This window comes from Convolutriloba macropyga, chromosome 13 (genome assembly GCF_964194025.1).
Source record: "Convolutriloba macropyga chromosome 13, txConMacr16.3, whole genome shotgun sequence".
NCBI classification, from domain to species: Eukaryota; Metazoa; Xenacoelomorpha; order Acoela; family Convolutidae; genus Convolutriloba; species Convolutriloba macropyga.
The window spans coordinates 27,286,593-27,430,771 of NC_134480.1; the positions used below are offsets into that span (position 1 = coordinate 27,286,593).

At 34.8% G+C, this 144,179-nt stretch overlaps 2 protein-coding genes across 2 annotated transcripts; one reads left to right on the forward strand and one right to left on the reverse strand.

Annotated features, from left to right (window-relative positions):
* The first annotated feature begins 6,273 nt into the window (after positions 1-6,273).
* Positions 6,274-69,709, forward strand: LOC142351681 (uncharacterized). The gene is made up of 20 exons (XM_075403821.1): positions 6,274-6,367; positions 6,441-6,499; positions 31,018-31,105; positions 31,183-31,385; positions 31,799-32,168; positions 35,484-35,501; positions 35,946-36,346; positions 36,806-37,083; positions 37,920-37,980; positions 43,808-43,863; positions 44,457-44,804; positions 46,890-46,976; positions 47,570-47,917; positions 56,093-56,268; positions 62,310-62,397; positions 62,738-63,404; positions 63,757-63,999; positions 64,341-64,625; positions 68,574-68,884; positions 69,503-69,709. The coding sequence occupies exons 1-20, from the start codon at positions 6,339-6,341 to the stop codon at positions 69,560-69,562; spliced, it is 4,176 nt and encodes a 1,391-aa protein (XP_075259936.1). The 5' UTR covers positions 6,274-6,338; the 3' UTR covers positions 69,563-69,709.
* A 36,031-nt stretch (positions 69,710-105,740) lies between these two features.
* Positions 105,741-130,820, reverse strand: LOC142351779 (uncharacterized). Its single transcript, XM_075403943.1, has 4 exons — positions 129,932-130,820; positions 110,455-110,629; positions 109,139-109,295; positions 105,741-106,045 (listed from the first exon to the last, which is right to left on the reverse strand). The coding sequence occupies exons 1-4, from the start codon at positions 130,092-130,094 to the stop codon at positions 105,962-105,964; spliced, it is 579 nt and encodes a 192-aa protein (XP_075260058.1). The 5' UTR covers positions 130,095-130,820; the 3' UTR covers positions 105,741-105,961.
* Positions 130,821-144,179: the final 13,359 nt, after the last annotated feature.

A 144,179-nucleotide genomic window follows, 5' to 3' on the forward strand; every position in this document is an offset into this window, starting at 1 on the left:
ATGTTGGCCTTTTCTAGCGCTGTTCTGGCTTTCTTGTCTGCTAATTTCATTACAAGTGGTGTAATAGGTACCCCTTTGACTCGCTTCAGATTGTTTGAAGATTTTTTTTGTTGGACGTCCAGCAAAAAGATTGTACTGATATTCAGCCAGATCCTCCTCAGACATGCTCTCAACATCAACTTTCAGCTACATAACTTTGTTTTTTGCTATTCAGTTATCAGGTTTTTTCAGCTCAAGTTTTTGCGGTTTTGAGCCTTGAGCCTCCTGATGATGTTGGTATTGGTTGGAGTAATCCAGTGAGGCAGTGATGATCGATGTGCAGTATTTCTAGGGACAAAAGTTTTCAATTTGGGTTCTAACTATTCGTGCCAATGTTGAACCATCAGCGCAGGGTTTGTCCAGTAGCTTGGAATTAATGGATCTTCTGTCAGTGCTTTCATACCCTCTTTTTACACCCTCTTCAAATTAAAGAGGCATCTGGGTGTGAGCCATTTGACATCATTGTGTGGATAAAGAGCGGTTTGTGATCTGACATTGGCTGTCATTCAAGATTGGTGACTGATATGTGCTGACCGATACGATAAGTGATGGGCTATTTGAAAAGCATACATCAAGAATGCAATCATTTTAATTTTTTAATTGAGTGAGGTTGAATTCTAGAGAGATATCAACAAACTCTTGCTCGTAAGCGTTGATGCTCAACATGTCGTCCCGGTTGACTTTTGATAAGTTAATGTCCCCAGCAAGGATAATGGGAACCATGGGAAGCATAGATGAAAGTGTGCTAAGAAGAGAACGAAAGAGGGTGGAGGGCCAGAGGTAATCTGAGTTGCGTTGAAGATTACAGCCACAAACATTGATAAAAGGGGTTTCAAAGGTGATGTGAACCGCAGCGAAACAGCAGCCGCTGACGTTCTTAATCTCAGGGAATGTATTTTCTTTGAAATGAATTGATGAGCGAATTCCGGTAATGGATACTCCATGTTGTCAATAATCTCTTTCACTTCTAACGAAAGGATAATCAAGTGAGAAAAGTTCCTCGTCCTTAAAAGTACTGTCAATCCAGGTTTCGTATATTAAAGAATGTCAAATCTGTTTACAGAAATAAAGTTTGCAGGGTACTCTCTTCTTCGGGTGTTTATGAGACTTCTCACACTGTTGCTAAAATTTTGACAAATTGTGTTCTTTAGTCAGACTTCTGAGGTCTCTTCAAAGCTCAGGCCCGTCACTTCGAGTCCGTCAACAAACAGTTTTAGATTGACTATCATGGTTCTCTTCGGTTTGTTTGCGTACTCCAGCTTGGTCAAAAATTTTCAACGTTTTTTGAAGATGCGTATCTTGAGATCTTTAATTTTTGCATTCAGAATCGGGGAAAGAAACACTCTCAAAGCTTCAAAATTCCATAAAATTTGGACTTCGTGGGGATTGTTTGCACATCCCAGATGCTTTTGATGGTAACCAACATTGTTCGTGGTCGCGTGCGGCTCGGGTCGTGCTTTCCATGTCGGAGAATATTCTCAATTTTTGGGTATTCTTCCAGAAACTCCAGTATAGCTTCGACGTAATCGGTTTCTCGTTTGATCGCAGGGGTATCAGGCTTATCCTTGGCTGCTTCCGGAATGCCGTCAATTTTTAGTTGGTCCTGAACAAGCTCGGTTTCTGCAGATAGTTTCTCTTTCTTAGACTTGACGTCGTGCTTTTGTGTGAGCGATGTGACATCCTTTCTCGACTTAGCTATTTCGGCTTTCACTTCGGGGAACGATGTTTGCCATTCATCATTTTTGTCTATCAGGGTCCGAAAAAGTCCTTTCTTGACTTCAGACGACGTGTAGTGGACGGCCTCGTTCACTTCTGGAGCGACAGATCTCTGCAACTGATCCTTCACGTCATTCAACGTCTCGGAGATTGTATCTAATTGTCTTTTCGTTCGGGTTTTTTTTCTGACTCAAAATACTTCCCAACTGCGATAGTGTCTCTCTCAATAGGCACTCGAGGCGTGTTTTATCTGACGGCTTATAAAGGTTTTCAGTTTGTCCTCATCTGCAGAAAGCAGTTCTTCAATCGTTGGGTGTTAGACGGTAGTGGATGGGAGTCTCTTCATTTCGGACATTATTGGGGGAAGCTGGTGATACCTACTGAAAGATATCACAAGCTTTGGGCGGAATCTAGGGGATAAACTGCGATTCCTACTTTAAGGTATCACAGGAGCAAATAATCAAGGAAACAAAAAAGTTAAAGGACTACTTGACCGAATAAAAAGAGCAAATAAGCTGCAATTCCAACTTAAATGTATCGCAGGAGCGATTAAATTACGATTCCTACCTAAAAGTATCACAAGAGGGACTGAACTGCGATTACTACTTAAAGATATCACAGGAGCGAATAACAGGAGATGATAACAAGAGATATGTTATTCCTACTGAAAGGTATCACAGGGAGGTCTCACAGAAGAAAGAAAAAGATAAATTAGAATAAGATGTAAATTGGTAAAAGAACGTAAATCAATATACAGAAAGGGTATACAAGGGTCTTGTGATTCCTACCTAAAGGCGTCACAACAGAAAAACTCACTCAGTTGTCCTCAGTTGAAGCTGAGGTCGAAGCTTGTTCCTCTTTGGTCTTGAGTGCAAGTTTTCTTCTAAGATTCTATTTCTTCTTCTTGTTCGGATCTTGTCCAGACAGTCTTGTTTTCGCGTGATTGTTTGAAGAATGCTGAGTTCCAGTCCACGATTGTGTGCAGCTTCCTGAGATTTCTCACGTGGTCATCATCAGTGCGCTTTCTGTGGGAGAGGATATTCTTGATCACGTCGATAACGAGGAGACCGATGAATTTACGTTCTTTCAGGATGTCAGGGGTCGATTCACTTCAAATGTATACAACTTCTTTGATACGAAGTTTGAACTGAATCAAAAGTCGATCAACTCTTGGGGAGATAGGAATGAACCGTTGGCTGGGTGCTTAGAAACAGAAATGTTGATTAGGTCCGGCCACAATATCACGTCTGTCTTTATTTTGAAATTCTCGGTTAACAAGTTTTGAGCAAGCTTGTCTGATTTCGGCTGTTGGAAGTTGAAACTGGGGCCAGGGATCGCGTAGATGTCGTCGGGGCTGATAGGAACGACAAATTGTACAAAACTCGTCGTCTAGTAATATTCGGGAAAATTGCGTGGTGCAATGAACTGGCTGCAAGTTGTAGCATCTAATGTCAGAATTGTGTCAGTGGGCCACCACAGCAACCCGCATTCAAATAATCGGAAACCATTCTATTTCATAGTGGGGTCTCCGTTCAATGGGTAGAGTACACCCCCTTTTACAGCAAATCCACTAGCACTGATGACATCAAAGCAGACATGATATGGAGTCCAAATTCAGCAGAGCTTTCTTCGATATGAAAGTTGTGATCTGTCGGCCAAGAAATCAGAAAAGCATACAAATGTCACAAGGCAATTACAAATCTATAGAACTAACAACGAAATTTTAAATTGAAAAAAAGAGTTTTGTTCCGCTCGTCTTTCCTTCATTGAGATGAGCATGGGCCTCTGACACACAACTGTAAAACGACTACCAACAAAAACCTGAAAGAAAAGACGACACATACTCGGAGGCAAAAACGTACATCCGGACGAAGACAAGTGTCATTCCTACGATTTGCAATGATCTGTCTCCTCAGCTGCTGAGTTATCAAACGTTTCATTGAGGCCTATAACACTTATACAGCTTGTAAAGAGCTATTATAAGCCCAACATTATTTTTTGCATCTGAATGCTGGGAGGTAAAGCGAAACAAGTATCAAATTTTAGAGCGGTTTAATAAAAAGGTCATGAAATGGATGACAAACAGAAATTGTTAACAAGAAGTTATTTTTCAAAGCAATATACTGCCATCACTCTACTTTAAAGTCCTAAAAGATATGCTACTTTTTAGCAGCATAGGGTCAGGAAAGAAAAATTTCGACTTGCGCCACTATTACGTTATTCAAGGAGCCGGAAAAAGATCTAGGGTTAAACTGCCAGAGACTCAATTTTTGATACAGAACTGGATTTCGGTTGATCATCTTCCAAAAGAAAATAAATTTTTTCGAGATCTTAAAGGAAGAATTCAAGAATTAATGTTGAAATTTTTCAATGAAAACTGGGCTGAGAATAACCTCTGTAGTTGGATTTTGCTGTGCCTGTGCCAAAGCTGTTGTGTTAATTCTGTGTTATAATGCCGGGACTTGTACTCAGTGAAATTGTCACAAAGCCATAATAGTAATAGTAGTAGAGGGAGGACCTTTAGGGTCTCCCGCTTGGGTGTTTAGCCTTTTCATTTATCATCTAGCTCAAGTTAATTAAGGAGGTTACATTTTCCACATTTGCACAAGACTCTCCAGCTGCAGCTGTTAAGTTCATTGTAGCGTCTTTGAAAAAAGGTCATGTACATATTCGTCAGAAGCTTCTTGCTCAGTGGTCTGTCAGTTGTTTTTCTCATTATGTTGCATAGTCTGGTTGCTCTGGCCCCGAAATTTGTGTCGCATTTTCTCAGTCTGTTTTTCGGAAATTCGAATTCTTTGCTCTGTCTCGTTTCTGTTGATATAAATTTGGGTATCTTTGCACTATTGATGTTGTAGTTTTAATTTATGACAGAAAGGACATTCAGGAGATCATGTAATTCTATATACATGGAGATGGGGAGTATATTGAGTCGGGTCAGTCGTGTTCTGTAGCCGTCCCTTGAACTGCATATCTATTTACTGGCTCTTTTTTGTACTCTCTCGACAGGCTTGGACTCGAGTTTGGAGGGGTACCACAACTGAGATGCATACATGTGTACTGGTACAACATAACCAATAAAAGCATATAGCTTGGTTGGCAGGTTTGCGAGGGTGAAATGTTTTTCATTAGTGCGTAGAAGGATCTCCAGCCCTTGCTAACCTTTTTCGGCAGTTTTCAGCCCAGGATAAATTTGAAGACATGGTTACCCAAAGGTCCTCTTGATTTCTCAGGATTTCGAGACTTTGATTCTCTTCAGTGGTTGGGGTTTCACCATTGATTGGCAGGATTTTGCTCTTGTTCTGTTTATGGACCAAATCGTTTTCGTTGCTCCATTGTTGAATGGATATGGTTGCTTGATCAGCTTCTTGGAGACTTGATGTTGTAACTTTCAAGTCATCAGTGTATCCAAAAGCCGGTGTTCTTTGTACGCAGTTGGGTAAGGTGTTGTTTTACACGATAAACATTAAAGGCCCCAGGATTGAGCCCTGTTGTACTCCACTGCTGACCTTGGAGGTTTCAGAATTCCGGTGTCCAATTTTAACCCTTTGTTGTCGGTCTCTCAGGTAGCTTGCGAACTTGGATTGTCCGTTTGCAGTGATTGTGTAGTACATATCGTCAAGGAATTGTTTTGTCTTGTGGAGAGATTTGAGGTATTTTTGCAAGTCGGGCATACGTTTTCCTTAGAAGAGTTTTCTTCGTAACTCGTATGCAGTTTGGTCACTTAACATCCGGTCTTCGATGTCTTTTTTTCCTTTTCATTTTCAGGAGGAGAGATAAATTCGGTTTTCGTTCATATTTACTTTTCATGGTGCTCAACGTTTTGATTTGGTGGGAGGGGTGACCCAGGGTGGAAGTTGGGCTCAGTGATAGGTAACACGGGGGATGTGGGTGTGGATGATCTCTTGGAGACAATCGTACCATTGCCTCACTAGTTCATCAATGTTGCTATAACAGTATGGCGTGAATGTATGTTCAACAATGTAAGTGTTCCTCTTGCGGGAACCGGAAGAGGACGATATGACGAAGACGTAGAACAAGTGAAGCGAATATTTGTTGTGATAAACTTGTTAAATAGTTTCAGATGAAGTTCATGCAAGACCGGAAATGGTTTTCATTGTCGGAGCAAGCTGCGTCACCAATCTGAAGAACATTTGTGGACAAAGATGAATAGTTGTGGACAAAGACTATTAATAATACTGTTGAGCGGGAGGGGAGACTATACACCTAATTAGTGTAGTAATATTTCAACCTTTCGACACGGTTCCTAGAGGCTAGCTTATTGCTGTAATTTTAAAATAAAATGCGTTTTTGCGGTAATACGCTGTTCTGATGTTTCATAGTGCGGGCTCCGTCCATTGTGTGGATCATACCCCCTTTTTACTATTAATGAAGAATGAACTACTACTACCCATATATTTTAACTTTTCTTAATGTTAACTTTAATATTTTTTTGTGTTTTTAAATTTGTAACCACTAGTGGTCTGATTTAATTGAGTCTCTCTTCGCTTGAATAACCCATAGGTCGAGAGAGCAGACAAGATAGGTCTGTTTGGCTATTTATATTTATTCTTTTTTCAGTTGAAATGAAGGAACCTCCAAGTGTTGACCTTGGGTAAGTGTTAATTATGCATATACTTAAATTGTCCGTAAAATTTGTTTGTTTTTGACATTTGTTTGTATTTTAGACAAGGTCTTATGCTTGCACAAAGCAACGGGCAACTACAAATTGTCTTGACATCTGGAAGTAAGTAACCAATGCTAACCCATCTTTGTTTTGACAAATTATTTGCAACACTTAGCGTTCGCACACTAACAACATTGCCCCACAGCGATTTACAATGCGAACGCAAATTAAGATTTGGCGAAAAAAGCATTCAGGACATATTGAAAACAAAGCCAACTTCAAATGAAATTTTTTTGGTCTTCCCCATTATAGCCTCCGCCCCCCAGCACAGTGGTCGTATAATCTATAGTCCTCCCAATCATGGTAGTTATACCATAACGCGGTGGGTTATCCGGAAACAATGTCTTTTCAGGATAACAAAACCAATGAAGACAGATTAAAGTGCAATTACTTAAGTGATTTTTAATACCCGCGAAGCGATAGCTGAGGCTATTATTGGCCTCCTGTTGGTTTTCACAATTCAAAGAATTTGAATTGTATTGGGCGCGTCTTTTTTAAAGATCTGTTCACGCATTTTCATGAAGTTTGAAGTCGAATTGGAGTAGTGATTTTGGTCACGTCGAAACAGGAAGTGGAGCGAAAAAGCGAGTGGTTTTGCGGCATGAAATTTTTTTGCTCTAATTTTAAAGTAGAGTGAGAATTCGGTAGTAGTGGATAAAACAAGGGATTCAACCACCAGTAAAATTTGTCCCTTTCTCCTAACGCTAATCGAGCATGTCGAATCGGGACAAATTTTACTGTTTGTTGAATCCCTTGTTTTATCCACTACTCTATATTAGCTCTAAATTCAATAAAAAAATCAATTAAAATCAAAAATAAAAACAAAAAATCAAAGCAAAATTTACATTTCACTCTTTAAGAGTGATTCACTCTTATTCGGAGTGATCCCCAGTAGAAAAGATCGCTCTTTTTCGCTCTTAAAGAGTGAATCCCTCTTTTTTGATATTTTTATATTTTTTTATACTTTTTATTTCAAATTATCTATACTTTTTAATAAATTTATATTTTCTTTTATTTTTTCTATATTTATTCCATTATTAATAAGAAATGATACAAAATTATAGTATTTACATGAACAACTTTCCTCTGTTTGGTTAATAACTAAAGGACTTACAGCTCTAGGACTTTGCCAACTAGGATTAATTGTTTTATCCGCGAAGCGGTTACACCGATCAGTTATATTTCTACTAAATCCTCTAGTCAATTCTATATCTGGATGTAGTTTCTTTACATGAGCCCGTATCTCATCATATCTCACAACAGAAGTACAATATGGACAATTAACTTTAGCTGAAGTACAACTTCTACATGTATACTTACCCTCATCAAAATTATTTAGTGGTTTTATATAATTACACTTATTACAACATCTAGTTAATACTTCTGAGCTGGGGTTAAGGTTAGGGTTAGGGATAAGGTTAGGGTTAGGGTTGGGGATAAGGTTAGGGTTGGGGTTAGGATCTGAGTTAGAGTTATAGTCATAGATAGAACCAGAACCAGAACTAGAGCTAGAACTGGGGTTAGAAGCAGAACCAGAACTAGAACTAGGGTTAGAACTAGAGTTAGAATTAGGGTTAGAACTAGAACTAGTGATAGAACTAGAACTAGAATTAGAATTAGAATTAGAACTAGGGTTAGAACTAGAACTAGCAATAGAACAGCCCCATGGGGAAAAATCGTTAGCACAAATGCCACTTATTATTATATTACCACACATACATTTATCAGTTTTATCTTTATGACATGATTCATAATGATATTTTAAACAAGCAATGTTTCCATATTTATAGTTACACTCTAAACATTGTAAAAGCATTTTCAGTAGATAAAATTATCAGTGAACGAACTTTGTTCGTGGTTTACCAAACTGCTCAACGGAGTTGTTTTGAAAATTCGCAGATAATATTAGCTATGCTGTAGAATCGGTGTACAAACTTTGTGGATAATATTTAGCCTTGATTTCAATTAAATCTTTAGTATTATCTTTAGATGTGATACACTCTGTTAAATATTTATTTCCTAAAGTATTGAGTGTATTAGTTTTACATCTCTTATCTAAGATCCAATCAAGGTCTAATTCTTTTTTATCTTTAACAAAATTTATAATCTCTTCTCTAAATTCTTCATTATTTATATATATAGTTTGTTTAAAAACCTTCCTCCCTTTCTATTCAAAATTCCCATCTCTTCATTGACGAAGTCACAGTTACACTGATCAGTATAACTGCTTCCCTGATCAGTATAACTGCTTCCCTGATCTATACATTCCTCTTGGATCATGGAACCCGCTTCGCAGATCGAGGAATCGGACTTTGTCCGTTTTTCACCTTCCAACTCTTCTCCATATCCAACATTAACTAATGTATTTACTCTATTCAACATTGTGCTTGCTCCCATTGCTACAGTTCCAGCATTTCTTGATATTGAATCAGGATAAAAACAATTAAATATAAATAAACCTGTGCCTATATTTCCACCAATATTTGATAAAATTTTCATACCCTTTCCCTTAATCATCTCTTTTGTTAAAACATCATTCTGAATTTTAATATTATTTAAAGTAAGAAGTTTATTAAAATAAAACTGATAATTATCATGATTAATAACATTTCCATCTGTTGCATTAATCATTAGTGGTTTCATATATGCTATAAGTTTATTTATATCTTCTCTTTCTAAATCATCTTTTAAACTAAGAGCTTTTAAATCAAGGAAACCAACTCTTGAATCATATATCATTGTTCTATTACTACTAATAATATTAAAAGTATTTTCCTTTTTATTATATTTAATTATGCCATAACGAAGCTCATCTGACATTCCATCTGTACAATTATAATGGTTACTATTTAACTCACTAATTATTTTACTAAAGTCATGTTCACATTTATATATCTCATTAAAGTTTTTAAATAGATCAGGTCCATTATAAGTTGTTGAATAAATAGTATCACAACTCATTCTTGCTGTATTAATTATTTGAGCTGGTTTATGACACATTACAATCATTTGAATATTATAATGTCTTCATTCAGTAAAATAATAAGCTATATCCTTATTTAACCTATCACCCATATCATCAAGTACTATTACACAATTTTGAAATTTATGCATATTATTTTTTGTGATCATATTTATATCACATTTATTAAACCCAGTATAAAACTTATTAGACTCAGGATCTATCCAGTCTCTGTCATCTTTACAAATTATAACTATGGACCTTTGATCTTGATCTTGAACTTGATCTTGAACTTGATGTTGAACTTGATCTTGAACTTGATCTTGAACTTGATCTTGATCTTGAACTTGATCTTGAACTTGATCATGGTCTAAGTATAACTTTAAGTATTGTCTAATAAAATATGTTTTACCCGTTCCAGTTCCACCATAAACAATAGTATGTAATGGTGACTTTTCATATTCAAATCTAACTAGACTCCTATTCATAAATCCACCAAAGCTTTCTTCTAGTTTTTGTATATTTACTTGGTCTTGAATCATATATTATATAACAAATTCTAATTATAATAATAAAAATAAAAACTGCACTACCTGTTTCCATTTTTATATAATAAATATAGATTTGATTTAGATTTAGACTTATAATTAGACTTAGATTTAATAAATTGATTATATAAAAATGCGCATCCTAACTTTTGAAGAATTCAATAATAAATTTAATATTGATAATAATGCTATGAGTGATATCAGAATAAAAGATATAGGTAAAGATATATGTCTAACACCAATTTAGATTGTAATGAGAGATGATAAACCAGAAATGGTATGTGAACCTAACTCTAACATTATTGTAAATCTACATCCAACTGAAGGTACACATTGGGTTTTAGTTATAAGAAGAGAAGGTGGTCCAACATATTACTTTGATAGTTTTGGTGTAGAAACCCCACCATTATTCCTAGAAGAATATGTTGATCTAGGCTCTAATGAGAGAATACAACAATTTGATGAATCTTATTGTGGGGCTTATTGTTTATATATGATCTATCTTATTGATAGAGGATTTAGAATTAAAAGTGCTTTAAATATTCTAGTTAATCAATGTAAATATCCAGGAATATATAATGAGTGTTTTTGTTTAAGTTGTAGTAGAGGTGGTGATAAAGATAAGGATAATGTTAATGATAATGTTAATGATAATGTTAATGATAAGGATAATGTCATTGATAATGATAATGATAATGATAATTTTATATATCTATTTGATGAAAAATATCAAAGGAGTAAATCTAATAGGATTAGCAATAGTAATAGCATTAGTAATAGTCCTACTAATAATATCCGTGAATCGGTTTCACCGATATCTGTAAACATAAATGATTTTCTATATTTATGGTTGAATGATGATGATATAATTACTGAAGCCGCATTCCCAGATAACTTTAGATGTATAATATCTGGTCCTAGTGAATGTGGTAAGACATTCTTATTGAAAAAACTAATTCTAGCTAGTATATACTTTGATAAGCTATACATCATTGGACCTACTTGTGATCAGTATCATGGTATAGAAAGAATAAACCCAAAAGCAGATGTTGAATTTATTAAAGATATAAAAGATTTACCATCTCCTGATAAACTACCCAAAGACTTAAAGAAAGTAATGATATTTGATGATGTTAGAGCCAAAGAACCAGTTATTAATGACTACTTTTGTAGAGGTAGACATAATAACTGTAATATGATATATCCTAATCAAAACCTGTTCTCTCTGGATAGGCAGAGTGTTAGAGAGAACTGTAATCTATTTATTTTATTTGAACAGAGAGGTAAAGTCCTCATATCTATATATCAAGATTTCTTTAATAATGTTGAATTTAATTATAATGATTTTGCTAATATATGTAATAAGGTATGGAAAGAGCCTTATAATTATATTGTCATTGATATAACTAAAAATAAAAATATTAATGGTAAACTAAGAATTAATTGGGATCGGAGAGTTTTGTAGTTTAGTTTAAGTTTAAGTATCAGGGAACCTGCTTCGCAGATAAGTGTAAGTCTAAGTACAAGTCTAAGTATAAGTATAAGTATCGGGGAACCTGCTTCGCAGATAAGTATAAGTACAAGCATCGGGGAACCTGCTTCGCAGATAAGTGTAAGTGTAAATCAGATCAACGAAGTTGTTAACTCAGATGTAAGGTAAAACTTAATACATCACCATTAAAGTCTATAGGTCTTCCATGCTCATCTTTAATGAAATTCAATATATTCTATTCTATCTTTAGTTACATTTTGATATAAGATATTAGTTGGTATAATATTTATCAAGTAACCTGGTGGTTCTGATAGATTAAAAGTATATAATATATCTGTATCTTTACCATTATCTTTAGCTCCAGATATAATATTGCAATGAATGTTAATATTGTTGAAACCCATAATATCAATAATTTTCTGAGATTTGTATCTACCTTTTTTATAAATAATTTTTTTAAATCCTAGTAATGAGGCTAGTGAGTTTTCTATATCAAAGCTGATTGCTCCTTGTTTTATTTCCATTAAACATTTCATCGTATTTTTATCAGGTTCTATTATAACATTACCATCAGTTTCTTCTTTTATTAATTCTGCTATGTCATTTAACTCATATGCTCCCGGTGTAATAGTTGAATATAGCAACGGGATTCCTTTATAATTATAATTAAGTATAGATGTAATGTTTGGGCTTGAGGTAGAGATAGGTTTAAAGTTAGGGTCAGAGCTAAGAGCCCGAGATAAAGCTTCATCATCATCTATAACAGTACTAGCATATAAGAATTGATTATTTCTCCTATTCACATTAAACACCGAATTATAAACAGATAATCTAATTAAACCTAGTTTTGTTGTATTAAGTATAGGTTCACTAATGTTAAACTTTTCTGTTGGTTTTATCATTTTAACGTTAAGTGTATGCTCTTCTTTAGTTTTAGTTAAAGCTTCGTGTATATTTTGTAGTTCATATAGAATCAAGTTGTCTGTCATTTTTTATCTAATAAAAATGGATTTTAATTTGGATACAACTTATGGTTATAATAATGATATACATAAAAGTAAGATTATAAAATATAAACCAAATAATCTGGCAACAATGAATACGGTTAATACTAACATTAATATCATACTCAATAGAGAAGAGAATCACTTAAATTTGCGTAATTCATATCTAAAGATAGAGTTTGTTGTATCAGATGATGCTGGTGGTGTATTTGCTAATGATGCTAATATCAGATTAGTTAATTATGGTATGATGGCAATATTTAGTTCAATTAAGCTTGAAACTAGTGGTGGTAGGACTATTGAATATATAGATCATTGTCATCCTAATCTATTGATGTATAAGTTATTAACTAGTACTAATGATGAATATGAGAGTAGTTTTGTTAGAATTATAGGTAATAGAGATAGCCAACCCAAAGTTGATCATGTTGCTGCAGAACGAGGTCATATGTATATGATGGTTAAGATGAGTGATCTGTTTGGTTTTGTAAATGATTTAGAAAAGATTATATATGGTTTAGGATTTAAACTAATATTAAAAAGGAATAATAATGATAGAGCTCTATATAGAGTTAATGCTAATCCTGGTGCAGTTGCTAATGATAGTAATATAGAAATTAGAGATATATCGTGGTGTGTACCTAGTATTGATCCTAGTAATGATAATAGAAATATTGTGCAAAAGGGTTTAAGTAAAAAGAATAATGTAGACTTTAGCTATTATGAAGGAAAGACATTTTATAAGAATGTACCCAATGCTACTAACTTCTTGTTTGATCTAGGTATGGAAAGTGGTATGGAAAGACCGCAATATATAATAGTTGGTTTTGAAAATAATAATGTTAATGATCAAACTCATGATGCACGTACATTTGATGTAATGAATGTTACTGAATGTTATTGTAAGATTGGTATTGAGTTTTATCCCGAGGATAGAATGAATATTAATTATGGAACCAATAATTATAATGAGGCTTTTAAAGAGATTGTTAGCTTTAATAAAGATTATAATGGGCTACCACATAATATAAAACCATATATAAATCATAGAACATTCAAAAGTAATTATAGAATATATGTATTTGATACTAGATATCAAAGGGATCGTATAGGTCCACAACCAATACAACTTAATTTTAAATTTAGTGCTGCAGTTGCAGATGTTATTTGTCATGCATTAGTATTAACTAGAAAGGTTATTAGTGTGAATAGTGATGGTAATAAGATGGTTGATATAATATCATAGATATAATTTAAGTCATAGATATAATTTAAGTCATAGATATAAATTAAGTCATAGATATAACTCTAGCGATAATTATAATTTTAGATATAACTCTAGCGATAATTTATAATTATAGTATAATATAGTTATTGTTATAATTATATACTTATACATAACCATATACTTATGCTTATAGCTAGTCAGCTCTAATTGTTACTCTTGTTAATACCTAACTTTTTCTTATTAGTATTAACAAAACCTTTAGCATAAATAATGTCTAATTTCTTTTTATTCTCTAGAGCCAAGCCTCTAGCTTCAAGCTTAACCTTGGGCTTGTGCTTAACCTTAGGCTTAGGCTCAGTCTTCGAGCTTCGCTCGCGGGTGGAACCCGTAGGCTTAGGCTTAATAACAACAAAGGGATTATACTTTCTTATTTTTTATATATAGAAATGAGTCTTTTAAATAAGTTCAAAACTAATTCATATTGTGTTGGAGGTAGACATTATAGTGGTACTAATAACATAAGAGGTTTTATTACTTCAAAAAGTACTAAAATGTTGAAGGGTAATTGTGTTAAGTGTAAGAGAAATAAGTCAATGACTGTTAGTGATGCAACAATAGAAGCAGAGGGATTGAAAGATTTCTTTAAAAGTGTTGGTAGGGCTACAGTTAACTTTGGAAAGAAAGTAGCTAATAATCCAGTAAGAGCATTAGAAATAGCAAGTAAAATAGGAAGTGCAGCTGCATCTAGAAACCCTAGAGCTGCTTTATCAGCCACACCTGATTTAATTAAATTTGCAACTACTGGTGAAGGTATAAAAGTAGTACAAAAAGGAAGAGGGTTATACTTAGGTACAAAGAAAAGATAATTATTTGATTATAATTATGATTATATTATGTTTATGATTATGATTATGATTATATCCATGATTATATTATGTTTATGATTATGATTATAACTAAGATTATGATTATATATTTATCGAAAAAAATTAATACTAATATTATTACTAAAAACGTTGTTATTACTAAGCACTAATATCTTTAATCTAAAAAAATACTCAGCTTGTTTTTCTTATTCTTCTTATAATCCTCATATAACTTAACAAATTCATTATACTCATCATTATCTATTTTATTATCATTCATTGATTTAGTATATAGTTTATTAAACTTATCACTAAACTGTTTACTTAAAATATACATTTGTGAATACTTTATAATTTTATTTCTAACTTTAGTATTAATTGTTTTTGATAATGAACCACAAACAGTTGCTGTAGCAAAAGCTGTTGGTATAGAATAAGCTAATCCTATACCTGTTAATGAAACTGATGTTGTTGTTGCAGTTGTTGCTATTGATGATAATACTGTTTCTGTTATCTCAGCTACGTTAATATAATTCTTATATCTACTTAACTTCTTATTATAGTTATTAGTTTCAGTTTCATAATAATTTCTAATATCTTTTATAATGTTAATATTATTGTTAAATTTATTATTAGCTTGAATCTTTTCGTTTATCAATCTTTCTGATTTTGATGACAAATCTGGATATAGTAATCTCTCACTCGGTGCTGTTGGATTGGTCATTGCTTCGCTTATTTTCATTAGCAAAAATTCTTTATTTCTTTCATTATATCTTCTTGATTAAAACTATAATGCACCTCAAGTCTGTCTTTCTCTTTATTATCAAGTAACTTACTTTGTAAAAGTATAGCAATTATATATTGTACTATAACACCTCTAAGAGATTTATTGTATTCTTTCATTTCTCTCAGACCGTTAGTAAACACTTCATCTAGTTGTATGTTAGTGATATTCTGATTAAACTTATTATTATCAAATTCTTGTTTTAATTGATTATATTTAGAAATAGTATCTGCAGCAACTTTATTACAAAACTTAACAGTATTTCTGACTTCATTTGTTGATTCGATACTCATTAATTAGTTCTTCATTAACTTGTGTTTCATTTAGTTGTAATGTTTTAGTTGTAACTTTATCAAAGTCACCTTTTCTTAGTTCAGTTATGTTTCTACTTAAAATGTCTATTTTATTAGAAGAGGATAATAAGTTATTGTCACAATACTCTTTATTAACAACATCTTTTTCATCTATCGGAGGATGTACATTTGTAATTTTATAGGTATCCTTCATATCAATATTATCATTATCTTCTAGGAATAACCCACGAGCCTTACTTAGTGAAAAGTTGTTTGTTGATGTTGATGTTGATTTATGTTTAGCTTGATTGAATCTATTTCTTGTCATCTTTGTATTTGTTTACATATAATTAGAATAATAATTCGTCTTGTAATTAGACTTATAATTAGTCTTACAATTAGACTTAGAATTTTAATTAGACTTAGGACCGTAGGTCTATATTTAAAGATTCCAAAACCTTATTTTTAGATTCAAAATCAAACTCGGATTTCAATAGTTCCTGTTCATAATATTTGCCTTCTATTATCTCTCCATTAATATCTTCTATTTTATATGTTGGTGGATGTGTTTTTAGAACTTCATTCACTTTAAACAATTCTCTATTCCAATTAGAAGTGTAACCTTTAGAGAAGATATTACGTTTATCTGCATTTCTAACATAATCTTCAACTTTAAATTTAGGTTTAATATTCTTAAAACTAAAAGTGTATTTAACTTTATCTGGATTATTAGAAGCATCAACTGGTGTCATATTAATTGTTGAGTGAATGTTATTGTTATATGTTACAACAGCATCATTTAAAATATTTACCCAATTACCATCGCCATTGATGAACATTGGTTTATTTATTATATGTAATAATGTTCTATTGAATCTCTCTATAAACACAGCCTTTAAATCACTATAAGTAGAATATAGTTTTGTTTTATATTCTTTAAGTAAAGATTTAAATGTTTTATTGTAAAACTCACTACCTCTATCTACCCATAACTTTTCCTGTTTTCGTCCTTCTGATAGGATTGTTTTAAAACCATTAGTTATAGATAAACCAGATTTATTCTTTAATGGAATAGCGCATGCATATTTTGTGAATATATCTATAACTGTTAATATAAACTTACAATTATTATTGTATTTACTTAGAGATGACTTATCAATTAAATCAGCTGACCATGTTTCATCTTAATATAATGGTATTATTCTTTCTCTTCTAAACTTTGTTATTCGAGGATTGAATACTTCTTTAGCTAGTTGTTGTTGTTGTTGTTTTTCTATCGTTTTATTTATGGACATAGTCATAGCTTCGCTCATTTACCATAGTTAAAAATAAAATTATCTAGTTGCTCTTGATTAATAATATTCATAGATAATAGTTGCTTAGATATATCTAGCATTTCATCATATAATCCATCATGACCAGCTTTTGTTTCTAGTATTAATAATTCTAGTCTTTCTACTAAATTATTTGGGTTGCTATTTAATCCCCTACCATATACATCATCTTTTGCCCCATTATACGTTTTATTGTTCTATATCTAGCACTTTTCTTATCCCCTTTTCCTAAATCATATCTAATATCCTTTAAAAACCTTTTAATTTTGTTTTCATCTTCCTCAACCTTATCATCTTATGTTACATTTGATTTAGTAAGAAAATCAGTAAATCCTTCTGAAAACTCATATACATTATCCCTAACTAAAAATGCACCCTGCTCTAGAGTTATATCAACACCATTCATTTTATATCTCCTACTAGGTAAATCTACGAGTTCTAATTTTAATTGAGGTTTAGTTGAGCCCCCATGTCATGAAGAAGTTTGGCTGTTTTTGTATCAACATAAACTGGTGCTATATCTTGAGTTTGCTTTATGGTCCCCTTTAACGTTTCACCAATCTTGGAAGCAGTTTCATGAACCCGAGAAGCGGTGTCACCCATCTGCAAAGCAGTTTCATTAATTTGGGAACCAGCTTGCTCGATCATCTTAGTTTTTTTTTATCTAACTCTTGATTTTGCCAATCTATTGCTCTTAATGTTTGTTCACTTAATGCTAGATTGTGTTCACTGTTCGCATTTATCTGCGAAGCAGTTTCACTGATAGTTTTTGTTAAAGGATCAAATAACTCTTCTATTTCACCATAATATTCTTGTTGTTTTAATTTATCTTCTAATCTATTTCTTCTGTTTTGTTTTTCTAGATTGTTTAATTCTATAAGTTTATCTAGTTTAGTCATTTTATTTGTATTGAAAAATTATAATAAGAGTAAAAAATGGATAATGAAAACAGCTTCTCTCTTAATCTAAAAAGATGTTTAGCTTGTAAAAGACGTTGTAATACTATAGATGAGTATATTGATCATATTAAGGAACCAAATCATGATGATTTAATAATTTCAACTTATTCTAAATTTGTAGATGGGGCTGGGAAGATAATAAAATTTCTAGAATATAATAAAAATATAATAGCTGGAGCTACACTACATAAGAATACAATCATGGGAGACACTATGGAAAAATATATGGCTCAGATAATGATATATAATATACTAACTACCAACCATATGGATGTAATGAATGAATTAGGTCTATAATTATTTGTTATAAAAATTAGCAAAGCTCGTTATATAATATAATAGCAACTTCAATTAACTTTCTATCATCATTAATGGTTAGTTCTAGAATATTATTAACCAGTAGGTCTTTGTCTCCATCTAATGATGCTTGGTGGATCATTTTTATCAAATCTCTTTTGAATAGATATAGATTCTCATCATGAGGATAGCTTTTAATATTATTTACATAAAATCTTTTATCATCAAATGTGTTTAGACTTATCTTACTTGTTTTTGTTGTTGTCATGTTATCACCAACTTTTTGTATTCTACATTCATCTACTGTTCTCTGTGTATTATTCATTAATGCATCATAATAATCTATGTGCCTAGCATTATTATGCTTCTTTATTCCTTTTTCTTCAGTGTTTTTAGGATAATTTTTGAAGCTATCTGTTTTGGGGGACAATGCTATAAATTCCTCAATAATCCTACTTCCCAGCTCGTGCTTAAACTTGCCGGGGACTTTATTATTAGTTTTTATAGGTACTTCTAAATTAGATAAGTCCATATGCTCATCACTAACTTTACCTTCACTATAACTTAATACGAAACTGTCTGTATCCATATAGTGAAGTGTAAGATCTTTGAGGGATGGTTGTAGAATATTATAGAACACATCATACATATGTAATTTACTTAATTCTAAGATAGTAACACCTACATATACTGGAGAATCATATTCTATTGTTTTCTTTATATATTCTATTTGGCTATAATCTCTATATCTAGTTATATTCTTAAATGTTGGTTTACTTACACTTTTCATTATCTTTTCTTCATCATGCAAGAACTTGCTTTGAAAGAAGTGTAGAGGATTCATGCACATTCTTCCATATAATGAGTTATTCATTAATTTCCTCACATCCTTTTCTGCTTCAGTTTTAGCTGTTGCTCTTTTATTTGTATTGTTTTGAATATAATCGCTACATATATAATCTTGTTTAAATTTAATTACTCTATGTATTTTTGTTACTTTTACTCCCATCTTAACATAGAACTTTAACATCCTATAATGAACCATATGCTCTGTTTTGTTGTTTTGGTCTAAGATTAATTTCTCTGATCGGTGAAGCAGTTTCCCTGATCGGTGAAGCCGCTTCTCGGATCTGGCTTCGACTCCATCTCTTTCTTGATCAGTGAAACTGCTTCGCAGATATCCCAATTCATTATCATTTATCTTTCTTTTATTAGGCATTAGTGCTAACTGTTCTGTTCTCTCTTTACATTCATTAGTATAATCAATATCAAACTATATAGTAACCATGATCACTATCATCTGGAGTATTCAATATTACATCTAGAGTAGTAGTAGTAATAAACTCAAAATCCTTATAAGGTAACTTTTGCATCATTGCATAACCATATAGGTTGTTTGCGTCTATGTACCATATATTTCTATTAATAACTTTATCATTAGTATTAGTATTAGTATTAGTATTATCATTAATATTAGCATTAGTATTAGTATTACTATCTGCGAAGCAGGTTCCCTGATTTTTTATATATCTATCTCCCATTATTCCACATATACCACCTCTCTTTGCTCCAACAAAATCATCTAGCATTTGTTTATCTTGTAATGTATCTAATGTTACACCGCTTGACATTAACCAACAATCAAAACTATAACCTGGGAGACTTACATAGTGTAGGGGATTGAGCTTGAATTCTTTCATGCTTAGTTTAACATATTCATTCATGCAATAGTCTAATATTTCCACATCATTCTGTAAATACTCTATAGTTAGATCTTTACCAGTTTTATGACTGTTTTCATTATTAAAGTTATCTACTTCTTCTGGTGTTGGTAATTTATTATGTAGTGAGGATTTGAAGTCTTCTATTTTTAGATTACCTATAGCTTCTTGGTAGGTAGCTTTGCTACTATACGACTCTAAACCAAAGTATTCATATGGATATAATGTTTTAGTTTTACATCCGTATATCTTTGCCATTTGATCTAGAGGCATAGCTAAGAAGTTATAACTGTCTAAGAATTTGAGACAACCAATGCTAAACATCTTAGATTTATCAGCAGCTAGTGGTATGTTATCTACTTTTCTTTTATCATTATTCTGTTTAAAGATTTCACTGTATAGTAGGTTGAAGTTATAGCCAGAGCCATTATGGAATATTACTGGAATGAAGTTTTGTTGTTTGTATCTTAGATTACATATTTTACATGCTGGTCCTCTATATTGACCAGTTTCATGACAATGACCTCTTACTTTATTAGTACATGTTTTGCTGCAGATATGACAAGTGTTATTAGTTTCATGATATAATTTATCTTCTGTGAATATCATCTTCTCATTATGTTTGAAATTATTCTCAGTTTCTATTTCTAACAGATCTCTAGCAAATCTTTTGATGCAGCCTAGACCGAAATAGTGTTTGAAGTTACCTTGCCAGGTGTAACCCACAGCTATTGGAATATGTTCAGCTATTACATATTTTAAATCATTAGTTGAGACTTCAACAATGCAACATTCTATATCGGCAGTTATAATATTTTTTATATTCTGACGTTTGTGTTCATTTACAAAAGTAATGTTTTTTCTTAGGACAAACAATCTCTGGTTTGAATGAGGTGCTGCATTCGTATTTATCATATTTAATTTGTGAGTTAAACCAATAGGTACACCTATCACAATAATATTATTTAATGTTGTTTTTATTTGGTCGTTCTAACAAGGTTTCTATATTTTTTATTAGGGCACAGTGTTCTATTTGACCATTACTCCAAACTAGTATTCTCACATCTTTTCTATCTTTATTAAAATCATCCACTTGTTTAAACAATTCTATTTTACCATTACCACAAGGTGTGTATACCCAAATATAAATATTATACAATTTCTGTATTCTTATTATATAAGCAAAATCATCTTCATGTTGTTGTCTTGGTTCAATTAGTTTATCTACATATTTACTTTCTCGAGTTGCATGGTGTGGGGCGGGATGTAGCCAAGCAGTTATAGTTAGTGGTAAGCAATTGTATTTATAACGTATATTTAATATCGATTTAGAGTTTTTGAGATCTGGAGGTAAATCTATATAACTACCAATAGATGCTTTAGTTGGTTCAATGTTTAACTGAATACTTCTTATTCCAAGAAACTCAAATTCATAACCTTCATATATTTCCTTTTCGAAATCTAGCCACCGATTGAAGTCACCATATTCATATATTGCATTATTATTAATATAATCAGTATTGAAAAATATTTTAGTAGTTTTAACTTCTTCTTTGGTTCTCTTCTTATAATCACATTCAGCCGTGATCTTATATTTAAAACTCTTAACTTTACGAAACTGGTAACAGTGTTTAATTTCTTCTAAAGAGTAATTAGTTGCTTCATCTATATCTTCAATGTAATTCCCACCTTTATCAGTAATATAAAATTCTCTCATGTTCTGACTTGAGTTTATATCGAAGTCTTCTGTGTTTTCTAGATACATGCGATTGTGACTATATGAATGAGTAGTTAGAGCTACTTTACTTCTAAATTCTTCATGACATTCTTTACATTCATACTTAATTCTGGTGTAGATATCCACTTCAGTTTTAGTTTTAGGTTTGGTGGCTGGTTTAGTTTTAATAATATAATCATCTCCATCCAAATTATACACCCTCTCCGAGATTTCCTCATCTTCAGACTCAAACATTTTCTCCAATAGTTCCTTATGTTTGAGATCGTATGATTGATGTCTGTATAAAGCCTTCTTTGATTCAAAGGATAGATTACAGACATCGCAGAAGTTTATGGCACTAGTATTAGTTGATTGAGACATGTATTTTTTTAGGGAAATAATCAAAAAATAATTTTTCGAAAGATGAAAATGAAATGCGATAAGTGTATAAATAAACCTTGGAAAGAATGTTGTAATAATTTGTAAAGAATTAGAATATTCTTGTTATGTATGTAAAAATATGGCTAAGGTTAAAGATTATATAGAACATTTGGGATATCATTATTCTGATCCTGATCAATATCTATCGTGTAGTATGTGTAATGTTTATAAACATATATCATTATATAGATTTAGAAATAGGAAATGTAGACTATGTATTTATCTTCATAGATATAGATATGGTCACACTAGAAATCAATTCAGAGAGCATGTTTATAAGTATAATATTCAAGAAGACATAGAAAAACACTAATCACTGTGTTTCCACCGATCTCAATGTTTTTGACTGTGCTATTATTGTTCGCTTTCTTTCATATTTAGCAACCTCTAATAGTATAAGAAGTCAACAAGCTTGGTTTAACATCGCATTACACTGCTTAGTAGATCGAATGAAAAGTGCATGTCATGCTAAAATGGCCGCCGCCATTGACAAAGAAAGCCACCACCACTAACAGAATGAAAACAAGTGAAAAATTCGAATATAAGATACCCTTAAAAATTAGCTAGTAAAGTGAGTATTTATTAAAATCTTTATTTAATTTTTAATAGATTATACAAATCATTCAATTTATTAGAAGGATTTAATTATTATTTTACTTTAAAACATGTAATTACTTGGGAAATGATAACTAATTTTAAGTTAAAAATCATATGAGAATATTCTAGAAAAAGAGTGTTCTAGAATAATTCTCCACGTTGGGACCTTTATTCTCCACGGCATTTTTTTTTGCTATTCATTATGAGTTTCAGTTCACTACAAAAACTAGCGAAAAATTTTAAACAATTTTCGTCATTTGACGAGACTTTAATAACTGGAGCTTTATCATCCACTTCTTTATCTGAAGAAAATATAAACGAGTTGACTAATTTAACAACTCAAATGATTACATTTTGTAAGAACAAATGCATACCCGACAACACCGCCGAACATGAAAGTGAGACTGGAAAACGAACAAAAACAGAACTCTTCCAGTTGTTCCTCTCCAAGTTCAAGAAGGACCTACTAAGTTACGAGCATCAAGAAACACTGGACAAGTTTAAAGTGAATGTGCTGGAATGTTTATCTTTCCACAATAAACTCAGGAGTTCATTCAATATTGGTGAATTTGAGTCTTATCTCACCACAGGCAATAACATGGAGGGAAAGCTGAATCGTTTATATCTACTGACAATTTCTGACAGAGGATACATATGGGGGAAAGTGAAACAAGACCATCAAGAAAACAATAAGGATGTTCCTTGGAAACAACTGCTGAACGATAAAGGATATTCCTACTCTACCATCCAGAGTTATATCAACTTCTCTCAGGCGTGTGAAAGCTATCCGAGAATCCTAATCTCAACAGACTACTACTCAGAATGGAAAAAGTTCCTAACAATGTTTTTTGGCAGAAGTTCAGAAGGATAGCCAGCTACAATCTAGTGCATGACAGAACTACAATTTCTATAAATGATAAATGAGTGATTGTTTATTCAGAAATATATTTAATATTAATATTGATATCGATATCCCTACAAATGATACATTAATATTGTTCAGTCAGCTTAATATTAGACTTCAGTCAGCCTAATAATTAAAATTAAGTGTTCAAGCATTCTGTAGTTGCACCCTTCCCCACAGTTGCCATTAAGAAAGGTCGAGCAGTACTGCCGTAGCGTGGTAAAGGCGAGGCAACCTTTTAACAAGACCTCCCAAGACTCGGCTCAAAAATGTAACCAGGTACATAGAATCACTCAGTTAAACATCATAGATCAATCGTCTTCTGGTTAAAGTCAAATTTTTAAGGAAACTTGTTTCTTGTTATCCAGTTCTAAGCAATTTTGAGTTATTTTCAGTCCATCCGATTCTATTGAAAAAAACTTTGTGAGATGATTAACCTGATTTATTTCAGTATAGTTTGGCATATTAGATATGAAATTAGGCTTAAATCTAGCTTTGAGAACTTTTGGATATTAGTGTATGAATTGCATAAATTGTACTAGCTATGTACATTTTGTACATAAAATTGTGCGCGTAGTATGTATTTATAGTGGTGAATATAGTAGTGGATAAAACAAGGGATTCAACAAACAGTAAAATTTGGCCCGATTCGACATGCGCGATTAGCGTTAGGAGAAAGGGACAAATTTTACTGGTGGTTGAATCCCTTGTTTTATCCACTACTTACGGTGTTTGAACGACAATTCGATTTCTCGGTAGTGGTTTTTTGTTCACATGCGGCAATTGGCAGTTTTTTTTAATGTTCTTTCGATTTTTTGTATTGGATTTATTTCTAAATGGTTTTTCTAAATGGTTTTCCCAATCCATTCATAGTTTATTCTAGACCCAGTTTTTTGTTTCAACCAAACTCTTTTTTCCCGCTTGTGGTTTTTTGTTCACATGCGGCATTTTGACATTGATCTCCAGTTTGTTTTTATCTGATTTTTTTATGGAAATGGTTTTTTCAATGCACTCATAGTCCGTTCTAGCTCTAGTTTTTTGTTTAGTCAATGAAAATTCTCTGAATTGTACGTCAGGACTTGCCCTGCTTTGTTTTTTATTTCGTCTTCAATTTTGTTGTTACGACCATATGACGTCACAATCACTTCAAATCTGCTTTTTGCTCATTCGTTCATGCAATTTCAACTGTCATTCTTCACTCTTAGTGGAATGAGTTTTTTTGTTCATTCGCGTGATTAAATTTTTAGTCACACGTGACTTACCTCACTCTCAAAAATGACTTCCTCACTCTATAATTGAATTTTTACGTCATTTCAAAGTGGTAGGGTCAAGTGAGCGTATATCACTCTAATTGAAGGGCATTTAAGAGGAGCTAATAGAAACAGCAATAAAGCAATAAATTATACAGATTCTTAATAAAATTTAACATCTCAGCCCTTAACGAAGAGACTAATTTTTTTAGTGTGTCTTTCTCAAATCTTACGAGACTGCAGATCTACGAAGCTATTGCGGCTGTTTTCTGGCGATCTGCCAGCAATGTTTTTTTCCATTGTTTTCCTGGAAGGTAATATAATCACGTGAAAAGGTGTTACGAAAACAAAAAATATAGCAAAGGGAACCAAAATTCAGACCAAGAAAGCATGTGGAGCTGGCAATATCGGTAGCACGGTTTTTAAAAACCTGCCTGCTCTTTCAAATTAACTGCATATAGTTTTCCAAGCTGCTTGGAACATTGGTTATTTTCCATCATAATGGAAAAAGGGGCGATGTAATTCCGCTATTCAACGACAATAACCGAGCTTTGATTGAGAACTACATGCCAATTAGCTCACTTGGTAATAGCTTTTAGAAACGTCAATTTTCAATGAAATTTTCGAAATAGTAAGCGTTCTCTCGATAACTCCCAACGTGGATTTAGGCGACACGGGTCTGTGGTGAAGCAGCTACTGCTTTTCCTCAATCCTGATACAAAGAACCTGATAAAGAAAATCCTTTTTGTGCTCTGCTTAGATTTTAAAAGGCCGTCGACAGTGTACCACGCGATAACTTTTAAGGAGCTGCGGATTGGTGTTAACTTGAGAATAACAGCAAGCTGCCTCACTGAGAGAAAACATGGTTAAGGTAAATGAAATCCGAAGTAGTCCCAGTAAGCAAGGATCACTATTAGGTCTTGTACTTTTTATTATATATGTGAACGATCTACCAAAGCGGTTGAAAGTGTGCGTAGCTTTTGGATATGCTGATGACTTAAAGTTAGTGACAACACAGCCATCAGATATCCAATCAGATCTTAGAACCAACGAAAGCTGGTTCGAGGAAAATGAGGTGAATCTGATTGAAAAAATGCAATATTTTTTAAGTAAAAGAACAACAGAACAGCAAACATCATTTTAAATTAAGTGCAAAATTCCTCGAGAGCAAAAGTGAACAAACAAATCTGGGCTTGATAATGTCTACCAAACTCTCTCGGTAAGCAAATAGCCGAAAGCGTTGTTAAAAGGGCGTCGTATTTTCTTTAGCGTCACAGTTCGGTTTTACTGAACATTAGAACAAAACTTAATGCCTATGATTTATCATACAAGTTATAAACTATACCACAATAGTTTTGTTTGTAAGTAAAACTGAATGCCAAGAGGTAGAACGTACCCAAAACAAAGCCACTGCATGGAAAAGTAGTAGCTGGGAAGTGAATTACAATAAGAGGCTATCAGAATTCAAGCGTCTGCCGTTATTGTACTACTTCGAACTCCATGAGCTCTTAATGCCTATAACCTTATTGCAGGGCTATTACAAAACCGAGTTGCCAATTAAATTAAAGACAATGGTTTCTGGAGAAAATGAGCTCATAGCAATGAATATATCTTGCACAAAAAACTTGAAAAATTTCGGGGGACCTGCAACAAACTACTAAATATCAGCAAATGCTCAATTTTTGAACTAAAGGACATTGATAAACAATTCCTAACAAAACTTTACTAGAATTACTTCGAACATTGCTACTCAAAGGAGGAACTCCTGTTTCTGGGCCTTGCTCTGTAACTGTGGCAGCTGCAACTTAGTCCAGAAAGTGGTCAACTCACCCTTCAATGACGGGTGCAAACCCTTGTGTGAATGGCACAAAAGCCTAAACTCTATGTCGTTCTATTAATGGGAAATGTGGGGGTTTTAATGGGAAGGACTCAAATGTTTTAATATGAAAAAGTTAGAGTAAATTAAAGACACCCTCATAAGACTAGGTATAGAACAATCCCTTCATATGGAGATTGTTACAAGGACGTCCAAAATGGAAAGATGTTAAGAAACTCAATTCTTCATGAACTTTACGAAGAACTAAGCTCTTTTTAGGGTTCATGAAGCTTATTATCCTAAAGCTTCTTATTCTTATTATTATTATATATTGGTCCTCTCAGCTGTACGTCTACATAAAGCATTTCATATAGCAGTAGTACTAAAAGACTTAATTGCTTCATGAGGCATTATATATCAAAGGAAATGATTACACCTAAATTGATTGTTAACAATGAAAAAGTAATGGTCATAGAATTGAACGGAGGAATAGGCTAAATTTGACAAGTGTCTCCTAGTGGAATGCGTGATTGCCGGCTTTAATAAATGGTTTTGCTTTTTGGGGTCCTCAGGAGCAACTTAACTTATGCGACATGAAAATCGGACTTCAAACCGATCTTTGGCTGGCAAAACTGGTCTACAAAAATTGTCACCGATTTTGTATTATGCCTAGGCTGTACTTTGTCTTTGATAAACTATTGTTTATTTTTTTTTCAAAAGTACCAAGCGAAAAGACGTGAGCAACAGGATTTCATGAGGAATTAACTTATATAGTTGAGTTTATGAAGAGCGAATATGTGAGAGAATATAAGTGGTTGCAATGTTGACATCTTGGTGGTTTCCTTTGTCTTGGGGGAAGTTTTCGATTCACTATTACCGCATTTTGTGAGCTACTCTTCTGATCTTTTCATCAAATAGCATCACTGCAGATTTAACCGAAATTTTCTGACGCTATTTTGACTGAAAGATGACAGTGTGTCAAAGTTAATGATGTGATTTCGAAAAGTTCATTAATACCAAGTGTTTCGCAAAGACTTCTTGCAAGGCACTAAGGTTCCTTATATTAGTCAATGAAGGCGTTGTAGGTACTAAGGTTCATACTATTTGCCAATGAACGCGTTGCTTTTATCTAATTTATGTTTCGATCGACAGGGCAATTTGACAGTAAGATGACTGTCGTTCTCTATATTTGGAATTCTCACAGTAGGTGGGGGCATTTTGTATTTCACATTTTCTATCAGTTCTCCTGTGTGCTTCTGGGGCTTGCTGTCTGGCCGTCTCAATGTTACGGATGCTAACGAGCTTTAAATGTAGTGCTCTTTACAGTTTCAAATAACCAAAAGGTCAAACCATGTGGTTTGCGTAAATTTGCGTAAAAGATGCGAACGATATGGTTTTGACTGATCCGGACCAAAATCTTTCCGCTGTATCAAAATGTAAACTTTCTTGTGCATAAAGTCTATGGTTTAAGTTTCAGTAGAATCTAAACTCGGTCTGTGGAGCCTTAAGCTTTTGACGTAGATCTTTCAGAAGGTGAAGATAACCCAATTCTTTCATAATATTTTGCTGTGCTCTTTTTAACAATTATTTGGTTACCAAGTCTGTTTATTAATAGCCGCACAGCGATAGCTGGGGCTATTATTGGCCTTCTCTTGGTTTTTTTACAATTCAAAGAATTTGAATTGTATTGGTGCGCTGTGTTTTTTTTTTAAGATGTGTTCACACATTTTTTCAATGACTTTGATCTTTCAAAACGGGATAAACAGGTAAAGCCCAGCGGGCATTAAGTTTCATTAGAGGCCCAAAGTGGGCTTTAGTAGTCCTTCAAGTGCGTATAGTGGTGCAGCTGCTGGGATGGCCTTAATTTAAGGTCAAAAGGTCATTTTTAGGAGTTTTTCGGCTCAAAATGGTGCAAATTTTCATGTTTTTTTGTAATTTTTTGAGATTTTTTGTTTGATTAGTCTTAGGTTGAAGTTATTAAAAGCTGATGAAGGCCTTTTGCGAGACAAAATTGCTTGTTATGACCATTTTATGAGCTATATGTCGTGGTACTACAAACACAAACACACAAAATAATACTAATTTTTGCAATTTTTTTTCAGGTTTTTTGAAAATTTTTGTCATTTTTTGAGTTTTTTAGCGCTTGGTGTCATGAAAACTCATCTAGGGTTTGATAAAGGGTTTGATGATAGTTTACCGCACATTTTCGAGTGGTAATGGAACGGTTTTCAACTTTTTGACAATAAATTTCAGCATTTTTTGAAAAAGTTGCAAATTTTTCATGTTTTTTGACATATTTATTGTCATCATTCAAGTTGTTTGTGTCCCAGGGGAAAGAAAACCTCATTAGGGGTTGGATAATATGTTATTGAAAAATTTTTAGTTGCCATGGGATAGGTTTCAACTTTTGAATATCACACATTTTATCAATTTTTTTGAACAAATTTGCATTTTTTTGTTTTTTTGAAAATTTTCATATTTTTTTCAGTTTTTCCAGTTTCAGGGACCAAGCAATCTTCTTTGAGGTTTGTTAATAAGGCACTGAATAGTTTCTAGTAACAATGGAATGCTTTTTATCTTTTTAATGTCTCGAATTTTAGCATTTTTTTGATAAGATCTTCAATTTTTTTTTAATGTTTCCTAAAGTTTCTGTCAGCTTTTGATATTCGTCCATTCTCAAGTGCAAAAAAACCTATTCCAAGTTCTGATGAAAAGTTACTTCATGGTTTTTAGTTTCAATGGATTTGTTTTCAACAATTTAACCTTTCGACTTTTAGAAATTTTTTGATAGAATTTGCATTTTTTTTAAACTATTTGTTTTTTATTTATTTTTTCTTGTCTCAGTAGCCAGGTAACCGCATCCAGGGTTTAACAGTACGCTATTAATAGTTGCTAGTGGGCAATTGAATAGCTTTCAACTTTTTAGTAGAACGATTTTCTATTTTTTGCAATTTGAAGTTTTTTTCTAGAAGTTATTGCCTATCGATCTATGAGCCAATGAGTTTTTAAGGCTTGCAATTGGGTTACTGGATAGCATCTAGAGACACAGAAATGATTCTGAAGATATTTATATCACGATTTTTTGCAACATTTCCTTATAATTTGCAATTGATTTCTTTTTTAAAAAATTTTTTGGTCATTTTCGAGTTAATCGATCTTCAAGGGCCAATGAATATTTTTCAGGTCTTGCAGATATAATACTGGACCGATTTCAGAAACAAAAATTGGTTTCGAACATATTTTTGTAATAGGTGTTTTTAAAGGGAAAAAATTTTGCCTTAGGTTTAAAAGCTTCGAGAGTTTTAGCAATGATTGTTTTTGTTTAGTTTTGATTCTTTTCGTTTCTCAATTCTTTGATGATTTTTGTGTTCTGGCTTGCATTGTTCAATTGATCTGCTGGTAACGTAGAGTACGTCTGAGTTTTTCATTCAATTCTTTGAATTGTATTTCAGGACTTGTCCTGCTATGTTTTTTTATTTCGTCGTCATGATTTTTGTTACGACCATATGACGTCACAGCCACTTTTTGTTCATTCGTTCATGCAATTTCAACTGAAATGCATGTGTGACGTCATTTTTCGCTCTTAGTGGAGCGAGTTTTTTTGTTCATGCGCGTGATTAAATTTTTGGTCACACTTGACTTACCTCACTCTCAAAAATGACTTCCTCAATTTGAAATTGACTTTTATTTACTTTAATTCAAAGAGATAAGGTCAAATGGGTGTGTGTCATTCTAAATGAAGGTTATTTCAGATCAGCTAATAGAGGCAGCAATAACTTATACATATTTTTAATCAAAGTCTTACAGATCAGCCTTCAATGAAAAGACGAATTTTTTTGGTCTGTCTTTTTTACTGTTTTTTTAGACTGCCGATCTACGAATCTATTGCGGCTATTTTCTGGCAATCTGCCAGCTATGTTTAAAACAGCAGATCAACAGGTTACTTAATCATAAATTTAATTCTCATAAATTAGGTTTCAATAATAATTCTCCGAGACAAGTGTCAAGTTTAATGTGCATAATTCTGGTTGGTTGTGCATACATGTTATTGTTCGAATTTTAATTCTTAACTTCTGTTTTTCCATCTTTGTTTTTCACAGCTAAATTTTGTAAATTCCCTCTTGCATGGAATTGCGTTTTTTATTACTAGATATAAAATGAGCATTGAATTGAAATATTTCTTGATTGTTAAGAAAATTGTTTGTTTCGTTTTTATTCGTGACTCTGGGATCTTTAAATATTGGTGGTCAATTCCAATGGCTTTAGCATGCCATACTTGAGCATGCCTACTTCAACAGTTTTATCTAATGTGACTTTGATTTGGCTAATTTAACTTTGATAAAGAAAACTTGCCTGGTGTTTCAGTAGCGCCAAAAGGAACCAGAGGTAAAATCATTCATCCTGCTCCAAAAGTCAAACCTGCTCCGAAAGCGATGTCAATAGAAAAAACCGAGTAAGTGCAGTAATTGAAACAACCATGTTATTGTTGACTGTCTATAAACAGAATATATGTTGCTGAGATTTTTACAGGCAAACCGAGCGCAAGGAAGTTCAAAAGCCAGTGGCGAATAGGGCACCAAAAGCAGTTGCAAATGCGAGAGGTAAGAAGCCGACAAGTGAGAGTGAAGAAACGGTGACTCTTACTAAGAAGCAGCTGGATGCCCTTGTTGGTACAATTAATGAGGTTTGTGAGTTGGCAGCTGAAGAGATGGATACGATGCGACGTCTTAAAGGTATAAAATATAATAGGTTTTTATTGCAACAAGTAAATTACAGTCATAACCATATGGTTAAATATACTTGAAGCAAACAAAAATTCAAATCATTCAAGCAAAGTTATAAACATTTCTATGATAATTCTCATTTGAGCCATTTTGTCGATTTTTAGGTAGTTAGATATTTAAAGTTGCAGTTATCGATTGTATGGGCACGATAAATCCGTTGTCTGCTCTACGTTTAAATTTCAAACAACCGGCTTTTTTCAGCCGACAGTTTATAAATAATGAGTTTTGAACAGTATAATTTGTGTTCAACATACCTGCTGTCGTAAGTTATAATCAATGATTTTCCGTCAGGATTTTTGATTGCTCAGATGCAGACGTTATTGGACTTGAAATCTCAAAATTGATTCAATGCTTATATTTAGATTCGGAGAGTAACATCACCGCTGAAGAAGATCACAATTCTAAAGGAGGAGGAGGAAGAAAGTCGCCCGTCATCAACCAAGAAATTATGTCATCCAAACCGACTCCAGAAAAGAAACAAAGACCAGCCAACACAAAGACCTCTGACAATATTTCGCCAAAAGGGGCCGCCAATAAACACGTGCCTGCTCCAAACATACGTAAAGGTGGTGAAAACATTATGGATTTATTGAACAAAGGCAAGAACAAGCCTGTGGAGAGGAAACCATTAAGGGGCCAGGATAAGCCGACCGTTGCAAAGACCAAAAATGAGGAGAAGCCAGTTGACAGAAGACTGGAGAGAGTGAATTCAACAGTATCCAAAGCTGTGAGGTAAGGCGAACCTGTTTCCTTCTGTTTAAAGGGGACACGGGATGTATTTGGTTATGAAATGCAGGAAACTAACTTGAAAAGTTTTCTGTATTTAAAATAGCAACAAGGCGGCTCGGTAATGTGCAATCGCACATAAGTTTCCGACCCCGCTCATCCACAATTTTGGCAAAATTGTCTACCAAATGAGGAACAGATAGAAAAACACAAAAAATTCAATTATTTTTATAAAAAAAAACTGGTGTATGAACGAAAAGATAGCCTCCAAAGCAAATAACTCAATGGAGTAAAAAATGATGTATTAGATGGATGAGATATGCCGATATTAAGGAAGTGAGCGAAGACTGCCGACAAAATCAAACAACAACAACAAACATTAATTACATCAAAAAATTTATGTCCGTTTTAAAAAAAACTTAATAACAAAGTCAAAATAGCGTCAGATAAAACTGAAAATAAACAAAATAACTTGTAATTCACCAGAAAAAAAATGGTTATTCACCAGTTCATAATGAAGCTTGGTAACAATTAGACAAAAAAGAACAGAAACTTTAAAGTTAGAAAATTCGCTGAATTTAAAAAAAAACAATTAATTTCAAAGTAATGAAAACCATTACGAATCAACTAAAATACCCCATAGGTTTACAATTACCAATGCTTCTATAGAAGAGAATTAAGAACTCTTGGTATTCAATTTTTTATGCAGTTACAAAAAGAACAACAAATAGACAACAAACAAAAAATCAATTAAAACTTGCCTGAAAATGCTTTGGAAACCGTAAAGCCATACTTTGGGCCCGAAAATATGTTCGATTGCAACTTCATCGAACACCGATAATGTATTATGTGGCCACTCATTAATGAAAATAAGCAACAATTAGACAAGAATATGCAAAATTATGTAATACTAGTTTTTTCGAAAAAAATTTATTGCCAAAGACATGAAAGCCATTAATTACAAAATGAAAAAGTTGAATAGGTTCGTCCATTCTTCCAAAGGAAGGCCTTGAGAACTGCAATTTTTCAGAATGTGTCTTACGTCTACAAAAAGAATGTCAAATATGACACAAATCAAAAATTAATTTACTTTTTTTTGTGAAAAACCCGTGTGGAAGCCAGTAAAGTCATAACGAATTCTCTTAAAACATTAGATTTTGTGACACCAATCCCTTTGACAACTTGCCTTGAAATGTATTATCTGACCTCTCATTAATGAAACTAGGTAACAGTTAGACTAAAAAGAAAAAAAGCAAGATTATGTAACACTTGTTTTTATCGAAAAAATTTTTTTTCCAAAGACATGAAAGCCATTAATTACAAAATGAAAAATTAAATAGGTTCGTTTATTCTTCCAAAGGAAGCCCTCGAGACCTGCAATTATCCAGAACATGTCTTACGTCTACAAAAAGAACATCAAATATGACAAAAATCAAAAATTAATTTAGTTTTTTTTTGTGAAAAACCCGTGTCGAAGCCAGTAAATTCATAACGAATTCTATAAAATCATTAGATTTTGTGACACCAATCCCTTTTGACACCTTCCCATGACAAAAATAATGTCATCTTTAACGTTTAGTTGACGAGACCAGGTAACAAACAGACAATAAAAGGAACAAAATTGCGAAGTTGAAATGTTTTTTTGTTTTGGAAAACAATTGTTTTCAAAGTCATGAAAGCCATTATCTATCTTCTAATATCAGAACATCGGCTCATCTAATTATCCAGGAAAAGCCAATCAAACCGGGTCATTGTACAGGAAATTAAATACGACTAAAAAGACAAAGTAAAAACAACAGTTAAAGACAAAATTAAAGAATTCAATTAAATTCTTCGAGAAAGTATTGTCGAAGCGGCAAAGAACCACAATTTATACCTTTAAGGATTTAAATATTATCAATTGTGCGTTCTTTTGAGCTCGAAAGTTGTGATATTTGAACTGACAATAACGTGATAATTTGACAAAATTAGAAAACACGAAAAATGGGCAATTACCTAAAAGTTAAAAAAATTTGTGAAATCTAGTAGAATCAAAGACAGAACACCATAACTTAAGGCGTAAAACCGCAATAAAGACTAAATTTGATTTCGGCAGAAAGAAGGAGCACTCTTTGATTGCTGACACTAAGCTGCAAGTTGACAAAAGTAAGAGAAAATTGGAGGCAAATTTCATTAAGCCATTTTATATTTGAAAATCAAATACTTTAAAAGTCAAAATGACCATAAGCTTTCAATTAATCAACTAGATAAATTAATTTTGAGCTAATTAGGAAGCCAATAGGACCTACCACTAGTGAGCTTTGATATGAATGGATCTGTTATTTATTTAATATAAAAAAGATCGAATTTTTTTAAATAAAAAACCGACTGATGACAATCCGAAATTTTTTTTTTGTATTGTAACGGTCCAAGATTGGTACAGAACTAGTCCTGTTAATGTGGATTGTCCATTAGGAATTTTTTTTCGAATGTCATTGATATAGATATTTTGTTTGTTAAAAATCAAACGTAAATGCTGCGTTTTTGATAATCAACGAATAAAGTTAGCAAAAAACGGCAAAGTTTTGTTTACAGAGCACTCTCAACGGAAGTTGAAGTGGAATTAGCCCCCTTTTCAGTCTACAAACTACAAAAATTGTGTTACTGGTGTTTGGGTGTGCACTTCAGCGAATTTAATCAGAGTGGACTAAAGAAACTTATTTCGTGCTGTTTTTGATGAAGTCTGAATTTTGTGAAAATTTTAGCCGGAATTTGTGACAAAGAAAATCAATGAAAATAGCCGACAATGTATTTTGTCTTTAAACGTAAAATCAACAACATTTTCATGAAAAATTATTAAATTTTATCAAAATTGGCGAAATTTTGGTCAAAAATTCCTAAAAAAGGTGAATGAAATCAACGGAATTCAATCTATTTTCTCGAAAGTTTAAACCTAGATATCTCCCTGTCAAAAACGAAAATCAAAAAATCTTTTTAATTCCATATTCTACGCTGGACAAGCTTTCTAATGATACCAATCTCAACTCTCTACGATGAATATATCGATTGGCCAAAATTGACTGAACAAAAAAAACCAGTTGAGTATATAGTTCCTCCCCCCCTCAAGAGGGGTCGGAACAATTAATACTCCATTAAGCTTCAGTCTTTCGAGACATGAAGTACTCAGTGATGAAGCTTTTTGAGAGATATGCGTGTATTCTAAAAAGCAGGCAATTAAGGGTCAAATTATGTACTAAAAAAGCAGCCAATAACTGAGGTGCAAAGATTTTTTTGTGGCTTTGCGCCTTCGAATGATACAATCTTTGTAATAATTTTTAACAGGGATGAGTCCAAACAACGGTATGTTAGTCTTATTCGTGTTGTACTCTTCTTAGTGTTCTTTCAGTTTTTGCGAGTGCATGCAAGCACATTGTTCTTTACCATACCTTTCTTTATGTCTACCCAGTGAAATGAAACCTAGTGAAGTGAAATAGTTTTAGAAGATTATTTGATAACAGAACGTCACTATATGGTCAGTGTTGCCAGAAGCCAGCTCGTTTTAAGAAATTAGGCATTGGATCATAATCTTATCAAGACCTTGGATAGTGTATCCTGAAAGCTCAACTTCAGAAAACATATTAACCATAGCCATAACAATTTTTGACAGGAAAATCAAAATCTCGCATGTCTTAGTATGTTTCAAGTTTCTTTTTACTGGGTATTTTGTATAGTGTTGCATTTTCTGTATTGTAGTGGAGAAAAATGGCCCATTAGGTTAAAAATTAGAACTTGTGTTTTTTTCAGCCCGATTGTTGTATATGAGGAAGTGAGGCCGACCAGAGCCAATCAAAAACGTGAACGAGATATGCGCTCTAAGAAAGACAAGAACAGAGATCGATCCCCAATGAAAAAAGTTTCTCCGACAGCCCCTCTCAAACCAAAAGCAACTCAATTTGTTAAAAATTCTTTAGCAGATGAAACATCGAGTGAACTAAACATCACTCAAGTTTCAAATTCGTCGCGAGATTTGCCCCTAAGTGAATCTGTCCAAGTATCTGAAAGGAAGGCAGATGAATCGAAGGTTGAGATGTCTCCGAAAAGTGACTCCTCAAAAGAGAACAAGAAAGAGCAGAGGGATTCTGTTAAAATAGATCCACCAATGTCGTTGCTTGAGAAGAAACGTCAGCAGTGGGAGGCTCAAAAAAGTGAGTTAAAAACGAATCTATAGGCAAATTATGAAGAACTAATTGTTCTAGAACCGTTCAAAACAATGAAATTTAGAAGATTATGTAAATAGATCTTTTAAAGGGTTTTAAATGGTTCATGATTTTGATATAATATTTGGCGTGGAATATTTAAATCATACAATTCTTATTAACGGAAACAAAGAATAACGGAACAAAGAACTTTTAATAGAAATTGATAGATTGCTGGATTTTTGTAAGGAAACGCAATTAGGCTTTTTGGTAAAATAATGGTGAAAAACATTGGGCCGTATAGAAACTATTATATTCAAGGCATGGTGGATGAAAGGCAAACCAGTATTAGCTTGCTCTGTGAAATCAAGCAATAACAATATGACTTTGATGTACAGAGAAAATCAGAGAGCTCGCCGTTATTTAATTACGCATTGCTAAGCCGGTGAATTTGTTGATTAACTCTAGGAGAGAACTCAACACTGCGCAAAGAACTAATTGTGCCCGACTTGCCAAAGAAACAGCCAATCATATCACACTCCCCTCCCCCTGCACCACCGGAAGTGGACAGGAAGAGACTGAACAGAAATATTCCCAAAAATAACACCGAAGAGGGGAAAGACAAGAGTAGGCATGGTCGTATGACGTCATCACCGCAGAGAGAACAGCTGACGTCACCGCACGTGCTCTCGCCAAGGCATGTCATCAATCAGCCCAGTGCTATGCTTGACCACTTCCAAATTGTGGTACGTTTGCAAGTTGCTGACTCTCCGATTTTGTTATTTTATTCCTTAAATCTGTTGTTGTCACTACTATGAACTGTCCCTATGACCGATCTGTCTGTCAAAGGCTGAACAAGATATTAAGAATGCAAAAGTACCTCATTCAATGCTAGTATATACAAGTCATATTTGATTCACTTGGAGGATTCCAAAACTGATGTGCCGAAGAGGCTTGGCATATGAATGACTTCTGGCGACGTCTATCGTGCACATTTCGGAGGTAGTAGGCGCTGATTTTAGTTGAGCTTATTTAATGGAACTGATATCCAGCAGCCAACTCACTTTTAGACTATTCAGTTGATAAATGTGCAATGATCTGGTAAACATGACTATAGTACGTTTTAGTTCAGCGATAAAGCAGAACAATAGGGCTTGATATCATTTAAACTATTTATGAATTGATCTCAAACAAAGTTTGTAGCAATTATTTTAGTCCTGTGGTTTTTTAATGCGATTTTTCGCTGGACCGAATTGTCTGACAGTTGGAATACCATTTGACTTTCTCTCCTCAAAAACGGGATAAACATTAATGCGCGGAGGGCATTAAGTCCTCTTAGAGTCTTATGCCCAACTAGATTCTGAGAATGTGGTCCACCAAAACTGTTTTGAGGAGACAATTTCATGGTGCAAAGTTTGACGCCACTCAATCACCCCCTCACCGCAATGCAAGCATCTGAGCCCAGCTGAGTATTAACAAAGCCAACGGCTCGCAGGTCGTTTGAGAGCAATTCACACGACGGTAACCGATTGTTTTTACTGCCTATTAATTGAGTCAGTTTCTTAACGAATGTTTTATTTAGAGCGAGAACGATCTGGCTGTGACAAAAAAGCACGAGCAACAAAAGTGGCTGAAAGAGTTGGGTAAGATATATAATGCAAATTCTCAAATTGACAGTTGGAATACGTTAATGAGCACAAAATCGCAGAACCATTTCAAAACAGAATTTTTATTTAAAATGTATTTGAATTGGATAGGAGTAAGGAAAGTCACTGAAAAGACCGAATTAAACTGTATAATGCAAGCAAGTCAAAGTGAAACTTGGCAGTGAACCTAGATGTCAATTTTTGTTTGCGCAATCTGCTAAACTTGATCTGCAAAAGTGATAGCTGGGGCTATTATTGGCCTTCTCTTGGTTTTATTTTATTGCGTCATCAAGATTTTTGTTACGATCCTATGACATCACGACTATATAAAATCTTTTTCTGTTCATTCATGCAATCTTGACTGAATTGCGTCTGAGACATTTTTCACTCTTAGTGGAGCGGGTTTTTGTTCATTCGCGTGGTTATTTTTTTGGTTAAACGGGCTATTATTGGCCTTCTCTTGGTTTTATTTTATTGCGTCATCAAGATTTTTGTTACGACCCTATGACATCACGACTATATAAAATCTTTTTCTGTTCATTCATGCAATTTTGACTGAATTGCGTCTGAGACATTTTTCACTCTTAGTGGAGCGGGTTTTTGTTCATTCGCGTGGTTATTTTTTTGGTTAAACGGGCTATTATTGGCCTTCTCTTGGTTTTATTTTATTGCGTCATCAAGATTTTTGTTACGACCCTATGACATCACGACTATATAAAATCTTTTTCTGTTCATTCATGCAATTTTGACTGAATTGCGTCTGAGACATTTTTCACTCTTAGTGGAGCGGGTTTTTGTTAATTCGCGTGGTTATTTTTTTGGTTAAACATGGCTTACCTCTCTCAAAAAAATGACTTCCTCACTCTGAAATTGACTTTTCTTTACTTTAATTCGAGGAGATGAGGCCAACATAGCGTGTGTCGCAGTTTATTTGAGAGCAGCTAATAGAAGCAGACATAGAAGCTGCTCTCAGCACATAAATTATGCAGATTCTTAAAATAAAAAATCGCATCAATTAATAAAAAGAAATTTGCCTTCGATTATCATCGTTTTGAGACTGCATATCTACGAAGCCATCACAGCTTTTTTCTGGCACCTGCCAGCTATGTTTGCTACTTGAAAAGGAAATGGGAAGTGCCATGTGTGCAAACTGTCTTTTGGTCAGAGTGCTGAACAAGAGGAAATGGTTTTCTCTGCGTGCGATGTTTTTGAGAGCGAAAAAGTAGGTTAGATGAAAGTTTTGCTAGACGTGAAAAGTTCTTCATTCGCGTAAAACGTTTCAAAGCAATGTTTTTGGTTCAAATTCAGTTTTTCTAGGGAAATGGTTCAACTAGGCTAATTTTGAAAATGGGTGGATTTTTTATGACTGTTTGAAGTTTTCAACTGTTTTGACAAATTTTTTCAGTTTTCAGCCATTTTTTTTTAGTTTCTCCTTCTCATTGGGTTTTTGGTACGCATATTTAGATTTAATCAAGGTTTGATTACCATTTTTATAGTATCATAGTTTCTATTCTGAGGGATTGTCGGTATTCTACGGTATATTATTGCAATCTTTGTTTATTTACCCTTGTTATTAGGAGGTCAGCTGCTATGAAGTTGGCTGGGCTATTTGATCTATCTGAACCGTATCTTTGTATCTATCTAAACCGTAAAGAGAAAAAAGCATTCTGCTTTTTGTTCATCTGCAGTTAAATCACGCAGCGCGTTTAGGGGCTGAGCAATTCTTTTGTAGTTTTTCTAGTGGGTGTGTGTACAAATAACCGAAACTGATGAGATTATAAATCAAGACGTGAGGGACAATTGTTAAATATATGGAACTCCCCCAACCCTCGATTACCCCTCCCCATATGTACGCCATGTTCTCTTTTCTCCAACTTCCAGTTAAGATTAAGCTAGCCTCATTAAGCCCTAGCTAGCTATTGACAACAAACCAATTGCTTGCCGGTCGTTGGAGAGCAAGTCGCCCGACATTGGTGGGTTATGTTTTCCATCAAAATCTATTGAAGCGCCAAAAGAACAGAAGTGATCTAAAGCGCTGTTGATTTAACATCTGATCGAGGATTAATCGTTTAGTTAAACTACGATTTTTGCCAAACTACGATTTTTCTAAACTACTGCGCCAAACTACGATTTTCCTAATCGAATTCTTTATAATTGAAAAATACTTGATTCTTTGACAATTTATTAGAAAAAAAATCAAAGTCAGCAAGTGATTCATGTACAAACATTCAATTATTAATTGCTCTCGTAGAAGAGCAATTATTGTAAACGTGTATGTCTTATGCAAAATTTTTGCTTGACCGTTTTGACTTTTCGAGTTACTTTTACGCCCTTGACTTTTTGCGTTTTGCGTGATCTAAAATTCCCTCTCTCAATTTCGAGCAGCTGAACTCAATTGGCGGCAATTTAATACTCAAAGTCAAATGACAGGTGCGCCAAAACTGGTGCCATTTTTCACTTTATATCTTAATATTGGTATATATTAACCTCTATTGTGGTTATTTGAAGCCCACTATTGAACTTCTTAGTCCCATTTCGCCCCCCCCCCCGACTGAAGCAGTCTGCAATTGATTACAGCTACTACTAATCGTTCGAGAGCAATTCCAAAGTTTAGTCGGTTATGTTTATCCTGGCCCTTCAAATTATTTCGTGAAAATTGCGGTTACAATAAAAAATTAGAGAGCAATTTCTTGTACTTTGATAAAAATTACTGATGCCAACTATTATAAATCTGTCCGAGGAACTAGTTCAGAAGCCACAGTTAAATAGAATAGTACTGTCTTAGTCAATGATTTTATTAAGAATTGATGTTTCAGAGAAGGAAGAGCAAAGACTGGGGAAGATGATTGAGGATGAAATGAGAAAGGTTGGAGAAAATCAAGATTTTGTTTGCATGCATGTTGAATTTCATCTTCTGGTCTTTGTTTTTGTTAGTATTATTTGACATTGTGAGACAGTTTTCATCCCAACACAGAATTATGTTTGTAATGTCAAGCCACTTAAGAATTCGGTCCTCTGATAATCTACGTTTGCATGGTTTTTCACCAATTATGTCTGTTACTAATTATAATAGTATTATGTTCAGATAGGTCACAAAATTGACGATACGGAAAGTTAACAAATGGAAAGCTAACTAAACTTGTTCTCTATGATGCCTCCTAAGTCGATGGATGTTCAGCAGAATATCTTTAAATTTGCTATTTTTTGTCCTAGCTTTCGTTGGCAGCTGAAAATCACATAAGTTCAAACGCATTATTTTCTAAAATGTGGTTATAAATGATCATTTAGCAAAGAAAGATGTAAAAACTATGTAACCTCAAACCGGGATTTGGTAATAATTTGGCAAGTTCATTTTCTCATTCTGCCCGACGCCCACTCTGCTAAGTGTCGTAGCATTCTTTCATGTTTGTAGTGCTAATGCATGTTTCACTAGGGATTCATTGACATCACACCTAGACGTGCATCCGCCATCTTAGCCGAAGTGTATCTCGACACAGAACATGACAGACAAGACAATGAGAACCCGCAATCAAACCACCCTTCTATAATTAGCACTCAAGCTCAAACTTACCACAGAATACAACAGGAAACAAAGACGAAAAAATTAATTCAGCAAAGGATTGCCGCGCATTTTCCACAAGAGGGCCAATTTTTAGTTGTGAATAAAATAAGATTTTTGTTACGACCCTATGACATCACGACTATATAAAATCTTTTTCTGTTTGTTCATGCAATTTTGACTGAATTGCGTCTGAGACATTTTTCACTCTTAGTGGAGCGGGTTTTTGTTAATTCGCGTGGTTATTTTTTTGGTTAAACGTGGCTTACCTCTCTCAAAAAAATGACTTCCTCACTCTGAAAATGACTTTTCTTTACTTTAATTCGAGGAGATGAGGCCAACATAGCGTGTGTCAATTTATTTGAGAGCAGCTAATAGAAGCAGACATAGAAGTTGCTCTCAGCACATAAATAGAAGAAGCTCCCGGCTATCTTTTTGAGACTGCATATCTACGAAGCCATCACAGCTTTTTTCTGGCACCTGCCAGCTATGTTTGCTACTTGAAAAGGAAATGCCATGTGTGCAAACTGTCTTTTGGTCAGAGTGCTGAACAAGAGGAAATGGTTTTCTCTGCTTGCGCTGTTTTTGAGAGCAAGAAAGAAGGTTAGATGAAAGTTTTGCTAGACGTGAAAAGTTCTTCATTCGCGTACAACGTTTCAAAGCAATGTTTTTGGTTCAAATTCAGTTTTTCTAGGGAAATGGTTCAACTAGGCTAAGTTTGAAAATCGGTGGATTTTTTATGACTTTCAAGTTTTCAACTGTTTTGACAAATTTTATCAGTTTTCAGCCAATTTGTTTAGTTTCTCTTTCTCATTGGGTTTTTGGTACGCATATTTAGGTTTAATCAAGGTTTGATTACCATTTTTATGGTATCATATTTTCTATTCTGAGGGATTGTCGGTATTCTACGGTATATTATTGCAATCTTTGTTTATTTACCCTTGTTATTAGGTCAGCTGCTATGAAGTTGGCTGGGCTATTTGATGAATTTTTATCCTGATTCTATGGTTTGTTTGGTATGGATTCCTTGAGCCCCGCAATAAATTGTTGGTAAAAAATAGGCTCTGAATATTCATATATCTTTATATCTATCTGAACCGTAAAGAGAACAAAGCATTCTGCTTTTTGTTCATCTGCAGTTAAATCACGCAGCGCGTTTACGGGCTGAGCAATTCTTTTGTAGTTTTTCTAGTGGGTGTGTGTACAAATAACCGAAACTGATGAGATTATAAATCAAGACGTGAGGGACAATTGTTAAATATATGGAACTCCCCCAACCCTCGATTACCCCTCCCCATATGTACGCCATGTTCTCCTCTTTTCTCCAACTTCCAGTTAAGATTAAGCTAGCCTCATTAAGCCCTAGCTAGCTATTGACAACAAACCAATTGCTTGCCGGTCGTTGGAGAGCAAGTCGCCCGACATTGGTGGGTTATGTTTTCCATCAAAATCTATTGAAGCGCCAAAAGAACAGAAGTGATCTAAAGCGCTGTTGATTTAACATCTGATCGAGGATTAATCGTTCAGTTTTTCAATAGTTTTTTTCAACCACGACTGCGCCAAACTACGATTTTCCTAATCGAGTTCTTTATAATTGAAAAATACTTGATTCTTTGACAATTTATTAGAAAAAAATCAAAGTCATCAAGTGACTCATGCACAAACATTCAATTATTAATTGCTCTCGTAGAAGAGCAATTATTGTAGACGTTTATGTCTTATTTATGCAAAATTTTTGCCTGACCGTTTTGACTTTTCGAGTTACTTTTACGCCCTTGACTTTTTGCGTTTTGCGTGATCTAAAATTCCCTCTCTCAATTTTGAGCAGCTGAACTCAATTGGCGGCAATTTAATACTCAAAGTCAAATGACAGGTGCGCCGAAACTGGTGCCATTTTTCACTTTATATCTTAATAGTGGTATGTATTAACCTCTAATGTGGTTATTTGAAGCCCACTATTGAACTTCTTAGTCCCATTTTGCCCCCCCCCCCCGAATGAAGCAGGCTGCAATTGATTACAGCTACTACTAGTCGTTCGAGAGCAATTCTTCCGAAGATTAGTCGGTTATGTTTATCCTGGCCCTTCAAATTATTTCGTGAAAATTGCGGTTACAATAAAAAATTAGAGCGCAATTTCTTATACTTTTGATAAAAAATTACTGATGCCAACTATTGTAAATCTGACCGAGGAACTAGTTCAGAAGCCACAGTTAAATAGAATAGTACTGTCTTAGTCAATGATTTTATTAAGAATTGATGTTTCAGAGAAGCAGAAGGAAGAACAAAGACTGAGGAAGATGATTGAGGATGAAATGAGAAAGGTTGGAGAAAATCAAAATCAAGATTTTGTTTGCATGCATGTTGAATTTCATCTTATTGTCTTTGTTTTTGTTAACATTATTTGACATTGTGAGACAGTTTTCATCCTAACACAGAATTATGTTTGTAATGTCAAGCCACTTAAGAATTCGGTCCTCCGATAATCTACGTTTGCATGGTTTTTCACCAATTATGTCTGTTACTAATTATAATAGTATTTATGTTCAGATAGGTCACAAAATTGACGATACGGAAAGTTAACAAATCGAAAGCTAACTAAACTTGTTCTCTATGATGCCTCCTAAGTCGATGGACGTTCAGCAGAATATCTTTAAATTTGCTATTTTTCCTAGCTTTCGTTGGCGGCTGAAAATCACATAAGTTTAAACGCATTATTTTCTAAAATGTGGTTATAAATGATCATTTAGCAAAGAAAGATGTAACAACTATGTAACCTCAAACCGGGGTTTGGTATTTTTTCGATCAACTCAAACTAATAATTTGGCAAGTTCATTTTCTCATTCTGCTCGACGACCACTCTGCTAAGTGTCGTAGCATGCTTTCATGTTTGTAGTGCTAATGCATGTGCCACTAGGGATTCATTGACATCACACCTAGACGTGCTTCCGCGATCTTAGCCGAAGTGTATCTCGACACAGAACATGACAGACAAGACAATGAGAACCCGAAATCAAACCACTCTTCTATAATTAGCACTCAAGCTCAAACTTACCACAGAATACAACAGGAAGCAAAGACGAAAAAGTTAATTCAGCAAAGGATTGCCGCGCATTTTCCACAAGAGGGCCAATTTTTAGTTGTGAATAAAATGGGAGTGGCTAATAACGCAAATGTGAAAAAACAGTCCCCTCGAGTTGAAGAAATTGTGACCAGTAATTATAGAAAGGAAGCAGATGAAATTGACGGCTCTCGAGCTAAGCCGGTGGGTGAACTTATTTTGACCAAAGTTTGATCATGGTTGTCTCGACCTCAAATCTGTTTTTCCATTGTACGAATTCATAGATGTCAAAGTTAGAATAGTCACTCTAAAAATATTTTTTTCACTTAATTGCATTGATTGTCACTGCTTCCCTTGAATGCATTACGCATGTACTTATTGACTAATAGCCGCGAAGCGATAGCGGCTATTATTGGGGACATCGTGGTTTTTACAATTCAAAGATTTTGAATTGTATTAGTGCGCTGTCTTTTTTTAAAGATCTGTTCACGCTTTTTTCGGTTTTTTCACGTCAGTGAGAAGTCAAACTAGAGTGGTGATTTATGTCACACTTGTCGCACTGAAATAGTAAAGGGAGCTAAAAATCGAGTAGGTTTAAGGCGTGACTTTTTTCAAAAGTGGAGTGAGAAATTGGTGTTTGAACAATTTGGCTGTTTCTGAGACGGATTTTTTTTTCAGGTGCGTCAATTTGACTTCTGAGTTTCCTCTCCTTCAGTGCTTATAAGACGGTACATAAGTGTTCTAATTGTGCCCATTTATCTTTGCTTGAAGTCATTAAGGGGCAGCTAAAAATTTTTATGACTTTATCACGAAATATTAGTGAATTTTCTCTTTTTCAAAATTATCGGTTGTCTTTTTACTTAGTATCATCAATGACAGCTCTCTTTTTACTTAGTATCATCAAGGTTTGATTACCATTTTTATGGTATCATAGTTTCTATTCTGAGGGATTGTCGGTATTCTACGGTATATTATTGCAATCTTTGTTTATTTACCCTTGTTATTAGGTCAGCTGCTATGAAGTTGGCTGGGCTATTTGATGAATTTTTATCCTGATTCTATGGTTTGTTTGGTACGGATTCCTTGAGCCCCGCAATAAATTGTTGGTAAAAAATAGGCTCTGAAAATTCATATATCTTTATATCTATCTGAACCGTAAAGAGAACAAAGCATTCTGCTTTTTGTTCATCTGCAGTTAAATCACGCAGCGCGTTTAGGGGCTGAGCAATTCTTTTGTTGGTTTTATAGTGGGTGTGTGTACAAATCACCGAAACTGATGAGATTTTAAATCGAGACGTGAGGGACAATTTTTAAATATATGGAACTCCCCCAACCCTCGATTACCCCTCCCCATATGTACGCCATGTTCTCCTCTTTTCTCCAGCTTCCAGTTGAGATTAAGCTAGCCTCATTAAGCCCTAGCTAGCTATTGACAACAAACCAATTGCTTGCCGGTCGTTGGAGAGCAAGTCGCCCGACATTGGTGGGTTATGTTTTCCATCAAAATCTATTGAAGCGCCAAAAGAACAGAAGTGATCTAAAGCGCTGTTGATTTAACATCTGATCGAGGATTAATCGTTCAGTTTTTCAATAGTTTTTTTCAACCACGACTGCGCCAAACTACGATTTTCCTAATCGAGTTCTTTATAATTGAAAAATACTTGATTCTTTGACAATTTATTAGAAAAAAATCAAAGTCATCAAGTGACTCATGCACAAACATTCAATTATTAATTGCTCTCGTAGAAGAGCAATTATTGTAGACGTTTATGTCTTATTTATGCAAAATTTTTGCCTGACCGTTTTGACTTTTCGAGTTACTTTTACGCCCTTGACTTTTTGCGTTTTGCGTGATCTAAAATTCCCTCTCTCAATTTTGAGCAGCTGAACTCAATTGGCGGCAATTTAATACTCAAGGTCAAATGACAGGTGCGCCGAAACTGGTGCCATTTTTCACTTTATATCTTAATAGTGGTATGTATTAACCTCTAATGTGGTTATTTGAAGCCCACTATTGAACTTCTTAGTCCCATTTTGCCCCCCCTCCCGAATGAAGCAGGCTGCAATTGATTACAGCTGCTACTAGTCGTTCGAGAGCAATTCTTCCGAAGTTTAGTCGGTTATGTTTATCCTGGCCCTTCAAATTATTTCGTGAAAATTGCGGTTACAATAAAAAATTAGAGCGCAATTTCTTATACTTTTGATAAAAAATTACTGATGCCAACTATTGTAAATCTGACCGAGGAACTAGTTCAGAAGCCACAGTTAAATAGAATGGTACTGTCTTAGTCAATGATTTTATTAAGAATTGATGTTTCAGAGAAGCAGAAGGAAGAACAAAGACTGAGGAAGATGATTGAGGATGAAATGAGAAAGGTTGGAGAAAATCAAAATCAAGATTTTGTTTGCATGCATGTTGAATTTCATCTTATTGTCTTTGTTTTTGTTAACATTATTTGACATTGTGAGACAGTTTTCATCCTAACACAGAATTATGTTTGTAATGTCAAGCCACTTAAGAATTCGGTCCTCCGATAATCTACGTTTGCATGGTTTTTCACCAATTATGTCTGTTACTAATTATAATAGTATTTATGTTCAGATAGGTCACAAAATTGACGATACGGAAAGTTAACAAATCGAAAGCTAACTAAACTTGTTCTCTATGATGCCTCCTAAGTCGATGGACGTTCAGCAGAATATCTTTAAATTTGCTATTTTTCCTAGCTTTCGTTGGCGGCTGAAAATCACATAAGTTTAAACGCATTATTTTCTAAAATGTGGTTATAAATGATCATTTAGCAAAGAAAGATGTAACAACTATGTAACCTCAAACCGGGGTTTGGTATTTTTTCGATCAACTCAAACTAATAATTTGGCAAGTTCATTTTCTCATTCTGCTCGACGACCACTCTGCTAAGTGTCGTAGCATGCTTTCATGTTTGTAGTGCTAATGCATGTGCCACTAGGGATTCATTGACATCACACCTAGACGTGCTTCCGCCATCTTAGCCGAAGTGTATCTCGACACAGAACATGACAGACAAGACAATGAGAACCCGCAATCAAACCACTCTTCTATAATTAGCACTCAAGCTCAAACTTACCACAGAATACAACAGGAAGCAAAGACGAAAAAGTTAATTCAGCAAAGGATTGCCGCGCATTTTCCACAAGAGGGCCAATTTTTAGTTGTGAATAAAATGGGAGTGGCTAATAACGCAAATGTGAAAAAACAGTCCCCTCGAGTTGAAGAAATTGTGACCAGTAATTATAGAAAGGAAGCAGATGAAATTGACGGCTCTCGAGCTAAGCCGGTGGGTGAACTTATTTTGACCAAAGTTTGATCGTGATTGTCTCGACCTCAAATCTGTTTTTCCATTGTACGAATTCATAGATGTCAAAGTTAGAATAGTCACTCTAAAAATATTTTTTCACTTAATTGCATTGATTGTCACTGCTTCCCTTGAATGCATTACGCATGTACTTATTGACTAATAGCCGCGAAGCGATAGCGGCTATTATTGGGGACATCGTGGCTTTTACAATTCAAAGATTTTGAATTGTATTAGTGCGCTGTCTTTTAAAGATCTGTTCACGCTTTTTTTCGGTTTTTTCACGTCAGTGAGAAGTCAAACTAGAGTGGTGATTTATGTCACACTTGTCGCACTGAAATAGTAAAGGGAGCTAAAAATCGAGTAGGTTTAAGGCGTGACTTTTTTCAAAAGTGGAGTGAGAAATTGGTGTTTGAACAATTTGGCTGTTTCTGAGACGGATTTTTTTTCAGGTGCGTCAATTTGACTTCTGAGTTTCCTCTCCTTCAGTGCTTATAAGACGGTACATAGGTGTTCTAATTGTGCCCATTTATCTTTGCTTGAAGTCATTAAGGGGCAGCTAAAAATTTTTATGACTTTATCACGAAATATTAGTGAATTTTCTCTTTTTCAAAATTATCGGTTGTCTTTTTACTTAGTATCATCAATGACAGCTCTGATTAGTTGCTAATAGTGCATTAACGAACCTAATTAAAGGCTCGAATTAATAGCTAGGGGTTTTCATGCCTTTCACACTACTTTTTCTCAAAAATGTTGTGATTTTTGAGTTCTGCAAGTTTTTATTGTACTCTCTGATGCTGCTAATGGGGGTTAAGTTTAATGATTTAATCGTTTTTGTTCAAAGCTAGTGCTTTCTATGACTTTGACACTAATTGTTTTCAATAATAATAATCGAATTGTTGGCTTCTTGACTTTTTCTTCTAAATTTTGTTTTAACTCTTGGTCTCGTTTTGACAGGTCTGATCGATTGCTAATAGCCTTCAATTAAGGTAAGTCATTTCAGTTTATAGCTATTGCTTTTTGTGACTTATACGCCTATTCGCACACAACGGTGGTTACTAAGGACTCGAATAATTGATCTAATTGTATCCTTCAGTAGCTGTGACTTTTAGACTGTGTTTTCAGAAAGTTTCGGCGAGTTTTATTGGGATCTTTGGTTATTTTTTTCGGATCATTTAATATTATTAGTGAGAGGACTCATCGACATTTAATGACAGGTTGCTAATGAAAAATAGAGGAATATAGTTGGCAATTTGAGTTCATATCAGTTGTTTTTTTTATATTGATGCTGTCTTTTCAAAAAATAAAAGTTCAATTTTTAGTTTTGATTGTTTTTTTTTGGTCTGCTGTTGTTTTATAGCTTAGTCTCATTACTAACAGCTCTCATTTGCCTTTTAAAGCGGACTAAATGATTGTCAGGTCATAAATTACTGGATAATTTCAGGTCAATTTCAGGACTTGTCCTGCTCTGTTTTCTTTTTAAGATTTAAGATCTGTTCACACATTATCATGATTTTTTTCGTGAAGTCAAATTGAATAGTGATTTTGGTCACGCCGAAATTGAAAGTGGAGCGGAAAAGCGAATGATTTTGCGGTGTAAAATTTTTTCGCTCTAATTCTAAAGTAGAGTGAGAAAATGGTGTTTGAACAAAAATTCGCTTTCTCGCTAGTGGTTTTTTGTTCGGCAATTTCGCTTTGATTTTTGCTTTTTTCTAATTTTTGGATCGGATTTTTTAAATGGTCTTTCCAATCCATTCATAGTTCTTTCTAACAAATTTCCATTTCTCGCTAGTGGTTTTGTTCACATGCGGCATTTTGATATTGATTTTGTTTTTTTTATTTTTGATCTGATTTTTTTTTAAATGGTTTTCCCAATTCACTCATAGTCCGTTTTAGGTCTAGTTTTTTGTTTACTCATTGAAAATTCGTTGAATTGTACACCAGGAGTTGTTCTGCTATGTTATTTTAATTTGTTGACTCCATCGATGACTTCTTACGACCTGACTTCTTGGAATTGACTTTTTCAATGACTTCAGTGACTTCTACTACTTGTAGTTAAAATTGTGCGTGATGTCATTTCTGCTTCCAGGTCAAATGCATGACTTACTTTGCTCAAAATATGACTTCTGAACTTATGGAGCTTAAATTTTATGAACATTTACTAGTTAAAGATCAATAGTGTGCATCTAAGTAGTGCAAACTTATATACCCTAACTCTTAAGTATTAATCTTGAGTATTTGAGTTCGAATTATGAATTTTGAAAAAGCTATTTTAGGGCTTTTTCCTTAAAGACCTATGTGTCATAAAATTGACAGTCCGAATCTAACCCAAAAAGTCTAGTGGACTATTAAAGGACTGGTGGTTCTTCTCTCTATCTTATTTTTTAGTTGCTTCAATTTATGGAAGGCCACAAGCGTGTATTGCGGCTAGTTTCCGGCAATCTGACTGCTGTGATTTTAATTGCTCTGAAACGAAGTTTGTAGCAATTATATTAGTCCTGTCGGTTTTTTAATGCAATTTTTCGCTTGACCGATTTTTCGTCTGACGCTTTTGACTTTTCGTCCTCAAAACGGGATAAACCGGTAGCACTCAGCGGGCATTAAGTGCTCTTAGAGCCTTTCAGCTCTGTTTCAGCTCAAACTGTTTCGGAGACTTATACTTATACTTATGGTGTGAAGAGCTGTTCTTAGAGGTTGAGACACCCCCCCCCCCCTGTTGACCCCCACCCCCACTATTGCCTCCACCCCCCACCGCGCTGTTGCCCACCCCACAACCCAGTGTTGCCCCCATCAGCCCCCGGTGCACCACCCCCCCCCCCCCCGTGGCTAGCTACTGACGAAGCCTTCCGCTCGCCGGTTGTTTGAGAGCAATTCGCCCGACGTTAGTCGGTTGTTTTTAATAGTCCTAAAGCGATAGTTGAGGCCATTATTCGCTTTCTCTTGGTTTTTGTCTGTTCGGGTGCTTTCTCTAATTGTCTGTTCGGGTGCATTTTTGACCAACTCACTCATATATTTGCAATCTGAGTTTATAATTCAATCTGGAGCTATTTTTGTTATTTCGCCGTTTTGATGGCTTTTAGCTCTTGTTTAAGTGTTTGGTGTCGGGTGTTTTTTTTTGGTTGGAGTTATTAATCATATGGGTTTTTATGCACTTGTAATTTGTAATTATCATGTTTAAGTTGAAGAAAGTAGTCTAATTTTTACAATTTTTTGCTTAATTTTTCTGTTTAAGTTTTTTCTGCCTAATTACTGTTTTTCTGCCTTTCTGGGTATTATTTTATATTCAATTGTTTAATTAGGGTTGGTTGTATGCTTTTTAATACTAAGTAAAAATAATTTGAAGGTTTAGTGGCACATTTTTTATAAAAATAAATTAATTCTGTAATTTTTTGTAGTTTTTACGCTGCTTTTTTTTAACTGTTTTCCAGTGCAATTGGGAGCCCAACGAGTTAGTAGGAGCTGCTTCTCAAACTGTGTTGAAGACATCTGCCGAGACTACAAATCTTCGAGAGTATTTCAAAAAATTTAACTAGTTTCTTCGATTTTGTCTTTTTTTTCTCGGTTTTTCTCCTATTTCGAGATGTTTAGCTTGTTATTTTTTTTAAACGGCATTCTCAGTCCTCTGTTTTAGTGGTCCTATTTTTTAGTGAATAAAATTTGTTTATCTTTACCTTATTTCCAGCTTGTTCAACAATTTGCGTGAATTGACTTCTCTCGGCTAGTTTTTTTTCTCTCGTTCTGTTGAAAGCAATTTTCAGAGGCAGTTTCTCACAAAAACAATTAAGAATTAACAAAGAATTAAAGACTCAGTGTCGAAAAGCCAAAACAAAAATAGAAACTAGATAAACCCGTAAAAACCAATTTTAAATGCCCGATACTTGAAATTTGTTTCTATAAGTCTTAGTTAACACCTATTGCACATCGTTTTGATATTAGCCTCTGTATGCCCTCATTAATCAACCGGAGTAACTCTAACTAAGGAATAACATCAAATTAGTTCACACTAAAAAGCATTTTTGCTCAAAAATTTCTTCATTTTTCATTTTTAAAATTCCGATCGGGTTTATGGGATGCTTTTTGCAGCAATATGCCGGGTTTTTTTCTGGTATATAGAGTTTCATTGAACGGAAATTGAGTAGACAATTTTATCAAAAATTGTAATTGGAGTCTCAAATTGAGAAAAAGGCAATGAATATTTTCACATTTTTCTTTTCCTTTCTAATTTGTTTCTATTTTTTTTCAAATTCAGCTGTATATTGAAGTAAATAGTTTTGCTAGTTTAATTAGTTGTTGGCTTGACGTAATTCAAGTTTTACTTGCTGGAATTCCTCAACGGTCAGCCAATGCTTTTATGTCTTTCACACTTCTTGTTGGGATAAAATATTAAAGAATATTTAATTTTTGCCCGTTTTTATATACTTCTGCCGTCATATCGTAAAGTATTTTTAATGACAGGTTTCTTTGGCTGCTATTGGTACAGAGACGAACCTAATTAAATGTCCTAGTTCATGGCTATTGTTGCTCATGACTTGATCGCTATTTGTTTTCAAAAGATTTTAATGAACTTTTGAGTTTTGCGAGTGGTTGTTGTACATTTTGTTGTTTTCCAATTTAATCTCATTAGTGATTGGTCTCGGAGGTTGCTAATACGAATCATATTAAGCGATAAAACTTATATTAGTTCAAATATGACTCAAATGTTAACTTGTGTATGACTTTGACCCAAAGTCATACTTGACTTTGACACAAATTAAAAATTTTTGGAATTCATGAGTTTAACGAGTTTTGCGTTGTTGACTAATATATTGATGTCATTATTGACAGGTCTCATCTGTTTTCAAAGATGCTTTAATTAACCAATTTAATCGGTTCATTTCTTTGTTGATTTTTATGACTTATACGTTGTTCTTTTTTCCAAAAAATAGTGAATTTTTGTTTTTGCCTCATTTTTATTTTTTGTGGTCTTATAACTAAATATCAGAAATGACAAGATTTAGTGATTGCTAATGAGATATCGATGATTCATATTTTTACTTCTTGATTTATGTGGCAGGCTTTAGTTAAGAATTTTGGCAGGCAGGTAGGTATGAGGTTCTTTTGCTTTGAAATATAATCTGGATCTTTGCCAATTTAGTTTTTGCCTCTTTTTTCTTTATGTCTTTGATTCCCACAAGGCTGTTGTGTTGTATCGAAGAGTCAGTACTTTTATGTGTTGTTGTTCTCAGTAATTTTTGAAGCACTAGGTTATGGAAAACGAACTTCTCTATTTGTTTTTGGATTTGTAGTTTCTGCTTCTTAAAGGTCATGGACTCTGTTGACTGTCTTGGTTTGATGTTGATTTACTTAAGTTAATTATCAGATGATTTATTAATTTATTTCTTTGAATTGTAATTCAGGACTTGTCCAAATTTATTTGGTCAAGGTTTTTTACGACCATATGACGTCGCAATCACTTCAAATCTGCCTTTTGTTTATTTGTTCCACTGGATTGCGTGCGTGAATTGATTTTTCACTCTTATTGGAGAGATTTTTTTGCTCATTTGGATGTTTGAGTTTTCGGTCTTTTGTAGCGTGACTTGCCTCGCTCTCAAAAATGACTCTGAATCTGACTTCTCTTTTACTTTAATTCAAAGAGATAAGCTAAAGTGAGTGTGTCACTAAATGAAGGTTTTGAGAGGTGCTAATAGGAGCAGCAATAACTTATACAGATTCGCAATCAAATTAAAACATCTCAGAATTTAACAAAAAGAAATCTCCTGGGTCTGTTTCTGTTACTATCTTTTTGAGAGTGCAAATCTACGAAGCTATTGCAGCTATTTTCCGGCAATCTGGCAGCTTTTTCATATATTGGTCAGTTTCCATCAATGTTTTGTCAACCCTAACCTTTAAATACTGTTAATTTTTTATGACATGGATTTGCTCTATCATCTGCGAATGTAAGGCGGTGGAATTCTTCCCTATTGCTTCACTGAAATCATTTATATAAATTTAATGTAAGCTATGATTATGAAGAATTTGCTATTGCCTATTTGTGAAGACTTCAATTTCTGGTTATTGACAGCTGAGCCTAACGCTCTCCGTGTTTTGCAATTATTACAAGAACAGTTGAATCTTCATGTACTGTGCTTGTGCTTGCATAGATATCTTAAATTAATAGCTGTAAAGCGATAGCTGTGGCTATTATTGGCTTTCTCTTGTTTTTTTTTATTTCGTCAAGGTTTTTGTTGCGACCATGTGACGTCACAATTAATTCAAATCTGCATTTTGTTTATCCATTCCTGTAATTTCAACTGAAATGAGTGTGCGAGATCATTTTTCGCTCTAAGCGGAGAGTTTTGATCAAGTTATTCTTCACACGTGACTTACCTCACTCTCAAAAATGACTCCGGGACTCTGAAATTGACATCTTTGGACGTTACTTCAAAGAGATAAGATCAAGTGAGTGCGTGTTGCTCTAATTGAAGGTTATTGAGAGCAGCTAATAGAAGCAGCATTAAGTTAATCAGGTTCTTAATCAAAATATAACATCTCAGCATTTAATAAAGTTTTTTTCCGCTATCTTTCTGAGACTGCAGATCTACGAAGCTATTGCGGCTATTTTCTGGCAATCCATCAGCTAGGTTATGGATTTTAGCGGCCTAATAAATACAGCTTCCGTGTTCCCATATTTCAAGAAGTATGTTTCGAGCGCTTTATTTAACGTAAACTAATGATTAATTTCGAGGAATTCTAGACACGTATGTGGAGTCGTTTTGTATCAAGATTTCAAAATTTGAGAAGTTTGTTTTTAGTTGTTATAGGCAAGTACTTTATTCCTGCTGGTCTTATAATGGAATTATTCTTGGTCATTTCGAATTTTTGCATCATGATAATTTTTTACCTTTGTGCGTACCTGGTTTTAAAGTTTTGTTGATAACCGGGACATCTATTTTTACTGTCGACGAGAGTTTTGTGTTGCTTTAAATTTTCCCCTCTTTTTTTAACATTTAGACGGTGTGTTTTGACTTCTCTTGACTGGTTTCTTTCTTCTTTCATTCTGCTGAATTTACATTAAAAGAGCAGTCGCTCAGCAATCCATCTTAAAATACTTGAAGTGAACGGAGCAGTGTCGAAAATAATGACTAGACACGGATCAATCCATTAAGCCCTACTTTAGATGTACGTGGCTTATCTGTTTTACTTCGTCATTGTTAGCAAGTGGCTGTTTTGCTTTTTCAATTTTTATTGGTTTTTCCTACTCATTCTTCACACTCGCTCAAAGTGAACTTTTTCATTGTTTTTGAGCTGAGATATATACGTAATATGGTTTTTTAAAAAAGAAAACAAGTAAATTGAAAATATAACCGAGGGGTTAAATATTACAAGTTTGTACTAATTTTGTATATAACATTTTAAACATGTTAAAATTATTGGTCCCGTTTTTTTAAAGGTAAAATAACTTTTGAAGCTACCAACGTTCCTTTCCAACGGCACAAGTTTGAATTGGAAACAATAAAATGGAAAACTTCAAATTCAACTGTATCAAAATAAAATGAGGCAGAACAGCGATTTGTTACTAAACTGAAATTTAAAAAAAATACTTGCAGGCTGCTCGCGTTTCTGAATAGCTGCATACCTTATACGTTTAAGTGCTCTCAAACAAAATTTTTATCAATTATATTAAATCTGCTGTCTTTTTAATGCAATTTTTCGCTTGACCAATTTATTGATTTTTGGTTTCCGTGCTCAAAAACGTGATACACAGGTAAAAGTGTGAGGGCGTAAATAGATGAGCAGCGCTCTTAGAGCATCCCCCCTCCCCCAGCGCCACTCACCCCGTTAACCGTCCTTCACCTGGCGTACTGCGTACTTCACCTATGACTGTTAGTGATCATGGCAAGTGCAGACTATGAAATTTTTGTGTGTCTTAGGTTGAACCATAAATATTCCTTTTATGATTACGAAGAACTTTAATCTAGGGCAAGTGATTGAATGGGAGTGTAATCGCTGGCCTTCTTTGTGCTAGAAAAAGGGTCAAAGCTTCCATGGAAGATTAAAATATAATAAAAAGTAAAATATAAATAAAATGGAAGATTAAAATATAAAAATTAAAATATAGATCAAATAGTCACTTCTTAAACACAACTTGCTTTATTTTTAGTGACTTTCATATTTTAGTCGGTGGATGGAAAAGCCGTCAATTCGAACAGACAGTCTGTGGCATTCAACCCAAAAATTGATACATCAGGCGGTGCTCCTTTGGAGACAGGCCAGACGGCCTACAATTCATCCCAGACTCATCTAGTGTTTCACCAGGCATTCGAAGATCCAGTGCCTCTTTCAGATAGACCCAGGTAAGGGATAATATCTGTCAAAAATTATAGAGAGGAACAATATCTACAAAGAAAACCACCGAATGCTTTCTAAGTTTGGCTTGAATTTTATCCGCCGAAGAATGGAAATCTCTTTAGATCGATATAGTTCTCCGGATTCGCAAACTACTGTTTTCATGCGCACTGAAAGGTTTTAATTGTAATTGTATATTCTCTGATTACCTAGATTTTAAATTTCCCTGCACCCGCTCAAAAGATTAATTATCCGCGATCAAATCTTGTTTCGACCGTGTCTGTATCTTTGTCCAAATTATTGAATTGTTTAATTGCTCTTGAACGTAGTTCATAGCAATTATTGTAAACGTGTGTGTCTCGTCTTTTTTATGCACAATTTTCGCTTGACAATTTTGACTTCTCGAGTGACTTTTACGCCCTTGACATTTTGCATTTCGCGTGATCTTCAAGCAGCTGAACTCAATTGGCGGCAATTTAATACTGAAAGTCAAAGGAAAAGTGCGCCGAAACTGGTGTCATTTTTTACTTTAAATCATAATAGTGGTATATGTTAACCTCTACTGTGGTTATCTGAAGCCCACTATAGTAATAATAATAATAATAATAATAATAATAATAATAATAATAATAATAATAATAATAATAATAATAATAATAATAATAATAATAATAATAATAATAATAATAATAATAATAATAATAATAATAATAATAATAATAATAATAATAATAATAATAATAATAATAATAATAATAATAATAATAATAATAATAATAATACTAATAATAATAATAATAATAATAATAATAATAATAATAATAATAAATTGTTTTCGGAGCAGACAAACAAAAAAATGTATAAATTTTTACACTTTTTGTATACACACATACTGAACCGAGAGAACAACAAAAGGCAGTGTTGCCTCGTCATGTGGTGCCTCATGAAGCAGAAAATTTAGCGTCTTGATTTATTTCAATCATTTGGTTCGGAAAAACATGAAGAGGAAAAAAACTCAGTAGAAACCTTCTAGCAAATCAGCACTGCCTAATATAAAGTTATCACGGAACCGATGAGCAAAATCAGTCAGCAAAAACAGACAGTTTTGCTATTTCTTCAATGAAAGGAGGTTGAAATTTTAGTATTTTTACCAACAGTTTTCTGGCTCTTGTTGAAATGATCTTTATGTTAATTGGTCCTTCACACAAAAATTTTAAGTGTTTTGCGCATGTTCTCTGTGTTTTAATTTTGTTTAAATCGTTCGTTCCCAAAAAAGCATTTTTTGTACTGTGCTCATTTAACTCCCTTATTTTTTAAATAACTACTTTCAATAGCTCATATAAATGTAACTCTTCTGTTATAAATTTTTGCTGCAATTCTGAAGTTTTCAATTGACTCAAATTTACGTTTCCCATATACAATTCTTACTAGATGTTTGATTTTGTTATTAAGTTTCTTGATGTCACTCTTTGCAGCTGTACCATAGATTAAAACTCCATACTGTAAGATCGGTTGCACATAAGTTTTGTACGCAAAAATTAGTTGATTTTTGTGTCAGACAGTTCTCAGCTTATAGAATGTAGCACAAAAAACATTCATTTTATGAATCAAATACTGAATGTGATCTTTATAATGTAGTTTTTTGTCAATCAGGATTCCAAGATACCTCACCGATTTTTTGTTTTTAATGTGATTTCTCTCAAATGATATTTGATTGCTTTTGTTTCCACCCTTTTTTGAAAACTGAATAAAAAAAGTTTTATCGAAGTTCAAAGTTAATTTATTTTTGTCCAACCAATCAATTGTTTGTTTCATGCCTAAGACAAGCTGACTGAGATCTGATTGACTGAGTTGTATCAAAGCTGTGTCATCGGCGTAAAGGGTCACCTGTTAGGTTCGCTGTAGCCTCCGGAAGATCGTTTACATACAAGATAAACAGTAATGGTCCCAAAATTGAGCCTTGAGGTACACCTATTCTTAAAGGTAAAAATGAGGTTTCAGTATCTCCGCAACGTATTTTGTTTTCTGTTTGTTAGATAGCTTTTTAGTAAGGTATTGATAGGCCCACGGAATCCCATTCTCCACAACTTTTCTACGAGAATTGAATGATCTACTGTATCAAATGCCTATTCTAAGTCAGAAAGATTGCATGTGTTGAAATTGATGGTTTGTTCATATTGTATCTGATTGAATCTACAACTGATATCAAGGCATCTATGGTGCCCAGTTTTGATCGAAAACCAAATTGATTGTTGTGCAGTTGATTTGTATGTTCGAGAAAACTGGTAATTCTTATGTAGATAATCTTTTCGAAGACTTTCGATATGGCAGGTAATAACGAAATGGGTCTGTAATCATTAGCTTCAGAAACATTTCCAGACTTAAAAATTGGGACAACAACTGCCCTCTTCAAGCATTCTGGGAATGTTTGTGCTTTCAGTGCTTTGTTAATGAGAAATCCCGACAATTAAAGACTATTACGAAAACACTTATCTCAAAACAGTCACTTGTGTATTTTGTTATTAGGGACATTACAATATTTTCAACCTCATCGTTAGTAACATTTGAGCAGCGCACTTGCGGAATTTTGTCAGGATTCCAATTGCCCTTACATTTTTTGTTCATTTTCTCTGCGACAGAAGTAAAAAACTGATTAAACTCCTGGCACTGCTCGACAGTCAAATTTGGCTTTGATCCAAATTCTTTCCCGGTTAGAAGATTAAATGTTTCGAAAAAAGATTTATTATTTGACTTGCTTTCGGCAGCAATTAGTGTTTGAAAATGTAATTGTTTCTTTTTGTCGACAATTTTTCTTAGCCATCTTTTTTACAGCGCAATAACTATCCCAATTTTCCAGTGAACTTTCAATTTTGTATTTATACAAAAGATGTTTTTTGTTAGACAAATTTTTGATTTGGTTGTCAACCCAATTTTTATTTTGTTCTGTTGTTTTAATTTTTTCTGGAATAAATTTATTCACTATTTCCTTTACTTTTAAGTGTTCAAAGCATGAGTCTATATCCTTCGTTTCAAATAGTTTTTTGGACTTTTGCAGCTCAATAAGCGTTAGAAAATTCAGTTTTTCTTTCGATTCGCGGTTTTTTTAAGCAAATTCCAGTTTCGATAACGGGTATTTTTCCTATCTTCCTGTGTTCCGATTGCAACTCTCGGTACCGTTAGAGAATAATGGTCAGTTATTGATGTCTCTAAAATCTCTACTTGTCAATTTTTATTAGAGTAGACGACATCAATAACTGAACTATTCTGCTCAGTTTATCTCGTTGGTTTATTTGAGTTCAAACATTGCAAACCAAAACAGCTAAGACTATTTTGTATATCAATTTTTCTGCTCGATTCCCTGATGTGATCAATGTTAACGTCACCACATAGAATATTTATGTCATCTGGTTGTAAGTAGATATCACTAAGATGGTTTTCAAGCGCAATCAAGGAATCGTTTACAGGAGCATTAGGTTTCATGTAAACAGCCGTTACATAGATAGCAACGGCTCCAGAGGTCTTGGCTGTTAAAATTTGTATATTATTATGTTTTTTTGTGAAGTTCCATCACAACTCCTTTCTTTGAGATAATAGCAACACCGCCCCCTTTTTGTTGACGGTTGCATGTTAACGGTTCATTATATCCGTCAATTTTGAACAGGTGATTCGTATGATTGTCCGATAACCATGTTTCAGTCAAGCAAAGAAAAGATGGCTGCAAATTCAACGATTTTATTGGAATCTGCAGCTCATCAATATTTTTTCTTAGAGACCTTATGTTTTGAAGAAGTAGACTATGTGTTGAAGACATCGTTGTTTGTTGAAAAGAACGTAGTGATCGGTTTTCCCCCATTATAATTTGTACCTATTTTTTGCTGTATCCGTTATTTTGAATCTAATTGTTAATTACAGTGTGGTCATCTGCATACAAAAGAGCTGATATCCCTCAACTTGACAAAAAACCGACCACTTTATTTTCAGAAAGTTCAGCGCTGATGTCGCAGCTGAATTGTCTGAAATTGATTTAAAAAATACTTGAATTAAAGTTGGACAATGCGGATGTCGCAAAGCCAAGGAGTAATATTTTTTTGTAATATCCTCAGGCAGCAAGAGAAGCGGATATCGTTATTCTTGTTGCCTTTAGAATAAAAAGAAAATGAAACAAAAAAGGTACGTTGAAAATCGTCTAAAGAGTTCATTTATCTAGCCAATTCGCGAAACAGTTTCCAATACGAAGCGCTTATGTTGAAAGAAGACCAATCATTTTCTGCTTCGCACATTATTTTAAGTAAGTTATTTTATCACATACACAAAACAAAACAAAGTCTTCTTGAATTGATCCCATCAAATAAATACACAGTCATGATTTCGTATTTGGTTCACTGTTCTATTTTATTGTTGGTTGACTCGTTTCATGTCGGGAGAACAAATTGATTGCCCATCGTTGTCTGTTTCCAGTTTGCGTTCATTACTGGCATCTTTACGTTTGATAGCGTTTGGAACATTAGCAAGATCGCTCGTATAACTGATACGATGATAACCGATCGTGTTTTTAGCCTTCGATACCAGAACAGAAACTTTGCAGTTGTTTGTTGAAGTTATGAAACCTTGTTGGTTAGCTTCATTTTTCAATTCAGCATCAACTTTTTGCAAGTGCTCATTAATATAAATGTTTCGACCGTTTATCTCGTTTTTTCTTTTCTTTAATAATTTGCGTGAGTTGTAGACATTGTTCTTATCGTCAAAGTAAATGAATTTGATGATAACTGATGGCAATACATAATCATTTCCAGTCCCAGGGAGTATATGGCAAGCTTTTATTCCCGTTTCATGTAGTCTTACCCCGAGATATTTTTCAAAGAACCAGAGAGTGTCGAGAAGTACGTTTTCGCTGCGTTGCGCATCAAATGGTAGGTTACAGATGTCCAACGTGTCTTTTCTACTGTATTGCTCTTTAGCACGAATTCGGTCTTGCAAATTTTTTTGCTCAGTTTTAAGTTTTTCTCGCAATTGCATCTATTTTAGTTGATCCGCGTTCGTGTTAGCTTCCATTTTTGAGTTGTTTATTTTTCAACAGTAGATAACGAATTAAAGGTAAAAAAATAATATAAAAACTGTTTTTGTATGATTTGGATTTTTTGATTACTCAGCTTTTGCTTTTGTGATTCTGGGGTACTTTGTGATTCTTGCTTTTGTGATTCAGGATTTATGTTTTAAGGAACACTACCAAATCGTCCTCCTTAAAACATAAATCCTCCTTGCACTTGCTCGTTGACAATAAGGATAATACTAACAAGAAAGAATAACTCAAAAAAAATGTACGTAATCAATTAATTATTACGAATTTTAACTTTTTAGAAATGACTTTGTATAAATCTGTAACTTTCTCCGACTTCAATACTAGTATGCTTTTTATTGGCCCTCGGTTTTGATCTGCGGTTTTGTAGAATAATTACTTGGAAATCGTAACAACTATAGAAACTTTTTTCAATTTGAGCTATGCTCTTTTTCAGTTATTTCGGTAATTTTTCTTTCGCACAAAGAAAAAGAAGCGACCGTTCTCAAGGTCTTTAAGTTTAAAATAGAACTTCTTAGTCCCATTTAAGCTACCCGTCCCCCCCCCCCGACTGAAGCAGGCTGCAATTGATTAGAGCTCCCACTAGTCGTTCAAGAGCAGTTCTTCCGACGTTTAGTCGGTTATGTTTGATTGGAGGTGTGGCTGTATTTTTAGCCCTGTTTTTAAGTAGACTAGTATAACGAGCTTGGTTGTTAAAATAGCGAGTGTTGTATTTGACATTTGTTTGTTTGAAGACAGAGCAGGTTTGTAGAATAGGTCTTGACTTCTATGGTTTTCTCTTCTATCTTTGCATGGACAGCTCTTTCTCTTCTGAAATTAAAAATCAGTTCTGTATTTGGAAATATTTGATTTCCCGTGCCAAAATTTCTTTCAAGTGCTATGAAGGTGTTCGTTTGTTTAGTATTTGCGTAGAATCATGTGCGTTTTCTTCCTGCACAGGTAAGTAGCTGATATCTTTAGTTTAATTTATAGGAATGAGTTTGGACGATTCAAGGCTCTGATTGACCCCGCGGAGGCTGAGAGACAAAGGAAAGACAGGGAAAGACAGCAAGAATATGTGGTGAGTATTTGACTTTGAGCCCAACTTCGCAAATTGGCTATGAAATAATGACAATTATGCGTCGCAGTTTCTTTGATTCCATAAAAAATATGAATGAAATTGAATTTTGCCCAATTTTCATTTTTTGGTAACAATTATCATCCATGGCAAAGGTTGTGGGTTAAGAGCTGAATTCAACTTAAGAAAAAATCAAATGATTAACTAAATTAAGAATTTCGACAGTGTTCACCAGTTTGCGTTGCATTCATTTTTTCAATGATAACGCAAACCATTTTAAACTGCCTTAATGGCCGTTTGGGTCAAAAGAAATTAAGTCGTTTGAATTGAAATTCTGTTTCAGAAAGAAGTGCAGCAACAAATTGAAGCTAAACGTCTGGCTAAGGAAGAGGAAAAGAGACGAAGAGAACAGGAGGATATGGAGGATGAGCAACGAATAAGGCGTGAGCTCGCTCTGGCTAACAATGGAAATCCTGGTGACTATAACAGAACCAGACCTATGCAAAAGGACGACTTTGAACAAAACCATGAGCAACAGCAGTCGAACCACGTGACCCAAAATGCAGTTCCAGATTCCAAGAAGCATAAGCAAAGTATGGACTCTGAGCCACCCAATTACTACAATCACGTCAATCATACTCAAAATTATCCCACTCACAGACAGAGGGAACAGCCAACACAACGGGATCCACAGAGAGTCGTCAATAGAAGGGTTCCGAACGCTGCTGTACCCTCGAGTGCGTTTGGAAGTGGCGGTGGTAACGTGGTGCATTCGCCTGTCGATTCCTCGGCGTATCACCTTGACCCCCATCACTACATTGGGAGGGGTGGGGGAGAAAGCCAGATGGGAATGTTGGCTGGAACCAATGTTGTGCATCGCCAGGATAGTGACGTTGTTGTGGAATATGTGCCACAACACGAGATCATGGCTCAAGCTAATCCGAACTCAAGCATGCTACAGGGACAATACCCTAATGTTGCGGAATCTGCTATGACTTCTTCTCGATATGGTGTGTACCTTGTTTTCAAGTTAGGAAGAAGGTTTATGGTTGAATGATGATGCACACGTCAAAATAGACTTTATTTAAAACACTGTTCAGAGTTCATGACTAACACTTAGCGGTACAGAATTGGAAACGATCTTACTTTGATGAATTGAAATTCTTAACTGGCGTTCAGCTCACGTAAAAAAAGGCCAACAACAACTTTGTTATTGCTATCATAGCTATTTTGAGGAAACATAAAAATACGTGTCTTTGATAATTTTTCAAAGAATAGAATACTCCAGAAATAACTTGAATTGAACCAAAGATTGGTACTACAATGCTGTCTTTTTCCATACTCATTTCTTTGATTTTTCAGTCGATCAGGATAAGCAAAGCACAGTTCCCGGAGTCAAACAGCAGAATAGCCGAAAGATTTCGAACACCCGCGTAGCCAACGAGCAGGATCTAAAGAGGCCTGAGAATATTCGGCAGAAGAGGAAAGAAACGCTCAATAAACACAATAACAACAGAAACCCTTCCAATCAGGCCACGGGGGACACTTCCACTATTGGTCCTGCCGTGTCGTCCAGAAGACAACCCCCTTCTTCCAACAGACAAGGTTCAAGAGCTATTGCATATATAAGTTTCTGATACTGATGGAAGCTCAGTAGCTTATTCACAACTGATTGTCGCAGTTTTAGCGTTTCAATGTTATGCAGTTAACAAAATTGAAGTAACTTGCAGTTTCATGAAAATTAGTATTGTGAAAACCGTGTGTAAAGCCTTACCAAGCTCATAATGGTAAAGATTAAAGTGTTGTTTTGCCATTGCTATTGTTTCCCAAACTTCGAAGGTTTGAACGCAGTGATCGTCTGCATGTACGCTTTTCAAACTTATTTGAGCAGCTGTCAATCAACATTCCATCAGTTAGTTTTGATGTTTTCTAAGTATGCTTTCTAGAGACAATTAGCTTCCGAATTTCTGTTACAGAGCCAACAAACAACAAACGGGCTGCCCGATCTCCCCCTGTGCCAGCTCTACAAAAGAAGACCTTGGACAAGCCAGCGATCCCCTCCAGAAGTAAAAGAGCTGCGGCAGCTACCGCGTCTTCCAACCACACAAATAGCAATCACAATGTGAACGAAGTTGGGGTTGGTGGTGTGTACCAGAACAACAAGAGTCATGCACCCGAAACAGGCAGAACACAGCCGACTATTGTGAGCAGTCGATACGTTGACCCCAATGGTAGGTATTCATTAAAATTGTAAAACGATGTACTGCAAGCTAGATCAGTTTCCTTTGCAATTGCTTCGCAATAATAAATGACAATTAAAAATCTAAGAATTTTTTTTATAGATGCGAAGCTGTAAATTGAGCGGGCTATATTGCGGTGCTCTTGGTTTTTTTATACGACTCGAAGAGGAGTATTGGTTTTCTCTCGGTTTTTTTTTATAGGAAGTAGATTTGTTCACGCGGCATTGACCTAAAAACGAAAGTGAGAAAAGCTGTCTTGGTGAACAGATTTTCGCTAAGCGAGAGAAGTTTTTTGATTATGCGCTGCGTTTAGTGAATGACTTTTTGACTTTGAAAAGTAGTTTTGACTGAATTGCACACATAGATAACCGTTTTTAGCCGTTTTTTCGTCTACGTGGCCCAGTTTTTTCTTGTAATTTGGTTTTTTGTTGAAATAATTTTGTATTCGATGCTATATTGAAATGTAAACCTCGTAAATTGATACCAAAGTGTTTTGCAGAGCCTGAAAATGCGTTTCAATTTAAAAATTGCCACATATATCTTTATTTTTTAGTTATATTTTTTACCTTCTTCTATTAATATCTGCATTTTTGGATCTTTCAGCCGCCTTTTTGTCAAAAAGCAGTTAATATGGCAATTCCCTCTTATAATTCATCTACTCAACGCCTCTTTCTACCTCGATGTAATTTTGTTTTATAAAATTGTACATATGCTAATCCGATTTTGGTAGTATTTTTTCCAATTTTTGTCAGTTTTTTGTTTATATATTTTTTTTAATTACTAGATATAGTATTTTTATTCAATATAAGGGACTTTAATTTCGTTTCAATAAAAATTCATTCATTTTTTGACGTTAAGTTCTTGAAAATCAGTTAAGATTATTTTCATAAATGCAGTCTTAAAAGTTTTTTGACCTTTTTTTTGCGAAATGTTCCAATTTTTCCTATGTTTGAATTCTGCTTTTTATTTTTTTATTCTGTTCAGGAGGATGGATTTTTTTTCGGATGACTAGTTGTCTTTTCGATGCCTCGAATTGTGAACAATGAAATGTATTCCATTTTCTTGACTTTTTAATTTAATTTTTTACATTCAAAAATTAAAGTCTTTTTGTTACGGTGTTTCTTACATTGTGTCCATATTCTGCACATTCTAGTTCGTATCATGTTAGATTTGTCCTGGAACCTACATTTGTTTCGGTATATTGATTTTTTCAGTTGTAAAAAATGAATGATTTCAGCTTTTTCTTAGATATTCGTCATTTCTTTGGTTTGCAATTGATTTCATTCAACATATGGCAGTACTGAGAGTTTGATGGCACGCTTTTCCAAAATTTGCACTTATGACTATTTACAGCAGCTTGCTTCCGGCCTTGGTACTAATTTAAACGATATTTTGCCTTTGAATATTCTTCTGCTGCTTATGTTTTTTTATCATCAATTTTATTTTTGATTTAGTATGAAATCATTCTGTCTATCATATGTACAAGTAATAGGTGTGTGTTGTTTTTTGTCTTAATTGCAGTGATTAGAAATGTAATTATAGGTGTTTTCTGATTCATAAATTTGAGCTTTCTTTTTTTGAAAGATTTAACTTAGTTTCTAAGATCTGCCCTTTGCTTTCGCGATCTTTTTAGATTAGAATCATGAATTATTTGAGGGCTATTGATAACCTTGTCAGCTTTTTTAGACTCTCAGGTTTTTGACCACATTAATTATTTCAGATTTTTTAACGTTACCAAACGTTTTCAATAATATAAAATTTTGCTTCATTTTGTTTCTCTTGTTGACAGTGGTTTAAGTTTCACCAATTTTTAGAGAAGACCTGGAGAAGTAGTTAATGGTTTAATACAGAAGGTAGTGGCTTTTGCTGCAATTACGGTTTTGTTTGTGAAGTTTTGACGCTTCGAGTCGCTTCCGTAATTCTTCCGGCTATGTTTTTTGTTTCGTCGTCTGACGCTCTTTTTTCGTTTTATATTTGTTCACACAGCAAAGCTGAAAGTCAAATTTTCTGAACGACTTCTTCCTATCTAACTTCTTCATCTCTAAAGTTCGCCCCACTAACGGCATTTGCGTGCTTAACGTCATTTCTCACTCGCTTTAGCGAAATTCCTTAGGTTATTTGCGTGATTAGATTTTGATCATACGTGACTTACCTTGTGTCAATTTGTTTAAAGTCAAAGGAACTCCTATGTGCCGTAAAGGCACCTATTAAGAGGCTTCTGTGGAATGAATTTTAACAAGCTTTATTAATTTATCGCTGAATGTTTTTAGCCTAGTTTTTTTAGCCTAGTCGATTTTTTTTTAGTTTAGATCTCTATCTGTTTCTATCTCTATTATGTGGCACGCAGGTGTATTCTTTCGCAGCTATTCCGTTAATCTGCTGGCTATGTTTTTACAATGCAAAGAATTTTTTACAATTCAAAGAACTTGAATTGTATTGGGGCGCTGTCTTTTTTTTAAGATCTGTTCACACATTTTCATGTTTTTTGAAGTCAAATTGGAGTGGTGATTTTGGTCCCGCCGAAACAGGAAGTGGAGCGAAAAAGCGAGTGGTGAGAAAACGGTGTTTGAACAAAAATTCGTTTTCTCGCTGGTGGTTTTTTGTTCATATGCGGCAATTCCACTTTGGTTTTTACTGTATTTTCAATTTTCTGAATTGGATTTTTTCTCAAATGGTTTTCCCAATCCATTTATAGTTCGTTCTAGGCCTAGTTTTTTGTTTGACTCAAATATACATTTCTCGCTAGTGGTTTTTTGTTCTCGCTAGCGGCATTTTGACATTGATTTTCTGTTTTTTATCTGATTTTTTTCATTTTTAGAAATGGTTTTCCCAAATCACTCATAGTCCGTCCTAGGTCTAGTTTTTTGTTTAGTCAATGAAAATTCTTTTAATTGTACGGCAGGACCTGTCCTGCTATGTTTTTTACGTCATCGAATAAATTTTTTTTTTGCTTCACCTTTGTTTACAGCTTGTTCAACTTTGCGTGAAATCTTTGTGACTTCTCTAGGCTAGTTTCACTCGTTTCCATTCTGCTAAAAGTGTTTTCAGACAGCAGTTGCTCAGCTAAGCGATTCAAAATGAACAGAGTCAATATCAAAAAGCAAAATCAAAACTAGAAACTGGATAAACCCATAAAGCCCAATTTTAGATGCCCATAACTCGAACTTTGTTCTTAGCTACCATCTCTAATGCTTATTGCTATTGATACTAGCCCCTGTGTTGTCTCACTACGAAACAGGAGTGTATGCAGCTCAAAAACGACATCAAAATAGTTCGCACTTTGAAATTGGTTGTGCAAAAATCATTTTTGCATTAGTTCGTTTCTCTTCTTTCAATCCCAGTATTGGCTATGGGAATCAATGGCGGCTATTTTCCGGCAATCTGCCATTTATGTTTTGAGTTAAAAGTAGAGATTTTAACGACTTTAACTGTTTTCGAAGAATCGCTACAGCTTATTTGGGTTCTTCCATCCCTTGTAGTTCTTTTTTGTTCTGTCACTAAGTCTCACCATGTAAGCTCTAAGTGGATATCTATGAGTCCTATTTTGATCAATATAAAGATTTTTTTTTCATATATAACATTTTTTTTCTACTTGGCCACTACTTGCTTTAAAAAATATTTTTGGATTTTGCTTTTTTTATAGTTTTTTTTTGTTTTGTCACCTAATGTCATAAATGATGGGTCTCGCTTACTCTTTTAATATGCATATTTCAACCCCTTTGAGTCTAAGTTTTTCACCCCCTTTATTTTAGGCCACGCAAGTGTATAGTCTATTTCGCTGTTATTCCGGCGGTCTGCCGGCAGTGTTTCATTAATAGGCAAATGCTCTGCGAAGATCAACTTCAAGATCGGCTATGAGTAAGATTGGTCCTGGCACTTCGAAGTCTTCCTTCTTATAGTTCCAAATGGCTGAAGTTGATGTGGTTTCTTTTTATTCAGTAACCTCTCCTCCCCCTGTGGCCAATGGTGACTTCATCCCATTCAGACGCACAAGTGCACACATGGACCCGGCCATCAACAGCTCCAGGGCTAACAAAGACCCCTACTCACAGTATGAACCAGTTCCCAACTACCAACAATACCCTGGTGCCAGGCCCCAATATCAGAGTGGTCCGGCTCCTCCACAGAGAAGGGCACCCCCATCTGAATTTTCAGCAGGACAGGATGAGTCTGATGGAATGAGGAGAGACACTGCATCTGCATATGAGAGACAGGATGCGATATTGAAGCAGCTTTCTACCTTAAGACAGGTCTTGAAATTATATATCAAAAGTCATTGACTTTCTCAGATCTGCTGTGTGCTTAAGTCCCCCTCTATGGGCGTGAATAAGTTCTTGCACAGGGAATTGAGGCACGGTTATTAATTTTTACCTCAGTAGGCACTGATTGTATCGTAATCAAAACAAAAGATTTGGAAAGATAGTTTCAATTCAAACAGCAGACAATACCTCATTGTCATGTAGTTACAATGCGTCAGTGAATCTTCGGTACATTTAACTCATTTTATTGGCTAGTCTGAATAATGAAAGGCAGTCTAGTACATTCATTTAGTGGATGTAGCTGTTACATCGCAAATGGAAAAAATAACCTGGTAATATTACTTACAATTCGCAGGTTTAAACGTACGTAATTTATGTCCACTATGTTTATCCTGAGAAGTCCTCTTTAGCTGATGAGTGAAAAAACTAAAATCTCAGATGTGCACAGGTAGTCTCACAATTAACAGAACTGTAACTAATTTAGTGAAAAACATATAATTAGCACTGGAATTATTCTTTGTAAACATGATAGCAAATGATAATCCAGGTAATAATTTTGTCCATTCATCATTATTTTCTACAGTTATTGGACTGATTTTTGTTGTTTAGGGTTTGATGGAAAAGCAAAGAGAGTACAACACACAGACACCAAATCAATACGAGACATGAAATTCATCTGCTATAGCAGCAAACTTTCAGATATAAATTTCAAAATTGAACTTAAATGGACCGTCTTGTAAATTGTTAATTGTAAATATAAATTGTCTCAATTGTACGTGCCTAGTTTCTATTAAACAAGATAGTTGTTTGATCCTGTTTTCAATTTTTTGGCCGATGTGTTTAGTTTTTTTAATCAGTTTTAGTATTAGACTTACAATTGAAAACAGCGTGACCCATCAGAATCGTCTGACTGTGGGACATAAATTGCTAATGAAACTTGAATTGTCCTTGAATTGACTTAAAAACTTGAATTGTCCATTCATCATTATTTTCTACAGTTATTGGACTGATTTTTGTTGTTTAGGGTTTGATGGAAAAGCAAAGAGAGTACAACACACAGACACCAAATCAATACGAGACATGAAATTCATCTGCTATAGCAGCAAACTTTCAGATATAAATTTCAAAATTGAACTTAAATGGACCGTCTTGTAAATTGTTAATTGTAAATATAAATTGTCTCAATTGTACGTGCCTAGTTTGTATTAAACAAGATAGTTGTTTGATCCTGTTTTCAATTTTTTGGCCGATGTGTTTAGTTTTTTTAATCAGTTTTAGTATTAGACTTACAATTGAAAACAGCGTGACCCATCAGAATCGTCTGACTGTGGGACTTAAATTGCTAATGAGAACGATAGAGCATTAATTGCTTCTCACCAAACTTCGCTGGTAATTCTGCTAACTGTCTGCCAGACCTCTGACTTCCAGTAATTGATATTGAATTTAGATCCTTGATTGTGTGAAAGGTAATTGTTTAATAGCTCTTGAACGAGGTTCATATCAAATATTGTAAACGTGTTGGTCTTTTATGGAAATTTTTTGGTGGACCATTTTGCGCTTTTCTAGAACATTTTTAATAGCCGCCCTCATCTTCTCAGCCGGCTATTAAAGCGCTCCTAATTTTTTACAATTCAAAGAATTTGAATTGTATTGGGGCGCTGTCTTTTTTTTTAAGTTCTGTTCACACATTTTCATGATTTTTGAAGTCAAATTGGAGTAGTGATTTTGGTCACGCCGAAACAGGAAATGGAGCGAAAAAGCGAGTGGTTTTGCGGCGTGAATTTTTTTCGCTCTAATTTTAAAGTAGAGTGAGAAAATGGTGTTTGAACAAAAATTCGGTTTCTCGGTAGTGGTTTTTTGTTCACATGCGGCAATTTCACTCTGATTTTTATTGTTTTTTCGATTTTTTGGATCGGATTTTTTTCTAAATGGTTTTCCCAATCCATTCAAAGCTCATTCTAGGCCTAGTTTTTTGTGTGAATTAAATTTTCATTTCTCGTTAGTGGTTTTTTTGTTCACATGCGGCATTTTCACATTGATTTTCTGTTTTCTTTTCTTATTTTTTTATCAGAATTTTTTAAAAATGGTTTTCTCAATTCACTCTTAGTCCATTCTAGGTCTGGTTTTTCTGTTTAGTCAATGAAAATTCTTTGAATTGTACGTCAGGACGTGTCCTGCTATGTTTTTTACTTCGTCGAACTTTTTTTCGCTTTACCCAATTTGCCGCTTTTTCGACACTTTGCTAGAAATCTTTTTGACTTCTCTGGGCTAGTTTCACTCTTCTGTCATTCTGCTCAAAGTCCTTTTAAACAGCAGCTGCTCAGCAAAGCAATTCAAAATGAAGAGAGTCAGTATAAAAAAAATCAAAGAAATAAACGGGATAAACCCAAAACAGCCCATTTTTGGATGCCCGGTACTTGAACTTTGTTCTCATAAGTTTTAGTTACTATCTATAATGCTTATTGGCATTGATACTAGACCATGTAGCCTCTCACTGAGAGACATGAGTATGTTCAATTACGAAATGACATCAAAATAAATCGCACTTAAGAAAAAATCAACAAAAATTGTTTTTGTATAAAAACATTTTTAAGTGCGATTTAATTCGATGTCATTTCGTAATTGAACATACTCATGTCTCTCAGTGAGAGGCTAAAGGGTCTAGTATCAATACCAATAAGCATTATAGATAGTAACTAAACCTTATGAGAACAAAGTTCAAGTACCGGGCATCTAAAAATGGGCTGTATGGGTTTATCCCGTTTCTATTTTTGACTGATTTTTTTTATACTGACTCTCTTCATTTTGAATTGCTTTGCTGAGCAACTGATGTTCAATTTCACTTTTGACGAAGTTTGACGAAGTAAAAAAAAATTTGACGAAGTAAAAAAAAATACGAGCGCAATAATAGCCGGCTGAGAAGATGAGGGCGGCTATTAATTATACTGTTCAAAACTCATTATTTATAAACTGTCGGCTGAAAAGTGCCGGCTGTTTGAAATTTAAACGTAGAGCAGACAGCGTATTTATCGTGCCCATATATTCGATAACTGGAACTTTTAATATCTAACTATCTAAAAATCGACAAAATGAGAACTATCGTAGAATTATTTATGACTTTGCTTTTATGATTTGAATTTTCGTTTGTTTTAAGTATATTTAACCATATGGTTATGACTTTAAATTTACTTGTTGCAATAAAAACCTATTATATTTTGTTCCTTTAAGACGTCGCATCGTATCCATCTCTTCAGCTGCCAACTCACAAACCTCATTAATTGTACCAACAAGGGCATCCAGCTGCTTCTTAGTAAGAGTCACCGTTTCTTCACTCCCACTTGTCGGCTTTTTACCTCTCGCATTTGCAACTGCTTTTGGTGCCCTATTCGCCACTGGCTTTTGAACTTCCTTGCGCTCGGTTTGCCTGTAAAAATCTCAGCAACATATATTCTGTTTATAGACAGTCAACAATAACATGGTTGTTTCAATTACTGCACTTACTCGGTTTTTTCTATTGACATCGCTTTCGGAGCAGGTTTGACTTTTGGATTAGGATGGATGATTTTACCTCTGGTTCCTTTTGGCGCTAATGAAACACCAGGCAAGTTTTCTTTATCAAAGTTAAATTAGCCAAATCAAAGTCACATGAGATAAAACTGTTGAAATAGGCATGCTAAAGCCATAGGAATTGACCACCAATATTTAAAGATCCCACAGTCACGAATAAAAACGAAACAAACAATTTTATTATCAATCAAGAAATATTTCAATTCAATGCTCATTTTATATCTAGTAATAAAATAGAGTTATCTCCAATAGAGTTATTGGAATCAACGGCGGCTATTTTCCGGCAATCGGTCGTGTATGTTTTGACTTCTCAAGTGACATTCACGCATTCGTTCTTCAATTTTGAGTGATCTCTATATTGCTCTCACTCCGCAGTAAAGTTTGCTGCTTATATAAACTCGGTTACAGCGCAGGAAACATAAGGGACGATATGCACAGCCGGTAGTGCATATGGTTATGAAGCGGGACGTCAATGGTTCGAATCCAGGTGGGGTCAAATCTTTTCCAAACTGCCTGTCGTTCGGGAGAGCAATTCCGACATTTGGCGGTTTATGTTTTTATATCTTTTCAACAAGCTTTCAAAACGGAATAAACGGATGCTCTGTGGGCGGTAAGAATCTGTAAGCTTATTTTGTCTTTTAAGCGATTAGTTTGCTGAATTTGCTGTGACAAACTTTGTTAAATAGGCGCGAAGCGATAGCTGAGGCTAATATTGACCATCTCTTTTTTTTATTTATTTCGTCTTCAAGATTTTTGTTACAACCATATGACGTCACAACCTCTTCAAATCTGCTTTTTCTTCATTCGTTCATGCAATTTTAATTCATTTGCGCGCACCAAGTCATTTTTCACTCTTAGTGGAGCTAGTTTTTTTTATTCGCGTGATTAATTTTTTGGTCACACGTGACTTACCTCACTCTTAAAAATGACTTCCTCACTCTGAAAATGATTTTTAGTTGCTTTAATTCAAAGAGATAAGGTCAAATGAGTGCTTGTCTAATTTAAGAGCAGCTATTAGAAACAGCAACAAGTCATACAGATTCTTAATCAAATTTTAACATCGCAGCCTTTAATGAAAAGACTGTTTTTTTTGGGCTTTTTTTAACCTTCTTTTTGAGACTACCGATCTATGAAGCTATTGCGGCTATTTTCTGGCAATTTGGCAGCTATGTATTACAATTTTTGGTCGCATTTCAATGAGTTCTTGTGCAAGCAAGAGTTTCGTTCTATATATTTGCCGACTAAGTGGACAATGAATTTGCGAAACTGTTAACTGAGCGGAGCTATATTGCGGTGGTCTTGGTTTCTTAAAATCCAGGAATTGGATTGTAGTGGTGATCTGTAGTTTCTGTAAGATGTTTTAAAACATTTTTCAAGACTGATCTTTCAAAACGGGATAAGCAGGCAAAGCCCAGTTTTCATTAAGTTTGATTAGGGGCCAAAGCTGAATTTAGTTGTCGTTCAAGTGCTTAGAGTGGTGCAGCTGTTAGGAATGCCTTAATTGATATTAAAAGATCATTTAAGTTTTTGAGCCAAAAACTGCACAATTGTGTTTGATTAGTTTTGAATTGACGTTTTTAAAAATTTTTAAAAAATGTTTTGCAAGATATAGTTACATTGTTTGAGCTATACCGTTTGGTACTGCAAACATAAAATCGCAAAATCAAAATTGTTTTTGTTACTCTACCATTTGCAGAGTTCAGAGAGCTTCTCTGTGTTTTGGTACTAGGTTACTGAACAATTTCTAGTGGCAAAAAGATGATTTTGAAGATTTTTGTTACGAATTTTGGCAATTATTTTTTTGATAAAACTTGCAATATTAAAATTTTTAAGTTTTTGACATTTTTTGATTATTTCTATCCCCAGTGTCCAGGAAACCTCCACCGTTGTTTGGCAGTATGTTACAGCCGAGTTGATAGTGGTAATGAAATGGTTTTCAAAATTTTTGATCATAAAATTTTGGAAATTATTGATAAATTTTAATATTTCTGAAAATTAATATACCGTAGCCTGTTTACCGAATTTTACGAACTGATTAGATAATTAAGAATTGGAATTGGGTTCCCTGGTAGCCTCTGGATACAATGAAAGGGCTCTGAAAAATCAATATTATAAATTTTATCAATATTTTATAAACATTTGCAATTGTTTCTGTTTAACAATCTTTACGGGCCACTGAAAGTTGAACTCTTGCAGATGGGTTGCCGGACAAATTCCAGAGACAAGAAAATGATATTGCAAAGTTCAGAAACTTTCTTTTAATCTAAAAAATTCAGTTTTTTGAGTTGTTGTCTCAAGGTCTGATGGACTGATGGAAAAGCAGAGAAAGTACAACCCGCAGACGCCAAATCACTACGAGACATGAAATTCATCTGCCATGTCAGCAAATTTTCAGGTATAAATTTGAAAAATTGAACTTAAATGGACCGTCTTGTAAATTGTTAATTGTAAATATAAATTGTCTCAATTGTACGTGCCTAGTTTCTATTTAAAAAGATAGTTGCTTGATCCTGTTTTCAATTTTTTTTGGCCGATGTGTTTAGTATTGTAATCAGTTTTAGTATTAGACTTGCAACTGAAAACAGCGTAACCCATCAGAATCGTCTGACTATGGGACTTAAATTGCTAATGAGAACGGTAGAGCAATAATTGCTTCTCACCAAATTTCGCTGGTGATTCTGCTAACTGTCTGCCAGACCTCTGACTTCCAGTAATTGATATTGAATTTAGATCCTTGATTGCGTGAAAGGTAATTGTTTAATAGCTCTGGAACGATGTTCATATCAAATACTGTAAACGTGTTGGTCTTTTATGGAAATTTCTGGCTGGACCATTTTGCGCTTTTCTAAAACATTTTTCGACTTCTCAAGTGACTTTCACGCATTACTTCTTCATTTTTGAGTGATCTCTGTATTGCTCTCACTCCGAAGTAAAGCTTGCTGCTTATATAAACTCGGTTACAGTGCAGCAAACATAAGGGACAAATGGCACAGCAGGTAGTGCATATGGTTATGAAGCGGGACGTCAATGGTTCGAATCCAGGTGGGGTCAAATGTTTTCCAAACTGCCTGTCGTTCGGAAGCAATTCCGACATTTGGCGGTTTAAGTTTTTATACCTTTTCAAAAAGCTTTCAAAACGGAAAAAACAGCTAATGCCCTGTGGGCATTAAGAGTCTGTAAGCTTATTTTGTCTTTTAAGCGGTTAATTTGCTGAATTTGCTTTGACAAACTTTGTTAAATAGGCGCGAAGCGATAGCTGAGGCTATTATTGACCATCTTTTTTTTATTTATTTCGTCTTCAAGATTTTTGTTACAACCATATGACGTCAGAACCTCTTCAAATCTGCTTTTTCTTCATTCGTTCATGCAATTTTAATTGATTTGCGTGCACGAATTCATTTTTCACTCTTAGTGGAGCTAGTTTTTTTATTCGCGTGATTAAATTTTTGGTCACACGTGACTTACCTCACTCTTAAAAATGACTTCCTCACTTTGAAAAAGATTTTTGTTTGCTTTAATTCAAAGAGATAAGGTCAAATGAGTGCTTGTCTAATTTAAGAGCAGCTATTAGAAACAGCAACAAGTCATACAGATTCTTAATCAAAATTTAACATCGCAGCCTTTAATGAAAAGACTATATTTCTTTTTCTGGGCTGTCTTTTTAACCTTCTTTTTGAGACTACCGATCTATGAAGCTATTGCGGCTTTTTTCTGGCAATTTGGCAGCTATGTTTTACAATTGTTGGTTGCATTTCAAAGAGTTCTTGTGCAAGCAAGAGTTTCGTTCTATATATTTGCCGACTAAGTGGACAATGAATTTGCGAAACTGTAAACTGAGTGGAGCTATATTGCGGTGGTCTTGGTTTCTTAAAATCCAAGAATTGGATTGTAGTGGTGCTCGGTAGTTTTTGTAAGATTTTTTAACACATTTTTCAAGACTTTGATCTTTCAAAACGGGATAAACAGGCAAAGCCCAGTTTTCATTAAGATTGATTAGGGGCCAAAGCTGACTTTAGCTGTCGTTCAAGTGCTTAGAGTTGTGCAGCTGTTGGGAATGCCTTAATTCGAGATTAATAAGATTATTTAGCTTTTTGAGCCGAAAATTGCGCAATTGTGTTTGATTAGTTTTGAATTGATGTTTGTCAAATTTGATAAAAGTTGTTTTGCAAGATGTAATTACATTTTCTGACCATTTTATGAGCCATACCGTTTGGTACTGTAAACATAAACACGCAAAACGATAATAATTGTTTGCCATTTTTGGTTTTCAACCCCTTCGCAGAGTTGAGGGAGTTTCCTTTGATGTCTGATAGTAGGTTATTGAACAATTTCTAGTGGCGAAATGATGATATTGAAGATTTTTATGTTTCGATTTTTGGCACTGTGTGATAAAACTTGCAATTTTCAAATATTTCAAAAAAAATGTTGTCGTTTTTTGAGTTTTTCTATCCCCAGTCGCCAGAAAAACTCCTCCGTTGTTTGGTAGTGTGTTACAACAGATTTGCTAGGGTAATGAAATAGTTCTTAAAATTTTTGATTACAAAGTTTTGCAAATTGTTGATAGATTTTAATTTTTTCTTCAATTCTTATTAAAGTATTATACTGTTGCGTGTTTATGAGCCAATTAGATATTTATTATTTACACTTGTGTTTTTCAATAGCCTCTGGAGACAATGAAAGGGCTCTGAAGAGGTCAAAATTACAAAATTTAGCAACATTTCATAAACATTTTCAATAGTTTCTATGTTTATAAATCTTTACGGGCCACTGAAAGTTCTTGAACTGTTTCAAATTGGTTGACGGACAAATTACAGAGACAGGAAAATGATATTGCGAAATTAAAAAATTTTCTTTAATTTGTAATTTTCAAATTTTCAAGTAGTTGTCTTAGTTCTCGAGTTTCTCAATCTTTAATGGCCAATAAAACCCTTTTCACGGCTTGTGCGTAGGTAAGTGATTATATTTAAACGAATCAATTTCCGTCATCAGGTTAGAAGCTTCAAGAGTTTTTATTTTTTTTCCGTTTGCTTGATTTCTTTGGTATCTCAATATTCGAGATTGTGTTTCTTTTTGACTGGCATTGATCCATTGATCTGCTTGTAAGGTAACGTTAATCTAAGTTTTTCATTCAATGCTTTGGATTAGATTTCAGGACTTGTCCTGCTATGTGTTTTTGATCCGTCTGACTCTCTCTTTCGTTTTACATTTGTCAAACCCCGAAGCTGAAAAATGGCATTTTTTCTGATTGACCTCTCCCTCTTACAAAGTTCATCTGCGCGCATGACGTCATTGCTGATTATCTCTCTCTCTCTCTCTCTCTCTCTCTCTCTCTCTCTCTCTCTAGTAAAAGTTTTTCAGTCAGTTTTGTGATTGGATTTTGATCACACGTGTTTTACCTTACTCGATAAATTGACTTTTGAACTTTAAAGCTTAAGTTTAATTTGAATTGAGGTAAAAAAAACTCAAATCTTTAATGAAGTTCTCTGATGAAGAGGCTTCCGCGAAACAAAATTTAACAATCCTTTTAAATTTATCGCTGAATGTTTTTTAACATAGTTTTTAGTGTCATCGATATTCATAATTTTTTTGTATCTGTTCTAATCACTATTAGAAGCCAAAAAATCTCTGATTAGCAATGTTAATTTCGAAAAATGAAAGCACGAAGATTAACTGTAAAGCCCATGAAGTCCAGTTTATGCATCCGGTGTTGAAAATTTGTTATAATTTGTTTGTCTACAAATCGGATGCGTATTTCTAACTATACTAGTCCGTGTTAATTCTTTTTCCAAAGAATTTGCTAATAGAAATGAAATCCAATTGAAAGAGGGCACAATTATGTTTGTACGCTTGTAAAAAATCTGTTTTTAATAGCAGTTGTTGGCCTCTCAGTGGCTGTTATTTAGGCGCTCTCCTTTTATTAATTCGGGATCTATTCTTTTTCGGCCCCCCAGAGTTTTTTACGCCCCCATTACAAAGTATATGTTGTTGTGTAGCATGATACTGTGTAAAAAAATAGCACATGCTCGTGGAGGCGTAAAAAATATAAGCTCACTAAGCTGGGGAGGTCCAAAACAGAAAAGATCCTTAATTCGCTTTACTTTTTGATCACGTTTTTCGTTTTACATAAGTCACTATTTTCACGTTTGACTTCTGATTTACCTCACTCACTGTTTCAATGGAATGGATTTTAAATTTATTCACACATTGAATTACGTAAGGTAGTGAATACGGTCAAAGTTCAAAGAGCAAAATCAAAAAAGTAAACACTCGTATAAAGCACGTCATTAAGTCATAGTGCATTAGGTTATCAAACTTTGAACTAATTGTAATTTCAGAATCTAACCGAATATGCACAATTTGCACACCAAATAAGAACACTTTAACACTTAGAAAAGTTCTGTCATTTTTTTTTAAGTTTGTTTTTTGCCGGCTATGTTTTTTTAACCGCACAGAGGTTTTTAAAATCATTGGTGGATTTTTTCCAACAGCTTGCGCAATTTTATTGTTTTATCATTTAAATTCAAAAATAACGAGTACCATTGGATTTCTGTTTTAAATATTAAAAAATGTGATAGTTTTGGCCGTATTTGTTGCGGTATTTTTGTCTTATCACTTAGTTATAGTTAATACCGCTCCCAATATTTACTAACAGAACCAAGACAGATCATATAAGTGTATCTAGATGATAGCTGACGATTTTCCTAAAAGTATCACAAAATAGTTTTAGCTTTAAAAAGAAATTTAAAAAATTCAAAGTCCAAAGACGAAAAATAGTTTTCCTTGTCTATTTGTCCTAACGTGAAAACTGATGCCATCTTAGCTATTAGATATCTTCGAAACTTTGTTTTCAAAAAGTATTTAGGGGTTATTTTAAATTTTCTCTTCTCTTTTGTGGCTTCTATGTAATTAACAATTGTTTGCCATTTTTGGTTTTCTACCCCTTCGCAGTGTTGAGGGAGTTTCCTTTGATGTCTGATAGTAGGTTATTGAACAATTTCTAGTGGCGAAATGATGATATTGAAGATTTTTATGTTTCGATTTTTGGGAAATTCTGTGTGATAAAACTTGCAATTTTCAAATATTTCAAAAAAAATGTTGTCGTTTTTTGAGTTTTTCTATCCCCAGTCGCCAGAAAAACTCCTCCGTTGTTTGGTAGTGTGTTACAACAGAGTTGCTAGGGTAATGAAATAGTTTTTAAAATTTTTGATTACAAAGTTTTGGAAATTGTTGATAAATTTTATTTTTTTCTTCAATTCTTCTTAAAAGTATTATACTGTTGCGTGTTTATGAGCCAATTAGATATTTATTATTTACACTTGTGTTTTTCAATAGCCTCTGGAGACAATGAAAGGGCTCTGAAGAGGTCAAAATTACAAAATTGAGCAACATTTCATAAACATTTTCAATTGTTTCTATGTTTATAAATCTTTACGGGCCACTGAAAGTTCTTGAACTGTTTCAAATTGGTTGACGGACAAATTACAGAGACAGGAAAATGATATTGCGAAATGAAAAATTTTTCTTTAATTTGTAAATTTCAAATTTTCAAGGAGTTGTCTTAGTTCTCGAGTTTCTCAATCTTTAATGGCCAATAAAACCCTTTTCACGGCTTGTGCGTAGGTAAGTGATTATATTTAAACGAATCAATTTCCGTCATCAGGTTAGAAGCTTCAAGAGTTTTTTTTCCGTTTGCTTGATTTCTTTGGTATCTCAATATTCGAGATTGTGTTTCTTTTTGACTGGCATTGATCCATTGATCTGCTTGTAAGGTAACGTAAATCTAAGTTTTTCATTCAATGCTTTGGATTAGATTTCAGGACTTGTCCTGCTATGTGTTTTTGATCCGTCTGACGCTCTCTTTCGTTTTACATTTGTCAAACCTCGAAGCTGAAAAATGGCATTTTTTCTGATTGACCTCTTCCTCTTACAAAGTTCATCTGCGCGCATGACGTCATTGCTGATTATCTCTCTCTCTCTCTCTCTCTCTCTCTCTCTCTCTCTCTCTCTCTCTCTCTCTCTCTCTCTCTCTCTCTCTCTCTAGTAAAAGTTTTTCAGTCAGTTTTGTGATTGGATTTTGATCACACGTGTTTTACCTTACTCGATAAATTGACTTTTGAACTTTAAAGCTTAAGTTTAATTTGAATTGAGGTAAAAAAAACTCAAATCTTTAATGAAGTTCTCTGATGAAAAAGATTCCGCGAAACAAAATTTAACAATCCTTTTAAATTTATCGCTGAATGTTTTTTAACATAGTTTTTAGTGTCATCGATATTCATAATTTTTTTGTATCTGTTCTAATCTCTATTAGAAGCTAAAAAATCTCTGATTAGCAATGTTAACTTCGAAAAATGAAAGCACGAAGATTAACTGTAAAGCCCATGAAGTCCAGTTTATGCATCCGGTGTTGAAAATTTGTTATAATTTGTTTGTCTCCAAATCGGATGCGTATTTCTAACTATACTAGTCCGTGTTAATTCTTTTTCCAAAGAATTTGCTAATAGAAATGAAATCCAATTGGAAGAGGGCACAATTATGTTTGTATGCTTGTAAAAAATCTGTTTTTAATAGCAGTTGTTGGCCTCTCAGTGGCTGTTATTTAGGCGCTCTCCTTTTTTTACTTCGGGATCTATTCTTTTTCGGCCCCCCAGAGTTTTTTACGCCCCCATTACAAAATATATGTTGTTGTGTAGCATGATACTGTGTAAAAAAATAGCACATGCTCGTGGAGGCGTCAAAAATATAAGCTCACTAAGCTGGGGAGGTCCAAAACAGAAAAGATCCTTAATTCGCTTTACTTTTTGATCACGTTTTTCGTTTTACATAAGTCACTATTTTCACGTTTGACTTCTGATTTACCTCACTCACTGTTTCAATGGAATGGATTTTAAATTTATTCACACATTGAATTACGTAAGGTAGTGAATACGGTCAAAGTTCAAAGAGCAAAATCAAAAAAGTAAACACTCGTATAAAGCACGTCATTAAGTCATAGTGCATTAGGTTATCAAACTTTGAATTAATTGTAATTTTAGAATCTAACCGAATATGCACAATTTGCACACCAAATAAGAACACTTTAACACTTAGAAAAGTTCTGTCATTTTTTTTAAGTTTGTTTTTTTGCCGGCTATGTTTTTTTAACCGCACAGAGGTTTTTAAAATCATTGGTGGATTTTTTCCAACAGCTTGCGCAATTTTATTGTTTTATCTTTTAAATTCAAAAATAACGAGTACCATTGGATTTCTGTTTTAAATATTAAAAATTGTGATAGTTTTGGCCGTATTTGTTGCGGTATTTTTGTCTTATCACTTAGTTATAGTTAATACCGCTCCCAATAGTTTACTAACAGAACCAAGACAGATCATATAAGTGTATCTAGATGATAGCTGACGATTTTCCTAAAAGTATCACAAAATAGTTTTAGCTTTAAAAAGAAATTTAAAAAATTCAAAGTCCAAAGTCGAAAAATAGTTTTCCTTGTCTATTTGTCCTAACGTGAAAGTTGATGCCATCTTAGCTATTACATATCTTCGAAACTTTGTTTTCAAAAAGTATTTAGGGGTTATTTTAAATTTTCTCTTCTCTTTTGTGGCTTCTATGTCAAATTGGTAGTACAGGTCTGATCTGTTAAATGGTGTGGTATTTTCATTGTTGGAGTGGTTTCATTTTTCTGATAGCTGCGAAGCGGTAGCAGCTATTATTGGACACTAAGACGTGTGCTGAGGTAGGGTTACCTAGGGAGGTTACTCTAACTCTGTCTTATGGAGTCTCAAGAATATAGTATATCTTAAGGCTTACCTGACTAACTAAAGTTCTATTCCTCTAGTCTGTTACTCTTCTATCTGAGCTTCAGCAGACAGTGCACCGGCCGCAATGCTAAAGTCTAACGTATATCTCAATACAAAACAAGAGCGGAGTAGAGAGAGAGAAATATACTTTATTATTATATCAGGTCTGACTGGTACCGACTAAAGGGTAGAGTTGTCTTGTTGTCTCTGGGAATAACAAATAAACATTTAAGGGAAAGGTATTTCCATAATTTCAACCAATCAGGGTTGAGTATTTCAGTATTTATTTATTAAATAAAACAAGTTTACAAATCCTTTTGTTGGAAGTCAACACTGACTCCATCTTTCCGGGTTTTAGAGTTTTTGTTTTTTGAAAGTCTTCTTTACTGTATATCAAAATTAATTTCTCTTCATTCTCTCTGAAAGGTTTTTCTTCTTTTTTGGCTGAAGGTGTTGCCTTGTAGTCGTGGTTTTCAGATAATAGATCCCTGGATACAGGTTGCCCACATAGCAAGGATGAACATCAACAACCACAAAAGTATCTATTCCACCACCACACTTCCAGTGGGTGAAGATCCTTCTGTTCCGCTCCAGTGTTGATGGATGTGGTGCTCCTGTTGTCCAGTGACTTACCTGACTTACCTGATTTGTATGTGTTAGCTGTTAAAGTGTTTATTATTTTTCTTTATGTAAATGTTCTTTGTTATTACGTAGTATCCCTTCCGGTGGGAAAAAGAAAAAGAATGTATTTTGTTCCGTTTATATTTAGAAATCGTTTGATTTCAATGGCGTAGATTTCCTGGTTAACTCCTGTGTTTGAATGTTTTTTGTTATGGAATTCCATGGAGAAATTGAGGGTAGTAGACTTTTTGTGGCTTTCTTGGCCATGTTGGATTTTGTAATTGAGATGAACATGTATTACTTCTTGATTCTATTCGAGATCAAGAGTCATTCTGATGTCTGTCTGTTTACAATGGTTTTGTTATACTTCTACAACGTCAAATTATATGACTGCGCTTTTCGTATCTGTATATTTTGTTATAATGCCTAAAAGGTGCTTAGTATTTTAAAGATTGTAATGGGTATGACCCAATTCACAATTGTTTGATTTCCATTAACGGGTATTTCAAATGATGTAAAATGTTGCCTGCCCGCGCGCTTATATCCAATAACCGAATTTTCCTTTTTGAGGAAAAAGTACTTAGTAATTTGTTACAAATAAGATGTTAGTTGTTACGAATGGGTTACATGTGTATATGTGCTGACATACATATGTATTATTTTGTGTAAGGTACATATTTGTTTTGTTCAGAATTGTTACATTGCATATTTCGAGTGTTAAGTTTGGATTGTGAAATTTTCGAATTTCAAAATATTTGAGAAATTCTTTCATTCTGTTTGGTACAAGTGTAATACTAAGTGCTATGTATTTTGTTATGTGTTGTTACAAAATCATTTTTGTACAATGAATTAAAGTTTGCATGTATAAATGTACATATTACCCTAAAGTATGTGTTTTGTTTGTAAATGAAATGATCATGTCTTAACTCGTTATGAGTAATATAGATATATATATGTAAAGTGTTTTGAAAATTTGACATGTCCGGCTTACACATTGTGTTATTCTTTGCATGTATTAGTGTTACTCATAAAACTATTGTGTTCCTTTTTATTGTCTTTTCCATTCTATTTACAAAATTGCATATATCTAGCCATGGAAGGCTTTGCATATTTACATGTATACATATGACTAATTTCGGGGTAAAGTAGAAAAGTATTTTTTGTAATTTATCATATTTTATTTCACTTTCAGTGTTATACCAAAGGGTATAACTAGTCGTATAAATGGGGGATATTAAAAGTGAAAGGTTATCTAAAAAGGTTAAAGAATAAACAAATATGCACTGAGTCATCCATGGTTGGATGTATTGTTACTAAATACATTCATTACATTTATGTGTTACGACATAGAGGAAAATTGTTACATATATATTTGTTATAGCTCCTTGTTATAACTTTTCAGTTTGTTTCGGATGATTCGTTCGAGAATTATATTGTTCATATTCTTTGACGAAGTGATCGTCGTTTGCCAAATAGAATGCGATTAGATTTGTTAGTTCGTCCAGCGAGACTTCCGTTATAGAAGCTTTAACCGATTTTCGTATTTGTTTTTCTAAGTCTGTAGTTTTACGTTCGTTATTGAATTGGATACGATTTATGACAGCTCTATTTGTTACGCTGCCTTCAAGATGGTACGTGTGATACTCTTCACACGGTTCGAGTGCTTCAATAGGTACCATTAGTGGCCGTTCGGGAGATTCGTTTGGTTGAAATATATAATAGTTCTTTACGGGATCGAAGTTTCGGAGTGTTCCTACAGTGTATTCCCATTTTAACTTATATCCGTAATTCAGGAAGTATGGTGACGTAAGTTGGTCGTTAATATGAATATAACTTTTTGTTGTGTTTTTATTTTTGTCTCGTAAAAATGTGTAGTAAATGAGGTTATGAACAAGTTTAGTCTCGTGAACTCTGTAGTTATTGTTCTGTACATCTTTAGCCGTTGGATGTAAAAAGTTAAAACTAAGCTGGAAAATTTGATGGTCAAAAACGCTGTAAGCGGAAAGGTCTTGGGATGCCTTTGCAACGAGAAGGTCAAATGTGCATACGGTTGGCAGTTTGAACTCATAATCATAGTCGTACAGAAATCGTTCTGTAAGACTATAGAATTGTTTAAGTACTGGGTAACATGTTTGATGTAGTTTATCTCGTCCCATGTTTTTGGTACTGCGTTTGACAGTATTTGTATTTTCGGAGGGTAGTGGGGGAAAATACTCCGATATGCGGTCCTTTAAGTTATGTAATGGAGCCATTATAAAACAATAATCGCGGGAGTCAAATGGCATATTGGACCAATTTCTGTAACTAAGTAGGTGGTTATAGGTACTGCTGTGAGGGTTTGTTAATAATCTAGGATCGTTATCCTGGAACCAAATGGTTTCCATCACTGTGGCTGTTGGGGATTGTTCGTTCGTTGATTGATGAAAGAATGATTTATGATTGTTACTTCGTGGTGTTATCGCATAAGGAAATCTCAAATTATGTGGTCGTATAAAAGATTTATTAGATGTAAACTGTTGATTGTTATATATTGTTCGTTCATATACACGATCTGTCGGAGGGGGTGGTCGCACTGGTGGAGGGTAGTTAGGAAGTGGTGGCGATTGAAACTCTGCATTCGGTTGGTATACCGTTTGTATGTTTTTATTACCATTGTTACTAGGTCTAGTATGTTGATAACTATGTACGTGTGTACTAGTTCCTTGTTCATTCGGATTGTTCGGTGTTCTATTCGAAAACGCTTCCTGATTGTTATTTTTACTTGTTAATCGCTTATGATTTACCTTTTCCTTGATCATTTGTGCAATTTCTTTTGGCGTTGGTTGCAGTGAGGTCTGTGTCTGTTGATCGTTGGTGTCTCCATCGATCTCAACTCGCATGGTTGTTATACGATCGTCAGTTTGTGTACTACATGTAGAGGCGTTATCGCGAACTGTTCTTGGTGAGGAACGTCCAGATCCAGAGCTGAGTTCGCCCTCCTCAACGTCGTAGCTGAGGGGCGAATCCGCTCTGTATGCAGATTCGTACTCAAAGTCCATCTTATGTGCCATTATTAATGGTTAGCTAAAATTGCAATTAATATGTTACTCATTTACATTTGTTATTACTGAAGAGTGTTACAGTTGTTATTACTGAAGAGTGTAACTATACATTAGTACAAATTGTTACTGATTTACAATGTTACAGGTGTTTTACTGTTACGAATTTGTTTGTTATCTAATATCGTTACTATTGTCAACAATTCAGTGTTACTGTTTTATTTGGCGTTGGACATACTCGGTAAGTGTTAAGTTTCGTACAAAATTGGATAGTATTAAAATAGCTAATAGTGTGTTAGCTGTTCTTAGCAAGATTCACGATTACACTTCATATGTATTTGCTGAATGAGTGTCGAAATATGTGACCTCATTCGTGTGTGGTTGATCGTCATCGTTTAATATGTCTAAACTATGGCTGCGGTTATTCATTTTATTTGCTACTAGTTTCAATTGGGTGAAATCAATTGGTGGTGGATTTTGTATTTCTATAAGCTTCACTGATGGGATGAGATTATGTTGAGTGTTTACTTGTGATGGTTGTGGTATTTCATACGGTGTTGTCTTATTGATTCCTAATTGTGGTTCATATGATGTTCCGTGAAATGTTGAAGTTTGTTGTATATTGGGTGCACTTGGGGTTGGTGACACGTGGGGGGGTGAATTGTGTGTTGTACTCACTGGTATGTTATTTCCTAAACATTGATACGCTGGTGGAGGGGTAATGAGTTGTGGAGGTAAGGTAGTCATTTTGTTTTCAGTTATTGTTTCAAGGGGCTCGATTTTTAATGGTTCGGGTTGTTTGTATTTCCGTTCTGGTAGTGGTGGTTTTTGTTTCTTAGGTGGTGATTCTAGTGTTCTCAATTCTAGTCCTTGATCTGTTCTACGAATGGTTGTGTTATAATGTTTGTAGTTTGTGTCAATATATGTTTGTTCTGGTGGGTTGTTTTCATTACGTGTTAAATGAGTAGCGTCGGATGAATGACGGCGGAAAGTGTGTTTCCTATTTTTATTGTGTTTATTATGTTTAGTATAGTGTGAGTAGTTGTTATCACTATCATGGCTATCATGACTAGTGTCATCTTCTTGTATCTGTGCAACTAGCTGTGTTAAAGTTTGTGAGAATATACCAAATATTCCTGTTAGTAGTATTTTAGTAATACTTGCTTGGTTACCAATCGCTTTATGGATTGCAAATGCGTTGTAAAATTTAATTACTAGATTAGTTGTAAATAATATCATACTGATCATTGCGTATATAATTGCCATCTTTTCGAGAATATACCATGGCCAACCAAATATTGATAATATTTGGTCTTTGAGCCATTCTCCATCAAAAATTTCTTTCCAGTTTACGCTTGGTTGATCTATTTGGAAGTTATATCCATTTATGTTAAGATCTTTTAACCATTTTAAGGATTGTTCATAATTTTTTTATGTTTGTAAAAGTCCAAGTTGTTCGAGTTCTAATAATTTTTGTGCATTTGCTGATGTAGCTTCTTGTAGTGGTTTTTCAAGATCTCTCATATATTCGTGGAGTAGATCTCTTTTACGTTCTTGTATTAGTTGTTCTTTACTATAAATGCCACTTTCTATTAAACTTGCTTTACTAAACATGTTATCTAAAACTATTTCCTCGGGTGATATAGTGTTCATTATCGTTTCTACTTTTACTGGGTAGGGTGTTACTCTATATCGTGCTGTTCCTTCAGTGTCTATTGAGATAAGTTGATCAAAGTTACTGTGTGAACAGGGTACTGTTTTTGCCCATAAGTATGTCTGTCTTGTTAGTTGGTGTACATATTGTACTCTGTTCTTGTATAGAATAGGAATTTTATCGTAACATTCGCGTGTTTGTGGTACATAAAGAGGTGATGATTTCTTCGCACATTTATACATTTTCATGACGTTTACGCCTTCTTGTTTCACAAAAATGGATCTGTCTCCAGTAAGAATGTATCCTAAGAGTGGAGTGTTCTTTTGTACTTGAGTCAATGTTAATTGTCTGAGGTTTCGAGTTTGTTCGCAAATTTGTGAATAGAATTCTATTGCTTGTAAGCTAATTCTAGAATAAATGTTACTCATATATAGGTCCATTTTCATATTGAGGTGAGTTTCTTCGTTTACAAAACCATAATAGTATTATTGGTTTTCTTTGTCTTCGTATCGTGTACGTTCCGATATTATTTGTTCTGGTTTTATTTTAATAAATTTTTCATCGTCAAATTTATCTTTTTTCTTTGTTACTTTTTATCCTGTGTGCATGTCAAATCCATATTCATATATTATGTATATATCGTCGTATTCTGTTTTGTGTAGTGGTTGTGGTGAACCGCATTCACGTTCGACTAGTGGGTATACTTCGAATCGTGTTGCTATTGTGTCTGTTTGATTTAGTTTTATTTTCTTTGTGGTGTCTTGTTGTTGGACTGTGGTCCATTCTGCATTTGTTTCTATCCAATATCTATCTTGATATTTTACCATATATGCGTCAAATCGTATTAGTTCGAATAGTTGACAGTGTGTCTGTGGTTCCCACACAATTGTTGCTTTTGTTAGTGGTGTGGGTAAACATTCTCCCTTGCGGAGATCGCATGGTAATTTTGTTCCCATGTATGATATTTCTTCGGTATCTAAATTTAATATTAGTGAGACTTCTCGTATTTCGAGTGTCCAATCTAAGATGTCTATTCTGTTCTGTTTACGTGGTCCTTTCATACAGTTGGACTGTGCATTTTTAATTGCGCTAGGTATCCAAAGTGGGTTTGTGTAATCGTATACAATTCGTCCGTATGGTGGTACGAGTGGAATGTTCATATCGAATTGTATTCTGCCTTGCAGATCTTCAATCTTTTTCTGTAATGGTGGATTTGCAATAAAGTTGAATGATATATTGTATCTTGTAGGTTTATATTGTGTGTTCTTTAGTAGGTTTATTCTAGCGAGTTCGTTACGAACTTCGTCTGCATCTAATATTTTTGTTCGTTGTGCGTCGGAAACGTAATAGCTAGGTCTATTTGCTCTTATGTAGTTGGTGTGTTGTGAACACCATTCTACACGTTCTTTGATTGTTCCTGCAACTGCGTATGCTTTGATTTCTACTGCTTGTGCTTTTGATAAAAGTTGTACTTCTGTCTTTGTCATGTCAAGATCTAGTGGTTTGAATTTACATGTGCTGATTTTATTTAGTTCGTAGTATTTTACGTTTGTGATTTCTTCTGCATCACAGTCGTAATGCTCTATGAATATATCCTGTGGTCCTGTTGCGGAACCATTAATGTTCTGTCCTGTTAATTCAATAAAGTCTATATTTGTTTGTCGTTTCTGTCGTTTGGTATTCAAGTTAAATTTATTTAGAATGCTATCTGTTAGTCTTTCTGTGTAGAAATTCCAGTTTTTTGTCCATTGGTCTATAGCTGTTTCCCACATTGCTTCATAATCTGTATCGTTTACATTTGTTATATTGTCGATATTAATATAATGTTTATATTTATTAATTTGTTTAAACTTGTTTGTGAAGGTGTTTGTTTCATTTCGTGTTCTGTTTTTCTGTTTAAGTTGTTCAATGTGTATATTCATTCGTTCGTTAATTAGGTCTTTTATTCTGTGTTTTGTGTTGTCTTTAAGTCTTTGTTCAAGTTGAAGTTTTGTTTCTATTTTCATGCATATATAGAATATTAATAATAATAATATACATATAATTGCTTTTAGTTGAAGCGACATGTGTATGTCAAGCCTGTATGTGGATTATAGAATGTGGCGAATCCAAGTGTTTGTTTTGTATATCTGTCAAATTTATACACAAAGTCTATACAAATGAAGGGTGCTGGTATTGTGGTTGTTACAATTGAAGGTGTTGTTGCATGAAATGGGTGGTTAAATATAGTGTTATATTTGATTGTAGTGTTAAATTTCAATTCGAGAGATGGTGTTGCTAGAACCTCTAGTGCTGTATTGCGTTGTCGTGCTGTGAGATTGAGTGTGTTAATAAGTCTATTTCTTGCCCAATTTGTAAGTGTATCTCCAAGATTTGTAGGTCCGTATAAAGGAGGAGGTGGATTCCAAGTTTTATGGTCTAATGGGAATAAATAGGTATGTTCATTGGTTCTGCTCTTGGTTGGGGGGTTAGGATTGAGTATGGGGGTTGATCTAGTTCTTCCGGGATGGCTGGATGGTAATCTAATTTCGGGTATGAATGATGCTGGAGATAGCGCTGTGTTTCTAGGTGGTTGTAGGGAGTTCGGGATGTCAACTCTAGGTATACTTATAGATGTGTTGGATGATGTCTGGTTTGTTCGTAATGGTGTTGTGCTTGTACTAGCTGATTGGGGGGATGTTGCTGACCAATGTGAACTGTTGGGTGATTGCAATGGTTGTACACGGAAATGTTCTTGCACAAAGTTAAAATCTTGTCTTTGTTGAAACGTTGGGGGTAGGAAAGGGTTTGCTCGTAATTCAGAAGGTGTTGGTGTATGATCTGTGTTTACACTTGAGTGTTCGCTTGGTGAGCTTATACTAAAGTTGTGTAGTGTGGGTGTGCCCGTTCTACTTGGTGGTTCTGAATTTATTGTTTCTATTGGTCTAATGATATTAGATTCTATGTCTGTTGAACCGTAAGAAACTAGTGTAGATTCTTGTGTGGGGAAGGATAGAGATGATCTACGTCTTGCTCTAAGAAGTTCTCGTCTATCCGGCCGTTCTCGTCGTACTGTGTAGGGATTTTCAGTTTCTATACTTACAGTATCTTCATTTTCTGGTGAGGTTGGTATATTTGTTAGATCTGTAACTTCGTTATGGTGTGGTCTTTCGGAGTTATTGTTACTGTTATTATTGCTAGACGACGCAATTTTTGCTGTTTTATGCTTTTATGCTCCGGTCTCAGGTCCGTGTTGTGGTATGTGTATATATGGTGGTGCTAATATTAGTACTGGTATAAATTCTTGTTCTGGTGTATGTGTTTGTGCTCCTAGATTTGATATCCAAATTTCTCTATTTGCAATATGTAACTGTAGTTGGTAAATAATGACAGTACCGTATAACGGTGAGTTTTCGGGAAATCCTATTTGTAGGTAGAATCTTTGTGAATGTAATGTGTAATAGATAGATTCTTCTATATCTGGAAGTGGATCAATTTTTATGGATTAAAAAAAATATTCTGCTAAACTTAAACACATTCGTATGAAAAAGTATATTATTAGTGCTATTTTGATGAATTTAAATATTTCGAGTTCAATAATATCAATATTTGATTTACAAATGTGAAATATGTCTGAGTGTAATTCCTGCATAAGTTGGTGTGAGTTTGGTGGTGTGATGTTTTTGTGTGTGATATAATTTATTGAACTGGTGGGCTAGCATATATAACTCTACGGTTACGTATAACTTCAGTAATGGTTACCACAGCTAGGTATGTTGAAACAACTATTATACACGGTATTAAGAAGATTGTTAAGAAAAATAGTACTTTAGATAATAATATATATATTGCAACTAGTGCCTCTGTGAAATCAATGGTTGAAACTTATATTAGTTTGTTCACTGTTTGTTCACTGTGTAAATCAGATACAATGCTACACTGAATAGTGACAGTTATTTACTATTGTAACTGACACTAAACGGTGCCGCACTATCAAATTTCTGTTACTTTTATTTGTATAATATTATAACAATGAGAGGTATCATGTTATTTCTTTGTTCTGTCATCAACGAGGTGTATAGCTTCTTTCTTGCAAACTGCGATAAAAACTGTTTTTAGTTGATTTAAATCAACACACTGTGTTTGGGTTATCTGTTGTTTTAATGTTTCGAATTCTGTTACTGTTTCAGAACAAGGTAACGTATACTTAAGTATATCAAAATGGTGTTCTCCCCAAAAGAGTTTTATTTCTTGTTTTGTTTTTGTTACTCCTTCAAAGATGAAGAGGAAATTTTTTGGTGAAACTTTGCAGTTTGTTAGTACAACGTAATCGTCGTCAAAATGTAGATGACTACCAGTTGGGTATTCAATATCTGTAAACTCGTTTGTTTGTATTGCAATTTTTATTACAAGTTGGTTTTTGTTAAGAGAATTTAGAAATTCTGATACTGACAACATAGGTGGAGTTTCATTACAATGATAGTTGTAATGATGTATCAATCTTTCTGATATAAAATTAAGGTAGTTCAGTTTACCTGTGATTGTAGAACTGTGTTGTTGATAAAAATGTGAAAGATGTCGATATTCTTTCACTGGGAATAGTTATTGAAGTTTTGGTTTACAGAGAGATGATTGAGGGAAGGTTTATAAATGATTGAGAAAATTTTTGAAGAATTTATAAAAAGGAATCTGTGAGAATATTTTCAAAGATTTTTACTGAAACTATGATTGAAATTAGAGTTATTCGTCAACTGGGTTGAATTGTATGAGAATTTTTTAGAGTTATCAGCTTAGCTGATTTTTAGAGAATTTTTCAATTTTCGGAGAGAAGTTGTTTGTGCAAGACAAAATTGGAATTGTGATTCTAACTTTCTTGTTTCTTGTTCTCTACAATGTTTGTGACATTTGCATATCTTCCGTTTTTCGTTTTTGGTTCTTGAGTTGCCAATTACTGGGTCTTGTTAGCTTTTGGATAGGTCTTTTTCGATTTTTGAGTACTTTCTTAGATTCTTTTAGCTTTGTTGTTACCATTCTTTCTTCTTATAATTAGTTGGTGTTTATGATTATGTTAGTTGGTAATTAGTATCTTTGGTTGCGATATTGGTAAGTTTAAGGGTCTCTTTATTGATTTGTTGGTGCCATCAAGTTGGTGCCATTTATTTGCCATTTTGTTATTTGCTAAATTGTTACTTCTTTTCTAGCAATTAGCTTTCAAGTTGATGATTAGTGATGGTGCCATTATAGTCGGTGCCATCTAGTTGGTGCCAACTTCTTGGTCTTCTAATTTGCTTTTATGTTAGTGAGATGTCAATTTCGTAAGATAGTCTGATTGGATGGTGCAAGTTGGGGATGGTATGACGTTAGGTTTTGGTAGTGATTAGTACTGAAGTGTCTATTTCAGTATTTTCTTTGATCTGTGTCAGGTCTATTTCGTAATTACCATTTTGTAATGGTTGTAAATGTTAATTGGGTTGACATTTTCTAATTTGTTACTGATTGTGTCTGCATGGGAGTCGTTTGTCCCGTCACTATGTTTCAAGTCTCTTATGTCCGTAATGAACATATCACTTTGTGCCTTTTTTCTTCTGTTAATGATCTCTCTACATATCTGTAGTAATCGATGTATTTCTGTAGTGATGATCCTGATGAGGTTGGCATTTTACAAATGCTACTAATTACGTTAGTTTTACTAACATCCGTATTTTTAACGTCCGTTTTTGTTAATGACGTAGGTTAGTTTATGACGTATAGTTTTGTTAATGTCATGTCTATTTAGCCGAAGGTCGTTTGACCGAATGATATTCGAAGTTGAACTAAATTGTTTTAATCGTGTTTAAAGTTGAACTAAATCAAAGTTGAATGAAACCAAAGTTGGAGTACATCGTTGTGATCAGATGTACACATAAACCAAACGCTGTATTAATGTGTGTTGTTGAACTAATTGTTTTAATGTGTGTTTCAGATGTGACGTTATTTCACCATGGTTCCAGTGTGTTCATGAGGCGTAGTTCATTGTTACTGTCTGGAACGTTTACATGTCCATTTGTTACATTGTTATACGGCAATAAAGAGATTAATCTAACGTTAAAATTTGTTTTGGGTTATTGTGTTCTGCGTTATTAACTAGTTGTCTGGTGAGTTCATTTACATATCAATTATTTCACTTTAACTAAAACGTTACGGGAAAAGAGGAAATTATAGTTTATTAGTTTTCGTAACTTTGACAATGATGGCGAGGACTGTTTTCTGTATTATTCCTTATATTTGCGGAGTTCATTATTTCTGTATATCTATTCATTATTTCTTATTTTGTCTGTTTTAGTATTAGTTTTTTGTCTTATCCTGTTAGTGTTATCTTGTGTGTTTTATATCCTTTCCATTTGTGTATTACAGTTTCACTTGTGAAATTTGTATTTTGTATTCTGATTTATCAATTTCTACAAAGTATCTATTCCATTCCGCGAGTTTATCAATCGTGGATTTTTTATACTTTGTTATTTGAACTTATTTGTTATTTGAATTTTGAATATTTTGATCATTTGTTTATTGTTTTACTTCAATTTAACTTCAATTTAACTACAATAACGTCTATTCCAGTTCTAAACCTGTGAACATCAATACCTTTTTGTTTTTTGTTTTTGTTGTTATTTGCTTGAATTGTTTATATGAGAATTTACCTTTTTGTTAAACTTAATGTGAGAGGTTCAGGGGCTAGTATCAATATCAGTTTGTTTTATACGATTTGTTATTTGGATTATTTGTTTTATTTATTTTGTGTTACTATCGTTGGTGTATTCACGATGGATGAGAAAATGGTTGTGATGGAATGGCTGTTGAAGAGATGGAGGAAGATTTGTGACAATTTTGAGAAGAGTTGTGATGAAGATTTGAAGGAAGAAGTGAAGAAAATTGTTGATGAAGGAGATGTAGTGGAAGTTTGTATGTGAAGAAGAGTGAAGGTTTTTAGTCGTCATGTGTCATTTATTTTATATTGATGTTTGTTTTTAATTCCTTTCGATGTTTTTATATATGTATTTGATGTTTTATTATTTTTTGTTCTAATTTTAGTAGAAATGTTCTTTTGTTAGTTAAAAATGTTTGTTTGTTAATAGAAATGTTCGTTTGTTAACGTAAATACATTTCGTTTTGTTTATTCGGGGGAACATATACGGGAAAATACACACGGGTTAGGGTTAGGATGTGTGTTACGTAGAAATACTGGATATATTATTTGTAGGAATACTGGAATTCTAGATCTATAGTTGAAATGTTTGTTTCATTAGTGAGTTAATAGGGTTAGGTGTAGTAGAAATACAGGTTTCATTTTGATATTTTCTAATATTCGTTACAACTTTTGTAATGTCTGTCCATTGAATAGAATAACTTATAAGTTGTCATAGTTAGTTATAGGCATATTATTATAAGCGTGTAAGTGGATGATAGACATTTTAATGTGTGTTAATATATTTATTCTTACATGTTGAACTGTATACTTAATATTTATATCACGATTTATAATATGTATTTATTTTTATGTATGTTCATATTATTTATTTATTATTATTATTATTGTTGTTTCTGATTGTTTATTATTTTATCATTGTGACCTTTCTTTTGCGAAGGTTGTATTTGTGTGTATGTTTTGATTCTGTATGGTTATTATTTTTATTTATTTTATTTTCATCTGTATGTGAATTTGGTTGCTTTAATGTTGGTATTTCGTTAGTTAATAAGTAATTTTGTAATTCTAATTTGATATGTTTTTCTTTCGGGTAGTATGGTACAATGTGATTTCTATGTATTGTTATTTGTTCTTTATTATTATCTTTTAAGATGTAGGTTGTATCTGTTGGTTTGTCGATAATGATGTATGGTCCTGTTTTCAGTGGTAGTAGTTTTTTCGATACTCCTTCAATTTGTTGTTGATTTGTAAGTAATACGAATGTATTCTTTTCAAGTGGTTCGCTGTGCGAAATCGAATGTTCATTTCGTCTGTTAGTTTCTTTCTGTTCTGTAGAATCTTTGTTATTCGTTGATATGTATCATTATAGTGTTTTTCTTTGTCTAAAAACCATTTTGCGAATGTTCCTTTCTGTAATTTCGCAATTTTCGGGTGATTAAATTGTTTTTCTAAATGTGTATGTGTAGGTTGTTTGTTACATGCTCTTGTATCTGATGGGTTACAGTTGCCCATTTCATCTGTTGTTGTTCCGAGTTTAATCTTTGTTGGTTGTCTTGGTTTTTGATTAAAAACAACTTCGTATGGTGACATTCCAAGTCGTGTTTGATATTGTGTGTTGTAAGCATAAGGGAAAAATTTTGCTTTTCGTGACCAATTGTTATATTTTTCGTTCAGCAGTGTTCTTATAAATTGTCCAATTATTCTATTTGTTCCTTCTACTAAACCGTTAGTCCAAGGTGCATATGTTGTACTTGGTTTAAATTTGATTTCGAAATAATTACATAAGTGTGTTAGCTCTGTATTAATGTATTCTGATCCATTATCAGATCGTATTTCATCGGGTAGTCCGAATTTCATGAACCAATGTTCGAATAATGCGGTAAATGCATAGTGTGCTGTATTCTTCGGTGCACACATTATTGTTACATAGTGAGAAAATGCGTCAACTATAACGAATATATAGTTGTTTCCTTCTGATGTAGGATAGATTGGTCCTTTTGTGTCTATCATTATCATTTCATTAAAATACTTTTTTGTTGGTGCTAATTGTTCTTGTTTACTTTTTATTTTTGTGTTGGCGAATACCTTGTTTGTTTGGCATGGGATACAGTCTGCAATAAGAATTTTTATCCATGTTGTGAGGTTCGGGAAGTAAAATTTTTCCATTATATTTCGTTTTGTTTTTTCGAGTCCTGTGTGACCTACGAGATCTATGCAATGATTTTCGTAAAATACGCATAGCAATAATGTTAATGGTAAGCAAATTCGTTGTAATGACTTTTTGTGAACATTTATTATAATTTTTATTAATTCTGTTGTTTCGTCAATTATTATTGATTTATATTTCCGAAAGTAAGCAAATAATCCTTTGTTGCCACGGATCTCCAATGTTACTGAGTGTGGTTTGTTATTGTGTTTTTTCCACATTTTCACTCTGTGTAGTACAGGATCTAATATTTGTGTTTCTTTAATAAGTTGTTCTGTTACCTTCGTTTTTTCGTCATAGAAGATATCTGATATTTTTGCATTTTCGTATTCTGAATTTTGTTTTATAACATTAATCAGTCTGAGGTAATCATCGTCGTGATGAATTGTGTACGGTCCTTTTTGGTTCTTGTTAATAATAAGATCGTCTTTTTCTATTGTTGGTGATTGCCAATCTCTTATTTTTGGTTTGTATTTTGGTATTAGGTTTGTTTTTGTTTCTGTATTGTATTTCTCGTATGAGATCGGATTATATGTATTTTTATCTATGTTAATCTCAAAGTAGTTATTATGTATGTTTGCTAATACTGGGTAATGTGTTCGGTCTGTATTCTCATCATGCGGATTATTGCAAACGCTGTATTTGCTTTCGAGGTTATTTGTAAACGGTGTTTTTGCAAAGAAGAATTTAATGTTTTCTGGTAATTCTACTGTTATATCTCTTGTTTTTGTAAAATGTTCTTCGTCTATTGTTCTGCTTAACAGGTCTGGAAGTGCTAGGTTTTTTCCTTCTGTCCAGATTATGTGTAAGTTTGGGAATTTCATCAGTATTAACTGGAATCTGTAAACTCTGTGATTTGGTTTATTTTTCTGTGTAAATAGGTAGATGATCGGTTTATGATCTGTAAATAGTACAATAGGATGCTTCGACCCTGTTAGTAGGAATTCATATTCTGTTAATGCAAAAATTATTGCAGAGCATTCTCTTATTAGTGTAGAGAGTCGCATTTCGATAGGTGTGAACAATCGAGAATTTGCTGATATTAGTTTCATTTTCTTTTCAGTAGGGTGTTGTTGGAGTAATGCTGTTCCAATTCCTGTATTCGATGCGTCTGTTATAATGTAGAATGGCTGTGTAGTATCTGGCATTGTTAATTCTAAGTTATGTGTTATTGTCTTTTTCATTTGTTCAAAAATCTGTTGATGTTCTTTTGTCCATTTGAAATCTGTTTCTTTGTGTAAAAGAGTATAAAATGGTTGAAGTATTGGCTGCATGCCATAAACATATTTGGCAAGGAAGTTTATTGTTCCTAAATATCTCTGTAAGGCTTTCATACTTTTTGGAGGTTCAAGTTTTTGAAAACCGTCTATTCGTGAACTGAGGGGTTTTATTGTTTTATTTTCAATTATGTGTCCAAGAAATTTAACTTTCTTTAACATGAAGTATGTTTTATCGGGTGCTGCTTTTAAGTTTTCTTTTAACAATACTTTGTGGTATTCAATAAGTGTTTCGTACATGAGTTCGTATGAGTTTGTTTGAATGAAAATATCGTCTACGTATGTAATTACTGTTCCTTTTCGTATTAAAGGATAGAGAAAATGTGTTAGTATTGAAGCAAAAGCTGCTGGTCCAATAGATATTCCGTAAAATAAACGTTTGAAGCAATATTGTTCATTGCCTATTGTGAAGTGTGTGTATCTCATAGATTCTTCATCAAGAGGTATTTGGTTGTAGGCGCTATTTAGATCTGCTGTTGTAAATATTGTTCCATTTATGCGTGTTAGTGCCACGTCAACTGGTTCGATCGGCCAATTACATTTTGATTCGTCAATCATACTGTTTAAGTATCTCGCGTCTAGTACTATCTTCAGTGATTCCCCTTTTCGTAATATTATTACTGGATTTGTGAATGTATTTCCTGTTGATAATTGTTCTTTGTTGACTGGTGCAATTATATCGTATTTTTTCAAAACATCGAGTAATTTTTGTATTCTTTCTCGTAAATGTATCGGTACTTTACTCATTCGTTGTTTTTTGAAGATTGCATCTTTCTTTATAGGGAGGTTCAGTTTGACTTTTGTTTTTCCCACATCAAATTTTGTTGTTGCGTAGACTTGTTTGTAGTCTAGTATAATTTTTACTACTTTTTCAAATTCATCTTGTGTTAGATATGAGTGTTGAAAATCAAACATTTGAATGAATTCTTTTTCGGATTCTGTATATTTGTGGATATTAAATTTACATTTGAAGTTCGGTTTTCGTTCGAATGTTGCTACTTGTTCAATTGTTTCATTTTGTTGTATGTTTAATATCTCATTGATATCATTCTCGTTTTCGTAAGTAAGAAAATATAACGCTGTAAAGAAGTCTATTGAATTGGTTTGGTACATCTCTTCGTTTTGTTTTATAAATGTAATGTTTTGATACATGAAACCAATTAGGCCTTCATTTATTGTTATTTTATGTTGTTGTTTGTTTATTAGGAATATGTCTATAAAATGTTCGGTTTCTGATGTAAGATCTTTAATATCGGTGAATGATATGTTTTGATATTTGTTGAAAATTGGGTAAAGTCTAGAATAATATGGGCATCCTTTTGTACTGTTCATAAAAAATGTTATATCATTATCTAGAATTGTACTAGTGTTTATTGTTAGTTTGTTTGTGTTCACGTTTATTGTTTCTATGTACTCCTTGAAAAATGGAGTTCCTAGAATATTGTGGTTACATTTTGTTATGTAGAAATGAATATTAAAATTGTGTTGTAGTTTGTTTCTGTTGTTTGATACTCTATCTGTTGTAAGATTTAATGTTATAGTTCCAAGTGTTTCTATAGTAGTATTATTTGCTGCTGTTAATGTTTTGTTTGCTCTTTCCAGATGTATTTCTGGGTTGTTATATTGTATCTCGTTCCAAGTGTCTTCATTTATGAGATTTAATGTTGCTCCAGAATCAAGTAGGAAATCGATTTCTAGTATTGGTTTTTGTTTTGTGAAATCTTGTTCAAATTTATTACATTGATACATTGGTAGAATCCATGTCGGGTTGTTTTCTAATGCATTCACTATGTTGTTACATGTTTCTTCGTTTGCATTGTAGAATTTATCAAGTATTTCCTGGTCTTCATTCGATGAATCTGATGTGTATTCGTATTCGTCTATGCCTGGTGGATCTTCGTTTTGTCTCTCAGTTTCTATGCTATTTATTCTATTTTTGTTGTTATTATTGTTATATTTATGTCCGTTCGATCTGCGATCTTGTGATCTATTTCTGTTATTGTATTCTCTATTTGGTGAATTTCGTCTGTCTTTTCTAGCATTGTTACTATTAGTATTTGTGCGATAGTTGTTTGAATTATGCCTACTATCGCTGATTGATCTATTTCTGTAGTTATCTCTTCTACTTGAATCTCTACTATTGTACCTTTGTCTATCATAATTATTATTATAATTGTTATTTCTGTTATTATTGTTATTATATGGTGATTGTGGTCTTGTTTGACTGTTATATCTTGAATTCGACCTACTGTTGTTTCGACTGTTATAATCATTGCTTCTGTTGTAGCTGTTTGTTCTGCTTCTGTTATAGTTATTTCTATTGTAACTTAAATTTCGATTATTATAATTGTTAGAGTTTTTGTTTCGTTGATCATTCGGTGTATTATAGTTATTTCGTGATTGTGGTCTATATGTTGTTCTGCTTCTAGAACTGTTATAGACTGGTGACGTCGATGGTAATTGACGTCCATTAACATTATTTGAGTCAATTCTCCGATTTGGTAAGTTCTGGTTGTTTCTCATATGACCGTAAAAGGATTTTTCTTTTGGTCTTGGTATGCTTTCTCTTCTTGGTCGTTTAAAGCATCTGCCTTTTGTATGACCATGAGAGCTACAGTAACTACAAAATAATGCAAATTTTGGTCGTCCTTTAAAGTTTTTTCTGTCATAAGTATTGTTAATTCCATTAAGGACATTACAAATTGTTCCTTCAAATTGTTCTAAATCGTTTTGGTTTAATTCGTTTATATTGTTACATGCTATATTCATTTGTTTAAGATCGTCATGAATACTATTTGTTGTTTGATTAACTTCATATAATCGTTTGTGATTGTTTGTTATTGTTCTTGTCAAATCCATTTGGTCTATTTTGTCTACTAAGTTTTTGAATGTCATTTCTGGTTCTCTCGGTGTTTGTTTATGGTTTGCGTGTTTTTTCAGTGCTGCTGTTTTTAATTCGTTATCCAAACACCTAATAAATGTTTGGTTCATTACGCTGTTTCGATAATCTTCTGTATATAATGAATATGCTGTTTTGACAAGTGTTTCTATTCTTAGTGCAAGTGAGCGTAGTGACTCGTTAGTATGTTTTTGTAATTGTTGTAATACTACTTTTGCTTGTTGTTTTGATTTTTCTGAATCGAACATGTCTGAGAATTCTTTACAGAATATTTCCCAATCTAATTTTGTTTCACTCGGTAGAGTTGAATACCATTTTTGGGCTGGGCCTTGTAATGTATGTAATATTAAGGCTGCTCGTTTTACTTTCCATTGATGGTGACCTGGTTTGTTAACTGGTTCTATGCCACTGCTAAATATCATCGCTGCGACTATACTGTTCAAATATTCTTCGACAGTATATGCTGGATCTGTGCCATCGAATGGTCTTATTGTTGTTGGTACTGACCCGCTACTTATGTTTTGTTCGATTAGTGGTTCTTCGTTTATGCTCATTGATGTCAATTGCTTATAAAATGGGAGTGGAGGTTCTGTAACTGTTGTTTCTCTTTCTTCCGTTGTATTAGAATTAGTAGTTTGTGAATTTGATATTCTTGTTCTAGTTTCGTGTCTATGATTTGTTAAATAGTTATTCTCTGTGTTTCTATTTTCTAAGGGTCTATTGTTTTGTGTGTTCATGTCATTTATAGTTTTTTCTAGTTTGTCAAACATAAACTGTAATGCTTCATCTTGTTTTCTTTCCATGTTCTCATTTATTTGTCGAAATCTATTTTCTATGTTATCTATTAATTTATTTGTATGGTTTGTTACTTGTTCTGTTATTTCGTTTTTTAAGTTATTATAGTTTTGTGCTTCTTGTTCCCAATTTAGGTCGTTATTATCCGTTAGAGTATTTATATAATTATTATTTCTATAGTTGTTATTTTCTGTCAATTGAGTTTTCTTTCGTACTCTTTGGTTCACTGTATTTGGTATCCAATTGTGAAATCCTATTTCTTTTTCTCTTTCTTCGGAATCCGAAATAAATGTTTCATCTGTAATTGTTTGTTGATGTCCAAATAAATTTGATGTTAACAGTTTATCTGGTTTAATTGTTGATTTTTGTTTTGTTTGAAGATTTGTATTCATTTGAATATCTTTCGGTGTCGAAGTTGTTGTTACTGTTTTCGATAGGTTAAATGTGGTAGAACCCATTTGTCCCTGATCCAATATTTGTATATAATTTTCTAAACCTTGTATGTAATTTATGCTATCTGAGCATACTTTTAATGTGCTTTCAAAATACGGTGAATAATACTCACTGTTCCAAATTTGTTTTAGTTCCTCATTGAGTTTTTCAATTTCTGTTCTGAATGCTATTCCAAATTCTTTTCTTTTTTCGTTAATATGTTCAAAATTATCTAACCAGAATAAGAATGTGAACTCAGAAATTATTTGTACTACATCTAAGGTAGCTGATTTCAGTTCTGTTTTTAATTCAATAATCCTTGTTAACCAATTGTTATAATTTGTTATATCGTTTCGAAGTTTATCGTTAACTGAGTGTATCGGTTTTTGATGTTCATTTAGATACTCAGCTGTATTTCGTAGTAATTCGTATGTTGAAGTCGGTATCGCTGTTGTTTTTGTTCGATCTTGGGATTCTTCGTGTCGTTTTAAAAATGTTTTTAACATGTCTGGTAGCGTTATGTCGTTTTGGAAATTATAGTATATTCGTTTTTGTTTGTTTTCGTTTGTTAATGAAAATATATAGTTTTTATTTAGTTGGTCTCTTCCTAGTAGTATTACTGGAAGATAATGAGCTAAATGATTTCTATGGATACTTATTTGTTGTATATGTTTTGTTTCTTTGAAGAAGTTATTCTTCAAATTTATTAATATTTTTTGTATTGTTTCGCGATTTTCTAAAGGACAATCATCAGAGATTGTAAATGGTATTAAGTAATTGTTATAATTGTTATCATCTAGTTGTTGATGGTAATTACTGGCCATTGTTATCTCTGTAGTGTTCTTAATTTAGAGGTTATTCTGTTTTAATTGTTAATTTTTCCGTTACGGATAATAAAAAATAATTGTTCGTTATTTCAAAATTAGTCCGGCACTGGTCGCACCAGATAAGACGTGTGCTGAGGTAGGGTTACCTAGGGAGGTTACTCTAACTCTGTCTTATGGAGTCTCAAGAATATAGTATATCTTAAGGCTTACCTGACTAACTAAAGTTCTATTCCTCTAGTCTGTTACTCTTCTATCTGAGCTTAAGCAGACAGTGCACCGGCCGCAATGCTAAAGTCTAACGTATATCTCAATACAAAACAAGAGCGGAGTAGAGAGAGAGAAATATACTTTATTATTATATCAGGTCTGACTGGTACCGACTAAAGGGTAGAGTTGTCTTGTTGTCTCTGGGAATAACAAATAAACATTTAAGGGAAAGGTATTTCCATAATTTCAACCAATCAGGGTTGAGTATTTCAGTATTTATTTATTAAATAAAACAAGTTTACAAATCCTTTTGTTGGAAGTCAACACTGACTCCAACACATCGTGGTTTTTACATTTCAAAAAATTTGAATTGTTTTGGGGCCTTGTCTTTTTTTAAGATCTGTTCACACTTTTTCATGATTTTTGAAGTCAACTTAGAGTAGTGATTTTCGTCACGCCGAAACAGGAAGTGGAGCGAAAAAGCGAGTGCTTTGGGGGCTGATATTTTTTTGCTATAATTTAAAAGTACAGTGAGAAAACGGTGTTTGAACACAAATTCGGTTTCTCGCTAGTGATTTTCTGTTCACGTGCGGCGATTTCACTTTGATTTTTACTGCTTTTTTACTTTTGGGATCGGATTTTTTAAAAAGATTTTTCTTATCCATTTATAGTTCATTGAAGGCCTAGTTTTTGTTTGAACCAAACTTCGTTTTCTTGCTGGTGGATTTCTGTTCAAATGCGGCATTTTGACATTGACTTTGTTTTTTTATTTTTTGATCTGATTTTTTAGAAATGGTTTTCCAATTCACTCATGGTCCGTTCTAGTTTTAGTTTTTTGTTTAGTCGAGGAAAATTTTTTGAATTGTACGTCAGGACTTGTCCTGCTATGTTTTTTAATTCGTCGTCACCATCGTTGATTCGTACGACCTGACTTCTTCGAATTGACTTTTTCGATGACTTCTTTGACTTCTGCCGCTTTGCAGTTAAAATTTGTGTGCGTGATGTCATTTCTGCTTTTAGGTCAATTGAGTGACTTGCCTCAATAAAAATAACTTCTGAACTGACCTATGGAACTTAAAATTTTATTAACATTTATTAGTTAAAGATCACTAGTGTGCATATAAGTAGCGCCAAACTTATATGCCCTAATTCTTGAGCATTAGTCTTTAGTTTTTGAATTCCAATATCAATTTTAAAAAATCTCTTCTATGGTTTTTTCCTTATAGACCGTATGTGTGTGTGTGTCATAAAATTGACAGGCCGAATCTAACCCAAAAAGTCTAGTGGTCCATTAAAGGACTGGTGGTCGATCTGTCTATCTTATTTCGTTAGTTGCTTCCATTCATGGAACGCCACAAGCGTCTATGGCGGATATTTTCCGGGAATCTGCCAGCTATGTTGTTTAAAAAAAATTTGATACCACATGTGTTCAAATCTTGTCTTCATTTGTTAATTTAGCCATTTTTTCCTTAAAAGTGATAGCAAAAGAAGTATTCAGTTCTATTCTGTTGAATGAAAGTGGTTGAATGAAAAAAATGGTTTGTTATATTTACTTGCTTGTTGAGTTCGATACCACTGGTACTAAAAAAATGTTCTTCGCCGTAGTTGTTACAAACTTCTTTTTGTCATGCTTTGGGTTTCCCCAACAATGGTGTGTTAGAAGTCTGAAGGACCGAATTTTATGGACACGTTTTGCGGTCACGTTGGTTTGGATGATTTCGGGCTGGACTACTTTTCCGAAAAACTGAAGAAAACATTGAACCACTAACATGTTCCTTGTTTTTTTGCGTAATTTATGTTATTCGCCTCAAGGCCTGTCAAAAATTGTCGTTGACCTAATTTTAATGGTGGCGTCCCTAGATGATTCAATGACTTGCGTTTTAGAGCTCGATTCGCTCTGTTATCTATTTGAGGCGGCGTCTGTTGGTCTTTTCCTGTTTTACTTTTGTTTATCTTTTTAATGGTTTCTTCCTTTTACTAACAGCATTTCCTCGCGTGGCGACCTTTCTCAGTCTCACAAATGAGAATTTTGCTTGATTGGATTCTATTGAGACACGGCGCTTTCACTCAAAATACTACTTTCACTTTAAAACATTAATTTGATGTCAGAAAGCGTAATATATGTGATACAGTTCCCTAATAAAGAGATTTATGAACAGTGAAAAGGGAAGCTGTCAAATTATCAATTTAGAGCTGATCGTTTATGTTATTAAATATTTTTAACTCGTTTCTGTAAAATTTTCAATGCTTATTGTAAGGCAGAGGAGTGCAATTACGAAATTAAAGTTTCTGGAAAGAAATAAATTTTGAGCGGTAATTTTGATTACCCTTTAGGAATGTGTTATGAAAGAGATAGTGAGATTTCAGAGTGAAATTTTCTGGTAAAATTTTGGTGGAAAATTTGAGAGAACATTTTCATGAGAAAAATTGTTGTGTATGACAATTCGTTTAAATTAATATATGCTCTTTCGATGACGGGTTTTCGATTGGTGAGCAACAATTTGACTTCCGTTCTGTCTAGTTCCTTTCTCACAGAACCAAGATGATGGAAACCATGTACGGTTTGAATTTATTGCTATAACTATTATTGGTGCCCCAGTTCTATTAGTGGAGAAGGAATTAGTCGAATCCAAGTGCAGAGTTTTGCAAATGTTTCAAATTTTGTAGATCTTTATGGGGCGCTAACAGTTTATTTCATCAAATAGTTATTGTAAGTGTAAGTTTGTTCTGAATAGCAAATCTTAAGCAGTTTTTTTTTCTGATTCAGAGACCCTTAATTCTAGCCGTGGATCTGTATTGTATCAGAGCTCTAATCGTGTCACTTTTAGGCATGGCATGCTTTCAAAACTCTACAAAGCTGTTCATAAAAAGACGTTAAGGTACCTAAATAGTTAATTCAACTACCGAAACTGTGGTCTCAAAATTGAAAGCGATTTAGTGTTGCAATTTAGTTTGACTGAACAAAACTTGGAATCATAACGATTAGGTATTGGTGAAACAAATCGGAACTCTAAAGACGGCTAGTAGCTGATTGGCTATGTTATTTATTGTTTGTTTATATGGTTGTTTATCCATCATAAGACCAATTGTTTTGTTCAGTGCATCCACAGCTGTTCAATTGATCTCTTCTTCAGTCTTTTGTCTGTTTCTGTCTCAATAGTTGCTGCAAACTTCACCAACTGAAATACAAATCAACTGTTTTTCAATATTAACCGAGATAATTTATATAATGTAAAATTCAAGTATATCATTAGGGCTATCCAAATTTGAAAACACTACTTCGGGGCCAAAGTACTGCCCTTGTTTGCAGTTTAAGGCCGGATCTATTCTGTTTTAGCCCCCCCCCCCCCCCGCTTGGTGGGCTTATATTTTTTACGCACGCGTCCAGGCGCGGGTGCTGTTTTTTTACATAATAACGTGCTATATAACAACATATAATTTGTAATTGGGGGGCGTACAAAACACTGGTGGGGGGGGGGGGGGGAAGAGCATGGATCCCTTTTGAGTCAATCTGTGTTTCCAAACATTTGACTATAAATGAAAGTGCTCCACGTGTTTTGAGGCCCTTTCTATTAGTGCTGCAAATACCTCAATTATGGTTACCCATTGATGCAATACAAAAGTGGTCAATCTTTGCTACTGGTGAAGCAAGACAATTTTTAAACAGAAAAACCTCACCTTTTGCATGAAAATGTAAATAAACTCAAAAGGATAATGCTAAAGTTTTAAGAAAAATGCGGGACCAGAAAATTAATGTAATCTTAGTTTTTGAGTAACCAACTTGTGTCCAGAGCAGCTTAGATTATTTGTGAAAAACAGTATGACAGGTTCGAAAAATTTGATATTGACAACATATTGTTTTTTAGCAACATATTGTTTGAATGACTAGAAGTTTCACGCGAAATTTCAAACTGGGCTCCTGATTGGTGCCAGTTGTAAACTTTGCAGTAATCGGTAAAAACTCAAAACCAATTGGGTGCACTTCATTGTTAGCCATCAACTACGAAAGGTCAAATGACTTTAAGACCAGATGTTCTTTCATTGCTCAGCTACAAACTCAATAAGTTGTAAATCAGTTATTTGTTTGGAATTTATTGAAACAAGGAGGCTCGATAATGTGCGTTTGCACGTAATGTTCATAACGTCGCCAATCCCACAAATCAATGTTTTCCGCGTTTGCGATCATCATTGACGACATTTTGTCACTACTTACCGCGTAGAAGAAATATGGTTCAATTGTGGACAACACTGACAATAAAAGTTGCGGAAAATCCTTACAAAATTTGTCACTGATCTCAAAAACTCAGCTTTTTATGTCATCAATGTCCGCAATTTGTGAGTATGCTTTTTCTATTTCATTTTATGCTTCGCTCTGAATTTGGTTTGCGGCCACTATTTTAAATTTTAAATTTTATGGAGGAAATTTGTCAACTTTGTCCAAAATTTCCACATTTAGATCAAAGCAAGGATGAGGTCTAACTTACAAATTTGAGGGTAATCGAAACAGAATATTCAAATCACCAGAAAGCAGCTTTTGAATCTCCACTGTCAAGTGAAATGCGGTTCTATTCTACCCCCTCCCCGTTTAGTGGACAAATAACTTTTATACCACCAGGCGCACGTGTAATTTCACATAGTAACGTGATATATAACAACACATAATTTGAAATTGGGTTGCATAAACACCGGGGGGGGGGGGGGGGGGGTAGATCAAAACAAAATAGATCGTGATATGAAACTGAAACTAAATGCTTTCAAACTTTTTTCAAACCCGCGATGATAACTAAACAAATTTATCGAAGAATCATATGAAAACGTAAATTGTTTTAAACGTTGTTAAATACAGAATTCAAGGCTGTAAATGAGTATAACGAAGATTTTTTGAACCCGTAACTGAAGTCAGTCATGTCTAAGTTTAATTTGAATTTTTTCTCCTGTTGATTTTTAGGTACACTTCATCAAAGATAACTCTTTCATAGAATTAATTCATAGACGTACATTAACTAAGTTAGGAAACAAGGAGAAAAATAATGCACTATTCATTAATACAGTCCAAGGTTTTTTACATCCAAAAATTCAACAATTCAGAACCTCCTCTGTCCAATTATCGATCAGAATTGACTATTGAAATTGGATTTTAAATTGAAACAGAGGTGCAAGTATTAAAATGCCCTATTTGTATACTTTAAAGGGGTGTATTCTGTTTCGGCCCCCCAGCTTAGTGAGCATAAACTTTTTATGACCACCAAGCGCACGTGCTATTTTCTTACATAGTAACGTGCTATATAACAACCTATAACTTGTAACTGGGGGTCATAAAAAACACTGGGGGGAACAGAATAGATCCCTTTGAAGAGCATATGCAAAGTTTTTATATGCACAGTGATAGATTTTAGAAATTACAAAATTCGTGTTTTAAACAAGGTTATTTGAGTCTGCTTGACACATTCCGGCTTTTCAATCGCTACTGTCTGAATCAATTAATAATTTGATGCGTCCAAATAGATAGCAAATCATATCCAAAAGTATTTAAATTTTGGTTGATGCCATAGAATACTATGCGGCGGTCTTAAATATGATTTATGCCATTTAAACACTCACGTGCACATTTTCAAAAGCCGAAAGTCTGCAGTGACAGAATTCAAAATGCCTACTTAGCCAGAAGTAGAATTCCGTTGACTTTCGTCATTTTGAAACGTGCTCGTTTCTATGTTTTAGGCATGATTACGTAACTCTGCAAAAGTCACTTAGAATTTCAGACTCAATATCTCGAGCCGCTTTGCGGTTCGCAATAAACGTCAGAAGTTCTGAGTGACTTCAAACTGGGTCACGTCACCAGTACTTTTTTTCTAGTTGCCAGATTATTTGTCAACATTAGCATCTACCGGTACCGAACTAAAAGCACTGTCGAATGTGTTATGTACGAATGTGGAAATGAGCTTCCAATGGGAGTGCATTTACTCAAAAACGTACAAGCGGGGTCCGGCACGATTTCGTGTGAAATTCGGGTAAAAACAGCTGATCTAGTAAGGAATACCGGAACAGTCCAGGTATTTTTCAGGTACTTCAGGCAATTTCAAGTAAAAGCTCACAGCCACTGACGCTTGAAAATGTCTGGTAAATTTTAAATAGAATGGAGGTAAAATTCAATCATCATCGGGTGTAGTATAGGCGAGAACAATTTGCTGAACCATTCAGATAAATTCAGGCGTTTTTCAGGTGAATTTACAGAGAAGAGTGAACAAACGTAGTAAACTGAAAGTTTGACTAACTCGTCTGTTGACTTGTTTGTCGTGTTCCTTCTGCAACAGTTGCATCCTTCTGATGTTGGCTGGGATCAACTGTTGTTTCGCCTTCGCATCACCACCCTCCCCTCCCAAACTACTGGACTCGTCACCCCCTCCTACGACCTCTGCAGCTCGTTTTTCTCTATGACAAAGGACATCGAAATTTCAAAACCCATCAATTCGAAAATCGAAAAGCCAAAAAAGAGTATTGCAATTCTTTAACTTCAACTTTTTATTCAATGTCTGACAAATAGTAAATTTTAACAATAATCAAGTGAAGCAAAAGTTGAATCCGGACAGTAAAAGCAGAACTTCCCAGGTTGAAGAAATGTCTGATCTTTTTGTGTGAACGATAATTAATCAGGCACTGAAAAAAATTCCCGCGTTCCCAAGTTTTCCGCAAAAAGCCCTGATTGTTATGAAAAACTAAGGGAAGCGGTAAAAAGGGTGAAGAATCGATGTAAGGAAAGTGCTAAATTGGCGCATTATATTCTAAAGATCAGCGCCTCAGAAATATCCAGCACCCTGGTTTATTACCGACGGCAATCTTAGCCGTTGTGTATGCAAGAATCTTGCAAGAATCTTGCAAAATAAGCGTCGATCTTGTAAGGTTCTTGTAATATTCTTGCAAGATAAGCGTCGGAGTCTGACTAGGGCATTTCAGCAGCTTGTTTCAGCGCGTTTCCAGCAAAGATAAGCGTTGAATTATTGCTGACTCCTCGAACCCGGATTGTATCAACACATTGACCAAACAAATGGTGACATAGACGACAATCGGAAGGGACAACTTTCCTCGAAAAAATGTGGAAGATGATAAAATTTGGCATTATTTGTTAACCGGAGCGTCTGCAGAAATTGGAGTAATATTTTTTGTCATCAGGAAAATATTTTAAGGTTCAATTTGGACAAGTAATAAGCGACAGCTCACACGCTAAACATCGTTAAGTTTAATTGAAAATACCTTAAAAAATTTCAGTCAATGACTTAATTAATAAATAAATAAGTCAATGTGGGATAAGTAAATTGGTTGAGGGTAACCCTAAATTACATTGATTTTACCTTAACTGTTTTACTATAATTCACTAAATGCGTTTTCCTTGAAGTGCATTTTGATCAGAGTTTTTTTGCTGCCGTCGCACACTTGATAATTGTCCCTCTTTTTTAAAAGCTGAACTGCAATTAAAATAATTGGTGAAAAACTATGTTCATTTAGTTTTTCTCTTAGTTGATATCTATTCTAATATCAAATGAAATTCCTGATTGTTCAGTTCAGCTTTAAATAGTAACAGACGCTCACTTACTTTGGGATGACAGTTTTGAATATGTCATCCGCTTTTTGTTCTGGGGTGTGCTCGTCAATGAATCTACCCGGACCCTGGTTGTCAGCACCCTTTTCCTGTTGTTTTGAAATGTGTTCTCGAAGGAATGACAGTTCTATCTCGGACTTGCGGACCTCTTGAAGACATCTGGCACGTTCTACAGTAAGCAGATGAAAAAGTTATAACGACAGCTTCTTTCATCACAGTAAATTATTGACTATTCGATATTAGTCACCCTAAATCTGCTGTTCAACGGCAAATTGCTTTCAAAAGCACCCGATGAGAATACCGATGAAAATTGAAAATTGAATGAAAAAAAGCTATCCCAGCTCATAAAATCGACTTTTAATAAAGGCAATTGAGGAATGATGTCAAAACTGAAATCTAAAATCAGCTATTAGACTTGATAGAACCACGAAAATAGTTACTCTTTAACAAAATTCAATGTTCAAATTACAATTGCGCTGTAAATGCGTGTTTTTGAAGAGTACGTTACATCAACTTTCGGATTTCCATTTTTCCTAAATTATATATGAGTGAACTGAAAATCGATTGAATTTTAATTGCACTAAATTCTAGAAAACTGATCATATAACTTATGGAGTAAATATAGAGAATTAATTACGAGTTTTGCATAGATAACAGTTAGTCGCGTTCAACGTGAAGTCCTCAACCTGATCAGAAAATTTTTGAACTCACAATGCAAATACGTGCTTAAAACGATGGAATCATGGTAAAATTCAGCAGATTTCTTAACTTCGATTATTTTAGATTTCGCTCACAGTGGTTCTCGCAAAAATAGATCTCGCAAAAATTGCAGTTAATTGGATTTTTATGCAGTTCTTTTCTGACTAAATTTGGACGCTAAGTTCTTTGACTACAGTTTTACAAAAAGGTAAATATCATTAGACTTTTATTGCAGTCAAATTTTATTGTATAGGTTTTGAAGTTATATGTCGAGATCCCAGGCAGAATTGCCTACCAATCAGACACCATTCTGACAAGCATAGGAACTTTTCGTTCAAGTAACGTAGTTTTGAAGGCACCATGCTATATCAGTTTTCCAATATTTTATTTTTGTTACACGGCCACTGCTGGTAGGAAGCCCGGGATCAAAAAGGAGAAGGGTAAAACAACAAAGAGCAAACTGGAAAATCTCAACAAGCCATTCTTTAAATTGGTCAGGGAAATTTTTTGGCATTAATTTTTAGATATTTTTTTTCATTTTCTGTACGTATTGTGTCAACATTTAATTGTTGTGGACTTTTTTTTAAACAAGTAAATTGAAAATATAACCCAGGGGTTAAATATTACAGGTTTAAAATTATATAAACAAAATTAGTACAATGTTAAAAATCAAAATTAGTGGTTCCGTTTTCTAAAGGTAAAAATTACTTTTGAAGCCACCAACGTTCCTTTCCAACGGTACAAGTTTGAATTGTTGGAGCAGATGCTGTTTTAACATGCGTTTAAACTTTGAGCGTGATCTGAAAGTCCGGACTTCACGCGGAAGTTTATTCCATTTTTGGATGCTTCTTTTTTGTATTGATCGACTGCTCGACCTTAAGAGAATTAGCTGTTCAGTTCTGTTGTTTTTTCTTACTAAGACATTACCACTTAGAGAAAAACTCTCAGTGCCGTGTGTTTTCAATAATGAAATATCATTCCTAAGTTTTGAAACACTCATCTGGCTTATTAAAAGTTCTGCAGGCAAAATGTCAGATTTTACTAAGAGATCTGTAGATCTCTCAAACTTTTTTCTCATATAGAAAACTTTAATACCCCAATTGATTTGTCGATTAATTCGCTGAATTGCAGAGAAATTCAAGTTCTGAATAAATAGAGCACTAAATATTAAATGAGAAAGGACTAGGGATTTGAATAGCATCAATCGTGCTTCCAGAGGTAACTGATAACGTAAAAGGTATATGGATCTAATCGATGTGGCCATGTTTGATAGGACTTTGTTGAGTTGTACATGAAAAATTAGTTTAGAATCAATTATTATACCCAAGTATCTGCAGTGACTTTGTGTTTTAATTTCTTGTCCCCGAAAAACTATTGGATCAAAATTTTCATGTTCCTTCGAGACGCATAGAAGTTCAATTTTACCGGTATTCATGGTTTTTTGTTTTGTTTTAGATAATTATCTGTTTTCTCCAGTATTTCAGAAACACATTTTTCCAGTTCGCTGACATTGTTTCTGCTAAAATGGAAACTTTTGTCATCAGCAAATTGAATTTTGTCGCAGTTTCCTCGTACCTTTTCTCGAAAATCATTAATATAAAGAAGAAAAACTAGTGGCCCTACAACCATTCCCTGTGGAACACCATCAATTGTTTCCAACCATTCTGAGTAAACATCATTTATCTTAACACGCTGCTGTCTGTTTTTCAGAAATGAAGCAAATAAATCAACTGCACTCTCTGAAAAACCGTAAGCTTCAATTTTTTTGAGAAAAATTTCGTGCGATATTGAATTAAATGCTTTAGCTAGATCAATAAAAACAGCAACTGAAGATCAATAAAGACAGCAACTGAGATCAATAAAAACAGCAACTGAGAGCAAAAGACGGTAATACCTAGCTGGGCTCATGAACTTAGTTATGTATTTAACTAAATTTGCACAAAAGTCAAAGCCTGTTTCATCAAAGTCAATTAAAGTCTTAATTTAGAGTCTGAATCTGAGAAGATGTAAGAAAATAATGTAACATTAATAGACTTTGAAACAGAACATAATAGTTTCTGAAAAATTTCTTGATTCATTACTGACTTACAGTGAAAGTAAGGTACGGGTTGGACTTGACGGAACGGAGGCGACTTCGAACTCCGGTTTCGACCTCGTAATGGTTTTCATATTTGTTCACACCCCTCATGAGGGGGGGGGGGAGGAACTATATACTCAAATGGGGTTTTTTTTGGTTCAGTCAATTTTGGCCGATCGATGTATTCATCGTAGAGAGTTGAGACTCGTATCATTAGAAAGCTTGTCCGGCGTAGAATATGGAATTAGAAAGATTTTTTTTTTGATTTCCGTTTTCTACAGCAAGATATCGAGGTTTAAACTTTCGAGAAAATAGAGTGAATTCCGTTGAATTCATTCACCTTTTTTCGGAATTATTGACTAAAATTTCGCCAATTTTGATAAAATTTAATAAAATTTCTCAGGAAAACGTCGTTGATTCTACGTTTTAAGACAAAATATATTGTCGGCTATTTTAATTGAATTGTTTGTCAAAAATTCCGGCCAAATATTTCACATAATTCAGACTTTTTCATCAAAAACTGCACGAAATAAGTTTCTTTAGTCCACTCTGATTAAATTTGCTGGAAGTGCACACCCAAACACCACTAACAAAATCGTCGTAGACTGAAAAGGGTGCAAATTCTACTTCAACTTCCGTTGAGAGTGCTCTGTAATTAGAACTCTGCCGTTTTTTGCTAACTTTATTCGTTGATTATCAAAAACGCAGCCTTTATTTTTTTAATTTTTTAAACTAACAAAATACCTATAAAAATGACATTCGAAAAATTAAAAATGGACAATTGGCATAAGCAGAACTAGTTTTGTACCAACCTTGGACCGTTATAATCCAAAATAATTCGGATTGCCATCAGTCGGTTTATCATATAAAATATTCGATCTTTTTTATATTAATTAAATAACAGAACATTTCAAATCAAACCTCACTAGTGATAGTTCTATTGGCTTCCTAATTAAGTCCAAATTAATTTTTCTAGTTGATTGCTTGAAAGCTCATGGTCGTTTTGACTTTTAAAACATTTGATTTTTAAATAAAAATGGCTTACTGAACTTTGCCTCAATTTTTATCTTAATTTGGTCAATTTGTAGCTTAGTGTCAGCAATCAAAGAAAGCTCCTTCTGTTTGCTGAATTCAAATTTAGTCTTAATTGCAATTTTATTGCCTTAAGTTATGGTGTTCTGGCTTTGATACTACTAGATTTCACATTTTTTTTTTAGGTATTTGCCCAATTTTCATGCTCTCTAGTTTTGTCAAATTATCACGTTATTGGCAGTTTATATATCACATTTTTAGGTTTCAAAAAAACGCATATTTGACAAAATTTAAATCCTTAAAGATAGAGATTGTGGTTCTTTACCGCATCGACAATAATTTCTCGAAGAATTTAATTGAAATTTTTAATTTTGTCTTTATTTGTCATTTTTACTTTGTCTTTTTAGTGGTATTTAATTTCCTGTACAACGACCCGGTTTGATTGGCTTTTCATGGAAGAGTAGATGAGCCGATGTTTTGATATTAGAAGATAGATGATGGCTTTCTTGACTTGGAAAACAATTGTTTTCCAAATTGAAAAAAAACACTTCAACTTCGTAATTTTGTTCCTTTTATTGTCTGTTTGTTTCCTGGTCTCGTTTATCAAAGGTTAAAGATGACTTTATATTTTTCAAGGGAAGGTGTCAAAAGGGATTGGTGTCACAGAATCCAATGTTTTTAAAGAATTCGTTTTGACTTTACTGGCTTCGACACGGGTTTTTCACAAAAAGTAAATTAATTTTTGATTTTTGTCATATTTGACGTTCTTTTTGTAGACGTAAGACATGTACTGGATAATTGCAGGTCTCAAGGGCTTCCTCTAGAAAAATAAACGAACCTATTCAGTTTTTCCATTTTGTAATTAATGGCTTTCATTTCTTTTGAGATATATTTTTTTCGATAAAAACAATTATTAAATAATCTCGCTTTTTTCTTTTTAGTCTAACTGTTACCTAGTTTCATTAATGAGAGGTCAGATAATACATTTCAAGGCAAGTTGTCAAAGGGATTGGTGTCGCAAAATCTAAGTTTTAAGAGAATTCGTTATGACTTTACTGGCTTCCACACGGGTTTTTCAAAAAAAAAATTAAATTAATTTTAGATTTTTGTCATATTTGACGTTCTTTTTGTAGACGTAAGACATATTCTGAATAATTGCAGGGCTTTGTTTGGATGAATGGACGAACCTATTTAATTTTTTGATTTTGTAATTAATGGCTTAAATGTCTTTGGAAATAAATTTTTTTCGAACAGAAAACAAGTATTACATAATTTTGCGTTTTTTTTGTCTAAATGTTACTTAGTTTCATTAATGAGCGGTCACATAATAAATTCTCGGTGTTCGACAAAGGTGCAATCAAACATATTTTGGGGGTCAAAGTATGGCTTTACGGCTTCCAAAGCATTTTATGGCAAGTTTTAATTGATTTTTTGTTTGTTGTCTATTTGTTGTTCTTTTTGTAACTGCATAAAAAATTGAATACAGAGACTTCTTAATTCCCTTCTATAAAAGCATTGGTAATTGTAAACCTATGGGATATTTTAGTTGATTCCTAATGGTTTTCATTACTTTGAAAATAATTGTTCTTTTCATAAAAAAATTCAGCGAAATTTCTAACTTTAAAGTTTCTGTTCTTTTTGTCTAATTGTTATTAAGCCTTATTATGAACTGGTGAGTAACCACTTTTTTCTGGCGACTTACAAGTTAATTTGTTTATTTTCAGTTTTATCTGACGTTAATTTGACTTTGTTATTTAGTTTTTGTTTTTTAAAACGGACATAAATATTTTGATGTAATTAATGTTTGTTGTTGTTGTTTGATTTTGCGGTTCGTCTTCGCTCGCTTTCTTAATATCGGCATATCTCACCAATCTAATGCACCATATTTTAATCCACTGAGTTATTTGCTTTGCAGGCTATCTTTTCGTTCATACACCAGTTTTTTTGAAAAATACTTGAATTTTTGTGTTTTTCTATCAGTTCCTCATTAGGTAGACAATTATGCCAAAATTGTGGATGAGTGGGGTCGGAACCTCATGTGCGATCGCACATTACCGAGCCGCCTTGTTTTTATCTAAAATCATTTTGAGTGCTGACTAGGCACAATTATGGAAAGGTAACCGAATTCGGTATCCCAATAAACGGCGGTAACACTTAGGGACCCAGGGTGTTCTCAGGACTGCTCATCCATGTTTAATTAAGACCCTCCTTAATTGTGGTTTCAAAATTTATTTAATAGTCTTTATTCGTTGTACTGGAATAAGTGATTGCTTATAAAGCGTTGCAAAAAATTATCATTGCATATGGGCAACCATCAGTTTGCGTACACAAAACATTGCAATACCATTTTTGTTCACAGGGGAAAAAGAAAATATTTTTTAAAGATTTCGCATATCAAAACTAAAGAAAACGGCTTGTACGGATTTAGAGGCGTTTTTTTAAAAAAGGTTGTTGAAGGCGTGCGTTAGTCTCTATCTTTTATCAAACAACAACAACTTTGAGTGACTTCAACAATTCAGCTATTCACTTCCAAGAAACTGATTTCAACGTGGATTAATAAACTGCAAAGATGATAAACAGTTTATTCCGTGATAATCAAATGAAATCAGTGGTAAAGGAAACCCTCAAGGTACATTGTTCAGCTCGGTTTGTAGATAGCACTTTCAGTTATGATAATTCCCAGTGAAAGTTTGAGAGCGTCAATAAAATAGAGATTAAGACCAAGAATAAAGAACATTTGGCCAAAGAACATTTTGTACTAAAAAGAAGCAGGTATCTTTTCCTATGTGGTATATATATATATATATATATATATATATATATGTGTGTATACCACATAGGAAAAGATACCTGCTTCTTTTTAGTACAAAAAGCTTGACTTGTATTTTATAGTATGTCTACCCATAGGATGGCTGCTTTTTAAATTTTAATATATATATATATATATATATATATATATATATATATATATGGTATTTGGATGACTACTAAGAAATCATATATTACATTTTATGAAATCTAGGAAAGTTTTATTAATAGTATTAATAGTTAACTTCGCAATGATTTCAGCTTGTCACTGACATGACTTCTTTTTGTCAAAAACGAACGGAAGTGACTTTCGACAAGAGCCTCACAACACAAAATACAATCATGCAAAACACTCGCAATCAAAGGAAACTAATTTATTTAATCTAAATCAAAATAACAAACAACATTTTTTAATAGCACTTTCCAACGATAACCCCCACCCAAATTAAGATGTTTTGATAACATATTTTTGACGCCCAACCACATCAGGCAACGAATTCAACCCCTGAAAAAGCTAAGTATTGCTCTAAAAAATTGATTGGAATGGGAAACAATTGATCTGCACCATGAGTTTTTTTTGATGTTTCAGTATCCAAAGATGTAGAAATTTTACAAAAACAGTCCAAATGTAACAGCAAGAGGGTTCGCAACATCACAACAGACCGAAAGCAGATTCAAAAGACCAAAAGACAGTCTTTAAAAATTTATTTTATTATTTACCCGCGCGCTGTTTTTGGTTTTTGGGGTTTTACCCGCCCCAAATCCCCCCAGGTTGGTTGCCTTCCCAACCCCCCGCGCTTTCTTTGCTTTCGGTTTTTGGGGTTTTACCCGCCCCAAATCCCCCCAGGTTGGTTGCCTTACCAACCCCCCGCGCTTTCTTTGCTTTCGGTTTTTGGGGTTTTACCCGCCCCAAATCCCCCCCGGTTGGTTGCCTTCCCAACCCCCCCGCGCTTTCTTTGCTTTCGGTTTTTGGGGTTTTACCCGCCCCAAATCCCCCCAGTTTGGTTGCCTTCCCAACCCCCTCGCGCTTTCTTTGCTTTCGGTTTTTGGGGTTTTACCCGCCCCAAATCCCCCCAGGTTGGTTGCCTCCCCAACCCCCCCGCGCTTTCTTTGCTTCCGGTTTTGGGGTTTTACCCGCCCCAAATCCCCCCCGATTGGTTGCCTTCCCAACCCCCCAAGCTTTCTTTGCTTTCGGTTTTTGGGGTTTTACCCGCCCCAAATCCCCCCAGTTTGGTTGCCTTCCCAACCCCCCCGCGCTTTCTTTGCTTTCGGTTTTTGGGGTTTTACCCGCCCCAAATCCCCCCAGGTTGGTTGCCGTCCCAACTCCCCCGCGCTTTCTTTGCTTTCGGTTTTTGGGGTTTTACCCGCCCCAAATCCCCCAGGTTGGTTGCCTTCCCAACCCCCCGCGCTTTCTTTGCTTTCGGTTTTGGGGTTTTACCCGCCCCAAATCCCCCCAGGTTGGTTGCCTTCCCAACCCCCCGCGCTTTCTTTGCTTTCGGTTTTTGGGGTTTTACCCGCCCCAAATCCCCCCAGGTTGGTTGCCTTCCCAACCCCCGCGCTTTCTTTGCTTTCCAGTTTTGGGCTTTTATCCGCCCCAAACTCCCCGGTCTCTTTTCTTCCATACCAATCACGCTATCTTTGCTTTTCGTCTACTACCCAGCTTGATTACTATCTCAAATTTTCTGCATTTCACTTATAGGTGTGGACCCATTGGTAAAAACTCTTACAGGCAGATTGCAATTATCCAGCAACAGAGTTACCGGTAATTAGAACTTAGGTATAAGTAGGTACAAGTTGCAGCAGTTAGGTAGCAGGTATTAGGTAGGTAAAATTTGGGAGCTTCTAGGTAGGTAAGTTTGGTATAAGTTTGCAGGTAGGTATAAGTAGGTAAAAATTGCAGCAGGTAGGTAGCAGGTATTAGGTAGGTAAAATTAGGGAGCTTCTAGGTAGGTAAGTTTGGTATAAGTTTGCAGGTAGGTAGCAAGTGTTAGTTAGTTGGATTATCGACAACCCTTAATTAGACTTAATTTGTATAAGTTTCAGCAGTTAGGTAGCAGGTAACAGGTAGGCATTTAACAGGTAGGTAACTTGTATATGTAGAAAGATCCAGATAGCTCTGGTAAGTAGCCCTTTGAAAAGCTTTTTTTACAAGATAATTGTCAAGCAGTAAGTAATTTGAAGTTAAAATTGTTTTTGCATATCTGGTGGGAGTTTCATAAACCAAAAACCAAAAACTTTTCTCCGGCAAAGTAAAGAAAACAGTCTACGTTTCAGTCATGGTAGACACTCGGTCAACAGCTAACTCCGAGAGCGACCAGAGAGAAACAACTATCTTGGGAAATCTTCATCAATGTTCCAGTGCTCCAACAGAGAGCCTCTCTGAAGAAAAGCCAGAAACACTTCAAGAACAGAAGATGCTCGAATCTTCCAAAATGATGATAACAGACGATATACATTATCACCTTGACTACCTAAACTCCTCGATTGATGAATCAGAAGATGTTGACATACTACAGGAAACAGTTGAAGAGATAAAAGAGAAGCAGCGAAAACTTGAAACCGTAGTGTCTCAATTAAAAATCCTGATTGATCCATCAGAACAGAGCAATTGTTCTCGCGAACATAGTCGTCTAAAGATAGAAGTTAAAAAGTGTATCGATAATTTCAAAAAATACGTCAAGGGGAAGTCACAGATAAATACTGGAGAGGACTTCAGTCTCAGTGTTGGTGCCATCAAAAGAGCGAATTGTCCGCCGGACAGCTTTAATTTCCAATTTTCTAACCCAGTTCAACCTGGTCTTGATATCAGCAATCAGGAGCAATATGCAGTTAGTTCATCAGCGCCCGCTGTGAACAACAACGTTAGTTTTTCTGCACCCAGCAGCTTACTATTTGATGCTAACGCCGCTCCATCGTCAATGCTTAACGCACATTCCTTCAATTGGCCCACTCAGAGTATTTTTCCTGAAACAAATCGTAACGCATCAAGCAATAACTTCGATCATCGAGGACTTCTAAACGCGGAAAGTTCAAACCAATGTTCAACCAGCTCAATGTCAGTGTGCTTCCAAAAATCTGTCCCGAAACTGCACGCAGAAACGTTCAACGGCGATCCAATGAAGTGGATAAAATGGTATAGCATTTTCAAAGCAACTATCGACCAGTCACCCATGTCTTCAGCTGAAAAAATGATCCATTTGCAATCACTGCTCACAGGTGAAGCTAAAGCACTAGTTGATGGGTACGGTTGCAATGGTGATTTATACGCAGCAGCTCTATCAAGACTGCAAGAACATTTTGGCAATTCAAAGAGGATTGTCAATGCTTTTCTTGACAAATTGTCAAACTTTAGAAACCCAAACTTATCAAATCCGGAAAGTTATACACAGTACTCCTCATTTCTTCTAACGCTCGTCGACACCTTTCAACAACTCGGTTTTATTCATGATCTTCACTCTACAATCAACATGAACATAGCTTTAGCAAAATTACCAAATCCAGTCAGACTCGAATGGAACCGTTACCTCCAAGAAAAAACCATGACACAGCCATCTTTAAACGCGCTTGCTGAGTGGCTTCTAAACTATGCGAAAGCATGCCGAGATTTACCGACAAACTCAAATTTCCCATCTTCTCAAAACATTGGTGTTCATAAAATGGCTTGGAAAACGTCGCACTCTACTAGAATTAATGAAAGTCCGAACCACCCAAAGCATCAATTTCTGAGTAACAGGGAACAAGGGCAAAATCAGTCTAAGACGAAAGAAAGCGTTAGTTGTCCGAACAATGACAATTGCCAATACCTCTACAAATGCATACATTTCCAAGCACTGAGTCCCCTGAAACGGAAAGATCATGTAATGAAACAAAAGCTTTGTTTCAATTGTTTTGGACATCATCACGTAGATCAATGCAATTCAAAAAATGTCTGCCGCTCAAAAGGCTGCGGCAAAAGACATAACACACTTCTGCACGATAGTTTTATGAACAAAAGCAACTCAAACGTTAAACCAGTGCAATTTGTTGGCACAGGCCAGGTAGCTTTTGTGGCAGTTCAACTGATAAATGGAAACCAGTCTGTGAAAACATACGCATACCTAGACAACGGTAGCTGCCAAAGTCTACTTCTGAAACCAACAGCAAAAGAACTTGGTCTTAATCTCGAAAAGACAGGTAAAATGCCTATGAGCGGTTATCACACGACTAAGGAAGTTGATTGCTCTAAAGTTTGCTTTGACAGAAAGCCAATAGATAGCTCTATCGAGCCTGTCAGACTTAATGATGTTATGGCAGTACCGGATTTGAACATGTCTGCAGTGAATGTAGCTCAACTAAACGCTTTGTGCAAAAATTATGATCATCTCAGTCATATAAATTTTCCTGAACTTGAACGGAACAATGTCTCAATTATCATAGGCGTTGACAACTTAGACTTGATTCACTATAAACAAATTATAAAAGGTCCAAAAAATGCCCCATGGGGAGTTGAAACTCCATTGGGGTGGACGTGCGCCGGTAAAACGAATTTAGTTCTCAATGAGTCTACACAAGTACAGTATACTCAGGTGCAAAACTGCCCTAATATGGACGACTCTCTTTTCAAAATAGTCCAAGATTGGATGAAAGTGGAAAATTTGGGCATTGCATCGCCCCGAAAAGCTTTGTCGGAAAACGATAAAAGAGCGATTGAAATTTTAGAGTCCACAACCAAAATTGTTGACGGTCATTATCAAATAGGTCTCCTCTGGAAGCAAGGTGCATTTCTTCCGAACAACAGATGGTTAGCATTAAAACAACTTGACCAATTATATCAAAAGCTTTCAAAAAATCCGATACTAAAGGAAAAGTACCAGGCTACTCTGGACGCAGACTTGGAAAAAGGATACGTTGTTAAAGTTCATGATTCCGAATCTCTGACAGATAATGTCTCCTTTTTGCCTCATCACCCAGTGACCAATGAAAATAAACCTGGTAAGGTTCGTAGAGTTGCAAATGCCTCCAGCATTTTCCAGGGTCAGTCCCTCAACTCTAATTTACTGAAAGGGCCAGATCTGCTCAGCAATTTAACTGGTGTCATTATGAGGTTTCGTGAGAATCGAATTGCGCTGTGCGCAGACATAGAACAAATGTTCATGCAGGTGAAAGTTGACCCTAAAGACCGACCCTACTTACGCTTCCTCTGGAAGAACAATGGACGCATAGAAACCTATGAATACACCAGTCATATATTTGGTGCAACAGATTCACCCTGCATAGCGTCCTACGCGCTCAGAAGATCTGCTCAGGACAATGCAAAAACTTATCCAAGTGTTCAAAAGGTCATAGAGCGGAACATTTACATGGATGATTTGTATGTTGCCGTATCAAGTCCAAATGAAGCTTCAAACATTGTGCATGAGACTCGCAAGGTTCTTGCTACTGGTGGCTTCAATCTGACAAAGTGGAATTCAAATAGTCAACAAGTTCTTGACCTGCTGAATCCGGATATCCGACTTAATCCAGAAACATCCGCACCACAGAGTCAAAAGGTTCTTGGTTTGCCCTGGTTTCCAGAAGCCGATACATTTGTTATAGAGCAAAAATTGTTCCATGAGACCAAACTTGATGAAAAAACGAGTCAGCGTAAACTACTTCGTTTTGTTGCTTCCATCTTTGATCCCTTAGGAATTATCGCCCCCTTTACAATAGGATTCCAAAAAGTTCTCCAAGCAGCATGGAACCACGGTCCAAAATGGGACAAGCCATTACAACTTGATGAGAATTCTGATTTCGAGAATCTGAAAAAAGAACTTTCGTCTTTCAAGGATGTACATCTTCCTCGCAAACTGTTAAACGAGATACCGATTTCATCGATTGAACTACACACGTTCACAGATGCATCCGAGTTAGCATTATCAGCAGTCAGTTATCTACGAATTGAACACATTGACGAATCCGTCTCAGTCGCATTTGTGATCGGTAAAGCAAGAGTTGCGCCAATAAAACGGATGACGATTCCTAATTTGGAACTACAGGCTGCGGTATATGGTGCTCAACTAGCGCAATTTGTCAGAGATGAGATGGATATTGAAATCCATAAACAAGTTTTTTAGTCGGATAGCACGACCGTTTTGTATTGGCTACGGACTCCTGAGATTCGCCATCGGATCTTCATTGCTAACAGACTAGCCAAAATTTTAGACGTTTCCTCCGCCCAAGATTGGTTCTACATTTCGTCTACCAGAAATCCCGCTGACGATGGTACCCGAGGCTACAACGTTCACCAAATGAATGTCAACTCACGTTGGCTATTAGGTCCATCCTTCTTGTGTCAAAATAAAAACACGTGGCCGAAACAAGATTTACTCTCTGCTCAACATGTTAAAATTATAATGGCAGATCCAAGAAAAGAACTGAAATGCCAAATTGACATATCGCGTTTCAGCAACTGGAATCGTTTACTTAGAGTTGCAGCGCTTTGCTTTTTGTTTGCAGATAGATGCCGGAAAAAGGAATCCAAGTTGTTACTAGCACATTATACAAAAGCTTACAATTACTTGATAAAAAGTGCCCAAAATCAAGATTTTAAATTGGAAATTTCGAACTTAAGAAAAGGTATTGCAGTATCATCTGCCAGTAGAATTGTCTCTTTATCACCATACGTCGATCATAACCAGCACTTGCGTGCTCGAGGAAGATTGTCTAAAGCATTGAGACTAGAAACTGCGCGCTTCCCGTTGATCCTAGATGGAAATAATCAGAGTGTTAAACTACTGATAAAACATTTTCACCAAACAAACATGCATTGTGGCACAGAACAAACTAGAAGTTTATTAATGGAACTCTATTGGATTCTTAGATGCAGGGCGGTAGTCAAACAAACAGTTAGACAATGTATTCCATGCAGACGTATGATCCAAGAAGTAGCTGCCCCCCAAATGGCTGACCTCCCAGAGTTCAGACTACCAAGAGAAAATCATCAAGTTTTCCAAACCACAGGCTTAGACTTCGTAGGACCCTTTCCAGTTAAAGAACATGGAAGAAACAGGACTAGATACATACTCGTCTTCACGTGCTTAGTAGTACGCGCTGTCCATCTAGAAGTTGCCGTCGACTTGACAACAGACTCAACAATCAATTGCATCCGTCGCTTTATAAGCCGTAGAGGAAAACCAAAAAAGTTCTTTTCCGATTGTGGAAAATCTTTTGTTGGATCAAATAACTCTTTGCAATGCAGTATCGCAAGCCTTAGAAATTCCCAAGACTTTGCAAGTCACTTGCATCTGATGCAGGTCGAAATTGAGTGGGTGTTTAACCCTCCTGCGGCTCCACACTTCGGTGGAAGTTGGGAACGCCTAGTGCAGATTTTCAAGTTATCTCTGTACAAAGTAATTGGGTCAAGAACCCTTTCAGATGACATTTTGTGGACACTGGTATGTGAGATTGAATCCAATATGAATTCTAGACCTCTAACTAATGTCCCGAGTGAAATTAACGATCCTCTGCCTCTCACGCCTAACCACTTTTTACTCGGAAGAGCGTCACTTAACTACCCTCCTGGTCTCTTCGAATCGCAAAAAGTCACCGTGTCCAGGTCATGGAAATCTGCTCAAGAACTAGCCTCGCACTTTTGGAATAGATTTCTTCGCGAATACATCCCTAATCAACAGACAAGGTCGAAGTGGAACAAAACTTCTGAAAACCTCAAGGTAAATGATTTGGTTTGGCTACTTGAAGACTTCACGCCACGAGGTCTCTGGCCTCTTGCAAAAGTTATAGAAATTTACCCCGGTTCAGATGGTGTAGTACGCTCCGTGAAACTGAGAACTCCACATGGTGAGAAAGTAAGACCAGTCATCAAGCTAAGCAAAGTCTTAATAAACAAATGAATTATTTTGTGTTCTCGTTCTCACGAGCAGATGTATACTTCAGTTTTCAATAGGAAAAGGTATAGAATTGTAAGTCAAGTCGTCTCCAAAAGTTGATGCAACAAGTTACATTATTGCAAAGTTTCACATCAAATGTCTAACTTTTGCGATCATTAGTCAAGCATTGTTACCATATTTGCAGTCCTTTTGCGTGTCAAACCTTTTTCGGGATATTCCTTTGCTCAATTTAGTTTGTCCCCCTTTCAGTCGCCCATAACTTTGGTTCCTCCCAAACTTCCTTTTCCAATTATTATATTTGCGATCGATTATCTTATCTTGTCTTATCTTGCTGATTTTACACCGATATCATACAGTACAGCAACAGTTCGTGATCCTACAGTTGGGGCCGAGGATGTCACTGACATGACTTCTTTTTGTCGAAAACGAACGGAAGTGACTTTCGACAAGAGCCTCACAACACAAAATACAATCATGCAAAACACTCGCAATCAAAGGAAACTAATTTATTTAATCTAAATCAAAATAACAAACAACATTTTTTAATAGCACTTTCCAACGATAACCCCCACCCAAATTAAGATGTTTTGATAACACAGCTTATTATGTTAAAATTTTTTCTGGTTGAAAACTGACACCTAATAAAATGGAGAATAATATAGCTGATCATATAATAAAATAGCTGATCATCGTCTCGCCCAAATAGCGGGTAAAACGCGACATGAATAAAAAATATCGACGTTGCCGGGGATTTATATATAAAAAATGAGGAGACATTTACGAAATAAACTTCAAAACATTATCTCACCCCGAGTGTTTCAAGTTTCAAATCGCACTGTTACTTTATGGCGGCGAACAACAATTTCTAACTCTGTATCTTACAAGTATTATCTGACATCTTAGAATCTTAGAAAACGTAAATAATAACTATCTGTATTGAATTTAAACTTTATAAACAAGAAATTTGGCAACCAAACAAACCTCCACCCCCACAAAAAAATGTGTTTTGGTAACACCATAAGCCTGAGTGAATAAACTAAGCGGATGCACATTTTGACTCTTCAGTTATGAATTTTGGGTAACAGTTCATTTCAAGAGATTTGATTTCATAGATGGCTTGCAAAGGTATTCTAAAACAAAAAAAAAACAGATGGCTTCAATCAAGTGTTGTTTCTTTTTCTTGTGATATTTTCTTCATTCTGAGCAGAAAATACTCTTTTTGAAATCGGAGTTTAAAATCCCCGTCATTACATAAGGTATCCATTAAAAGCTGTCGTAATTTGGATCGTGTTTCGACAATCAAACATTTTTTCGTCGCCTCACTAAGATTCGGACATCTCAAAATATCTTCTTGCGTAGGTCTGAAGTACATATCTATCAACTTATTCGAATATTTCTGTTTATCGGCGAAACTTTGCAAACTTTTTATGTACTTTTTGTAACAGGGACAACCAAATTGTAAAATTTTTGAATCGTAGGTCAAGTTTTCGATATGTAGCGATTCAATGCATCGTTCAACTCGACTCAAAAGGTTTTCAGCTTTGAAAACCATAACTGGTTGTGAAATATTGGTGGCGTTCTGAAGTGGCACCTCTAAAAGGTCAGTTGAACTTTCAAAACTTTTATTAATTAAATTGTAAACCAACGTCTTTTCCGTTGTGGCGTAATCAAAAACTGGGAAAATTAGCAGCAATCGACCGTGTTTTTCGTTCAAAGATTTCACTAAATTGTTCAAAATTTGTTTTAAATAGCGATTTGAATTATCAGCGGTCGTTACAAGATCTTCGTCCATTTCAAATGAAGTCGGAAATACATTTCGGAACAATTTTTCCTTTTTTGGAAGTTTGTGAATTGTGTTTGCCGACACTATTAAGTCGAATTTCCGCCAGTAATAAGTCGATTCGTTGCTGAAATAATCTCCATATATGCCAATAACTCGAAATTTGTTAGCTGCATTTTGTTGATCAGTGTTTGCTAACGAAATTTCTAATTCTGTGGGAATGTTGTCTGTTTCGATAATGGAAATTGTGTAAAATTTCCGTGCTAAATGTGTAACATCACTGTTTCTATCGCCAATATAAAAATCGACTTCTTGGTTCGAATCTGCGCAGATTGATTTGATTTTGTGAATAATCGAATTCGTAGAAATTTCTCCACTTTCGTTCAGACCAATTATTAAAACTGATAACTTATGGAGAAAATTGAGCTTTTTCACGTCTTTGGAAAGCTGTTTTAAGTAGAAATCTTCAACGTTGTATAAAACTGGCTTGCTTTTTTCCATGTTCTTCAAATACACGTTCTAATACACCAACAAAATAGTCAAATGCATAAAGCAGGTGTATTTTCTATTTTCCTTTCACATGGAAAAACTGAACACAAAAGAAAAGAGTATGCGGCCAAAATGAATTTCGCTTTAATGCAAAAAAGGATATTATCAAAAATCTAATCATAAAACACTAGACTATTTTAGCTGGAAAAGCTCAACTGCTTATGAACTTCGATCGCATGACTCAAAAAAATACTTACTGTCACCTGTCTATGACAAAACAAAACATAAACCGACTAACGTCTGAAAAATTAACCTCCAACCACAAGCGAGGCAATTTAATTCAGAGAGGTGGTTAAAATTTTGAGGGCGTAAAAAGTTCGAACCCCCGGAATAAACTAACACAGTAAGCACTCGGCTTTCAGAGCCTTGCGCTAGCTTATCTTACAATAACTTTTGATTCAGCAACAGACTTTCTTTCTAAATAAGAACAATTAAGGTCGCGCAAAAACCAAGCAGTCATGCGTGAACAAGTCTCTGGAGACATGAAATCAAAAATAATATTCTAGAACAAAAACGAAAAAACGCTAAGATGCTATTGAGTCATTTTTGCCCCATTATGTTGTAGCATGAACCTGTGGACACACTCAGTAAGACGGGAGGTCACTGAAAATTCGTTGATTCCATAACTTGAGCGTGGAAGTTGATACATAGTTGAAAACTCACTGGCCCAAACGGAAAAGATCCCAATTGCAATATAAAGTTAACTATCAGATTTAGAATTTAAAAAAGCGCGATTAATATTAACCAAAATAATTAATAACCAAAATTAACTCACAACGGTTTGTCTTCACAAGAAATCTTCTCTACATTATTTCCAAAACGAAACATCAGAAAAAGAAGCAAAAGAAAACAAAACATATTAAAAATAACATATCAAAAAAATTAGAGAAACTTCTAGACAATTTAGCATATGTAGACGATCCTCAATGTGCTCTTGATATTTTGCGTTTTTGCCCTGGTGCTCCCAAAATGGTCTACTCTTTGCAACGCAATTCTCCTTCGGACGAATCAAATAGAACCCTTCGAAAATTTGATTCGGTTCAGCGTGCAACCTTTGAAGGTATCCTTAGAGTTTTGTTGTCAGACACCTCTTGGGACCAAGCAAGCCTTCCAATCAATAAAACGGGTGTAGGAATAAAACGATCAGCAGATCAAGTTCAGGCTGCATACGTTGGACCTGTTTTTCAATCCTCTGCTCTTGTAGAAAAATTAACAGGCCATAATTCAACTGAAGACATCTCATTTGTCAAAGCAGTTGAAGAATTGAGCGAAATTACGACGACATATCCCTCTCAAAGAAAAATTCAGGTGGAACTTGATAACTCAGCCTTCGAAAACCTGTTGGGAAAAGAAAGTTGCACAAGAAAAAAAGCTCGCTTAAAATCTCTTTCTCTACCACAGTCTGATGCCTGGTTATCTGCAGCCCCCATTCCAGCTCTGGGACTACACCTATCTTCCAATGAGTTCCGTGTTGCTCTCAAATATTGACTGGGTGTAAAATTGTACGAGAACGAGAGAAAATGTCCTTTTTGTAAATCTGGGACACTAAATATAATGGGCGACCATGCGGTGCCATGCCATGGTCGCGGTGATATGATCTCTCGTCATGATTGTATACGAGACAAAATTATATCAGTTTGCTCGGGAGCTCTGTTGTCACCCATTTCTGAACAGAAAAGTTTACTACCCGACAATAACTCCAGACCGGGCGATATCTTCTTACCTATATGAAATGCCGGTCAACCAGCAGCTTTAGACGTTACCGTCACTTCTCCCTTGCAGTTAAGCCTCACAATAAATGCGAAGGAGAAGAGTGGTTTCGCATTGTCAGCTGCTGAGGACAGGCAGTACGAACAGTACGCCCAGAATTGTAGTGAAGTCGGAATTCAATTCATTCCTAAGGCTTTCGAAACGTTTGGAGGACTTTCAGAGACAGTTCGTAAGACCCTCAAACGAATCGCTACTCTGGCTGAAAACAGAAATTCGCAGCCTGCGGGGTTGTCGGTAGCCTTCAGTAGAATATCTCAATCAGTTTCTGTTACAGCAATTCGGGGGTCTGCAATCGTGCTCCTCGCAAGGGATGCGAGATTATAGACACGTATGAAACGGGAGCAGATCTTTGAATCCTTGTTGCAGAAGTTAAGAAGCGAGTCGGCCTTGAATAGTGTGTTATCCATGAGCGGGGATAATCTGTAATGATAAGCTTTTGACGCACCCAATGAGTGGGGGGCCCAAATTTAATGAATTATCATACTAGTTGTACCTCAGTGGCGGGTGAAATGTGATTGCCCAGAACAAGAAGTTTTACCTCACACAATTTTTCCAAGAAGGAAACTATTGTGATTGCATGGGTGATTGCATGGGTTGAACTGATAACAATGATCGTTTATGAACCAAGATTTTCTAATTGTAAATTTTCTTCTGTAAAAAAAAATGATTGAGAATATTAAAAAACACCAGAACAAATACTGGCAGGCAACTCTCACAAAAATAGTCTCCGTTAATTATAACAAGACAAAGGATGTTTTGGATAAGTCCACCTGCAACTTAAAAATTAGAGTTACTGGAAGTCCCTATATCTCCAGAAACCTGACATAGAATGTTATAATTTTATCAAGACGTCATATCAAAGGATTTAAAGTTTTTCGACAGGGAACTGACCTTTAAGGTATCCCTGTTGGTACACGAAATTATCCTTGTCAATCTTTCCATGGTGTCCTTTTAGAAGGACTTGTTGTTGTTTGTTCTTCTGGTCTGTCTTCGAGTCACTCTGCATAGTCCTACGCAACACCTCCAAAACTGTCTTCTCACCAATACCTGGCATATTGTGACGTCACAAACGGAATATACAACTGGTGACTAAATAATGGCAATAGAACAATGGATGGAGTTGTTCAAATGGTAGCGGTTTTAAAAAATAACTCACTGAAATTTACAACTAGGAATTAACGGAAATTTGCAATGTTGTAATATATGAATAAATTAATTGTTCGATTGATATCTGGCAGAATTATTTTGACGTTTTTGAGACGTACATCAATTTTTCATTGTAAAGCTAAGAAAAATGTCTAGAAAAAGCTAGGAAAGGTTATGAAAAGTTGTAAAGCTAGGAAAATAAAAATCTATTTATTTTTTAGTATGTTTAAAAAATTGACTGATGATTGTATTTATGGATCAGATTTGAATAGGCAAGAATACGACAATTTCTACACAGTTTAACGAAGTTACTATTAAAGACAACGATAATTATAAATTAAAGTTATAAATTATGTTTCAATGCAATAAAGTACCCTGTGAATTATTCAATTTATCTGATACAAAGTTTTTTTTAAGAGATCACTATAGTAAGCTCAAACCAAATCTTATACTAGGAGTGATAGTTTATTCTATCAACAATCTAATCAAGTGTTAAGAAAATTTTTAATTAAAATCTTCTGTTTGATGCTCAAATTTGTGGCTTTTTATGATTGAATGATTATTCACTTCGTTGCTTCATATGACCTCAGGATCAGATCAAAAAAATGTGATCGATTTCAGATCACCGCGGGAGGCAAATCAGAATAAATTAATCGGTTTCATTTTTTATCATATATAATTTTCTACTCCACCTGTTTTAATTTTTTTAAATGAAAGTAAAAAAAAATATGAAATCCGAAAGTAAAATAAGACGAACATTAATTAGCGTTGTTATTTTGTAATATTTCATGATTGGTAATTTAAATTTGATAAACAAATTGTACCATTTAATAATGCATCCACATAATTTATTTTACGAATTCCTCGATAAAGTTAAATAGGATATTATCAAAAACAAATGCATCAAAATTTTCGTCAAAAAAGCTAGTCTAGAAGCGATTACAATTTTTGGTTCATTTATAACGTCTATCTAAGGATAGCAGAAATAATGTGCTAATGGAATCAAAAATATTTTCTAATGTCGGCAATTGTCACTAAAGCATTTGATTATCATTTTTCGGTTTATTGAGACAAATATTTTTGTCGGCTGGGTGAATATAATTTTTATGTTTTTTAATTTGGTTGGGTGGTTTTTGTAGTTTAGACAAGTGACAACACAATTAATTGTTCGGCAGACCATTGCATTGTTGTATTGAGTTTTACCTTTTATTACTACTAGTCAATCTACAAGAGTTATAACATGTTCACATTGTTACCAATGTTAGTTAGTTAATCAAGCTGGTTGAAGAAAACAGGTGCATTTGTAGCACAGCTGAAAAATCTAACGCTCATTTCGATAATTGTTCTGTAATCAAAGTTGTTTGATACGCCGCTTGTACCGTTTTGGTACGCTTGTAAATTTCAAATACCATATTTTATCAAACACAAAGTATTACTTTTGATAGCTTTGCTTGTATGCTTTATAAATAAGATACCAACCGCGAGACCACTATGCCGGTAGATGACAATTAATCAAATTTTCACGCCAATGGGGGATGTTGAATGTACACGAGATCACGAGTCCCACAGAACTTCAAGAAAGAAAAATTTATCAGAGTTCCTGAAAACATTGACGAAAGAAAAATTGCTTTGATTCAGCATCTCATTAGCAAAACTTTTAGAGCAATGCAACAGCAATTCAGGAAAGAGTTTTTTTCTTGTTTGGACAAATAGCATTGATTGTGATGACAGATCTTGTAGTAGTCGTGCGAAAAATTGTAATACGTACCCAAGAATGCTCGCAGAATTTTGGAGTGCACGTGAATATGGTAAAATTCTATATTGAAACCCGCTGTAGTATATAATACCTAAAGAAAGGGGGGGGGGTTATCATTCGACTCTTAACCATAGGATAATAGGTAGTGGCGGTTAAGTGGGATTAGGATAGGCGGGATAAAATCTTTCCGCCGCTGTTTATATCCCTCTCCTATTCAATCTTTCCCTTTTGAGTCTTGCCGCTTTTGTTTCCCTTTAACTTTGCTTTCTGTCTCGCCGCTTGCTTTTGATTTCAAAACACTCAAACAAATTAATTTAAAACCAAATTTCACACTGCATGCAAAATCAATACTGGTTCAGTTTTGCGTCTCTCTCTCTCTCTCTCTCTCTCTGGGCAATTAAATTTAATTATGCACACTAATATCGCCTTGCAGTTTTGCACACTGGGCCCTCTGACTCGCTTTCACTTGCTTCTTCTGCCTCAAAATTAATGAACGGATTATCGGGCGCAGAGTTTTCTTCAAAACTGGCATCGAAATCAACGATATCGCTACTTTCAATATCCGAATCATTTATATTCTGAGCAGCGACAAAACCGGGGTCTGGTGGTTGCCATGTGTTGGAGCTTTGGGTGGTATCTGGAGAGGAATGTGGTACAACAAAACTGTTATCCCACTCTGGGCTAGAGCTCAAAAGTAAGTCGCTAAAATCGTCATAATCCCATTCCACATCGTCGTTATTCCAATCAATTTCATCAATAGCATAATCGACAATTTCATAATGGCCAAACGGGAGGGTTTTTATGCCATCGGGTAGTATATAGCGCTTGTTGTCAAAAGCTGACAGACAAATTTTGTTTGTAGTAACTGTCTGCAGCCTGTGGTGGTCGGACACAATCCTGGTGTTCTCTGAGCGCAGTTGGTTTCCAGTGCTGAGAGTGTTTAAGAAGTCGACGTGGCGAAGATGTTGTTGTGCGACCCTCGTCACCCCTTTTGCTGAAAGTTTTCGACAACCTAAAAGAAAGAAAGAAATGAGAAAAATTAGGTGCTATTATGATACTAACCCCCTATGTAAATATAATACGATTTAACACCTTCCAGGTGCCTATTAACCCAATACGAATTTTTATACAACAACTAACAATTTTGTTTTATGAGAGAATAAACTTACTTTTTGACAGGATGGAGTACAGCTTCGGCTTCAAACAGATAAAGTCAGTAATATAGTCGCCGGCGAATTCGTCCCTGTATTTGAGGACGACTCTTTTGTTAGTGGTATCGTAAAGAAAGTGATTGGGTGGGTAATTTGAGAAATCAAAATGACTTAATACTGACTGAGGCTTCTGCGATAACTCTGTATAAAAATCGTCGCTTTTTATCGCATAAAGGAGACTATCTGTATCGCTGTAAAGAAGGCGACAATTAAAGTTGGGGCGCATGACATTGTAATGGAATGAGTACATGTGGAATTTTGCAAGATCTAATATAGTCGCTCCCACAATAGTGGGAGTGTTCCAATAAATGGACTTCGGCCGTGTGGTCAAGGCTGCTAAATTCTCCCCAAAGATCATATAGCGATCAAACTCAAATCTGGATATTATCTTCAGCGCATGCTCGGCATCTCGTGAGATTGTTATTTTATTTCTGCGTCTTTTTGATTCGCAGTTTTTACCATAAACAGCATTATTCATCAGTTTATAAAAGTTCTCTTCAAACTTGTTTGACGCAACTTGCCGCTTTTCACTATTTAGTGTAATGTATGGCGACAGCCAGTTTTCTTGTCGAAATTGAAGCACTCTGTGAACTTTCCTGATTACCAAGCCGAGTTGGACATAGAGTTTCAGCAGTTTGTAGTGGACCACGTATCTCTCTTTATCAAAGAACGTTTGCAGGAGTTTCTTTACTTTGGAAGATGGGAGATTGTGTTGTTCTTTTAATTCGATCTGGTAATCGCTCAACTACTCATCTTCAACCACGTCTTTTGTGGGCGCCAACGGAAAATCGCAATGCTCATCATGAAGGCTCGGCCGGTAAAAGATATCGACCTCTACAAAGTATCCAATGCTAGCGTCATCGGCGGTGTCCAAAATCTCTTGAAGTTGAATATCTGTGTTGAACGCAAAGTCGGCGAGCGGTAGTTTCTCTAATTGCATTACGCCACCATAAAGGTTATTAGCGTTGACAGAGAAACCAAAACAGGAATCCTCCATGCTATCGTGGTTGGGAATATAGGAGTTATTTGCAGTGAAGCGCCGACTTTCAAAGACAGATGTGACTCCATCGCGAATTGCGGGTTCAATCATTTCCAAGTGTTCGCGCTCAGTCAGTAACTCGACATTGGCTTTGCAGATTCTAAGTGATGCTTCCTTAGCCATATTGGGTAGGGTGAAGAAGTGCATACAGTCCAGTTTATACGTATCGAAACTCAACTGTCGGTGGAATTCGCAAACACATGCGAGTAGTGCACAGTCGAGCTTCAAGTATGAGTCATGATAATCCTGCAGTGTTCCACATTCCAGAATTTCCCACATCCTGCCTGCATGTTGTAAATTAGTCTCCGTTACCTTCACTGCCCCTCCGTCCAGAGTGTTACCCCACTTGCTCAGTGGTGGGAGACTGGTGTCACTGAACTTGGACCGACCAGTCACATAAGAGTAAGGGTAGTAGCCTTTCTGTTTAAGTAGCTGAAGGTTAGCATCAGATAATGTAGAAAACATTGCCCTCATTATTTCGAAACGGTCATCGCGTAAAATTTCAACAAGTTTCTCTAAAGAACTGTTCATCATCTTGAAGGAGTCTATGAATCGAAGATATTCGTAAACTTTCACTGTTTTTCCCTTTTCCGTTACGAAAGTGTCAATAAACACACCAAATGTCATTTATATGTATTTTTCGTCGTTGGCTGGTATGACGCTGATGGTTGTGGTTGGCTCGCAGTTGTTCAGTGCCAAGCAAATGTGATGTAAGTCATAATTTTGAATATTATGACCCACAACAGGGGTGAAATTGATATTTCGTCTCAAGCGATTGCATTTCTCATGTGCCCCTCCCAAGAATTTACCACTGTAGTGGCAATGGTCCAGGTCAATTGTGTTCTCTGGATCTTCCGTTTCTGAAAACGACTTTTCACAAATCCAACAGTGCGTAGCGTTAGACTTTCCCAAGTTTCGTCTATCGCCATTGAAGAAAGGGTGCTTCCTTTTCTGCTGATAAATATCTCTGGCTAGTTTGTGAAGCATTTTGACAAAATTTGTCATGCAAGCAGGAGAACTGTCTACATGATGAAAGATTGGCTTTGATGAGTGGTGATCTATCACTGTTAGCGCAAAGCCACACGGTTCATGTATCTCCTTGACCTGTGTAAAGGCTTTATCACTTGGTCCCTTGCAAGAAGACACGGGTCGTAAGAAAGACTCGAAGACAAAATAGATAACAAGAGGGACAAACCATGTAGCAGCTAAGTTCGTGAATTTGTATGAGTTGTTCTCACTTGAAGACATATGAATGACAGCAGGTGCATTTTTGCAACAGTTATTGAGATGTAGGTTGTAGCTTTCAAGTCCTTCTGGACAAATCCAAAAACAGTTTCGACAAATTTTGTAGGAGAATTTGTAATCAAGTCCTCGCACGTAGCAAACAACCTTCACCAGGTTTGTAATGAGGACGTAGTGATGACGGTCACAGTCGTACAGCAAAAGTAAATCCATTACAAAATCTTAGCTGTATGACGAAATTTTTAGAGGGAAAAACTGGCTGTTATCGTATCCAAACACGTTTTTCCTGAACGTTGTTGAGTGTTTCAAATTGAGGAATGTCTGCAAAGCCCATGGGCATAGTAAAATCGCCCAGAGGTTGATGCAGTCCTGGTTGATTGTATGTAGTTGGTGAAATTTTGTCGGTTTGATAGTTTCGATCAATTCTAAACTTATCTGATGATACATGTGATAAGCGGCCACAAAACAATACCTGAAGCAATCTCGATCTTCGTGGTTCCTAACCTTGAGCAATCTTCTGCAGTTGGCAATTTTTGACGGCAACGCGATGTATGATTAACCAAGAATTGGTCTGAAACGTGCGAATTTGACGTCAACTTTGAGAACTTTTTCGAGTGTCCAACCACTCCCCAAAGAGTTGAATGTTGTCAATACGCTCATCATTTTCTCCACCATTTGCCAATACGCTTCATCCGACAGTCCGTTTGCATAGACAGGAGTCATCAGAGAGTTTGCGTATATTTCAATACGGTCATTTTCTGGCATATCTGGCTCATCATACATAACTTTGACAAGCCGCAATTTTGCACACAGTTGAACTTTTTGAGGACCCTGGGTCAACTGCTCACTTATTAGAGTGTCTATTTTGGGTTTTTGTATCCGCATAAAGTTTTCGAGATCATTGGACTCTTCGGCCGCTGTTGACTCGAACGATCTCAGTACTCCATGGAATGCACTCTCCAACGGAGTGTCTCGAGGCTGAAATTGTTCACCTAGGACGGGTAAGTGATGAACGGAAGTCATATGCTGTACGTAAAGATGGCAATCGTTGAATCCGAGTAGGCAGCTTTGACAGCAATTGGTGAATCGTTGGTGTTTAGTTTTCATGTGTTCTTCGAGCAAAGAAATCTTCCGACAAGTAAACTGACATAATGAGCATTGATATACGGGTAAACCAATCTCATCAGGATGGAATTTATGCTCATGCCTGGAGCGATTTCCTTTTGTACTCAGAATAGAATCACAATAACGACACTGGAAACCCATTTTTGAATTGTCTAACTTTAGTAAGAACGAATTGTTAAACTCGAGTACAAACAGTTGAGCTAGAGAAACGAATGAACAAGAAATGGCTTCTCGGGTTTACAGTATTAGAGACTACAGTACTGCATAGGCGCCAAAATCGAAGTTTTGAAATGCTGTTTTCTGATTGGTCGGTTTTGGCGCATACCTTTATTTCGAAATTTTGTTACTTTTGAGAGAAAGAGATGTGTTTTCAACTCTCCATTGCAATCGTATGCCAAAATATACCACCACAGGGAACCCTACCGAGTATTGCTGATCATCGTTTGTGTCAAAAAAACTTTTCTTGAGAACCTGGAAAAACATGCTAATATTCAAAATTGTAATAAAAAGCGCTATTCTATGCATTTTCAATTACGGATGGTTAGAGTTGTCCTACGTTCTTAAGTGTGATGAGCAAAAATGCTCCCCGTGCCGAAAAACATAGGACCCATATAAAAAAATTGCTCAAAAATAAACAGAAAAAAAGTTTGTTTTTCTGTCAATCAAGTCATTAATTATCAATTACATGACAATTACATGACATAAACATGTGTCTTATTTCTGAGGCCTTTTTTGATGACAGCTGTTATGAGATAAATTTACACTGAGGGCCCAATAAGTCCAAAAAATTAAAGAAAACCGATCTAACATCTTTCCTTAGGGTACTTCATATGCTAATTAATGCCAGATGTTAATGTGACATTAATTGCCAGATGTTTCGAAAATCGGTGAAGGAGCCGTTTTTTGATGATGATGCTTATGAGCAATAATGTCGGGCATCGAGCAGTGAGTACAAAACCGTTGCAAAAATTTGAATTTTTTTTCAGTAATTAGTAATTAGGTTAATTAACCCTTAATTAGTCGCTAATTAGAGGCTAATTATCTCCATAACGGATGAGTAAAATTTGACGAGTGTGATGAGATGTTTTGTACTTTAGAGTATGCTGAGTCTTACTGAACAATCAGTTTCATCCCAAGTATTTTTTGGAAACCTCTTTTTTGGGGTCAAAGGTCAGAGGTCATGTGTTAAAAAAAATTTTTTTTTGAGTTTTTTCTCGTTTTTTTTAAACTAACATGCTCTTTTTTTTCAATTGATCCCCAAGTAACAAATGAGAGTTGATTCTAGTGTAAGCTGAAGAGGGCATCTACTGAATTAAGTGTCAAAATTTGACGTTTGAAATGCATTTTTTCGAAATATTTTCTTTGATTATTTTTTATTTTTTGAACAGTTCTTCGACTTATGAATTGAATTTGGAATTCAATCCATGCTACAGCTGTGGCATGGAGTTAACATGTCATTAGCGTCAATACCGCATACTCTCACATATGGCTATATCTCTAAACTTTATGTTTAATATATATAATAATAACAAAAATTTTGCAGATTGGGAAAAGTATTTCTGGATATAATATTGAAAAATCTCACCACGTCATAGTAGTTGTAATAATTGAGTGTTTGTTAGGAAACAAATGTTTACGTCATAATGAAAATCTTTTCTGAACATGTTCGAACTTGATCAGTAGCAATGTTTTAATTTCTTTGACTCAGCAGATTTAAAGCTATAAAAAAGATTTAAAAAGTTAAATTCAGCTTTTAAAAAGTTGAAATCACACATTCTTGAAACAAAATCAAGTTAGCATCTCACTATATAAAAGAGTTTTCTGGTGATCCATTAAGTTTAGTTTTCAAGTTAATCAAATACGTCCATTAAATTATTCTCAGGTAGCCGTTTCTTTGGTGCATTGCAAATCTTTGGCATGTCTGTGACACCAAAAACACGTGCTGGTTCAGGTGTTTGAAATTGTGTAGCTGACAGTAACGTTGTATCAAACTGGTTGTCATTGAACAGAGCCGTAGAATTGTTCTTGTGACTTCACGCAAAGAGAGATGGACTAGATGTCGGTGTCAAACTGGGACTCGGATCAACTGCTGGTGTTACTGGCAAGCTGGCTGAATCCAATTGCGATTGATTTTCTGGAGAGCAAGGTGATGATTTTATGCCCCACATGTCAGCTAAGTTTTTGCAAGCCTGATAAGCCCCTAGCTGGTTTTCGAACAGAGGCACACAGTCGCAATCGTAACGAAACAAAATTTGTTTAACGTCGTCAGGTAATGACTCCATGCCAAGATGTTGAAATGTTGGCAAAGTTTTTGGAGGTAAATGTCCTCCTGATGTAATAAGACTGCAATCTGCTGGTTCTGTCTTCTCTGGTAAAGAAGCAATTGCGTTAATGAAAAGCTTGGGTATCAAGCAGTGCTGATAAGTTTGCCAAACATCGCCTTGTCTCTTCTGTTGAATAAGCACAACAAAGTTTTCGAACACTGTCTGATAAACCAATGTTCGCTCCAAGGAAATTACAGATTCAGCAAGTATTTGAACGGACATAATTTTTGTACAAATTTTGAGAAAGAAATTAAAACCAATTTGATAGAAGACTGCTGGTAGGTGTTTGTCTGGTAACGAACTGTTGAAAGAAAGCAAAATGCACTGAACGCAAGGTTTAAAGAAAATGAATAAATATTTTTAAAGTAATATTGCACAACGTGTAATTCAACAAATTATATCTGGGGTCAAATATGGTTTTAATTTTGGTAGTGTATGTGCTCTGATATATGCTCTAAATTTTGTTATTATACATGGGTCGATACACTTTTTAGTGTGTACTAACTCAGTGCTTATCCAGAGCGTATTTTATTATTAGCATTTCATTGTACGCTGGTGCATGTTTATTCTTTTCAAAATTTCCTTACTGCTGTAGGTTCACTTGTGCTTCTAATTATATCACACACCCAGGGTCACATCTGTTCCAAGTTATAAACATATGGTCCGCATATAATTCCAATAAACAGTGTACACTGCACTGCTGGTCCAAATACACACCTAGGGTCACATCTGTTTTCTCTATAGAACCAAAACATGTGGTCCGCATATAATATCAATAAACAGTGTACACTGCACTGCTTGTTCAAATACCCACCCAAGGTGGGTCACATTTGTGTTCTCAAAACATATGGTACGCATATAATTCCAATAAAAATTGTACAGTGCACTGCTGGTCCAAGTACACACCTAGGTTCACATATGTTTTTTGTCTTATCTAAGGTCACAGCTGAAATTAATTATGCAATATGTGAACAACAGACAGACTCAAGTACGCCATAGGCGTACTTGAGCCTGTATTCGCCAATCATTTGGATTTAATTAGGCAGTTTGACGACACTTGTTTAAACCCAACTTGCCGCCCTATTGAGTTGGAGTTTTACACATTATAACACTTGAAAGTAATAAAACAAGTTGCACACTATGCCTTTCACGTCCACTAAAGACACAGAGTTTGGATATTGTTATTTCGATATTTCCAAAACTGATAAGCGCTTAATCAGAGCAACGCTGAAAACCTATGAAAGGACAGGGACATATGTATTTCTGAAATTGTTCAAAAAAGCAACAGACGATTACGAGTTTGAACAGAGAATTTCTCTAACTCTTGGAGAGTTTGAAAATTTGGTCAGCTCAGCTAGCAAAATACAGAACTCAGTGGCTGACCAACTGTCAACAACAAAACCACCACTAGCGAAGAAACTAAAAATTCAAAAAGAAGTTGCCAACAACGATGGTTGAGGCGATGTTTGAGCGTTCTCCAAATTACTTTAAACAATTTCAGAAACAGTTCAAATTTCTCATTCTAGAAGAAAAACCTAGCTTTTCTATTGGAAATTTTTATGCAGTGTGTGCACATTTTGATTCCGAATTTTGCAATTTAGTAAACAGCCATTATCACGTTCTGATTGATACAACTACTTTTGAAAACGAAACAGTGAAACGATATCAGAGCTTTCCTGTGCCTTGTGTTTATACAGCTTTAAAATTCTTGTTTTGGACTGCACAAAACTTGGAGACTAATGGAGACGTTTTTACAAAGCTCAAATTGGCAATCGAATTCAACGGTTCGGGAGAAAAAACCGATTCACAGTCAGTGCGCAAACGACTGCCAGCTTTTGCTAACCACAACAATTTATCGAAAAGCAGCTCTGCAAAACAAACAAATGTCAATCTCAAACCGAGTGCCAAGATGTCAGTAGTCGCTCAAAAGACTTTCTACAATGCCCGGCCTCCATCGAAACAAGTTCAAACTGATTTTGTTAATAGTGAAACTTTACGAAGAGTTGAAACAATTTTGTATGGTCCTCATTCTGGCACTTTTTGTCAAATTATGGATATTTTTATGAGTGGATATGGAAAATTGAATATTGATTCTGATTTATTGAGTGTTCGCTTTGTGTATGAAGAAAAAGTAAAGTTTTGAAAAAAAATAAATTTCTCAAGTTAGTAAGGTTAGAACATCATATGAAAAGCAAAACGAATCAATTCCTTATCGCTAATATTTACAAGTTTTTGAGCATTGGAAACAAAATGAGCAATATAAATACAAAAAAGTCCACAAAGTTTAGAGTTTGCTCTTTGAATTGGTTGATTCTCCAAGAGTTGATAGAAGTTGTGATTGCTGCCAACGGAAACGATTCTTTGATATAGGTGTTTGTACGATGAAATGGGCTGACCGAGGGGATCGGCAAACAATAGTTGATTGTTTTTTCTGCATAATAGTAACCAGTGGCTGCCAATATTTTCAGCAGTTGCTGCATTAACAATAAGGAAGCTGTTTCTGTTCATTTTTTCCGGAAAGTTGTTGGCCGCAAACACACCATGGAATTTATATTTAAGAGTTTTGCAACCTTGGATTAAACGATTAATATCATCTTCATCCATCATTAATTTGTCAGAATGTGATTCTTTGGTACTCTCCTTGCACTATCAACAAATATTGTGCTAGCTTTTTCGCCAATAATGAATATTTCTATATTGTTCGGTCAGGCCGCAGAAAATTTCAACTCAATAGAAATTGACGAATTTGTAAGCTCAGGATGAATAAAATCGTGGGATGTTTGTTGGGTGCTGGTCAAATCAAAAACCATTATGAAATGGTTTGGGTAATCTGACAAACTTATTCCATGACCATTGTCGATGTAAGCTAAATCGGATATTGTGTTAAAGTAAAGACGTTTGTCATCACTTGTTGATATCGGAGTGTCTGCCACAGGTAAACCGTTTCGATAAATATAAATCTGCTCAAGATCGAATTTGCGGAAATTAAATGGATTTTGTCTGTTGTTACCAAGAAACGCTTCGTTAGTGCTCAGACAAATTGCTAGTCTACGAATCGGTTCTCTGGCAAAAATATCATCTTTTTTCCAACTGTGGAGACCTGTTGACGCCAGAAATGTTTTTGTTAGAATCTCCAGGTAGGGATACGAAGCTGGACTTGTTAATAAAGTTTTTTCAATAGCCGATACAACATCATCGTTCAATGTCATCTTGCGCACATACAAATTAGCTTCGACAATTTTTACTTTGTAGTGCTTGGCAGCATCGTCAGACATTATAACAAAATCATCTTTTGACCGTCTAAATGCAATGCGAAGTGTCACACCACTTAGCAAATGTCTGTCACAGGTGAAAAAGTCGACTGCAACTTTACCGTAGAATGTGCACTCAGCTGATTGCCTCACTAAAGCTTTCCTTCTGTTCACTTCCGCAGTTGACAGCGCTCCTGGATTTTCTTCGTAGGAGTAACCCTGACATGCCAACCAGGTGTTTTTTGCATCTTTGTTATGTGAAAATTCTGTTTCAATAAAAATTTTATGAGCATAGTTTCCGTTAGCGTTTTAAATTTTTAGTCCATTAGCAGACACTGTACAGTCAGAGAAGAGTGAATGTAACACATTATTGCAAAAATAGGGAGCATCTGTCTTCGTAACATCTGTTGCTGCTCCTGTGTTATATCTCAAGTCAGCTTCTGATGACTGGACAATGTTACATTTTACTTCCAAGAAAATTTTCGTGAAGTCAATAAAATTATTTCGGTCACCGGCGACTTCAAATTCTAACATGGGTCCATTTGGACTGTAGACTGGGCCCAACTTTTGACAAAAACTACCATCGAAAGTTACTAAAAGAGAAGGTTTTTCGAATAAATCCAAAGAACTGTGAGTTGCTTCTGATGGTAACAAATTAGCGATCATCGTTCACTCTGGCAAAAAATCTGATCGACTTCTTTTTGGAGCTCTGTGCGTTGAAATGGTTTTTTTGCGTTTGTTGGTCGCTTTCTGTGGCTTGAATCGACTTGACTTCCTCCGACGTGAAGTATTTCGTCGAGATCCCCCAGTCTGTTTTTTAACAGCTTTTGCGATTGTATTTTTAAACGCCTGTTTAGGAGATTTTTTGCTTCCGACTACATCCAAAATCTCTGGAACACTTTGTTTCAAAAGCTCTTTCCCGATACGCTTCGCTGTAGGCAAAATAAAACGACGTGCTAAAGGCAGCGCAACAAGTCCAATGCCTGCAGCTAGGGCTCCAAAACCACTTCCTCTTTGACTATAATGTCCAGAGAAGTGAGGCAAAGACGTTGCTTGATTCGCATAATAAGAATCCATTTTAGGAGGAAAATTTTTTGAATTGTAGTGTTAGAATAACTTTTCCAGTTCCCGAAAAGGGAACTAATTGTCCTGTTTCCGTTCTCAGTTCAATTGAAATCGATTGAATTGTGTTGGTTAGGAGCTTCTTATAGTCTAAATTTGTAAAAACTATCCGATGAGTTGGCTCAAGCTCACAAACACTACCGTTTTTCAGACGTTGTTTTGAATCAATGACTCGCAAAAGAGGAGCCTTATTGTCACCAACGTATTGATATTCAATTATGTTAGTGTAGATGAAAATAAGATGCTTTCCAGCACAAAGATCAGCTGGGAGCTCCCCATAATAAGCTTTCGTATCATCACTTTTCATAAACCTTTTCGCATTGGGAATCATTTTGTACCCAATATGTATTCCATTACAGTCAGCAATACCCTTAAATCCAATAATGCTCGGAATTTCCTCGCTGGGAAATGTAATTCCCTCATGATTACCAAATAAAATTTCATATTTTCCAGAGCTCTTCAACTCTCTGAAATTGTAGCAAGAAGTTGTGCCACTGTATCAAAGGTTCCTGGCATAAAACTAAATTGCTGTCCACTATAAGGTCCAGAAATAGCATTATCTCCCGAAGACATCTTTTGGGAATCTTCATAGTCTTTTAAGTTGTACACAATTAGATTTCCGGTTACTATGTTTTCTATTTTTGTTGGGAATATGATTTCACTGAACGCCACTCTCCAATCAACTGCAAGTTGAATTTCGTCATTAAAAAAATTTCGAAATGATGCAAGTGTGTTTGAATCAAATATTTCCATTGAAGCGGATGAAACAACGTGAACTGTAAACTCGTCTTCAAACTGGTTGTTGGACATTTTCAACGAGAGGGAGCCTGACAAGTTGTAATTCTGGTTGATAAAATTTTCCTTGAATTGGTTCTTTGTCTGTGTCGACTAAGGAGTATGTTGGTGGGCTTAATGTCGGTATT

What these genes read in the sequence shown, in the direction of transcription:
- LOC142351681 (XM_075403821.1), top strand. Translation starts at nt 6,339, where the DNA reads ATGAAGGAACCTCCAAGTGTTGACCTTGG. An exon ending in ATGTCAATAGAAAAAACCGA is followed by an intron (nt 31,106 to 31,182) that starts GTAAGTGCAGTA and finishes AGATTTTTACAG; the next exon opens with GCAAACCGAGCGCAAGGAAG. An exon ending in CCCTTCTTCCAACAGACAAG is followed by an intron (nt 64,000 to 64,340) that starts GTTCAAGAGCTA and finishes TATGCTTTCTAG; the next exon opens with AGACAATTAGCTTCCGAATT.
- LOC142351779 (XM_075403943.1), bottom strand. Translation starts at nt 130,094, where the DNA reads ATGCCAGGTATTGGTGAGAAGACAGTTTTGGAGGTGTTGCGTAGGACT. An exon ending in TTCAAAACTGTCATCCCAAA is followed by an intron (nt 109,296 to 110,454) that starts GTAAGTGAGCGT and finishes CCTTTGTCATAG; the next exon opens with AGAAAAACGAGCTGCAGAGG. An exon ending in ACAAACAAGTCAACAGACGA is followed by an intron (nt 106,046 to 109,138) that starts GTTAGTCAAACT and finishes TTTGTATTTCAG; the next exon opens with TTGGTGAAGTTTGCAGCAAC.